The sequence below is a fragment of the Tyto alba genome, unplaced genomic scaffold, assembly GCF_018691265.1.
Source record: "Tyto alba isolate M040663 unplaced genomic scaffold, T.alba_DEE_v4.0 Super-Scaffold_14, whole genome shotgun sequence".
NCBI classification, from domain to species: domain Eukaryota; kingdom Metazoa; phylum Chordata; class Aves; order Strigiformes; family Tytonidae; genus Tyto; species Tyto alba.
Genome location: NW_024881276.1, coordinates 23,464,110 through 23,608,288, shown reverse-complemented (window position 1 = coordinate 23,608,288; position 144,179 = coordinate 23,464,110). Strand labels below are relative to the sequence as shown.

The 144,179-nt window shown below is 41.3% G+C and overlaps 2 protein-coding genes across 7 annotated transcripts; both read left to right on the top strand.

Moving 5' to 3' along the window:
• The first annotated feature begins 31,043 nt into the window (after positions 1–31,043).
• On the top strand, positions 31,044–44,685 carry FUNDC1 (FUN14 domain containing 1). Its single transcript, XM_042788832.1, has 5 exons — positions 31,044–31,173; positions 33,441–33,597; positions 35,490–35,565; positions 42,250–42,378; positions 44,043–44,685. Exons 1-5 carry the CDS (start codon positions 31,143–31,145, stop codon positions 44,118–44,120), a joined length of 471 nt encoding a protein of 156 aa, XP_042644766.1. The 5' UTR covers positions 31,044–31,142; the 3' UTR covers positions 44,121–44,685.
• Positions 44,686–73,038: 28,353 nt separating this feature from the next.
• Positions 73,039–143,385, top strand: EFHC2 (EF-hand domain containing 2). 6 transcript variants are annotated; one of them, XM_032994480.2, is made up of 16 exons: positions 73,405–73,640; positions 81,409–81,597; positions 82,277–82,465; positions 87,812–87,962; positions 95,757–95,980; positions 98,846–99,097; positions 100,687–100,797; positions 101,128–101,266; positions 109,077–109,242; positions 110,246–110,388; positions 115,489–115,685; positions 120,765–120,898; positions 125,963–126,160; positions 126,764–126,856; positions 133,860–133,965; positions 137,517–143,385. In XM_032994480.2, the coding sequence occupies exons 2-16, from the start codon at positions 81,592–81,594 to the stop codon at positions 137,607–137,609; spliced, it is 2,202 nt and encodes a 733-aa protein (XP_032850371.2). In that variant the 5' UTR covers positions 73,405–73,640; positions 81,409–81,591; the 3' UTR covers positions 137,610–143,385. The 6 variants fall into 6 exon arrangements, with proteins under 6 accessions (XP_042644746.1, XP_042644745.1, XP_042644747.1 ...); XM_042788812.1 differs by lacking the exons at positions 73,405–73,640; positions 81,409–81,597 and adding an exon at positions 73,039–73,153 and having other exon boundaries at positions 109,080–109,242; XM_042788811.1 differs by lacking the exons at positions 73,405–73,640; positions 81,409–81,597 and adding an exon at positions 73,039–73,153.
• Positions 143,386–144,179: the final 794 nt, after the last annotated feature.

Genomic DNA, 144,179 nt, shown 5'->3' with positions numbered 1-144,179 from the left:
TGTTCCCTGTGCAAAAAGGAGGACAAATGTTTTATTATAAAATCTAAATATTATTGTTGCCAATCATGTCATTGGTTCTTTTTTTTTAATAAGTGGTTGGATTTGCTTTTATTGCTTACCCCCTTGCTGCAGGCACGTTTCTAATGAATAATCCTACCTTGCTAAGGACCTGAACCTGCAAGTTACGGAATACCATCTGAAGAGACTTTCTGCTCAGTACTTGGCAGGATCAAGTCCTGGTTTTAACGATCAGTTCAGATAAGCTTGCAAAGTTTGAATGCTTATCAGAACTCCTTTATTCAGGAAATTGGGTAACAAACAGATTTTCTTGCTAATTTCAGTGTTGTTCCTGGTTTCTGTTACATCAGCCTGTGCTAAAGAAGACATCCTGCACTGTTTATACTTCTGTTCTCTCTGAAAACAACTGAATGCAATATTTGTCATTAGTGAAGAACAACTCTTACATACCTACCGTTAAGTCTCTTTTATCAATCAACTTAATTTTTTCAAGTATATTTCTATTCAGGTTTATTAATTTTGCAATGTAAATACTAACTGTTGGTGGCCTGCAAAAAATGCAGGGAAAATACAAACAGGGTGATTACAGTTTCTGTCTCCCAGTTGGAGGGGTTTGGTTTCACATGCTGCCAGGCGGGTGAGTGGTTTGGCAGCGTACAAGAAAAGGAGATCACGGCAGCAGCTGGAAAATCAGGAACAAGCAGGTGAGGAGAAAGCCAAGTACACGAGGTAGATTTGACCACTAGTTGAATAGAGGCATTTTCTGTGGCCAAATTCTTGACTAGTCACGTATTCCAACTCTTCTTTCTGTTGTTGTCATAGTTTTCCACTACTTGTGTAAAACATGAACATTCTGTTTAAAATTACAAAGTGTCTGGCAAAAAGCAGAAATTATCAGATGGTTGGTTTGGTGTTTTTTCCTCCACACCCAATCTTAGTCAAACCAATGATCATGATAGTGCTTTGTCAAGAGTTACACAGCTGTGTAACCAATGTGAAGGTGCATCAGGATGTGGTCACGTAACGTTTATTCCCTAACAGCAACCCCTGCCCCTCAGGGTCGCTTCCCGGTCACTGTTCCCAGCCCTGGTGCGGCAGTTTGCCCCAGCCATCCCACAGCAGTACTGATGGTACTGTTTATGATGCCATGCTGAAAACTGAGGCGAAGTTACTGAAGTAGCCTCAGTTTAAAAACCTAAACAAACCAACCATCCCCTCCCCCCAAACAAGCAAACAAACAAACAAATCCCCACCAGCAACAAACCCCCAAACTTCCAGAGGGAGGTGAAAGCCACTTCGAGACAAATTTTATTGTAATTATTCACATGCAGTATTGTTTAGCACACTGAAAAACATTTAAGAATAACATCATTTTAATATGAAATTAAGTGCCAGAACAGATGATACAGTGATTGTATTATTTGGTAGCTTAGTGGATTCAATTAAAACTTGTCTTGTTAATAAATCTTACATAATTTCTGGCTGCTGCTGTGAAGAATCCTGAGATTCTTTTGTGAGAAGGTCCAACCTGTTCATAACAATGCCTCAGGAGCTGGTTGACTGATGCACAACCCAGTAAGATGATTGCATCTTGTGAGGTTGACTGGAGATTGCTATCGCAGCAATAAAAACCAAGTTAAAAATTACAAAAACCTGGAACCTGTAAAAGCTTATGAGCCATAGAGATGACCTACTACTGACTCCTTACAACCTCTAAGTAATTGTTAATTTGGTGGCCAGTTAATCAGATTTCAAGTTGGGAGAGTTGGACAAATTGCTTTTGGTCTTTATCACGAGGTCTATTTTTGTATCGGTGCTGTACTGATGCGGCAGCTGTTGCGGGGATTCAAAACTCTGATCCACACACAAGGAAAAATAACTCACTTTTCCACAATAACACTTGTGAATGCTGTGTTACCTGTGTACACATCTCTTTCCTAATGGAGCATGGTCAAAAAGGAGCATGATTCCACACAGTAGGCAAAGCTAAAAAGGAAACGGCATCTACTAAATGATACGATCGGCAAATTATACAGGAAAATAACCCACACTCTTCTTTCATTCTAAAGAAAACTCTAACCAGGGTTTTCTCATTTGATTACTGCTCATACACTTATTTTTTTCCCCCATATACTGTGTTTTACAAATCATGTAATTATTTACAGAAACTTCTAGGAAAGAACTTGTGTCATGTATTAATTCTTCAGTTCAGAAGTATAGAGATTATCTTATTGAACTAATCATTCCCTCTTAAGACCATCTTTGAAATGTTTCCATTATGCTTATTCAGAAGTACAGGAATCATAGCTAAGATGTCTATTCAGGAAAGTGTTTAAAGTAACAACAAATAAGCAATAAATACCGGAAGGGTTAAAAATTAAAAATTAAACCTTTCACTACTATCTGATTGCTTTCCAGCCTTAATATATGTGGGCTATGATTCCTGCTCTACATTAGCATTCAGAAAGTTTTTCATCATGAACATGTAATTGTTTGTATTAGAAGCCTAACTGTTGTATGTGAAATTAGAATCATGCCTATGGGTATTTAAAATGGAAGAATAATACCAGCTAATAACTTCAGTGTAACTAGTAAAATTACATCAGGGAGAGTATTTCAGATTTTGCAGATTGGCCAAATTTATATTGATGAGAAATGTCTAAGATTTAGCTCAGTAAAATTTAATGAAACCAAGAATATATTGAGGAAATGAAAGTGTATAGGCTTATTTGTTGCAATGTGTGGAAATTGGTTAACTTTTTTATTTGAGAGAGAAATGAAGTTCTTTATGGAAATTTCTGATTATTTTTCTGAAACATTGTTACTTCTTCTGATGTAAGTAGTTATATGGTCTTCCAGATAGGTTTCTTTAGTAAATTAAATTTATTGAACTTGCTGTTTCTTCACAAACAAATATATTTCTTTACCAGGAGTACACAGAGGCATATTCCTTTGCAGAAAGAACCAAGTTGTTTTGAAATACAGGAGACCAGAAGAGTTTATGTTCAAAGTTCAAGTGTTTTCTAGAAAAATGCTCCACTGCTTTTCTGTCTGTTTTCAACTTTGTAACGTCCTCTTCTGCCTAAAGGTACACATACCTAGTCTAAAGAATACGCAGCTCATTACGCTAGGTAATGTCAATAGGCTCTAGCACTCATGTCCTGGCAAAGTTAATTTGCATTCATCATCTGGCTTGCCATGTGAGCTATGATTTGTATCATAGGTTTTGTTTTAATTACTCCAAGAAGTACCACCACTTCTCACTTTTATCCTCACTATCACAGAATCACAGAATGGTTTGGGTTGGAAGGGACCTTAAACACCATCCAGCTCCAACCCCCCTGCCATGGGCAGGGACACCTCCCACCAGGCCAGGCTGCTCAAAGCCCTGTCCAACCTGGCCTTGAACCCTTCCAGGGAGGGAGCAGCCACAGCTTCTCTGGGCAGCCTGTGCCAGTGCCTCTCCACCCTCACAGTGAAGAATTTCTTCCTTATATCTAATCTAAATCTACCCTCTTCAGATTAAAACCATTAGCCCTCATCCTATCACTACTCTCCCTGATAAAGGGTCCCTTCCCACCTTTACTGTAGCCCCCTTTAAGAACTGGAAGGTCACACACAATAAGGTCTCCCTGGAGACTTCTTGGAGTCTTCTCCAGGATGAACAACCCCAACTCTCTCAGCCTGTCCTCGTAAGGGAGGTGCTTCAGCCCCCTGATCATCTTTGTGGCCTCCTATGGACCCATTCAAGTAGGTCCATGTATTTCTTATGTTGGGGGCCCCAGAGCTGGACACAGGACTGCAGGTGGGGTCTCACAAGAGCAGAGTAGAGGGGGAGGATCATCTCCCTCAATCTGCTGGCCACACTTCTCTTGATGCAGCTCAGGGCACGGCTGGCTTTCTGGGCTGTGAGTGCACGTTGCTGGGTCATAGTTTTCCATCCACTGACAACTCCCAATTCCTTCTCCACAAGGCTGCTCTCAGTGCACTCATTGCCCAGCCCAATCCACTCAATCCCAGCACTCATTGTGCTTGGGATTGCCCTGACCCCTGTGCAGGACCTTGCACTTGGCTGTGCTGAACTTCATGAGGTTTGCACAGGCCCACCTCTCCAGCCTGTCCAGGTCCCTCTGGATGGCATCCCTGCCCTCCAGCACATTGACCACACCACACAGCTTGGTGCTGTTGGCAAACTTGCTGAGGGTGCACTCAGTCCCACTGCCCATGTCACCAACAAAGATGTTAAACAGCATCAGTCCCAACACCAACCCCTGAGGAACGCCACTCGTCACTGCTCTCCACTCGGACATCGAGCTGTTGACCACAACTCTTTGAGTGCGACCATCCAGCCAATTCCTTATTCACCAAAGGGTCCATCTGTCAAATCCATGTCTCCAATTTAGAGACAAGGAGGTCATGTGGGAATATGTTGTAACTGCGTCCTCCAATTTCAACAAAGTTTTGCTTAATCTAAACTGTCAGGTGCTATAAATAGCTTCTTGGTGTAAAAGGTATGAGATAGAGTATTCTGGATCTTGGTACTAATTGCAAAGAACCTAGAGGTTTGAGATGAAAATTGGATCGGTATTTTGAACTTCCTGGTAAATATATGGAATCTGAAAATACTAAAATATAATTAGTTATTTAATTTGTTTATTTATGTATTTGTTAATTAATAGAATTAGTTGGAGAACTTACAGTAAAATACTGGGCACCTGAAAAGTGTTAACAAAAGAGAGATGCAGATTCCAATACACCCATGCTTTAATGAACCAGACAAAACTTGCAGGCAATGCACGAGTGCTAAAATAGAATGAGATAAATCTCATTTTAAAAGTTGGACAGTTTATTCAGAGATTGAATCAAATTAAGAGCACGTGTGTATGTTCTACTAACACAGAAATAGTACAGTGAATGAACAAAAAGGTAAGCCTAATAATGTTATCCGTAGTACATCTGAAGGGAAGTAGAACAGAACAACATGTTTTAACGAAACAGCTCACAAAGCAGTCCTCTGATATATCAAAGCTAATTAGGACAGAGTCCAACAATTACAAAAGATATTTAGTTGTAAAGAGATACCCAGCAATGTTTTGTCTTATCTCTTAAGCAGATCATTAAAGGCTTCCTGTTGTATTTCTTCATGACTTCTTTTCAGGAAAATCTATTACCATCTCCTCAGGAGGAGATTGAGACCTACCAGAACAATTAATTTGGCCTTGTCCCAGCCACCCTGTCTTCTGAGATACAGTTGGGGAATAATAATAGCCTGCATGAATAGCTCTTCCAATAGCAATCTGCTCTGATTGTTGCCTTTCCTCGTGTTCCTCATCAGGCTGCACAACATAGGTTCAAAATTTTGATCCAATCAACTCTGTTGCACATGTGCAGACAAACATCTGAATATATGGGGGAAGTCATCACAGCACAGAATTGAGCCATGAGGTTTGACACAGCAGCAAGTTTGGGTACTGCTGGTGTGGCATAGTCTCAAATTCCAGAGGAAAAGATAGAATTTATATGTAACAGTTCATGTTGGGAGAAGAAGGGCTGGCACCTTGTGAGAAGTTTCTCAAAGTCTTTCTGTCAACACCATATTTTGCTTTCATATGATTTGGCATTTCATAGTGGCCTGATAGTCTGGGGCACGATCCTTAAACAAAACAACAGCAACCCTTTTTACAGTAAACCAAAGTCTGGATAGAACAGTCCTCCAGCTGTTTATTGGGTAACTCTTTCTTTCCTGTACATACAGGAAACGGCGGGGGGCAGAATAGAGGTCATTAGCTAGTCTGTATCCCAGACTGATGCCTAAAGGTATTGTTTATTTTTACATATAGATATCAGTATCTTAAAAATAATTTTTCAGCTGAGCCTTTTCTCATGCTCTCAGTTGGCGCTTGTTCTTTTGTCCTTTCTTCGCCTTCCTCCACAGTCTTCCAATGGAAATCACTGAACAGGTCTCATTCTTCACTCAGCCTTTGGATTTCTAACTCAAATTTATCACTCTTTTTCAGGGAAATGTGTGTTCTCCACAAGTATGTTTTTCTGGGCTTCTTCCTTGTCATACTGTAAAATTGATGCAAAGCATGTCCTGCTGTTTTTCTAAGCAGAGGGAGAAATTGTATAATCTCTCCACAACAGATGCTTCATTGCCACTTGACCTGTCTGCCGTCCACTGTTATTAAGTCCTACCTGTAGGTAATCTTCCTTTATAATGAAAAGTGTTTTGGTCTAGAAAAAGGCAGATAATGTCTATGTGTTTTTCATGTGGGTTTTTGCCCTCGCCTCATTTCAATTTATTCTTCAATAACGAAGCAACTGAATATAATATTTAAAAATCAGTTCGTTTTCTGAAATCAAGCAAACTTCATCCAAGCTTAGAATCCTGACAGTCAGTTCTAACATTTGCAAGTACACACTGAAGAAAAATATTTTGACATCTAGGCTGTCAGATAATCTGTCAGTAAAAGTTACATCATTCAGGCAAAGAAATTATAACTTCCAGAGTAATTTATTGGGAAAATAATACATTTACTGCAGTGAAATACCCTACTGGATGCTAGAAAAGTTCCCTAGCATTTTTGCTGGGGAAGTAATTGGCTTCAGCACATGAGTTAATCTCTTGCGAAAAAAAAACACAGAAAAATAAATACTTGCCAGAAGTCATCAATAAAGAGTATGTACCTGCAAAGAGCAGTATGTTCACATACATTTAGGAAGCATTAGGAGCCTCACGCTGAAGGATGTAGTGCATAGAGAAGGGAAGGAGTGCGCAGGATCATACTCCTTACAGAAGAGGCTCGTGGGGCACAAAGGGTCATACCCCAAATGCTTTACTTGAAATAATTTTCAAAAGCTCAGGACGCTCTTAGCGCTGTTCAGCAATGCCTGGAAAAACGGCGCTGTCTTTGGGCAGAGGTGTTTCCTGGCATGACGCAATGACGGCTCTGTAGAGCTTTCACAGCTGTTGGTTTTACATCTTCCAATTTTGCTTCACTGACATTTTTCATTTTTTTTTGTTAAAAAGTAGTTTTGTTTCTGCCGAGAAATGTCTGAGCATTATGTGTAATGACAGTAGTTACCATTGCCAGAGTGCTCAGAGGACTAAAGCCCAGGTTTTGTCAGCTTGCATAGTGTTGTTAGATGCTATCCGTCTGAGGCTACATAGTATGTCTGCTTTTAACCTGGCATAATTTGTGTCTCCTACTGATTTACACATAAAGTTTAAGTAATAATTGTGGCTTTGGGGAAAAAAAAAAAAATTCTTCCCTGCATTTTATCATGTAGTTAACAATTAGTAAATTTGCTACCCTAGTTATTGCTATTGTTGGCAATGATGACAGTAAAAGCCGTGATTTTGCAAGAATAAGCAAGACCAGGTTGTACAGGAAGATTGTCAGCTTTAAAGGTTATTCAGCACTTAAAGAACGGTGTTTGCAGCGTAGGCAATCTCAGCTTTCAAATTCTTCCTAATTCGGCCCCTGTCTAACTGGTCAGCCAAGTCTCATTGGAACTTACCTTTCCCTTGATCGTTAATGCCACTAGCAGTGCTGCATCAAGCTGCTTCTTCCAGAGTAATTTTTTCAGTGCTTTTTCTGATGCAGGAGATGTTTTCCCTTTTCAGATAGGCTAAGCCACTAGATTCAGTTGATGAAATTTACTCTGAGCTTCGTGTGTTCTGAGTCACCTGTTAGAAATTACAAAATAAAATATGTAAGACAAGATCTTAGATGGTTACACTTTACCACATCTACATCAACCTTTTATTCTGTTGTCATTCTTAGTGGAAAGACAACCTAACAAACTCTTGTGGAACTTTCTTGTTTTATTATTTTCATTTATCTTCAGTGAAACTAAAAAATGAAGAACTCTTGACATATTCATCTTTCTTTATCCTCCTTATTTGTTCTTCTGTATTTCTTCTTTTTCTGAGGCAAAACAGAAGAAAGGGAAAGAGAAGGACCGAGGATGAAAGGAGGAAAGGAAAAGGTAAAAAAAAAATAAGACAAAACCAAGGAGAAAATAAAGTCTTGATAATTTTTCATGGAAACTTTTAACTTGAAGAAATATCCTATTTAAAGGGTTTACAGTTATTCCATGTGGAATAACAGTAGTTTTGTCTTTTTTTAAAAAATCTCCCGTTTCTAAAGTAAATCATCATAGCTCCAGCAAGGTCAATTGAGGACAAGTTACGCAGACTTTAGCCACTGTATTAGTCTATACTTAATATGTTTTAAAATACTTTATCCAAGTTGACAAGATGTGTGTATGGTATCTGAGTTACCAGACTGAAGGGCTATAGCCTTTAGCTTTCCTCTGTCTCCTCGCTGTCATATTTCACTCACAATCCTACTGCATCAGACTGAGATCATCAGCCCTTTTTTTGTCAATAAAGCATCCAGCATATTAAAATGCTTTGTGTAGGTTATAATCATAAGAAATTTGAGCCCTTTTTAAACTAAAAAAAGTATATTTTTTTGCAAAATCGTAGCTAATTTTAAGAATAAGCAGTTTAAGCTTTTTGAAATGTATTGTGGATGTAGTCACGATTTATGTGCAGTCAGTTATTTTTGTATATATTGAAAAAACCTGACAAGTTTCTAACTCGCATTTCATAAATCAGATTTTTCTGTAGACAAAGCACATGTCAGAAATTAGTATCTGAACAACGTGCCAGTTGGCTTATCCATGTGGCAGCTTGTAAACAAAAATATTTGAGGACTGCGCATTTGTGACATGATGACATGTAATGCGATGTACAAACACCAGTTATTTGGAAGTATCCTGTTCCCGTACAATGAAAATAAAATGATAAATCATGCTTGCCTTTCATGCTGTATCACAGTTCAGCAGGTGGCACTTTCTATATTCAGGTGGTACTGTTGTTTTTTCCAAATAGGTGTTCTGAGAGGTTAAATATTTTATTCGTCACCTATGTTTGCATCAGTGGTATGCCAAAACTGATGTGGTGTTTTGTGTTTTTATCTTCAAGCTATTTGGAACTTCCCCCCCCACCCCCCGTATAAATTGTGTTTCAATCAAAGACGAATTCTGGTTGTACTGAAATCAGTGCAACATTTTCCACTAACTTCAGTGGGATCAAGAATCAGTTGTCACAGGATGGGGGAAAAATACTGCTGCCTGCTGAAGCTGATCTAACACTGTGCTCTTGCCAAAAGGGGAAGTCATGTTCTTGCTTCCACCGATGGCTGTATTTCTGTTTCCATCTTTCATGCAGGCCTGTGTCTGTGCAGAAAGCAAGATCAGCTTGCTGATCTGCCTGAAGAGTATCACAAGTAATAAAAAATTTACTCATGTTGTGATAATTAATAGAGCAGAGAGTGTCAGATATTATTCACACAATACAGATTAGAAGCTGTGAATCAATATCCATGAGATTTAAGTTCAATACGATAAGAACTGAGAACACAAAATGCACTACTGCTAAGGTATTTTAGTTTGTGAAAACCAGAACAAGCAGGCCAAGTGTTGTGGAGAAGATGTAAGGGCACATTATTACATTTTCCCAATATAAATGCAGCTGAAAAAGGCTAAAGAAAATCATGTTTAAAGCATAAAGAGTTGAGCAGAATATAGGAAGAAAACTAGAATGAACTAAAAGTAGTTGTTATCTGACTGAATGGCTATTTAAATAAGCATTGCAGCACAGGAGCTTTTGAGCAGGGTTGGGGATCATCAACAGCCCTAACATTAGTATATCATAAAGTACAGTGCGTGAAAGTAATTTAAAAACCCCAATCATTTTTATTATTACTTCATCAATGATGTAGATTCTTTTAACATTTTATCAATTTTTTGTTTGTTGTCAAGCCTGCAAATATATTAAACATTTATAGGATCCTCTATTAAATTATTTCTTGTTCTTTTGCTACTACATCTAGTAAAATAGTCTCGCATTTCTGTTCATGTGTCCTGTCATTTTCTGCACCACATCCATTTTTGTGAAATCAAGAAATACCAAATAAGAAAAAAACAACTGTGCAAAAGGTAAGTAGCTTCCTAGTGTGGTGACCAGGGGGAAAAAAAGATGGTTTTATGCCCATAAAGCAAAGTAATCATGCAAATATCTGAACTTTATATCCTTAATTTGTTTTCGTAAATTTCAAAATCTCAGTGTTACCTTCAGCCAAACATAAACTAATAACGGTTCTAAATGCCTATAGCCTATTTAATTAAAAGAAAGTTTGTTCTTCTATCTCAGCTAAGTGATAAAAAACAGACTTTGTAGGGTGAAGGCCAGACACAGGATTCTGATTTCCCTGAAACCTCATGATCTGTTTTTTAATAAATTCTTTATTGTTTTTTTCTTATTGTATTAACACACTCTCTGGTGTTTTTACTTTATAGTAGATGTCCATAATTCCAAATTATATTTCTAAATCAGGAGTGTTTTGTAATTGAAATGTTCTTTTGCTGCATTTTTAAGTCTATTTTCCTGCTGTCTTACTGTGGACTTTTTGTAGTTCAGACTTATTTGTTTAATTGATAAATAGTTTTGCATACAGTTTTGTATTCCCAGTTATTCATCCATTGACTAGGTAGTTTTGCAACTATTTCAAAAGAAAAAACAAACTTGAAAAACTCAGTAAACCTATCCAGTTACATGACTGCTGAATAGAGAAACACAGGATTAGTCAGTGAAGCAAATGTGGCAAGTAAAATATAACCAGGGCTTCAGTGGAACATTTCACAATGTGTCGTTCAATTTTACATGGATTAGAAAAGGTTACCAGGAATGCAAGCACCCTCCTAAACCAAGGATGAGGATAAATCTCTCAGGCGGGAACGCTGGGGCACATGGAGCACTGTTACATCCTATTTGGTATCTTGATAAGTCATTTAGAAAAAAAGGAAGGAAACTGATTATTATCAATTAGCATGAATTCTAGCATGAGAACACCAGAGGAGAATGCAATCATGCAAATGCAGGACTGAAAACAACAAATTACAGTACTCTTGGGCAAGCACCACTTAGTCCTGCTAAGGCAGTGTGACCAAGAGAAGCACTGTTCCAGGGGAGGGACAAACCTGGGTGACAGAAATGCTGAATGAAACCTAGAAGCTGCATCAGCAAAAGACAGCAATATACAGCAAAAGACCAATGCAATTTTGAATAGCAGAGATACGACATAGGAGACCAATGTGTATTGCCTTCTTTTCACAATATTTTCATGATCACATGTCTTGGGTTTGAATGAGTTCTGGGGTTTTTGGTAGCAGGGGAGGGGGCTACAGCAGTGGCCCCCTGTGAGAAGCTTCTCGAAGCTCCCCCAGCTCCAAGTCAGCTCCACCTCTGCACCAAGGCCGAGCCAACCAGCTGCGCCTCCTCGGTAACGTATTTAAGAAGGGACGTGGTGAGGAGGAGTCAGACTTGTGAGGAGGAGTTGCTGCAACTACGTGAACACCAAGGTCAGTGGAGGAACGGAGGAAGAAAGGAGGGGGGAGGTGTGCCGGAGCAGAGACCCCCCTGTATCCTGTGGTGAGACGGCAGGGCGGCCCCCCCCTGCCACCCATGGAGGCCTATGGTGGAGCCGATGCTGACGTACAGTCTGTGGGTGCCTTCACGCTGTCTTGGGTGTCTGTACCCAAAGGAGGCTGGGATCCTGTGAGAAGAAGCAGCCCCTGCTGTTGTAGTTTGGTGCTGGGAGGATTGCAGCATGTGGGGGTGTCCAATGCTGGAGCAACTCAGGAAACACTGCATCCCGTGCGAGGGCCTCAAGTCAGAGAAAGTTTGTGGAGGACTGTCTCCTGTGAGAAGGGGACCATGACGGAGCAGGGGGAAGAAGTTCCAGAAGTTCCATCCCTCCCCAGGATGGAATAAGCGGCAGCACTAACTGCACCCCCCCATTCCCTGCCCCTGTGCCGCTGGAGGGGAGGAGGTAGAGGTATCAGGAGCAGAACTGAGCCCGGGAAGAAAGGAGGGGTGGGGGGAAGGTGTTCTCAAGATGTGGCAATGCTTCTCACTGTCCTACTCTGTTACATGTTGTTATTGTTAGTGTCTGTAGTAAATTTGTTCTCTTTCTTCCCCTAATGAGTCCATCTGTTGCCCATGGCCATAATGGGTGATTCATCCCTCCCTGTCTGTATCTTGAATTCCGAGCCTATGTTTATTTTCTTCTCAGCGCTGAGGGAGAAGTTGGGGCCTGACAGGCTGCACGATGCTCGGGTGCCCCCTGGGCTCAAACCATGACATCACATTTGAAATACTGATTTCAGTTTCATCTTGATAGACGAAAAATATCCAGGTGATTTACGAAAGAACAGAAAACTGACAGGGAGATTGGAAGTTATGATTTAAACAGCAAGATGTAAAAAAGGCAAACAGATCAAACTGTTACTGATTATCCTAATGATCAGTCCTCTGTAAGGTTTGGATCCCAAGGTTTGACGTTACGTGTTTAGAGTTTCAGAGACTAAAATTGTCAGCAAAAGAGGGGATATTGACCATGTTTATTGTGCTTCCTGGTTATCCCATTCCCCAAATTTGCCAGACGCTTGTATGTTCTTCTAAAACAGGTTTAAATATTCAGGACTGATATACAGTTGAAATATATAAGCTGAGGAAACCCTACAGCATCAAGAAGGGAAGTAGAGTGCAACTCATGGAATAAAATGAAAGAAAATAGATGAAATTAAAAAAAAAAAAAAAAAAGGCAAAAAAAAAAAAACACCACAAAAAAACAAACCAACCAACGAAACAAACAAAAAATATACAACAAGATTCAGGCTAATTATTAGCATATGTGAAGTTACTGATGTCTACTTGGCATCATATATCATTGCTATGAACACTTAAAACTAGATAGGAAAAGACATGAAAAAGTCAGTGTTTAATTCTGTATTGGTTGGATGTATTAGGATGACTAATTGAAAAAGGTTTTAATATCTAAAAACAGATATCCGTACTGCATCCATCTGAAACTGCATATACATGCATGCAAGGGATACCTGTATTTGACCCTCTAATTGGTAAAATCCAAAGACTTCAATTTGGCAAGGCAATCTCAAAGTATTCTATGCTGCACAAGATGAAGACTATAAATAAGTAATGTGTTTATTTTTGAATAAATGGGAAAGAGTAAATTTTCCGATATTCCTAAATGTTCATAAATCATTGTGATTTACTGTGTCAGTCTTATTTTTCAGTTCTGCCATCTATTTCAATTCAGTTTAAAGGCTGTACATATGGAGAGACTGACTACAAGATTTTCAATCTCTGGAAATCCAGATCTGCCAGAAAAAATTTTCTGGAGGCCGAGTTTACCCCTTTAGCTGCAGGAGGAAGTGGCAGCACTTTCAATTAGGCATTGTCCCAATCAAAACTGCATTCTGTTTATTAATTCAGGTTCTATGGGATATAGCTATACCTTTGTATAAAGATGTATGTTGAGGATTCACTGGAAGGGATTGATAGTAACATTTTACACAGTTTTGATGCTGCGGAGATGAGTAGCTTAGTTTGAGATTACCCTGTTGTGAGAAGGAACCAAGAAGCACACAAAACTGGTCATCAGTTAGTATTTCTGCTGACCAGAGTGCTGGGAGTGAATAGGGAGACCAGAGCAGAATTTCAGCTTTATAGTGTGTTTTCTATAAAAAGCTCCTTTTGATGTCTCTCTCAATTTCATTCTGCTCATTTTTCATATCAAAGCTAAAACTTCCTTTTCCTGCAATTCCTCCATTTCACATCAGTTTGCAGCACAGTGAATTAACTCTTCCAGACCAGGAGTTGATAACGTATTGCTTCAGGAGGTGCCTAATCACTGTGATGAATTGTCCTAAAAAAATCAGAGACCTTTACAGATGACATTTTCATTTGCAGTAAGTTGAAGATGGGTTTAGCAAGCAGCTGCTTTCCACAACAGCCGGGATTAGTCATCTTATTCTACATCAAGCATAAAGTAGTTATTTTAGATGGGGAATTATGAAAGAGGCAAATAATTCTGGATTATTGATCTATTTGTCTGCTGGAAGGTTGTGAGTGAAAAATTTTTTGCTTTGTTGTTCTTAATTCAGATGCCATTAGTGTAGAGGTTACTCTAGGATCACTATGAAAGAAATTGATATAATGCCCACAGTGCTGCAAAAAATGTTTCTTTTCCGAATAAAAATAAATGGAAGTTAACAGAAAAAAAAAAAAAAAAGTGGTGTTTTGTAACTTAGAAACCACAATGTTTTACAGTAGCAAGATCAATCAAAAGCTGCTATAAAACATAGCTTAAGACCTTGTAGAATTGTACTTAATATTTTAGACATAAACATCCTAACTACAGTGTAATCAGTAATTATTATCCCTGTCTTCTAAAAGATCTATTTGTGCTTATTTTCTTCTACTATCATCATAAAAGATAGACTAGCTCAATTTTATGTGTGGTATAAATATACTTTTTCTGATTTCACAATAATTGCCTATGGTCGTTTAATTTGTCACTGTGATTGAGATCTTTCCTCATTTACACTTCCAAAGTCCTATTGACTTGATGTAACAGCAATGTATTGTGTAACTAGGAAAATTAGTGCAGGGCATGATGCAGTAAATAGCATTTGCAATAAAAAGTGGGGCATAATTTGCCCTTATTTATACCCAAGTAATCGAGAGTGCTTTGTAGTAATTTCTACAGTATGTTTTTCTATTCAGACATTTTCTATTCAGAAAAACAACTATGTGTCTTTTACAATAATGAAGAAGAAACTGCAGAAATCTTCCAGCTCAGTGCAGGTGTTTACAGCTTTTTGCCTCTCTCCTGATTTACGTGCTGCCAGTTTGCATAAGGGACGAGTCACCTTCCAGCACGCACCTTTCAGGAGTGCCCAGCTGAAGCCCTTGAATGCACCTGCCTCCCTGGATCACATCACCCTCCCGTTACATCCCCTTTCTCACTCCTCTACCTTGCTGCCTGTTTTAATTTTTTTCACCTGAAGAGCAGAAACAATTTAGCTTTCTAATTTTACTACTTTCTTAAAGAATTCATCACATTTCTCTTTATGGTTGAGTAGTTCTAAATGACAATTTGGAACCAGGCCAGAAGGTGTTTCAGCCTGATCAGCCATGGGGTCCTGTGCTCTAAGCGGCCGCGCTCGTGGGGACAGAGGATTGCACCCAACCGGGCCATCCTTCACCAGGGAGCCTTCTGAGGGGGTACACGGATAATGTCTTTAAATAAAGTTTGTTCAGTGTAAGTTAGAAGTAATTTGTTTTCAAAATCCCCCTTTATTGCTGTGTATGTCTGTATTTAAAATGAGTAACAGGAAGGGAGCGACTGTTGAGTAACGGTCGTGTCTGACCAAGAGAGCCTCTGCTGGAGGCAGGCCTGAGCTCTGGGGGTAGGCCTGAGCCCTGGAGGCAGGCCTGAGCCCTGGGGGTAGGCCTGAGCCCTGGAGGCAGGCCTGAGCCCTGGGGGTAGGCCTGAGCCCTGGGGGGTAGGCCTGAGTCCTGGAGGCAGGCCTGAGCCCTGGGGGTAGGCCTGAGCCCTGGAGGCAGGCCTGAGCCCTGGGGGTAGGCCTGAGCCCTGGGGGGTAGGCCTGAGTCCTGGAGGCAGGCCTGAGCCCTGGGGGTAGGCCTGAGCCCTGGAGGCAGGCCTGAGCCCTGGGGGTAGGCCTGAGCCCTGGGGGTCTGTGCAAATTTGGGAGCGAGGAGGGGGAGTAGGACTGAATCCATCTCACCCATTGAAGGGGGAAGAGGTGCACCAGGCGGCTAGACCCAGGAGGGAGGGCAAGTCACTAGATAATCCTTAGAGGCCCCTCAGAAAGTAAGTCTTGGGACTTGTGAGTAAAGGAGAGGGCTGGGACTTCTGGGAGACGGAAACACGAGCAGGTACAATGATTCATGTTGGAGAAAAGGGCTAGGTGAGACTTCACAGACTGTGTGGTTTGTGTGTGTGTTTGGAGTGTCTGAGCGCTCTGGATATCTCAGATGGTCCAAGAGAGAAGGGAGGACTTAAGAGCCATCTCAGGCCACTGGAGGTACCTTCTGAGATCAAAGGTTCACACCCTTCAGTTTCTCTCTTACAGACCTTTACATAGCTATGATGGACAACCTGCAGTCTATTCAAACTGTGCTCACTTACACCACCTGCTTTGAGCAGTCCTCTGCATGGAAACTGCTTATGTGTTTTACCTACATCCACATGACCCCAAAGTGTGAAACAACGACCCTTGATTTCTCTCTGATGTTCAGTGGTGCGCTTCCATTCCTTATTTCAATACTGTTATTGCTTGAGCAACTTTCATCACAGTCTGGTGCTAGATACAGACCTTAGCACTGCACAGAAATCTCAGTGTGAGTTAAGAATATAAAGAGATTTTATGAAATGCTATTCAAATTATTTTGATGTCAGTATAAATTAATATGCAGAAGTGAAAAGGCATCCTACTATATGTTAAACAGTGTTTGTACAGGACTGCCCTTTAGTGAACACAGTTGCTCAGAGCAGACTGTGTCACTGCTCTATGTGGAAGGTACCATATGACTTTTTTATGGACTTTGCTGGAAAGAAACAAAAATTCATATCTCATTTTTTCTTTATTCTGTGGAATATGCCATTTATTTTGTAAACAGAAGGCAGCTGTTTGCAGCACTAGACATTAAACTAGGAACTCTATCGGTTAACTAAGAACGTTTAATAAGTTCACAATGTGAGTGCTAATGAATTAGTTGATTTTAGTATGTACTGCATTTCACTGTGGAAACATCCTTATGTTTCGTCTACCCACAGTTTAATTTTATCCTCAGTTGACATTCCCAGTAAGCAAGGCCAAAAGTAAACTGGGCTATTCAGTACTACTGATCCAGATAGATAGATAAAAAAAAAAAAAAAGAAAGAGAACCCGGGATAAATTTGAGCCAGCTGATAGGACAGAGATGCCTGCACCCAAAGCAGTGCTCCCCAGATGGAGAGGATGAAGCATGGGATCACCTACCCCACCACAAAAGTACAACGGGGTTGTCAAGGTGGGCACTCACTGGAAACAGGCACAGCGAATTTTGGGCTGAGAAAGGGTAGTAAAAAACAAGGAGAAAGAATGGGCATCAGTTTTTCATCAGATTTTCTGGCCTCTTGGATTTGCCAGTCCTCCTGCTTGCCAACAGGGGAAGTCCTCTGTTCCCTGCTTCTTTATGCTCATTCCCAGCCCGGCTTTGTGTGGCGAGGCAGTGACATAATTCACTGAGGTACAAATTTGAATTCTTTGATCTTAGTATCCTAACTTCACATTTTCCAGGTAATTAAAAACAGACAAACATGCATGTACACGTTAAAATGCAGCAATGTATATCTAAGTGTAATTAAGCTTTGATTAATTCCTCACATTTTATTACAAACTAACAAAAATCCATTACAGGGCAATAAATGGATCCTGCTAGGAGCAGGCCCATATCTCCTCTGTTCTGCATAATCTGTAGCCACATGCAACTCTGCAAAGCATGGGCAAACACTAACAGGATGATCTGGTAGTATTTCATATCTGCGTTGCACATGTGAAAGCGACAGTGCAAGCCGTAAGAACATTTAGCATCAGAATACCAGTAGACCTTTTAAGTCTCATGTACACTTCTACCTCTACGGAGGATAACAGCATTTCTTCTGTTCCCAAGATAAATAGAAACTTGCTTTCCCCTGCTTTCCCTCAAAACAGACACTACAGGGACATAGGGATATCATCTTCTTCCTAGTAGCATAAAGGCAGCATCTCGGATATGGATTACCCCAGAATTATCCTTCTTGACAAAGAGGTTGTGAAACCATCACTTAGTCTCTTGGCAGCTCCCAACCCTGCCTTTGCCCAGGGAACCCTGAGCAGCTGCTGCCTTCTCTCTACCACTGACTACAGGTACACATTTTCCTTTCCCTTTGTTACCCTGTGCATTTCAGGGGTTTTAAATCCATCTGGTGCAAGGTATGTAACTGCATAGAGCAAGCACAGTTAGAGGGCTTTATCTGCTACTTATTCGGTTAGCTCAGTGAAACACAGAAGCACCTGCCAGCTCTTCCACCAGAGCCACAACCCATCTGCAAGTAGCTCTAGCTAAGAAGATCTTCTGAAATACCCCTTCTGTGCTAAATATACTGATTCCCTAACGGCATCTTGCACCATTTGCTCCTGCCCCCAAACTCGTGCAACAGTAGCATCCAGTTTTGCTCCTCTAACATTTGGGGAGGCAGGGAAAGGCACAAAGAGTAAAAAAAAGATGTATTTTTAGTTCCTTTTATTGCATTTCAGTATGATCGCTTTCTGGTTTCAAAGGAAATGTAACTGAAACCCAATGTGGTTTTGAAGGAAAATGTTAGATAAAAATTAACATTTTAAACCAGGGCAATGATTTGTGAATTAAAATATTTTCTTCCTGTGGCTTTGCAGAATCACCTTCCCTTGGCCTTCAGGGTAGCCAGAACAATTTTCAGGCCAAATGAATATTTGAATTCTTGTTCTTTCCAAAGAAAACTAGTGGGTGGATTTCTGTCCAGGACCAAAACCAGAAATTTGCCCTAGCATTTACTTGAAGATCAGCTTTGGGGAGGCCACCATCCTGCCCATGCTGCTGTCTTCCACCAATAACGGGCACACAGTGCCATGTAGCAGACACAGGGGTAGTGTTATATCAAAGTTGCTACAGTACCCGCTTTCCCACTGATCATGCTAGAAACATAGTCTACAGCAAACACAACTTCATTTTCATAAAGGAGTGATCCACTGCTTCAGACTAACAACACTCAACAGTGTCTCCAGTTGGCTAGTACAACTGGAAAGGAAACACTGGGAATATTCAACAAGAACACACCCTGCAACGAGCTCAACACTGCTTTTTTTCTCAAAAAAAAAAGGTTGCTTGTCTTTTTTCTATGACACAGCCAACTAACGAAGAGGTTTCTGTTCTTTGGTTTGACCAACAAATATGAACAACAACATTATAGTCACTTCTAGTCTTTTGGGCAACTAACAATGTAAGTGTACCACACCAAGCCAAGCAAGGAAGGGCCATAAGATATGCCTGGTGAAAAAAAAAGAAAAATTGCTTCTCAGCCCTCCCTCTGCCTGTCCCTGTCTGTAACCCTACAGCCTCTGTAGGATAGGGAACAGTGGCATTTGGTTCAGGCTGAGTTTGAGGGACTCCATTATTCATTGAACTCTAGAAAAGGGAATTATTTTCAGCATAATTTCCAAAGCAGAAGAGTAATTTGTGTTGGTTTTGAATTGTGAAGCAGGGAAAATATGTTGAAAGAGTCCAGGCGGTGAAAGTGTTGGTTGGCTGCAGCCCACGGGTAGAGGCAGCTCGGGTCTGCCCTTGCTCGTGGTCTGCTCACGCCACCATCTGAGGGGCCCGATGAAATCCCCCAGGCTGCAAATCTAAGACACAGGAAGGGGGGCTGTGTCCTTTCTTGATGCGTTGTTTCCCTACACTACACCCCTTCTGGGGGCAGAATGGCTTTCAGCGCCCGTCCCTTCTGCGACGTGCTGGCAGTGCAAGCTGCGGCGCTGGCATGAGGGAGGGCCGGGAAGCTCCAGCGAAGGGTCGGGAGCCAGCGGCTGCTCCGGGGGGGCAGGCACCACGTAGGCTGCCCTCCCTGCCGGGAGCACAGCCTTGCGAGGCTGCGTTCCAGGTTCCCAGCCTCATCTCCCTGGGAGCACAGAGACCTGTGGCTTTGGTTCTCTGGAGACAGAGGTTTGCAGCTAGATGCCTGCAGGTTTTCTTATGTCTGTTGTCCTTTACCATAACGAACCTGGATGAAAACCAATGCAAAGCCGGGTACGCAACTTCTCATTCCTCAGCCAACAACCACAACAGAGTTCTTCATTCACGCCACCTTTCAAACTCCATGCTACGAGCGTATGATATCCCAAAAGCCAATGATCAGCAAAATACATTTCTGCGGGCCAGGAAACATGGAGCAGGAATTCCCACAAAGGAATCCTTCAGAAAAAATTACCCATTATTATTTTGTTCATCTAAGGAATCTAGCTAGCCCTGATGTCTATGGATTTAAGTTTTTCATTCTTCAAATTATTTATCCTCTTATATTCTTTGTGAGATATATTGCAGATAAGGCACAGAGACCCACACCTAGCATAATGTAGGAGATCTGAGACAAAATAACAACTGAACCCCAATCCCAGGTTGAGGCTTTGACCACCAGGCCAACTTCCTCTATAATCTTGCAGGATTATGGAGAAAAAAATAAACAGTTCATTTCACCAGTAATCTAATAATGTAGATTTTACATTATATATATTTTTATATACACAGATACACACAAAATAGAAATGCATGTACATGTATTTCAGGTAATATTTATAACCTAATGGCATTTACATAATATATGCATGGTTTATATAGCATTTAAATTACATATATACATGTGTTTTCAAAGTGAATTAGTATGACACTTAGTGTGACATGTTGTCTCTTACTACTACAGAATTAGTATTTTCTACTTTTTCCGCCCTGTTCATATCTTATTGCAACCCACGTGAAAGCAGCTTCATCAGTAACTCATTTTGGCTGACATGCATCCATAAATGTGTAGCATTTATTTGCCATTTTGCTGCTCACAAAAATGTTGCCATGCTATTGCACTCCTTTGTTTAAAGTTCTCCTCTAAAAGGCTTTCTGCAAGGGCTGTGTAGGAGGCTTTGCAGCAGGGAGGTTTGAAATTGTTTTTTTGAAAATTATTCTCAAAAGTCTGTCCTTTTCAAGGTCTTGGCCAGCTGCACAGCTATTTTCCTCTTTTCATTTTCTTTACTTCTGCAGTACTGAATAACAGTCCCTACCTAACATTTTATATATAAAATATGTAGTTGGATCTCTACCATATACTCTCCTCTTTAGCAGCTTTTACTGAGCACTGAGGCACTTTAAGCAATTCTCCTTTTGCCAGGATAGTATTCAGTCCCTTAGAGACCAGACCATTTAGGGACCAATTTTACCACCATTACATTCATCATGCATACCTTATGTTTCATGTAGTCCCCCAGATGTCAACAGGTCTCTCATATTTATGGAGTACCTTGACAATATCTATGCCAAAACCTAGTCTTCAGCAGCTGTCTCTTGCTCACCTGTGATGCCAAACAGCCTTACAAGGTATTTCCAGGAATACTGACCAGCTGGTATCAGTACAGCCCCCGGGCAGAAAATTCTCTCCAGTTTTGGCCACGGCCATGGAAATGGCAACCAAGCTCCGCAGCACCAGTAGTCTGCACAGGGTCTTAGACTCAGCTCATGTCAGCAGAGAAAAAGCACTAAATGTTGGCTTACAGCCAACCTTTTTCACCAAATGTTGTAAAGTAGGTGTTTTACCAGGTTGGCAACCAGGAGTTTGGTCCTACGCTCCCAACGGATAGGAGCCAAATGGCCCGTAAGTGAAAATCCTCATCTGCTTCAAACTCTGCTGGTTCCTTTATTTGTGGAGGTCACAAGTATCCTACACGAAACTCAGCACCAATCTGGTTCCCGCACACCCCCTAAGGAGATTCAGCCATCTGAGCAGCAACACTTTCCTCAGCCTGTTCACCCAGGAAACCTGCCTATGTTCAAAAGTCCTTGTAGGATCCATCCTCGGTTATGCTGTGGCACAATGCATTTCACATGAAGGCAAGAGCAGCCTTCAAGTTTTTGCATACATTGACATATATGTGAAAAAGTGGATACTTTCCCTTGTTCCAGGCACTTGGACTATAAATCCATAGAGAACTTGAGTAAACATAACTTTCTCAGTATGTTAAAAAGTTCAGGCTGTGGAAAGAAGACATTTCTGAGAAACAGATTTTAGTCTTTGAAATAATTAGACTGAGCTGAACAGATTTTTGGCATTATTTGTAAGCCAGTCATTGTTCAGCCTTTGTACTTAGAAGAGCAATTATGACTCCTTTGGAAACATCCTTAGTTGAACTCTTAAAATAATAAAAACACTCCTCCGTAAGACCACATCAACATATGGTTTTCGTAACGACAGCACAAACAAATCACCCACTCATCAAACACATTTAGGAAGAAGACGGGAACAAACAGAACAAACAAATTTTCTAAAGATTACTTACTGGTCCTGATCAATCAAAAAAAAAAAAAATCTAAATTGAATTCAGGAACTGTGTATGGGATATAGAATACACATAAAACATGCAAAATACAAATAAGCAGAAACATAAATACCACCAAACACCATAAAGCAAAATTTACAGATAATATGCTCTGAAGTTGTATTTCAAAAATATTGAGCTGCTTCTATCCCAGCTTTATGATTCACTCACTAGTTTACTTTTTAACTTTGGTGATATGTCACGAGGAAGCAAGAAAGAGATAAAGTACATCTACAGTAGTGATTGTTATCAGAACATCCTCTCTGATTTCACCCCCTTCCTGGTAACTCCGGGGTGATATTCCAACTGAACAAAAGCTGGTGGGTGATGGGTACCCCCGCTGTACTTCCCTCTGGTAGATGCTGCGGAGTGGTGACTACATGGGTGTTAAATATTTTGAGATTCACAGTTCCCTGTCACCTTCCTGTGGCTCCAGCCAGCTTGGTGTAGCTCTGTGGTGCATTGGGATGAGTTAGTATGACTTCAGAGAAGCACAGCAACCCAAAGCACATCTATCTAGGCCTCTGGAGCTTAATGTTAGCACAGAAAGTACCCTGGCAACACAAGCATCCACGCTTTCCAGGAGCCTGGTCTTCGGGCAGTCCTGAAAGCATCCACATCTTTAGAAATGTGGAAGTTGAGGTAAATGGACACAGAAAGGTTTCGAACTATAAGTCACTGCCAATGTTACATAATATATAGAAATGTACATGCACACACACACATACCTTTTCAAAGCTTCAGTTTTCTCACCACTGTTGAGCACCTTTTAGGTACTAGTCAGGTTTTTCCAGAGCCTGGAAGGTCTCCCCTTCTCCTCTGGATCATGATGTCTGTCTCTCTGCTTACTGCATCTTTTTACACATATGCTGAAGACCATGCCCAGCAGCTGCTTCTCCATAACCTCTTCCTCTGCCAGGCGACACACAGATCAGTCCTCCTGCGTGACCTATGTCCGTGCAACACACGTACAGACGGCTTCCTGAGCTCTGAGAAGTAACCTGGCTGCCAGCAGTGGCCAGCGCAGCTCTCACACAACTCCCTGTCAAAACTTCAGCCAAACCTTGGTGTACAAGGAACAGGGAACAAACAAGCTGCACATTCAAAATGCGGTTTGCTATCTGACAAATACCCAGAGAGAACCCACAGTATGAAACAGAATTTAAAAAATGAACATAAGCAGATTCCTCCAAGAAGAGATTCTGCCTGCAGGTAGGTCTGTTGGTTTTGCTTGCCTTCTTCTGCATGAATATGTTTTGTGACTGTGAGAACAGACTAGAAAACTACATACTAGTTTTGATTCCAGTTGGAAAGTGGACCAAGCAAATCTCCCACACTTCTCCTCCTCCAAGTAACTCTAGATGAGACTGAATGAGAACAGCATTAAAACATTGATGGCTGAATGAGAATAGCATTAAAACACTGGTAGAGCAGCATTAAAACACTGGTGTCCCTGCCACCGTGATCTCACTGTCACTGTAGCCTGTAGGACTGGGCAGATGGTACCAACGCCAGGAAATATATGGCAACAGAAACTTCTGTAGATGGAGCCAGACTGTCTTGCTTGTTGTCAGTGCAATGAGTTAACGACAAGAAGAGAAACTACATTTCCTCCTCTAATTCCTACCCATGTCATTTTCAGGTTCAATCGGACTCAGGATTGCCACTGCTACAGATGTTTATGTCCCAAATAGCTTCAGCAGACAGCACTGCCTCTGTCCTGTCATGTGCTGAAAGCTCTGCATGGTAGTACTCCGTCTTCTTCAGGTTAAATGATTTTACTCTGTAAAGATCATTGTCAAGTCCACGGAGAGACCATAAGTGCTGAAGATAATCAGTGGTGATGAGTCATGGTGGGTGGAATATTTCCACAGAAACAAGTATTAGTGAAAATCAGGGAGAAAGGTGAACATTATCTGTCTTTGAACCATTTTATCAGAGGCAATGGCTGCTTTCAATTTTTGTCAAACTGCATTACTATTTTATCAGAAATCAAGATCTGAGTATTTAAAAACTGGAAAAATTAACAGTACCACTGGAAACAATGCTGTGATATAGTCCACTTTATTATTGAGCTTTGAAAGGTAACTAAATGACAGTCTGATCCTTTGGGGAATTTCTCAAGACTTAATCTTTGTTATAAATAAATTATTTAAATTTTATTTGACATTGCCGTTGCGAAGTTAGGAAAAGTCTTGGTGATGAAGTACCGTTACTCTGTACAAGCACAATAAGGAACGTCTCTCTAACTTGTCGGTCTGTCTCCCCAGTTGCCAGGCGCCCCAATCTTTGCCGGAAAATTACCCTTGAAAAACAAATCCAGTTCTCCTAATCTCAGGGCCGCTAAAGTAAGCTAGTCCTTTGGCCAAAGAAATGTTATTTTGAGATCTGCATCTAGGAAGGGGATACAGCCACAGGGAACGGGGCAGTTGGCAGCAGCCCTGTACTCCGGGAGTCTCACATTTGACTGTGTTGGCATGTTTTCAGTTATCTGGGAGAAATTTATTTAGTTTTATTTCAGCCAAAACTAGGAAGCACAGAAGAAGCTGTAGGAGGGCTCTCCATAAGCCTGAGGTGAGCTGAGAGCAGCCAGGTGTTTCAGTGAATACTACCTATGACTAGCAGAGAAGATTGAACATTTTTCCTTGCCAGCAGTGATGACTCACATGAATTATCTTTTCTCTTTGTATACTGTCTAGTGTTTACTCATTACTTTTCTGTATTGTTTTTCATTTCTTGCAAGAAAATGAAAAACATTATTACCACATCTCCCTTCAGTTTAGAATTTTTAACCTTTTATTCACAAACAGAAAAGTCTGAAATTCTTTGGGCTCTTTGCCACTCAGATGGCATTTCTGGAGGGTCCTCAATTTTTTCAGTGTGGATTGTTTCTAAATCTGCCCTGCCCAGTTATTATCCTATTACTGTTAGCTTTGTAAAAAGCTATGCAAAAAGAGTTTTATTTTTCTCCAAATTGTTTATGTGCACTTACACTACAGAAACTTAATAGGAACATCTGTTAACTGTGGAAGTGGTATGTATGACTGATTCATTACCATAGCTTCTCTAAAAAAGTAATTCCTTATATTTCCTTTGCAAGACAGACTGCCAGAAGGTCCCCTGTCAGACCATTAGTTTGTCTAAGTACTTGAGTGTCAGAGTCGGGAAACTCCAGAATACTTACAAGGGAGTTGAATACCTGTCTCTGAAGGACAACTTAAAATATATCACTATGTTCATGATCACAGATAAGAGCTGTTTAAATAATTTATCTAAAATAACATAATACCATAGTCAGTACCCTTTTCTGAAATTTTATAAAAAGGATATGCTGTAGATAAAAGATTAACCTCCAGATAGGTAAAAATTTTTTATTTTTTTTACTTACAGCAACACAAAATTTGCAGAACCCTTTTTTTAAAAAGAAAAGTCACTTTGCATATACATGAGACCTGTATCCCATTAAAGACAACCGTCTAGTGCCTTGCAAGTCTTTCTGCTTTTTTAGGACTATCAGTTCCTCTCCCCGCCCTTTATTTGCCTAGGTAATCACAAGAAGCCTCAAATTTAGCCCGACACTCCAGCCTTTATTAAGCATTTTGGCTGTGCAAGGTTAACCTTCATGAATCACAGTAGTCATCCCCTTCTGCAGTCTGCTCCCACTGCCTAAGTATTAGCTACCTCCTGGAGAGATCCTAAAGCAATAATGAGCTCAACTTCACCAGATGTGCGCTCTACCGCAAATCCTAGCTCCCCTCTCACCACGATCTCAGCATTTTCCACATGTATGGCATGCAGGCTGTCCGAACGCATTGATGGGATTTATACAATAGCACGAGGTCACGGTCAAAGCTCTGTGCTTCAGTCCAAGTCTAATAACAGATCAGAGGTGAGATCAAAAAATTAATGAATAATCAGCTTGCATTATTAACAATGTCATAAATAAAACAAAGAGGAAAGATCAATCTCCCCCTTCTTTATTTTTATTTCTTTACTTTTCCAGGCTAGGGTCATGGGAATGTATCCTGCCACAGCCTGACCTGACACTAACCATCGGTTTTATTTAATAAGTAAAATGCAGGTGCTGCAGATCCAGGGCACCTTACTTGGGCGACATCTTTGGTTCTTAACTCTTTAAAAACCTCTCATAGCACACTAAACTTAAGGTTTTTATTTTTCTACCTATTAGTTTAATCCTTCAGCAAGGGACAATTTAAACTCTTGTTAGTTGATCTAGACAACAGACATCCCTTTCTCTGCCCTTTCCTCCTCTCATACATGGATTGTGGTGGGAACTTCTAATTGAAATTCCATTAGGATAAACAAATTAAGATTTACAGTTGGACTTTATGATCTTAAAGGTCTTTTCCAACCTAAACGATTCTGTGATTCTAAGATGAAAGAGACTGTTACAGAATTAGAGGACTACAAAACTGAAAAGCAGAATTTACATGATAAAAACAAAACAGAATAAAATTATCACAACAAAATAACGTTTTACAAAGTTAAAAAAAGCAACAAAGGTTGAAGACAACCAGTACAAGCAAGCCATCAAAAGTCTCATATGGAGATGGAACAACACAGAAGCTTATGTATTTCTTAGCATAGTAACTACAGGGAGGAGGGTCTTCATTTTAGTATCTTCCTAGTTCATCACAGTTCAGATTATGGCCCCTCTCTGCCAGGCAAGCAAGAAAGAGCTGGGATAACTACTGGTGTAAGCTTTCATTCCTGCTCCAAAAACAGTCTGGCAGCTGTTGCAGAAGAGTCAGAGTCTGCTGCTTTCCCCAACAGCCCTTGCCCCGGATCTTGATGGACTGAGAACCCAAATCCCTTCCCGTATCTGAGAAGACATTTCTCTGCTATTTTCCAGCCTGTTGAGCTTTGAGTAACAGCATGTCCAGTCCGGTTTTCGAAAAGGAATCATCTACTCCTTCCTCTATGCTTATTGCCAGGTTATTAAAAATGTATTTACTAGGTTAAATCTGCTGAGAATGTAAGTTTCACTCACATACATGGCCTAGTGAAGATGGCTTGTGGTGTGAGTTGCTTTTACTTTTTATAATTAACCACACAAGATGGTTAAAAATTCAAGCGTGTGTGTCCCAGCTTGGAAGCATGGTCAGCAGCACAAAGGAGCTGTTAGAATTGGAGCCACACAGGTGTTTGCAGGTTAGGGGACTCTCCTCTGATTTTGGGGTTTTTTGGGGTTGCTTATTGTGGAGGTTTTTTTGTATTTGCAAGGTAAGTATGCCATGTATGTTCTCTTGCAAGCCATGGTAGTGGACTTGCTTGTCAGAGGTCCATGGTCAGGTGGTGGATGCACAGTCTGAGCTTGTAGCCAGGGCTTATAGAGCAAAGAGAGCAATCTTTCTGTACAGTCCTGCTGATGCTACAGGGAAACTTTTTTGTTTCTAAAAAGGCTTTAAGGATGAAGCCAAAACATGATCTGAGTTTAAACTGCCTACCTTTCCTTGAAAAATCTGTCCTCGTGGATAGCTTGAAGAAGGCATCTATATGCACTTAGTTTGAATGGGTTTGGGGGATTTTATACATCACAATGGAGCTGGTCAAAAGCTCTCCAAGATACTCCGCATCTCCGGAGCCACTAGGTTGGGTGTCCCTGCACAGGCTGAAAGGAAGAGCAATCCTGACGCTGTCAGCGTTTTCTGTGCAGGCATCAAGCCAATCTCCCCGGCAGTGCCCACAGTCCCCGTGCAGCCAGAAGGCACACTCGGCAGCCCCCCAGGAGCAGCTGGGGACCTGGCTGAACTACCCACCCTGGCTGGGGTTGCCAGAGACCCGCTGCACCCTCCACAACTGGTACCCCACTGGGAAATGCCCTGTGTTAGGAAGCGGGTGCATCCTGATCCCAGAAGAGAGATACCAGAGTCCCGCAACGCGCCGAAAGGTCTTTCTCTGGCTCTTTCCCCAAATCCTTCCTATCAGCTTGTCACACTGACCTGACTCAGCAAGAGGGGTGCAAAAAGAGGCAGGGATTCCTGGGGTATTTGTGTGGTACACCCAGGTGTGATCCAACACAAGTGCAAGGATGGTCTTACCAAAAATGCTGCGGCGGCCTGTGGACCAGGCAATGTGTGAATGCACTTGACAAGATGTGTGGGTGTCCTGAGAGTACAGCATTGTGGGGTACGGGCGAGAGAGGGGTGAAGACGTGGCCATTTGTACCAGTGAGGAGAGTGAGCCCCAAGATCAGACGGACCTCAAGACAGCGGCATTAAGTTTGGAGTAGTAGTTGGACTGCTATTTGCGTGTGAGATGCGGACACAGCCTAATCGATAGTTCACAAGAGAACACTTAAACTTCAGACCAAATTCAGTACCCAGCATTTTGTCAATGCAGACCTAAGTATTGAAGACAAACTCTATTCAAGAAGCATACCACCACTTCCTAGTTTCAGTCTCCGAGTTGTTGCAAAGTTGTATGTAGAATATAATGCAGTTTCTAATACTAATCTTTTAAAAAGTATCGATCATATAAATCTCTCCATTCTGAAGGAAAATTGTTTGTGCAGACATGAGGCAAGTCATCTGAGAAGTGCATGATCAGTTAAAAATAGTGAAACTGAATATGAAGAATTTGAGCAACAGAAAGTGGAAAAATATCTCAGCCAGCAGGCTCATACAATCCAAGCACAACTTTCTAGTCACCTCCCTTACCTTATTGGCATCTGATTTGGAAATCTTGCACAGGCTTAAGACTGCCTCTGTCAGGCATGGGATAAGAAATTTCAAAGCACTGACTGAGATGATGTGAAACAAGGGGGCTACAACGACCATCCTGAAAATCCTTTCTATTATCTCTCTACAACCTCGCCTGCACAAGGAACAAGAGACGTGAGAGGTTGCAGGAGCTCCACAGCCATGCACCCAGCCGGAAGAGTAAACAGTAGTAAAAAATTATCTCCCGGGATCTCCCTGAGAGAGAGAAATAGCGGTGCTGGAAGCCAGCCGCACGCACCGCTGCAGGGTTTGCAACTGCATCAACAGTTGTGAAACTGGAAACAGCCGAGAGGTCTGCCTGCGGTAGCCGAAGCACCGGCCGCATCCTCCTGGCCTGCAGACCCTCAGCCGCACGCACACGCACACATGCACACACGCACACGTGCACACACACACGTGCACACACACACACAGACATGCACACGTGCACACGCACGCTGGGGTGCAAGCCCAGACTGGCAGCAATCGGGGACACCCAAAACACCTGGAGAACGGGAACCTCTTCCAGAGATACCGCGGATGAGTTAGCTGGGTTGCCTTTTGTCCAGGCTCAGCATCGTGAAGCAAGCCAGGGAAGATGCTATTTTTAGTTTTGCTAGCATGCTTCCTTCCACTGTTAATTATAAAGACTGCGTAACACACTCTAAACTCTTTTTTTTTTTTTTTTGATGAACTGCTAGAGTTAGGAAAAAAGATTGTAATTCATTTAGCAGTAAATGTCAACAAGCTTTTCTTTATTGATTGGGAAATTAATAAAAAAAAAAATAAAAAATGCTTAAACATGAAAAGTCCAAAGATGTTAGGTGTTTGTCAAAACAAACTGCAAGCGACAAATTTGTGCTCCATACAGAAATAGATTTATTGAAAGTCTTAAGGAAAACAATATATTACCCAGTTCTGTCTGGCATGCTATCACCTGTTTGTCATGATGCCAAATGTTTGTAATAAAAATCAGTTAATATGCAAACCACTATTTTATACACTAACTTCAAATTTTATATGCTAACTTCAATCTCAGATTTGATTTAAGCAGTACCTTCATGTAGAACATGGTGTTTTGTGGGCTTTTTTTTTGCATGGATGTTAAGACTGGGGTAATTATGGGGTTAGTTAATATCTTAAGTGCTTAGTTCGCATGTTGTGAGATATGTCCCACTCCATTAAAATAGCTTTATGACATGGGAAAAAGTGTTGGGGTTTTTTTTTCATAATTGCCAGGCTGGTGTATTGGCAGCATGAGAGTCCAACTAAGCAACTGTAAACATTTTTAAATAGACTGTTTCCAGTTTTTATTATTTGCAATAATTGACATCTCTTAATTTCTTGATGTTCATGTTGCCACGATGCTCCTGAAGCTGTGGTCAGCTGCCTCTGTTGTGGCTATAAAGGTTGTATGGAGGCGCACACAATAAAAACAGTAAAACACAATTGTGTGGCTTTTGGCCCACCAAAGCAACACCAACAGCACTCACTGTTGCGTTGAAGGAGGGAGTAAACTGGGGTCAGGCGATTCCAAATGTCATTTTCCTAAATGTTTCACGGCTCAGATTGATTTTTGTTCTTTGAGGGGCCTTGCATTTTGTTTTCGTTATTAATTTTTAGGGGGCACTTAATGCCCGTGGCTGCGCCACGCGCGTTTTCAAACGCCCCCCCCGCCGCGTGTCCGGCCACGAACGCTGCCACCCCTTCACTTCTCATCCACAGCCAGAGCTGCCGAGGCTCTCCGGGGACCTCACGCACGTACGGCCAGGGCGAGCAAGCCTCCCGCGGCTCAGGCAACAAGCCGCCCCGCTTGCCAACCCCTCCCCGGGCCACCGCCGCAGCGACTCGGCGGGAGCGGCGCGCCCCGCGGCTGCACCCTCCGACCTCCCAGCCCAGAAGGGCCCACCACCACCACCCCGCTGAGGCGCCGGCCGCGGAGAAACCGAACCCCCGTCACCGCCGGCCCGGCGCCCAAAATGGCCGCGCCCTCCCCCCCCCCCCCCCCCCCCCCCCCCACGGAACTACAACCCCCACAGTCCCCACCGGCGGACCCGCGCTGCCCGTGACGTCACCAAGAGCCCCTCGCGCTCCCGCGGGGGGGGGGAGGGGAAAGGAAGGGGCGGCGGGCGCATGCGCGCTGCCGGCCGAGGGGGGCGGTGCTGCGGCTGGGGGGGGTGGCTGAGGGCGGGTGAGTGGGAGACCATAGAGCGGCGCGGCCGTTGGCGGCGCAGAGCGGCCCTGGGGGTGGGGGGGCGGAGCGAGGCGGCCCCAGGCCCGGCTCGGCTGTCAACACGAGCCAACATGGCGGCGCGGAGGCCCCGCACCGCCTCAGGTCAGTGGGCAACGGCGCGGCCCGCTCCTGTGCGGGGAAGAGGAGGGAGAGGAGGCGGCGGTGTGGCAGCCGTCCTTCCTCTCGGGGCCTGGCGGGCGGCCCGGCCCTCTTACTGGTGCCCGGGGGCGGAGGAGGGATGTCCCGGGCTCTGCCCCTCCCCCCGTCCGTCCCCCCCTGTCCGCGCGGCCGGGGGTGGGGGGCGAGGCGCCTGCGCACGTCGCCGTTGGACCGTCCCGGGGAGGGCTGGAGCGGCCGCACCGGCTCGGGAGCGGCGGTGGTGGCGTCCAGCGGTTTAGCTGCGGAAGCCCGCCCCCCCCCCTCCCCAGGTGAAAGCCGCGTCAAAGGCCTGACGGCGGCGCCGGGGGGGGACGCGGCGGTGGCGGGTGGCGGGCGCTGGGCCCCCCCCGCAGGCCGCGGAGCGGGACCCGCGGGGGGACGCGGGTTGAGCCGTCCCCGCCGTCCCCGCCGTCCCCGCCGTCCCCGCCGTCCCCGCCGTCCCCGCCGTCCCCGCCGTCCCCGCCGTCCCCGCCGTCCCCGCCGTCCCCGCCGTCCCCGCCGTCCCCGCCGTCCCCGCCGTCCCCGCCGTCCCCGCCGTCCCCGCCGTCTGTAAGGCGCGGAGCGGCCGTGGCGGCGCTTTCTGCCCCGGCACCGTGTTATGTGTTATCCCGCAGGGAAGGGAGTGATTTTTATCAGTAGGGAATGCGCTAGCGTTGTTACTTCCCCACGCAACGTGTTAGACGAGTGTAAGCTTTGGTTTGAATAACACTAACTTATGGGGCACAGCGAACCTAACTAGCAGTGTGTGGCTGTTTTCAGTTGGAACTAGATGATCTTTGAGGTCACTTCCAACTCGAACCATTCCATGATTTAAAGAAGTTGAACAGTTTGTTTTCAATACCTCAACGTTGTAAAGAGCATTTAATAAACCTTTTTAGCATTATGGGTCTTGCCGTTTATGTTTTAGTACTCACGAGCATCTAGGTGATAATAAAGGGAGAGAATTCGTATCTACAGGTGCTTCTTGCATTCTCTTAACATTTTACTCATGCTTGTAGTAAGAGTTAAAAGCTGCTGAAATTCATAATAAATCTACAGCCTCACTTCATAATTCGAGGTAGTAATTTAAGTTCTGTTTCTCTCTGCAGTGTCTCGATGTCATTGCTGAGCTTATATTTCACCTTAAGTCCACTTTGGTTAAATATATTTTAATGGATATATGTATATCCAATAAACTATGACATGCTTTTAAAATATTTTTATTTAAAAAAAAATAAACCTGTCTCTTCCCTTTGATGCTTGAGTGTATGTGCTATTTAGGATTTCTAATTTGTAGAGGCCTATTTTGAAAATGTTGACAGAATTGTACTGCAACTAGGGAACTTAATTGAAGTCCCAGCTTCATCTATTTCACCTGTCATGGAAAAGGAACAGAAGTATCTGTTCTTGGCTTACTAGCATATACTAACATCTAGCCATCTGAAGAAAGCACTAGGCCAGAAGTTCTCAATCTTCCAAAGTTTTCATTTATCCAAAGGAGAAGTGTGTACTTTCTCTTGAGTTAGACATACTTCACATTGTTTAAGATCATAAAAGCGATTGTAGTAGGTCAGGTGAAAGCCCAGTGTCCTGTGTCTGAAAGCGGTGAGCTAAGAAAGATTTAACTACAGGTGTAAGCACGTAGTGATACTTTCTCAGAATGTTTTTAATGATTTTCAGCCCAGGCCCTCATTAACCATGGTTGTTGTCTTTGTGTCTGACAGCCTTTGGTGGATTTTTTTTTTAATCGTCTTTAATTTGTTTTGTTGTTGTTTAGAGTCTTTATCAGCTTCTGGTATCTACAGCATCCTGCAGCAAGCTGTTCCACAGGTTAACAGGGGCTTCCAGTGGGTGGGGGGTGAAAGGAGAGGAGAGGAAGACTTTTTTGTTTCGGCTGAACCAGCAACCTGCTAGTTTCGTCTGATACCTCTTCGTTCCTGTACTTGAACAGGTAGAAGATTCCTGTCTACCTTTTCTGTGCCAATCATTGATTTTAGAGATTATATCTTCCCTATAGTCTTCTATTCCTTACTCTGAAGATTATGGCATAAAATCTCAAAATCCTTTGTTCTGTGAACTGCTGGACAGTAGGTAGCCTGTATGCTGCAATTTAAACCATCAAATTAGCCTGTTGATACCAAAAGCTGTTCTGTTAATGTGTGGGGGTTTTACATAGATTGTTAATTTACTGTGTAACTGAGAAAATCACTTTTTTCTTTTTTCTTTTTAAGAACATGAAAGTGACGATGATTCCTATGAAGTGTTGGATTTAACAGAATATGCACGGCGTCACCATTGGTGGAATCGTGTGTTTGGCCGGAATTCAGGACCAATTGTAGAAAAATATTCTGTAGCTACCCAGATTGTGATGGGCGGCGTGACTGGCTGGTGAGGGAGCATCACTTTCCGTAACTGTCCTAGACTGTTTACTGTGTTAGAAGATGCCTTTCCAAGGCTGTTTGAAGCAGATACATTTATCTCCTCTAAGGGATTTCCTTTATCATTGATCAAGATTATTCATGTGCAAGCAATTTCTTAACTCATTACTCAGAGTCATCATTCTGAAGTGTTCCGTAGTATTGGTAAAATACGGTTATCTAAGGGAGCTCGTAGCAGTTACTGTGAAAAGGATTTGGGGAAATGTCAGAGCTCTAAAAGTACAAGGAATAAATGGAAAATTAATGCAAATAACTTCCATTTGTATGGAAAAGTTTATTTCCTTAGTATAGATATAGAAACCTAGTTATGATATTATGGCTAAGTCATATTTTATAGATAAAAAAAATGAAGAAAAAAAATGTGTGGCAAAATATACTTTTAATTAAAAGATCTCCATTTCATAGAGAGTTTTTTTGCCTCTAAATTCAGCTGGAGCCATTTTGAACACATTAACAGTCTGCTGTCGTGTTAACTGAAGAGAGATACCACAGTGTAGTTACACTAAAATAATTCATGGTGAAAGCTAGACAGTAAAGATGAGAACTTAAACTGGAAAATGTGACCACAGCCATAACAGCTGTGTCAAGGTATTTGTTATTTGTCAAAGGTATTTGAATGGTATATGTCTATTCCAGTACTCTAAAAAATTGAGGTTCAGTGAAAAACAATGTTATGGTAGCACAGTAACTTTTAAAACAGAATTGTGCAAGATTTGGAAGATGAAGTAGACTAAAAATTAAATTGTCATGTCCATGCTCAGCACAGCTTTGGAGAGTGTAGGCTTATCTTTGAGTCTGATATTTTTTTTATTTGCCTCTTGTAGCCTTAAAATTATTTTTAAAAGTTACATGTGTAGACATAAACTCTGAAGCCTCTGGGGAATAGTTCACCTGGCATTCATAAAAACTGGCTTATTGGAAGATCTGGAAACTGTGTATTTCAGTATCTGTAGATGTATATACCTCTCTGTGTGTATTCATGCATATAAATATGAATTCACTGTTCATATGCAGGGGGGGGAAGAATTCCCCTCTGTGTGTGGGCTGCGGGGTGGGGCCCGTCAGACATCAGCAGAGGTGCCCAGAGAAGTCAGGGAACCATCAGCCTTGGGAGGGTCCAGCGCCTGCCCCGGTGAGGGCCCTCAGCACCCTGAGGTGGCTCCCAGGTTGGGTCAGACTTTGCAGCTGGCCCAGTTTTGGGAAGGCAGCTGCACTGCACGACCTCCAGAGGTCCCTTCCTGCCCAGACTGTTCTAGGATACCCATATCTGTGCTGGTCTCTGTTTGATGTGGGCGTGTTTGGAGACCACAAACAAGTTAATTTTCTGTTTGCCCTGATCCCTTAGAAATAGACTAAGGCCATGTCCCAGTAGAGAGGGGCCTTGCTGATTTTAACTCGTGGTAGAGATGAATCTTCTTTTTACCCAAGATATTTTTGGGTTGTGTAGTTAATATAAATGGTATAATATATTTACCTTCCATTTGGAAACTGTTACAATGGCACTTCTGTATTACTACACTGTGCCTTATTAGCACGCTGCATTTAATAGCAGCATACAGCTTTTGTGTATAGACAAGGTCTGGAGATCTCAAGCTTATGTTAAAGGGGCCATTAGAGAGCCATGAACTAGCAACCATTACTCATCTTGTGTTGGACATTATTAATTAAATATTGCTTGTATTAAATGTTATTATTTTTAAAATAAAAAATGTGAAATGTTACATTTGCTTTGTTAAATGAAAAAAAATAGTGATAGTTGTAGTTGGGAATTTTGGAGTGGGGCATTCTACAGCAGACAACTTCATTGGACTGGGTTTTTTTTTTTTGTTTTGTTCTCCTAAGGTGTGCGGGATTTTTGTTCCAGAAAGTCGGAAAGCTTGCAGCAACTGCAGTAGGTGGTGGCTTTCTTCTGCTTCAAGTATGTAGCATTTCATGCTTTATAAGTTGGCAAATGTTGTTTATTAAACAATAGGAAAAACACAGCTGTTGGGTAGAATTTAATTAGGAAGGCTTCTTACCTACTTAATCTTTTTAGTCTTATCAGTCAAAAACTTACATTTCAGCTGGAATATTGTCTACACAAGAGACACTTCTAAAAATCAGTGGTAAATCAGAATCTACTCTATTCTGTAATATAGTTTGTAGTAAGCCAAAAGAAACCTCTCTGCAGAAACTGAGATGCTTTTGTGATTCAGTGTTGCCAGGTTAGAGGAACTGCCTGTAAACCTGTGGTTAGGGAGATCAAGGAATTTAAGCTGTGTTTATTTTAAATAGGTTTGAGAATTTTATCAGTGCTTTAGAAGAGGTAGGCTGCTTTGGTGGTTGCTTGGTAGTCTTGCTCTGGTCCCATTATGAAACCATGTTTTCCTCTTTCCTCCCCATGCTGTATTTACTAGTTACATCTGTTCAACCTCTGCAGCTTTGCTGATTTCTGATAACTTCATTGCATTCCTCTGTTCAACTGGATTTCAAGTCCAAAGTTTTTTAATGTTACCTGGCATGACAGTTTTCATTTTTCATCAGATATTATGGACAGGGGAGGATATATTTCCAAAAATCCTCTAAATTAGATGACAAAACTTAAGGAGAATTTCACACTGTAAGATGGCAAGTCTTAACATCTTAATAGCTGTGAGCTTGTGATTTTTCCTCAAATCATTCTAGAGGAAATAGACTGATGCCTACTCTGGTTCAATAAACAACATTTTTTGAGACAGGATGTTAAAGATTTCTTTTATTATTATTATTCTTAACAACATCACCCTGGAGGACTTCTGAAAGGCATATCCCACTTCTAGTTATTCCTTTGATTGTAATGGCTGCTGTAGTCAGCCTTGTTCAGGAAGGTTTGGATAGTACCTCTGATTGCTGCTGTGTAGCACATCAAAATGTCACAGCTGTGTGAAGTTCTCTTACTTCCTTCATGATCATCTTCTCTCCTGGTTTTGGGTTTAGTTTTGTTTTTTTTTAAACCCCATGCTAAACATATAACTGAACTGCAGCACTCAGCATGAGAATGTATGCTTTCAGAACTATTTGGTTTAAGTTGTTTTCAACATATATGAAGTGTATTTTATTTTGAATTACTCAATAGCAAGCATCAACAACAATGTAAAATTCAAAGAGATAGTTTTGATGTGAAGCTTTATAGTATTAACATTCATTCCACTTCACCACCATGTACTGATGACCCTTCTTAAATCTCCCAGAAATCACTGGGTATTGGGCTTGTACCTAAACATAGGGATGAATTTTACAAGGGTGTTGAATATGAAATAGTTTAGAATCATCCAGGTGTAAATTTTTGACAAAATGTGCTATGCCAGCGAATGAATCAATTTGGGGAAGTACTCTGGACTTCTTTAGCCCAGAACATGTATTTCTGGATCATGAAGGAATAATTCAATCTTTTTATCTATAAAATATATCCAGTGCAGATATATATATATCTATGCAGTGGATCTTGAATTTACATGTCATCCTTTTCTTCTAGTTGACTTAAAGATCCAAATTTCTCTTCCCATATTGAATGCCATTGGTCTTAATTCCTTTAATAACAATTCTTACCTAAATATGACTGAAGACCCAGCAGAACAGAGGCCTGACATCCAGGGGTAGCAGGCAGCATGTTGCTTGCAGGTGCCTTCATTAGTGCTTCTGACTACTGGAAGCTGAAAAGTTAAAACTAAGACCTATAGAGAAAGGAAAATAAAAATTGTTTAAAACACATTACTTGTGCAGTATTTTTGCTCGTTGAGCTGTGAAGTCTGGGGAGCTTTCCTGTATATAACATAGATTTGCCATGAGTTAGAGCATCTGATTTCTCAGTTGATCTCATTTACAGTGTATCTGAAGAAGATTGTCATCCAAGAGGAAACATGAGTTGTATATTTTGTGTTGTCTATATTTTTAATTAAGACAGACCAGATTCTTTTGGAAGGGAATGAAGTAAATGCCTTGGTCTTTCATTTTAATACAAAACATTTTGCATTTTAAAGCTGAGTCATAAATTCTATAGTGTAATTACATTTCTGGAGTCTTTAATTTTTTCATTTAAAGATCATGCATCGTGATTTTAATTTCCTTATGAATACGTTTTCAGTGTTTCCCCTGAGTGGGCAGAGGAGCGTTTCAGCACATGACAAGAAACTTCCTTTTTATCTGTAAATTTCTCTGAAGTTGCCGATTTCGTTTCAACTGCTGATTACAATACTGACATTGTAATTACCTGCTAAAACAAGAACTAAAGAAGTCAAGATTCTTGGCTAAAGCCCATTCAGTGAAACATTTCAGTGCTGAAATTAAAAAAAACGCATTTTTTTCTTCAGTCTGTGATGACTTCATCTCAAGAAATCTAGTAGGAAACTGAAAACAATATGTTTTTGGAGTGTCAGTTTGTACAAGAAGCAAAAAAAGACTTGATTTTTGTAAGTGATCTAGAAGTTTTTCAGTATTAATACAGATTGAATGAAAAGTAGTCTGAGGAAGAGTATAAAATTTCCACATTAAGGAATTTGCATAGCTTTTAAAAATTGAGATCTGTTATCACATCTTTGTGCTGGATATTTCAACAGCTTAATTTGACCAATTAACTATCCTTTTTTATTGAAATAGATTTAGTTCTTCAAATATGCTGATATAATACCAATGCCCATACACTAAATTAAGGAAAATATATTTTGTTTCACATGACAAGTAAGGGATTTTCCTTGTGTAATGTCTAGTTTGTAGATCAGTTTATACATCAGTTTACTGAAATCCTGAAGAGTAGGGAAGTATGAATTCATGTGGTTCTGCTGTAATGAATTGGTTAAAAACTTGTTCTTAATGAGCACCTGTTCTCTCCCGTATATCCTTAATCATGGTTTCATTGCTTTTTGCTCTGCAGTCGACATACAAATTGCAGGTTTTTCCATTGTGTGTTGACTATTATTTAATCATAAAATTGCGTTTTTGTTCAGTTATTTGTGCTTTCAGTAATACACTTTGCCTCATCCCATTAATATGCCATTGATTAATTCAATTCTTCATTAAATTATTTTTTAACTTAAGTAAATCTTCGAAAACAACACAGGAAGCAAAATAGACTTTAAGATAGATATCCTTGGCTATATCTTGTACAGGGTGTCACTGATACCGTGCCATGATGATGATGTGGCGTCTCAGTGAAGTGAGGAGGGGAGAGCAACATGCTTCTGGGGGTGGGGAGTTAATAAGAAAGAGTTGTATTTGGGTTTGTGTTGAATATCTCACTTGACAGTTGATGTATGCAGACTTTGAGGGAACATTTGGTGGAATAGCCGAAGCAAATGATAGTTGGAAGTTAGCCTTTTAAAGAAATAACATGTATCTGACAGGTTTTGACATGATGTGGAGGGACGTGGTTTCTCTGCCTGGGTAAATTGGAGCAGTTTCGGTGGCTAAAGTGGAGTGGTGCCAGGAGATGGTGGCTGAAGATACAGCCTCTGCAGTTTTAACTCTTACAAAAATGTTGCATCATTTCTCAGTCCCTCCTTATCTTTGTATATTGAAGTTAGAGACTTGTCAGATCTGTTCTGGAAACTGGTTGAGTGTGATGGGGGTTGCTACCTATCTAAATACCAGAATGTACATAAAGGTATGCATGGATTCTGTATGCTCCGCAGGGAGCTCACATGTACCTCCTGGGCTTGGCTGGGCTTTTTTAATACGAGATTTTGTCTTTGAGGAAATTAAAACTCTTCTGTCCCATCTTGCTATCTAAATTTTTTGCTCTTAAACACTTTTTGCTCATTATTCTTAATAATGTTTCACAAAGTACTTGCATGCTTCTCCAGCATCACCCCCAAAATGAGGTCTTCTCTTTTAGATTCTCTGTTTTCTTCGATTAGTGTAGAAAAGGATGCACGTATTTTTAGTATTCCTGCAGTGATGTATTTTTTTCAATTTGCCTTTTTGGAAAAAAATCCATTATTCAACAGTTCTGAAAGTTCTTGAACAAAAGTATACACATCTCATATCACATTAGTAAAATTTAATATATATTATTCCATTATCATATATACATATATAGATCTATATATACAGAAAGCTACACATACCCACCCCCCATATGTCTCTCTAAGAATATACATATCTCTATGTATAGACCTATGTGACTCTAAGATAGATAGATAGATATCTTAAGTATGAAACTGATAATGGGCGATTATTATTTTAGTTTGTTATTGTAGGGGCTGGGTTTAAAAATACTAGTGAACTTTAAGAATTTGTGTTTATGAAATTTACTGTTTTAAGCAAATAGGGGTTTTTCAGTTAAAAACTGAAGTCTGTCTCACCAACATTTGAGTTCAGTGGGATTATTTCTGCACTTGCATGCAGAGTTATATAATTAGTAGGATTGCAGCTAAAGTAGATATGACACAGGCTCTGACTATCACTGCAGTGAAGTACAGGGTCTTTTCTTAGTTATAAATTTTATATTCAAAACACTGTCATCTGCTTATTTCATAGATATATACAAACACTCAAAAGCAGAACTTAAGGCCTTTTCTACTAAGTTCAGGGAGAAAATTAATATAATTTTTACTGTGTAAACTGGAGTTTCCATGCAGATTTAAGTACTGGAGAGCTAAACAGAACTTAATTAAAAACTTCTGCCTCATCTTTGTACTATATGGGTAACTGATCTAATTAATCTCAGCTTAATGAAATGTTTCTTTTAAAGTTCATTTGCTTATATTTTTTTACAAGCAAGCAAATATATTATCCTTTCTTACATTGTGTTGGACTGGGTAGATCAATCCATATTTATTTTTCAGCTTTATGAGTTAGAAGGCACCAATCCAATGCTTGGGCTTTTTTAAAATTCTTGTGGCAATGTTAAATTCATAAAATAAAAATTACCTCAGTGTGAAACATTGTTTTTTTCCCTAGTATGTCATCCTGGATGTGCAACCAGTACAGCTTTAAAAGTGGTTTCATGTTTCCATACTGTATAGACAGTCCTTGATTAGTGATCCCTGCCTAACACTAGTGTCTGTGTGGATAAATGGTTTAACGATAGACATGCAAGGTCAATGAATTTATGTTTTGAGGTATGAAGCAAAGGAGAGTATAAAATTTAATAAGTTCATTTTGCATTTGTCCAGTGAATTTTTTTTTTTTTAAATCTTGTGCAAAGATGAAAATGGAAGTTTACTTTCTTACGTAGGTGGTATTATAGGAGCTTTGTTTTCAATTCGGACAAATCTGTCTGACATTTGTTTCATTTTAGTTTTTTTCAGGATCATGAAATTTTAATTTGTGATGAAATATGTTGCTTAATTATTGTGGCTGTTGTAAAACAAAATAGATGGTCTAATATTAATTATTTCATAAAAAGAACTATGTGAAAGTCAAAATTCAGTGCCTGTGATGTGAAACTTTTCTTTTTATGCCAAACCTACTAAATTGTATATTTAAATGTCTGTTTCACAGAAGTTCACTATTTGTGACTTTTTTATTTCCCAGTTGTACTGTTTGCCTAGAACGTAAGTTATTCCGTAAGTTTCATGAATTTGCCAGTCATGACCTTAAGAAGGACCTGAGAAATCTCACTCTTCATAAAGAGTTTTGTGTGTAAGAGTCATTTACTTGTAAAGTTAGTGGTCTATATCTATTTGTCATAGCAGTTAAAATAAGCGGTAATCCTTTGTTTTGATTTTTTCTTTTTTTTTTTTTTTTTCCCCCCTAACTAACAAGTTGTTTTAACTGTTCTCTAGAGCATGCAGTAATTGCCTGATTTTTTTTTTTTTTTTTTTAAAGCTGTGATCTTATAAACATTTAAATATTTATTTATTTAGTGAATTGTCTTCAGGAAACTGCTGGGACTGTCAGTGTTGGTCAAATAACAGAACATCTTACCTTTTTCCATGATCAAACCTTAGTAAGAGGAGTAAGGCAAAGGGTTGGGATGATGGTTAAACATGCTAAAAAACTCATGGATGTTGTTTAACCATTTTGGGTGTCTGAATGTAAATTGATATGAAAAATCCCCCCAAACTTAACTGTTTTGCTGATGTTACAGAACTTGTGCTGTACATAGGCAGTGTTATTTTTCTACTTACTGTCTTTGTTTTGTAAAAAGTATGAGAACTCTCTTGTATCGAATAGTTTTTGTTGGACAGTTTCAATGATGTAGGATAAAATAATAGTTTTCAGTATTTCTAAGGATGATTCTGATTAGCCCCAGATACCCTGTCACAAATCAGAATTCCACAATTCTGAAAAACTGAAATGAAACATTTTTTTGTCATTGTCATATGAACATGCTTCTTTCTTTCTCAGTAAATGCTGAAGGGAAAATATTGTTAATTAAAGCTTTTGTAACTGAAGAATAGAGAATGATTAAATTAACAAGTCTACTGAATTTTGCCATTGCTTGTTCTGATTTGAACTGCTCTTACTGTGGAAAATATTAGTGTTTGAAGCAGAGTACCTGCTGTAATTGGAACAAGGTCTTTTCCTGTATCTGTGATAAAAAATAATAATTAAAAAAAAAAGCTTTGTAGGCACTAAGATACTGTATTTTAATTCATGAAATGTTAACTACAACTGTACTAAATACTCTTTCTTTTCCTAGATTGCTAGTCATAGTGGATATGTACAAGTTGACTGGAAGAGGGTTGAAAAAGATGTAAACAAAGCAAAAAAACAGTTAAAAAAGCGTGCAAATAAGGCAGCGCCTGAAATCAATACTCTAATTGAAGAGGTAAGTCTAAGGTGATAAACTGTTTTCTACCAGCCAGTTTTTCTTACCTTCCACTGCAGGTGATGATTAGTTGAAAGTGCAGGTGCAAAACTGGAAGGCATCGGAAATGGTCTGGCTGTATATTTTGTTAAAAGTTATCAGATTGTACTCTTTTATTCATTTAGTTTTCTATTTTGTTCACTCTTAAAGATGACACGCAAACTTCAAAGTTAATGCATTTCTGCAGCTGACACTGCTTAGGGACTGGCATTGGCATTACCATTTAGTCTCTGCAGATTCTCTGCTAGCGAGAAAGCCAGTAAGATCGTGGCACAGTAAAAAGTTGAGAGTGTTGTGGTTAAAACATGGTAGCTACAAAGACAAAACCCAAATCTTCTCAGACTGCTGATAACAAAATTACTTCATTGGAAAAGACTGACCTTTCTTTCTGGAGAAAAGCTATAGCTACTTTGTGACTAGAGTTGTGGGGTTTATCTCATTTTTATACAGTTTGAAGAATATCTGTGTTCAGAATCTGTCAGTTACGTGCTATGTTGAAAAGAGGTAGCCTGTGATACTGATCAGTGTCACTGGGGCTATTTCATTCTGCACTTGAAAACTTAATCATGGTTTTTGTTTTCTTTTTAAAAATGTACGTTTAGCCTGTTTTTGCTTACTGAAAAAGAAACTTAGATCACCTGTATGAAGTGTGAAAATAACGGTTAATCCTGACTTGGAATCTGCTGCAGACCATGTAACAGCTGCCACACTAGCATCTGTAATGAAGAGTTTTTGGCATCTCAGATTTAACCTGTATGAAGTTACATAGGTTGCTAAAAATTGCCTTAAATTTTAATGTAAATTAAGTGGAAGTTCAAGAGGGATGGTTTTCTGGCTGCTTCTGTACCCCAGATAGCTTAACCTGTCCTTCTCCATCATCCTGCACAAATGGGTGGGACAGGATGGAATTTTTGTTGGGTTGGTTTTTTTTTTGTTGTTGTTTTTTTCTTGTTGTGTTGGGTTTTTTTTTTTAATTTTTTTCTTTTTTTTCCCCTCAGATTATATTACTTTCTTCTAATTGTATACTAGTAGCCAATCTGAAGTGTTTGAAGTGGAAGATTTATGAAATCACATGTGTTGGATAAAACATGTTATACTCTGTGCTATTATTTCATGAAATACTGTTTCACAAATGTCATCATAAGTGTTTTTTGTAGGATTAAGTTGTTAAGAAACTGGCTCATAATGAAGTGAAGTGTATTTCTTTTCCAATGATCTAGTCTTCCAAAACCCAGTATTTTTATAACTTTTTTCATGTGATTGAAATTGAAGTCATGATGGTGCTCATGCTTTTTTGTCAAGGGAGTTTGTAAAACAACTGTCTTGTTTTAATCAAAACAAAGAGTGGTGTTGGCATGAGAATGCTATGACAATCCCTCTGTATTTTGACTTTAACAATATATTTAAAATACAGTTAGCATTTTAAAAGACAGCCGAGTCAGTTTTCACTCCCTTGATGCCAGCAGTTGCCACCTAGCTTTATATGTTTTTAAACACATTGCTTCCCCTCATACCCCCCCTCCATAATTTTAGTATTCTTGTTTCTAGGCAGTTGTGATAAGTCTTAAATGCTACAATCAGACACAATTTGCTCTGTTCGTTACGAATGTTATTTTTCTTCTCAGTCAACAGAATTTATCAAACAGAACATCGTGGTGTCCAGTGGATTTGTTGGAGGCTTTTTGTTAGGTCTGGCATCGTAAGGACTTGAATCGTCTCTTCCTGATGGCATTCATGTTGGTGAAGAACAGTTGTGGTGGCACGCTGTCTTAAAGCAGTGTGGCTCACTGGGCCTTCCAGAACAAGACGAGTGGACTAGCTAGGCAACTTGGAAGCTTTTACATTTCAGGCTTTTGCCTCTTGAAGCTTGGCGAAACTAGGGTTTGCTGAAAAACTGTGCAGTGTGCTCATCATAGCATTTCTGGGCAAAACTGGTTCATCTTCATCATGACTCTTTTTATCTATGACCTTTCAAGATCTAGCATTTTTTAAAATGTTATTCTTGGAATATAGATATGTAGCCATACTGTAAGAAAGAAAGCTCCATTTCTATGTTTTTGGTTAAATATTGTTTATTTTTAAAGTATTTTTCTTCATGCTGTACTAGATATAGTACCAATGACTACATAATGTATATGATATTGTAGTTTCAGCCTCAAGGCTGTCCATGTTCTTTAGAAGTCGATGCAATAATCTATCAATCTGTAATACCTTTTTACAGAATATTAAATAACAAAGAATCATGAGCTTATTAAAGGTGGAAATTAACTTTGACTCCGGCCTTTGTGTACGTAGAAAATAAGAAAGTCTCATGTTTACAGCCTGCAGGCATCTGGTAGAAATATTTGCAGAGATACTTGTGATATTTGTGTCCCACGTACATGTGTACATGTCATTTTTCCCAGATGTATGAACTCACAGATGAAACTAGTACACGGAGGATCGCTGCCAGTGGAGACTCCCCAGTGGTCTGATGCTAAATTGCTGTACACTCAGTAAACCACAGAGGTCGTTTCAGACTTCCATGGTTGGTGAGATGAGGGGATGAGGCTTCTGTGGGGGCCGGTGCCTGGCAGGGCTGGGCGGGGGGTCGGGGCCAAGTGCCCTGGGTGAGTGGGGGGCTGCTATTGCACGCTGCCTTAGCTGGGAATGACACTCGCTTCCACATTCGCCTCTATTGCCACTGTGCTCTCCCCAACTTCGACATAATTTTTACAGTTGTCACATAGTTTGACTTTGACTGCCTAGGGTGTCAGCTGTGGAGAAAACAAGGGTACAGATTGGCTTCAGTTAGCTTACTGGAAGAGTGCCTATTTCTTCTGAAGTCTGGGCAAAATGGGACTTAATCTGCTCGGTGTTCGCTGCCTCCACCTTTGGTGGATCAAAGCAGGAAGTGGATTCTAAAGGAGATTGGAGGCATAACTGTGGATGGGCTGGAAAATTTATTCTCATGTAGGTTTTTAAGGTGATTTTGATAATTTGTTACGAGGCTATTCTAGAGAAGTTGAGAATACAAACAAATGCTTAATGCATTTTTCTGCATTTCAAACTTGCGAACCCTTTTAGAAATTTCTACCCAAGAAGGACTGTTTGCTCTCCCCCAATTTCTCTTTTTTTTTACTGTACCAGCAAGTCGACGTGAAATGGAGCCCCCCTCATGCAGGCTCTGCTGGGCTCACGATCGCGCACCGGAACAGCGACAGGGATCTGTTAGCCCCAGGCGGGTGGGTGTGGGCGGCGGCTGCGCGGGACGGGGGGTGCACATCCCTCGGGGGGCTGCACGGGGAGGGCGTTGGGCACAGTAACCTCGGGTGCCTTTAGGTGAGTGCACCTGTGGACTTGAGAGGTCTGTGTTGCGTGTTGGCTTCGCGTACGTGTGCTTCTGGCCGAGGTACGTTACGGAGCACGTCACGCCTATCCCTGAGGTTTAAGGCTTCAGTTAAACTAGAGGCAGTTTAAGGCTTGAAAATAGAACTTTACACGCCTCTGCCCCAGCTAAACTCCCCAAACTGAGGACCGTAAATGGGCACAAATAGCATGTTAGCCTCCTAAATACTTTGTTTTAAGGTGAATATCTAAAGCTCTGTAAACACCAGTTGTTGCAGCTTATTGGAAATGGGAAGCCCAAGGAGGAATGCGTGTGCTGGGTCATCTAGGATTTAGATTAAAATTAAGAAAGATGAAAACGTTAAAACGGGAGTTTCTTTGCCTTATTGTTGAGTCCAAAGGATACTGGGAAGGTAACCAGTCAGCTCTTTTCTGCTGATGAAGCTAATGGATTTCTGGCATCTCAGAAGAGCTGCTGAAGCCAACTGGCGTGAGTCACCCACCCTGACTGGAATGAACTCAGGCGTTCTGAAGGGCTTTAGGAATGAAGTGACCATCTCTGTAGCATCAACCCATAAAGGTACATTTTAGGAGAGGGCCTATTCTGTGAAAGGATTTCAAGGGAGCATCTTTTAGTGTGCTTGCTAAAAGGAATGTTCATGTGACCAAGAAATATTATTCATAATTAAAAGTAGAATTAAAAAAAAAAAAAAAGGCAACATACAGTAGTATGCAAGGCTGACTTTGTCACCATTATCTGCAATTCTCAATGAGGCAGTGAATAAAGAACTGGTTGAATTAAATATATTTGGGTTTCTTACTCATATTTTATTTTTTGAAGCCTTTAGAATAAAAAGCATAATATTGCAGTAGATGTAAAACTGTCTGAGGGACCAACATATTTGTGTCAAATGGTGTCACTGAGAAGGTGAACTGGTGGTTTGTATTAGGTTTGGCTTTAGACACTGCGTTCATGACTTGAGGAGCAGAGCGACGGCTGCTGGCACGGCCCGGTGGGCTGGTGAGGTGGAGGGAAGGCTGCCGGGAGCTACAGCTCGAACTGACTGGGTGAAGTGATGGAGTGGCAGACTTTGGCAAACGTAAAGTACTGAAACAAATAAAGGCAGCTTTTCCTGCAAATACCTGAGAATTTATATGTGTCAGTTCAGAACAGTCTTGTATATCATTGTACGTAAGGAAATGCTCCATAAAAGTTAGTCAGAAAAATGAATGTTGATGGGATTATTGAGAACGGAATGGAGCATAACAGAAATACTATGTTTCTGGTGGCAAGTTCTTCTCTGGAACGATTTCAAAGTTACTGTTATCCTCTCTGACAGGAACTAATGCAGGCTAAGAAGATTCAGAGAAGGGTGAAATAAAGATTGAAAATTTTTTTGAAGAGCATTTTTTGGGGGGAAAAGAAAGAGAGCATCAATTTTAGAAAGCAGATGATTAAGAAGGAAAGTGTTAGAAATACGTAAATGAAAGGCTGAGCCAGCATCTCTGTGCTTTTTATTGTAGAGCTGAAGAACTTAACTGAAAGGTGGAAAACGTGGACCCAGCGCAGGGAAACACCTTCTCACGTAAGGCAAAATTGGGCTGTGGAACTCTTTTCCACTGCCTGCTACTGAAACCAGGGAACAGCCTCCATTCTCCATTCAGGGAGAGCTGGGGCAGTGTTGAGGTAAATTGCAGGAGTGCTCAGTTGTAGCTGAAGATGCAAGAAGAGCAACTTTAGGTTTCTCTGGCTGTAGCTATTGCTTGGTGAAATTCATGACAAAATGATTCTAGTGATCAGATTTTCCTACCTTTGCCTTCTGCAGGCTTGTGTATTTTTTTCCCATCGAACTGTTGTTAGCAGGCACTATTAAAAATTGAATGCTAAGCTAAATGATTGACTAAGGCACACCATCTATCCCTCTGTAATGTAGTGAACATCTGTTCAAAGTTTACTAAACAATGAGGTTTGGGAGAGATTGATAATAAATCTATTTGTTTTGTATTATCTTAATGGGATAGTCAATTTTCTAAAATTATGTCTTTTTAGTTAAAGCAGTATTGGGCAATAGGTTTTAATTTAAAGTGAGATGACTGGTCGGTGTGACTTTATTACTGAACTTTAAGAGGCCAGAATTGGGCTAAATCTTTGAAGACTGCTTCAGCAGGCGGGCTGAAAATTAAAATGTTTCAGTTAAAGATACGGCTGCCTTCTAGATTCAAGTACCTTTATCATGATGTCTGTAGGAAGGAGGGAGGCATACAGAGTAAAATGCAGAAGTCAATACTGTAATTCAAAATTGGTGCCTGTGCACATTTTGTAACATATGTAGCATAAGGTAATGTCAGGAAGCATCAGTAATGCCTCCTCCTAACATTTCAAAAATTGTTGGAAAACTTGTGGCATGCAGCTGCATGTCTGGGGGTCTATAGGTAATAGTAGAACAACATAATGTTCACCCAAAGTCAGCACAACTGGAACTAGGTGACATTTTGTAAGGGAGATAGATAATAAAAAAATGTGGGTTTTGGTCACCCTAGAACTGTGTTTGGAACAGGCAGGCGGTGGGAGAGAAGGACTAGAGTCAAATCTGTCAAGAGTGCAAGGTGTAATCCTCCCTTGTCTTTTGTATTATAGTTCAAAAATTAGACAGGAATGATCAGCTTAAAGAGCTGTTTTTGCTTTGGGAAGCAAGCCTGATGCAGTGTGGTAATGTCCCAGTACTGGGACAAATGGAAAAGTTGATATTTGTTATTTTGGGGTGATTTGGGAAGCGGGTGGTAGGTTCTTAACTACTGAGACAGCTGACATTCATTAGGACCTGTAAGACTGGAAGCCAATTTTAATTAAGTTAATTGGGTGGGTTGGCACAAAGCATCCAGTGCTAATCCAGCGCAGCCTGAAACCTTGATCAGGTTTGGCCCACGTTCAAGCTGAGAGGCCATCTAAATCTTGGAGCACTGAGGAACAAAGTGCAGAGACTTAATGTGGGCTTTTGTGCTTGCACACTGGAATGGAAAGAGCATGGCTAACCCTAGCACAAGTGGTTCCATGCTTTAACTCAGGAATCTTGCTGGACCCAAGCTGGCTGTAGTTTATAGCTTGGATAAACCAATACAGCGTTAGCAGATTTGACTAGTTCATGGGTTCAGCACCCAGAGGTCCTTGGTCTCCATCACCCTCTTGTCTTGTCCCCTGACCTCCGTGTCCCCAGTTTCTCTGTGCCATGAGCGTTCCTACCTCCCTGCTCTTGTTTTGCCTTTTTTTTTTTTTTTTCTCCCTATAGCTACCTAGAATAGAGTACCACAGCACATACTATTGCTGATCTGTGAAAAAGAGGAAATGTAGTGCTTGAAGATGGAGTGAAGAAGAATAAATCCCATAAACCAATCCAGCTGCTGGACTACCTGCCAGCTAATGCCTCTGGGTTAGAGAGCTCAAGCAAGTGGGAGACCTCTTCTGCTTCCTACTCCCTACCTATCAAACCGTAAGGTATTTTGGCTTCCTTGGTCTCTCCTGCTGATGGATTCAGTTGTGTAGATGTGTCTCAGCAGTTATGGGAGTGAGGACAGAAACTTCGGTCTCATCTCCTCAAAGTTTATCTTAAATAATTGCTAAATAGTTCAATATGCTGCTTGAAGTGGTAATGCTCTAGTAGGAAGGAAGGAAGAAAGGAAGGTTGGTTACAGCCAGGATATTTTGCTGCCTGTTTGGTAGGATGCTTACTGGAGAATTGGCATATATTGTTACACATCTCATTCTTGATTTTTGGCTTCATTGTCAAGCCCCCACAAAATCGACTGCTCACAGCCTTAAGCTGTAGAAAACCATTTCTGCATATGTGCACTGTATATTTGAAAAATACCTAATAGAAAGTGTTAACATCCACAAATGAAATTAATGAGTATTGAACTATACAATTCCCATTTAACATGGATGCTTTGAACTTTTATCGCAGTAAGAGGGTATCTACACACACTTGCCAATACGTGCTCATGGGACCTAGAGAATTAAAAGTCAACATATCTCCTATGGTTTTTAATTAAACATCTTCCTTTCTGGAAGTATTAATTGTGAAGTAAATGTTATGCTGTTTTCTCATGTGTTTAACAGACAACAAACTCATACTACTGCCAAATACACAGATTTTTATTTTCAGATTTCAGATTCTCTCCAGTGAGACAGTCAAAATGCTTTGATAGTTGATGTTGCTCAGACAGAGGCCTAAGCCAAAATACATCCGAACCAATCTGTAAATGTAGGAAAAACCTGCAGATGTATCAAAGCGATGTATGAAAATCAAGTGTTGCCAAATATTGTTTCAGAATCCACTTGGGACAATAAAGAGGAGGAATGTAGAATTAACAGCAATAAGGGAGCCTACATTTTAATGCTTCTATAATGGTGTACATTTGTTAAAGTTTAAAAATATTGAGAAATTGCCTTTTGAAACATCAATAATATTTTCTTCTATTTCTGTGGCATCAAATATGATACTTAATTTCCAAACTTAAAAGCTTCTTGTGCCAGTTAAATTGCATGCTGGCTCCCGTAGGAGCTTTGTTTTGAGGCCGCTTGTGTGAGTAAAGCTAAGCATATGCTTCAATGACTAACTGGTTTGTATATGAAAGCAAAGTAGAACAAACATTGGAAGTGCTATACACATTTTTTTCTTTTTCGTGTTGTTATAGGAATTTCTAGTTAGGCTTTGAGATCCTCAGGTAGTCTGCAGAGAATCAGAAAGCCAGGAACTGCACAATGTATAGGATTTGAAGGTAAGACACGAGAAGTGGAATTTGTCTGTCTGAATATGAATGTTGAACTGGGTACCCTATGGCCTGTTGATATGAATGAAAGGAAACAGGCGTTTCTGTAGCAAAGTTATCTTATTCTAAAATGGACATCTACAGTGGCTCAGATGAATCTGACCTAGGAGGACTCACTGTTCCTCACGGTTTTTAAAAGCAGCCCAGGCCATGACTTGCTCACCTATAGCTACTGAAGGTTGAGTGAGATGAATTCCATGAAACGTATTTGAACTACCAAGGGCATGAAGGATGAGAAGGTGATTTGCCAAGGGCAAATCATGCTTGCCTGGCCTGTTCTCTGATTAATTGACTGGCTATATAGAGAAGGGGGAGGCTGGTGGAGTGGGCTCTTATGTGTGCTGAAAACTGCCCTGCCTGCTTTGCCAGGCCCCAGTGGCAGCCATCAATGTCTTGGTGTCCAGCTGGCAGTGGTAACAAGCTGAGTACATCAGGGACTGCTGCTGCATGAATATTGCTCAGTATCTTCATCAAAGACCTGTGTAATGGTCCAGAATGCAGCCCCTTAAATCTGTGGGTGACACCAAATCAGGAGAGGCATTTGGCACACTCAGGTGTAGAGCTTTGATTAAAAGGCAGAGCTGGAGAAGTTGAGGGTTCCACAAAGAACAATCTTGCAGAGTTCAGCAAGGAGAAGCAGAAAGTGCCTGGCGCAGGTTAATCCTGTAGGCACTGGCTGAGTAGCAGCTATGCTGGAAAGGGTGTGGAGGCTATGGTGGACCTCAAACTGAATTTTAATGAACCCTGCACTTTCACTGCTAATGAAGGAAATCATATACTGAGGAGGAGCATGGTCAGCAGTTCTGGAAGGTTTGATCCACCTGTCTGTACTCAGCGCTGGTGAGGCCACATCTGGAATACTGTGACCATTTTTGGGCCCTTCAGTTCAAGAGGGATGTGGAGAAACAGGAAAGGGTCCAGAGAAAAACACCTAAGCTGATTAGGAGTTTAAAGCATTGGATGTACAAGGGGACCTGAGGTGGTTCAGCCTGGGGAAGAGGAGCCTGAGAGGCAATTTAAGGCAGCCTGCAGCTACTTGAAGGGGGGTTACAAAGATGATGGAGCCAAACCCTCCTCAACAAGGGGCATCAGCCACAAGCTGTGGCTTGAGAAGGTCATGCTGGACGTTAGGAGAAGCTCTTCCAGCAGGAGGGTGGTGCAGCACTGGGACAAGTCACCCAGGGTGGGTGTGGGTTCTCCCTCCTCAGAGGTTACAAGGTCTGGCTGAACAAAGTCACAGCTGACCTGATGCAGTGTTGATGTCCAACCATCCTGCTGTGAGCAGATGGCTCCAGCGGTCCCATCCAAGCAGCACATCAGTGGGACTGTGAAAGTAGGTGTTATCCCACTCAGCCCCTCAGTCCTTCTCCTGGGTTTAGCCTTGTGTTCCTGCACATCTGAACATACATCATAAACGCTCTTCTGTGGCTGGTCTCTTCTTACTACTCACACTGAGCAGGAAAAATAGGTGCTGAGGGTGTGTGGTACTGCAATTAATTCCAGGTTGTTTGTTTGTTTGTTTGTTTGTTTTTAAAAAAAGGGCACATTTATTTATTGTATCAGCACTGGAAAGGCTAGAGACCTGCCAAATATTTTTGTGATATTACATTTGCTTTTAGAGAATTAAGATCCTCTGGTGGGTGACATACAGGAATTTGTGAATGTGTGTGATTTGCTCAGAGTTGTTGCAGCAAATTCTCAAATATGAAGCAGCCAGAAAAATGCCATTTGTTTTTGTTTGGTTGGTTTTTTTGTTTGTTTGTTTGTTTGGTTTTTTTTTTGTTTTGTTTTGTTTGTTTGTTTTTCTTAATAGGCACTCCTACACTAATGTAAAAATAGTAAACTGGAGCAAGGTAAGTATCACAGAGCCTGATGTGAAAAAGTACATTGATAGAAAATAAAGGATAGAATATGTGATGAAGATTGACATTGCAAATGGAAAAGGAAGAGGGGAAAAAATAACACAAACTAACGGAAGATGGAAAGTGATTAGGGAGCACCAAGAGAGAGAGATGGGAATGGAAAGTTGATGACAGATGAGGTTGATAAGGCAAAGGGCCTAAAGGAATTCCTCGCCCCAGTAATCACAGAGGCAGCAGAAGGCAGCATCCCAGGAACTGGGATTTGTTTTCCTCAGGGAAGGAAGGAAAATGTCAAAAGGTTTTACTCTTGCACTGGAGTGGATAATAAGGCAATTAGTACTATTAAAAGTTGTCAGTGCACCCAGACTGGAGTGATAAATCACATCCTAGGATTGTAACAGAGGGAGAGGCTGGAAAGCTTTTGTGGAGTGGTTGTGGCAACTTACTGGAAAGGAAATTATTGAGAACTGGTGGGTGTTTAATGAAGCTTGCACGAAAAAATGAGGGAGCACCACAACCCTGGCATTTACAGATCTGTAAGCTTGACTTCACTTCTGCAGGAGAAACTAAATACTGGTGAGTCATGGCTGTGTACATTTTTAAGTAGCAAAATGAATATATTATTAAAGTTATATTGTTTTAACATACATGCCACAGGAGAAGTACATATAATACAAATGATTTGGAGTCTGTTGCATAAAAGATTTATGCAAATAATCTCTATTAATAGGATTTCTAAGGGCAAATCCTTTCTTGTCAATATGAGAAGAGGTCTTGGCAATGTTATGCTTATGATTTACCTTTCCAAAGGGTTTCTCATGTTTCTACAGTTTCAAATGTTGCTTTTCCCTACATTAATATATTACAGAGGAGGTAACTGCTAACCTTTTGCAAATCCCTGTAAATATGTGAACTATGCAGTTTATTATCTGCAGGTTGAATAAGAAGGGGGAGGAATCCAAATTCTCCATATGCTGTACCTTCCCCTGTCTGGTCTCTACACCTTTTTATTACTTGATCTATTTTAGATGGGAATGTGAATCCTTTATGAACAGCTGCTGATTAAAAAAAAAAAATAACAGGCAAACTTCTCCACTTGGTATTGTGAGCTAATTAAGTCCTCTGTGGCCCAGGGGAGCAAGACCCTGTTACCCACATCCATCCCCAGGGACTGGGGCAGTGGGGGCTATGGGGGCAGCAGGGCATGCCCTGGCAGCCCGCGCCCATCCCACTGCCCCAGCCCAGAGCAGCTGGAGGCAGTGGGGCAGCCCCAACCCTGGGCATTGGGCACCTCCCTGGGTCGGGGATGTGGGGCCACGGGTGGGGGCTGAAGGAGTGAGACCAGGTAGGAAGAAGGTCACAAGCTCTGGAGAGTGTTTCATTTATCTTCTCCTAGAGCTGTATGTAGTACCTTCCTCAGGAAGCACCAGGGAGATCTGTGCTCAAGGGAAAAAGAAGGAGATAAGGAAATGGGCTGGAAAAATCTGAACCTCTTCAGGGGAACAGCCTCTGCGGAGAGCTGTTGAATAAACCAGTCCATCTCCAGCTGGCAGGAGGAATCATCTGCCAGAAGGTGCCAACCGAAGTGTGGCAAAGATGCTTTGCAGAATGTTTCCAGGGTGCCCAGAACCTGCAGCACTGCTCTGACTGGGCTGGCTGAAGACAGTCAGTGAGGCAAGAGCTGTGGGAGCAACAGCCTGTGTTAGAATAATCACCACTGGGAAAAGGAGAGGAGCATTCAGGGACACAAAGGTCCTCACCATCTACCACGACCACCCTGCCCAGTACACTTAGATAGCACCTGCCATATGGGGTTTCTTCTCCAGGATTTGTCCATGCCCAGATCCTAAAGGGATGTCAATGGGACATGGTCATCACCACGGGGTGGCCAGCAGACCCTCATTCAGGGGGTTCAGGCACGTGCCCAAGGCTGGGAGACCTCACTGTGCACAAGGACCATTGTGCAGCTGCACTACAGAGACAGAAGAGCTGCCAAGGCTAACCTTGCCAGGATGCCCGGAGGCACGGCCACCCAAGGCTGGGACCTTGGGCAGCCCCTATGTCCTGCTGCCACCTGAGGAGCTCCCCTCCTCCTCCTCCTCAGCTCCCCATGGATATCAGTTCATCCTTCAGTGCTGCCTCTGTTCTGCTTGTCAGCTGCTGGGCGGGTTCGGATGTCCAGAGTCATCTTTGGCTGAATTTCAGGACTCAGCAAAAATAAAGGCACAACTGAGTCCAGCTGGAATTATCCTGCTGAGGGCCAGAAAATCTGGTAGCGACCCAGTGAGTGGCTCCGTGTATGTGTGTGCGTGTGAGTGTGCCTAGGCAGGCACCAGGTTTCTGGGATTTGTGCACTATTCCAGCAAGCGTGGCCCACCTGCATCCTTGCTTCACCTCGAGGTGTCAAAATGAACACCTGCTTTTCCACGCCACGCTGCTCAGACAGGACATGGCCGTATCTCTGGTGCTGTTGCAGCAGCATGTCTCCATGAGTGGCCCAGAACCCCTGAGGCCAGGAGGGACATCTGGGGCTCAAAGCAGGCTCACGAACCTTTACTACAAGGGATGACAAGCATTTCAAAAAGCCAGTTATCCCCGTGCAGTGGGAGGTAACACCAGTGACACAACATGACCAAACCCTAATTTCTAAACAGCTCCAAAACAGCCTCACTTTTTCCGCTTGGTGTTTTTTTTGTTTGTTTTGGTTTTTTGTTTTGTTTTTAAAAAAAATGATTCAATACCTTTCTCTTCAGGTGTTTTCCTTCTTGAATTCTTGAGCTCTGTAACAAGCCCATCTCAGCATCCCTACCTCTCACTGTAATTTTACCTCTCTTATCTGTGTGCTGACTTTCTCATGGCTGTTTCTCAGCAGCTGGACTCAAGGTTACGCAGCTGTGTCATATCAGAGCTGGGCCTAGTGTCCTTCATACGCAGGCAGCTGAGCTCCCCAGGGGAAGGTTACAGAGATAAGGGCTACAGCACTGCACTGTCTGTGTTACAATATGGGTATTTCAGGAATGACGACCGAGCTTTCAAAAGCATGCTTTATTCCTCAGGTTACATAACGGATAGGTACAGCTTCAATTCCTATTGACTTGGGGATGAAAAGGCAGTGCCCACCGCTGTCACCCATCACTTTTGCTCCTATTTGCTATAACATCACACCACCGAGGAGCTATATAACGTGCAAAACTGGTGTTTTCTGAGTGAAACTTCAGCACAAGTATTTCCACAAATGGTTAAAAGCGATACCATTCCTGTACAATATGTATTCTCAGGTTTGGGTTTGAGTTTCTTCCAGCCTGCTCAGCATCAGGAAACGCGCAGTCTTGTTTGTTCCTTGCTTCTTCCTCAAGCCAATCCCCTTCAAGATAATGAGCAGCGATGGACTTAATTTCCCCAGCTCCATAATCTAAACTGGAACGGTAGCGTGAGGCACCCACAGGTTTTGCGTTGCTTTTCAAGGGCTGTCAGCGCTTCTCACAGATGAATGGCAGTTGGCAGCAGTGCCAGCTGATTCTAGATTTCAGACAGGGTTCCTGCTCCTTGACGAATAGGTTTCATTTTTCAGAAAAGGCAAGCTGAGTTTTGTGCAAGAGGTTTCTTTCTGAAGAGAAGAGGAGACAGGGACACGCGCAGCCCAACGTTTGCACCAGGCGCCAAACACGCACAGCTGAAGTGGCAGCATCGGTCCTACACGGCTGAGAAAATGCTCCTCAGTGATTTCTAAAATCAGTGTGTTTTGGTTATGTTGATTATCTGCACTGCTTTTCTTAATCTCCAGCTTTGTAAGAAGTGGGAAGTCTGTTGTGTTACTATCCAGATTACCTAATATAGCTTTCCTTGGCTCAGCAACTAGTCACTTAGGCCACTGCAAGTTCAATAAGGGATCAGAGGCACCAGTCAATTGAAGTCACCAAACATTTTTGTTGGAACAAAACTGCAAACCTTCATCTCACTAGAAGGATTTACAGATTACACATGACACTGATAAATAAGAGTATCAGCTGAATGTCTGACAGGTCGCCTCTCAGAGGACTAAAACCTGCGTTTGCAGAGGGAAAGACATGGTTATCAAATGATTGCTCCTGTCTCTTTCTTTTATGAAAACTGCCTATTTTGTGGCCAAGTGGCACAAAAGCAAAATAATTTGGAAGAGTTATTTTAAGGCCAAAACCAAGTTCTGAGAAAATCTGTCTCCCAGTCTTCCAGTATGTACAAGGTTGTTATAAAGAGGATTATGATCAACTGTTCATCATGTACATCAAAAGAAGGACAAGGAGAAATCAGCTTAAACTGAAGTAAAGAAGATTTAGGCTAGGCAATAGAGAAAACTTCCTAATGACAGGAGTCATGCAGCACTGGAAGACATAACCCGGCATGTTTTGTTCAACTTTTCAAAGAGAAGATTAAGAAAACATCCAGCACTGATGGTTCAGAAATGCTCAACCCTGTCTCAGTGCATGAGGCAGTAAGGGTTGGGAGAGTATTCTGTCCAGCTGTGAATTCCTGAGACTTTGGGATGTGTTAATCTAATGCAGTGAGAGGCTTTCCATGTAGCCTGGGGTTGCTGAGGGATTCATACAGGCATAATGAAGTCCTTCAGGCATTTTGCCCTCCTGAGCTTCCAAAATTTCACCTGATGGACATCTTCAGTAAAAAGTGCCATCCCTACATGCATGCAATTGTTCATCCAGGATGTTGTATATGTGGGTGCTACCTCATCTCTGGTGGGGCAACAGAGGGGACAAGACTCAGGTGCCTGAATAGGGGATGCCAGTGCCCTTGGGACACCTCAGAATATCCAAGCCATCCATATGGGGTTTTGTGTCATCTCTACCAGCTATACATGGATGGCTTGGATACCGTAGGGTGTTTCACATGGGACAGGGTGCCTCTGTTTAGGCAGCCAAATCCCAGCACTGAGAGATCCAGCTTGTCTCTACAGCTGGGAGTCTCACCATCACTTCTATAGAGCTCCTGTTTGAAAATATGCAGCCAGCTCCCAGCCTGTCTTCTTCCCAAATGCAAAACTGCTGAGCCTGATTTTTTTTTTTTTTAAAAGGGCAGGGTTATTTTTCCATATATTCTCATTGTTACTCAAACCTCCTGTACATTATCTGCAGCAAAATAGAGCAATCGTTGCACCCCAAGGAGTCTCTCAGCTGAGAGATGAGTCATGGCTAGAACAACCACACTCCACATGGAATGATGTCCCTTCCCTCTCTCAGGACCTCAAGTTGGTATGATATGACCTGAAAGGCAGATACTTCCTGTGCTCAGCTCTTGCTGGCAGCGTGGCCCTGCAAAAATCTTTGTACTTTAAATTACTAGTGCCACTGTAGCAATCCTCACCATTGCTGACCAAGCACTGAAAACATAGAAAACTGTAGTCAATCATAGCACTGGGCAGAACACGACCAGCTTTTATTGGTAATGGGCTGACATCATGATATGCATGAGTTGTCGCTTGATGTACAGACTGTAAAGTTGTGATTAGACAACCTCCTCTCACCTTCATGTTCTCACCTAAGAGAGAAACTTAACAAAAAAAAAAATGGAAAATGTGTTTGCAAAGCTATATAAATTAGCAGAGGGATCCCAGGATCTGTTAGTTCCTGAATTTATTTAGAATGATTTTTTTTTTAACTGCCTAATTTCAGTTTGATGGGTCCCTTTGAGAACTAAGGAGGTCATGTAGCTAAACTGATCAAGAGCTTGTCTTCTTTATGAACTGCTTCTGAGTCATGTTTGTACTCAAAGGGAACAGTGTCATGCATTAATTGAGTCTCACCGGTTTAATTTCCAACTGACAAATAAATAGTTCTGGTTCTTAAAAAATTATGCAACAGAAAAAACTCTCAGTAATGCTCTGGTGACAGGTTACTGAGGTACATACTTTTTTTTTCTTTCCAGATCAGCACAAAATGCAAATGCAGTTGATATTGCATCATTCTGTTTCAATGGATGTTATTATAGTTCATTGTATTAATCTGATTATACTGAATTTTGGCTCCTGTTTACAGTTAAATTACTTATTTAATACAGCTGTGTGTTTAACACTTAACAAAGTTGCTAACCATTTCAGTGAATCTGATTTTATCCCAGAGCAAGATTCATTAAAGCTGCTGGAATCTGGAAAAAAAGCAGTATGGGCACAGTTTAAGGGTCAGCCTTTCCCATCTATTTACAGATGCAGGAGAGAATTTAGGCCTCTTGACCTCTTCACAGGGAACAAAAAAGTGGGAGTGCTTACTTTCCTGATTATAAAGATTACAGAGAAATCAACCTCTCCTTTCTCTGGTTTTGAGATCATGCTAGGGTGAGGGACTCCTGGTGGAGGAAGATAGGTGGTAAAAGGGGATGGTAGCTGGGGTCTTCTATGTGTAGATGTCAAGCCATCACCACAGCTGAGTAGCACAAACCAGCCCAGGCCACTTTTGCTTCAGTTGCGTGCTTGCATCTTGTTGGGAGACTCCCAGCACAGGGGAAATGAGTTGAGGTGGCAGGAGCCTGAACACAGAATTTTGTCAGAAGCCTGGCAGGTACTTCAGGAAGAAATGTATGTGCAAAGGAATGGGTCTCTCAGTTGTGTTTAGCTACAGAGGTCTGTGGGCTGAGAGAAGAAGTCTGCTGTCATCTCCACCACTCCATCTCCTGCCCACCACACAGCTGGGAGAAGACCAATGGGCCATGGTAGACATATCCGTACCTGGAATACCCAGGGCATTGCACAAATAAACCCCTTGCTAGCAAGCATGAGGTCCCATCTGTGCATACACCCAACTGGCTGGTTACTTTATTTCTATATGACAATCTAAGAAAAAAGCTGCTTAGTTAATCATGAATTTATTTATATCCTCGGGATAGGAGTCCTACCGACTCCCATCAGTAAAGTCCAACTATTTGAATAAAATGGAAATTGGCAACGGTCACAGTATACAGATTGCTGCTTCTTGACATTTTCCTGTCCCACTTGAGACAGCTGATGAAGAGAGAAGACTTTGAAGGGATCCAGCAGTCACCTTCCCATACTTACAGACTGGTCACTGAGATGGAGGAGGTGGGCTCTTCACAGCAGTGTGTGGCAGGATGGAGAGAAACAACTGTCATATGTTGAAACAAGAGAGGTTCAGACGGGACAGAAGGAGCAACTTGTTCCCTGTGAGGACAAGCCTGAAGCAGAGCAGGTTGCCAGAGAGGTTGTGCAGGCTCCATCACTGGAGGTTTCCAAGTCCTGTCTTTCTCAAGCCATGAGCAACGTGGGTTGATCTCAGAGCTGATCCTGCTCTGAGGCCCTCAGGGCCCCTTCCAACCTGAGTTATCCTGTTACCCTATGATTACTTTAACACTCACTGTTGGCAACGCATCTCCCACAGATGGGATCTGCCTGACTGGAGCTTTGCCCCACAACCCCTCTCTCTGCTGCTATCTTACCCCCCAGAGAAAACAAGTTATCCTCTGGCCAAGGGTACTTGGTGTTGTGTCACCATGGTTGTCTGCTGCAATGTTGCTTGTAGGTTTTAGGTGAGCAGTAACTTACCTAGAACAGGATGTGGGACAAGATGTGAAAGGAGAAAAGGGGAAAAACGTGTGGCAGGCCTTGTAACTTCAGCACTGTGTTTTCCCCCCTTGGTAAAACACGCAAATGTGCTTCTCCTTCTCTGTTATGTGCCACATCCCCGGGCACATTTTGTACGTCATCTGTAGAGATAATTCCCTCACTGTCAGTGCAGTTGCACTGCTGAGTATATACTGGAACTGCTTTTGCAAAAATAACAGAACTGACTGTTGGCAAAAATGCCTTTGATTCGGGATATTACTCATTTACTTCACAGTAGCAATGACAGAGTCTTCATGCTATTTAGGAATACATAACATTAATCTCGCATTGACAATGTTTTCACACCTTGTTTGCCTTGACCAGCAGATGATCAAAGAATAAGAATCTTTTCCTAAAAAACTGTACATTTATGAGCTATTTTGCTTACACAGAATACATATTTTAATTTACTAATCTGTATCAATTGTATTCTTCTAAATTACTCAAAACTGTCCAGTATCTGGGCTGATCATCATAGCTTAGCTGTGATGGCTACCAAGCACCACAAATTTTTACATTTCCAAATCTATGACTGATGAATCAGGCACAGAACGCAATCAATACGTTCTTACTTTATTAAAGAATGAGGCAGTTTCACTCATCTAAACATGTCCTAAATGTATAGGTCTTAGAAAGATGGCCTCTCTCCCTTCTTCATAAAAATAAGGTCCAGGAGAGAATCTTCTACTGAATCTCAAAGTTCCTTTTATGTTGCCTGTCCAGCCAGCATGGATCAGAAATGGTGCTGCATTTTCTCTGCGCCCACATAGTGATAGTACATTCAGCCAGAGACTGCACCCTTGGTGAGAAAAATAGTCCATATAGTCTAGAATTTATACTGCCTCTTAAATGAGAAGGGGTCCTCTAAATAATCGTCTATATACCCATGACGACATTGCTGTACAGAGGGATTTGGATCACAACTACATAAGAAGCCTTAATCCTGGCATCTTCTATCTTTGTAGCAGGAATGTTTTTTTCAGGTTTTTTTTTAGATCCTGTATTAATATTAATATCCAATGAATTGTATAACATGATAAAATGGTATTTGCAGTATCTCTCTGTGATCTAGAAAAGAGCTGGGGGAGCAACATTTGAAAGTGACACAAAGCTATTTATGTTAGACTGAGCCAATGGAGAGAAAAGAATTCCCAAAACTTTTGTCCAGCCAGAGCATGTGGGCAGTGGGATGATAACGCTGTTGATGCTCATTAATGCAAAATCAAGTCCAGTGGATTGACTAACCTAAGGTGCTACACACAGTTCTTGGTCCTAAATCACAGACAACAAAGTCAGGGAAAGACTGGGACGTTCACCTGGAAGCTCAGTGTAAACCTGTAGTCAAATCACAAACAAGATGTTGGGGTACACAAGGAATGGGATGGAAAATATACTCAATGATATTACACAGCCACTAAAGTTTAGCGATTCACCTGGAATATTTATTGCATTTTGTTCTGGCCAGCCCAATGCTCTATAGAGACATACTCAGAAGAACTAATTTAGCCTAAGGAGCTTACTCTCCCTGAGATCCCTCTGCAGACAAGAGCAAGCTTTGGGCTCTCTCCTAGCAGGTATTTCAAGCATCTCGTGGTAGGTTATTGTTCTGCACCATCCTTCAGAATAACCTGTTTTTCTCCATTAAAACAGAAGCTAATGTTAGCCCCTTCTCTGTCAAGGCACACAGAAATGTAAGGCACAGTTAATGAAAATTGTTAGGGAAGTTGGGAAAAAAAATAAAAACAAATTAAGATTGAGGAAGCTGTTTGATTTACATAGGGAGCAACAAGAAATATACAAGCTAAGGAAGTCAAGAGCAGGTAGACTTTGAGAAAGAGCAGGCACTTTGCCCAGTTTTTCATAATAAAACAGTAAAACCCATCAGTGACACTGAGAGGCAGAGGATGAGCAAGAAAGGCTGTTCTACTCACTCAGTGAGGAGACGAAGCTTCATTGCCTTGAAAGACTTGCAGGATTAAAAACTCATCCACTTCACAACCGATGAGACTACCAGCAGTTATGCTAGCAGGGTTAAAATGTGAGCAGCCTCAGGGCTTGGGTAGCTGTGCTTCAGATTACGATTTAACTTCCTGATGCAGAAGCTGGATTCTCATATTTGCCCTTCTTCCACCAACAAGCAATTTATTCACTGGTTACCCACTCACACGGCTTCCGCATTTCTCCCTGAGGCATCTGGCACAGCTACCCCAGGGAGACAAAATATCCCAACCACTGGGTCGGTCTTGTGATCTCCACAGCCATTTCTGAGGGAGTACACAGCTGCTAGGTGTGCAGGAGGAAAAGAGACCACAGCGACAAGCCTGAATGTGCGCCTCGGAGCAAGCGACGAGCCAGATTGCTGTGAGTGAAAGGCCACCCATTCCCTCACCTTTCCAGTGAGGGGGTTCCTGCCAGGCCATTACTTGCACATCATCATAGCCTGGGTGAGAAACCAGTGCTGAAGGAGGCTGCACAAACTCATTTACAACATCCCACTCACCCTGGGGTGGATCAGCTGTACCTAAGCCATACCTAGCAGAAATCTTCCTAACCTGTTGTTACAAGCACTGGAAGATGAGGATGCTCTGCTCAGCAGGGGCGTGACACTTCTTCACCATCCTCACCAATAGAGCATTATTCTGTTGTATTACTTTTTGTCTTGTCTTATCCACCATGGCCATTAAACACAGCGAAAGAATCACAGAGCCAGAGAGATATTTTAAACATTGGGCTTTCTTACATGCAGCATCTTTCCTCACATTTGGGGCACTGGCCCAAGCATCCAGGATGCAGAAGCCCAGTGAGATGCTGTCAGCACTGGGAAGGTTGGCTCCCTCTTACCCGCAAGGCTTTTGGGGTCTTCTCCCTGGCCACCCCTTTTCCTGCCATTCAGCTCAGAGGCACAGGATGCTCAGAGCTGCGTGGCGAACGGCCCCACCAGCCTCTGAGCGCTCCCTGCGTCCTCCCCTCCTCGCTGTGCATCCTTTTTTTTCAAAGGGCCACCACTGCTCTCTCAGCGGCCAGGGCACTGCGAGAGCACACCTGCTGCTCACCTCTCTCCCAGCTCCTTTCTGCTCTGCTGCTCCCTGCATTTTACAGCTATTACAGACCACAGTCTTCAGCACAGGCTGCATAAGCAGCTGCACACGCACTGGTAACAGGAATCAGAGGGGATCTCACATTTTGCCTCTGTTTGAAAGCCCCCTCCAAGAATATTTATGGTAGGTCTGCCCAGGTCCTCCCAGCACACATGCACACACAAGCACACAGCCTTGTGTGAGGCCCACATTGTTTCTCTTGTACTTCCAATGCCTGTTTGCTTGTCATAACAGGAAATTTGGTGGATTTGGAACAAAGCAAATCATATTAAGCTGCATCTCATTTTTAAATTTAATGGAATTATAAATCACCTGATTATTTGTTTTAGTCTTTTCTGAGGAGTTACAGGGATGGTGATTATTTCTAAATCCCTGGCTCCACAATTCCCTGCCCCTGCTTTTAAGAGAAGCACTGTTTGTCCTCTTCTAGTCTTCTTCAAAAAAGGCACTACTCTCTGAGCTTCTCAGCATCATCTGTCAATTTTCCTACCTATAGAGTAATTCTTCCCTTGGTTTCCCGTTTTGTTACTATCAAAGATACCCTTAAAATGCCTTATTAGTATAAGCAAAGAATAGGAGAAGTATTTTATTTTGTGCCTTAGACTTTCTGATTTTGTCTCTGTATGCTCATGCTGAGGGTTTTTTTTAACATTCATTTTTAGATATTTGACCTAGTTTCTATGTTCTGTACACTCCCTTCTTGCACTTGAGATCACTGAAGAGCTTGTGATTTCACCGATATCTCTTACTGCATTTTCTATCCTTTCTACACACTGGGATATTTTGTGATTCTGCTCCTACTGTATTTTTGTTTGTTTGTTTTGGGGTTTTTTTGTTGTTGTTGTTTGGGTTTTTTTTTGTTTTTGTTTTTGTTTTTGTTTTTTTTTTATTGAACCATCAACTCTTTCTGGAGCTCTTTTCTTCCATAGATTTGATTCCCAGAGAAATTTACCTGCTAATATCCTCTGTGTTCATTAAAGTCTGTTGCCTTCAAGTCCTTTGCCTTCAGGTTTATGTTATCCTTCCTTCATTCCCCGAGGCTTACAAATCCTGTAACTCTCTCACCAACATTGTCCTCTACCTTCACCCTCCCCAGCTGTTCCTCTGCCGTGGTAGGAGCTGACTCCAGGACCGCCACCTGGGAAGCTGCTTTCTGTACTGCTGCATGACAAAATGCTGGTGACACACTCGCTGAGCAGGCTATGCCCTACTTTTTCACATCCTTCATAACTATCGGAGTAGTTAGACCCCCCTCAAACCAATCAGCATCGTTTTTCTTTAAATTATTCTGCTAGCTGCTCTAGAAAGAGCCTCATCTATCTGAGTTTCTTAGTTAGAGGAAAGAAGACAAGCTCAATGGATGTGTTTTTTTACCATATTATTTCTTGCTACTATTTAGAGATCATGTCCATCGCATTCTACACTTTTTGTCTGAGAAGAAATCTAAGTATCTGCTTTTCCCTCACCAGTTCATGTTTCTCCAGTTCACTTCTTTCCATTTCTTCCTCGTGTACGCAGTCTCATGTAGACTCTGTGGAGCAGCCTAATGGGAGGGGAGGGCAGAGCTCTGGCAGCTGCTGAAGCTTCCCTGCTTGTGAGGCCTGAAAGTTACACAGAGAAGCGCCTCTTCATAGGCAGGACCTCTAAGGGAGATTATTTCACCCTTCCAAGAAGTGACATAAACTAGACAGTAAGATTTTGCCCAAACCAGCAGACCACTTTATTCCCCATTTCTTTAAAAGGCAGCTTTTCTTCTGGAACCTAGGCAGTTTAAAATTTGGTGCTGAGACCCCACTGGATCACTCAGTCTAGTCTGATTTGATCTTGTCATCCTCACTATGAACTGACCCTGTAATCTGAAACAGAAACATCATAGCTACGTTAAATACCAATAAAATTATGTGCAAATACAAAGATTAACTCATTCTAACTTGACTTTTTGCTGCATGATCCTGTCCTCAACCACATAAAAACTATTCAGCCGCAAAAGGCCCTTGAGCATAACATGACATTTACAGCATCTCCGAGTATTTCTTGTTTATTTCTCATAAATTTCCTTTGGTAATAACTTAGTCACTCAGCAACACTCTACAGTATACACATAGATTACATGATTATCTCATATTTTATACAACACACGTTAAAGTAATTAATTTTCCCAGGCAAATGTCATACCATTTAGTTCATCGTTAGGAGCCAAATATTTGTGCAACCGTTTGTTACAAATATATGCATAACCACAGAACACTTCAGCTCCATGGTATTTATTAAATGTAATTTAAAGGGACACTGTCGAGGTTGTTATAGTCTCAACTTTCACATTAGTCTTTGTTCCACTTGAAATTCCCTTAAGGATTCAACCTCGACTCATTTATTTATTTGTTAACTATCCTTGCTACAGTATTTAGCACACAAAAATAAATATGGTCTCACTGTGGTGTGGAACATGCTAGTGATCAGCTAATGTTATGCCCTAGCATGACAGAGGGTTTCATCCCTCATTTAAACCTTCTTTATCCTTTTAATTGACAGGATCTGGAGTTTGCTTCATCTTTAAGGTAGAACCATAGCAAATAAGACTAGGTATCTCCTTCATAAAAAGAACTGAGTTTATTCACAAGTTCAAGATGAAATTCAGGTTAAGACATTTCTTTCTGTGCTAACACAGGTTACCTCTAAACAAACAGACAAAACCCCATCAGGACAGTGGCTTTAATTTCAACATATGGAAGACAAAGTAACCATGCAGCATCAGGACCGGTTGCCTTGAAAAATAAATTTTAAGGGCATGAAACCACCTCTGATTGATAGACAGTGAAGTCTGCTTCTCCCATCCCCTAAATTAGGTCTTACACATTGGCCTCACACACTGATCCAGAAGTCTTTCAAAGTACATTTAGAAGAGAGGAAGAGCAGTGGTGGAGCTGTGCAGTAAGAAATTGTTCACAGAGACTCAACAGGCTGAACCAGACGGCTCCATTCAGGCTAACAGCCCAATAAATCCTATTCCCCGCAGACCACTTATTCTTTAGCACGTTCAATCAACAGGTTTGGAAAGGGGGACCTGACGCTTTTCTCACTTATTTTGGCCTTTGATGAGAAAAGCAGTAGTGAAGAAAAGAATCAGAAACAGAAGTGGTATAAGTGGGAATGAGAGGGAATAGGAGGAAGCGCAAACCCAAGAAAGCAAAAAGACAGGAGAAAGAAATACTGAGAAGATACAGCAGAGTGACAGAAGAGATGAGAGTGACTGGAGCAGTGCAGCACCTTGGTAAGACTTCTTTTAGGTTGTTGTGAATAGCTACTTTTATTCAAGGAAGATGCACTCAGACTGGAAGAGACAGAGAGAAAAGCAGGTCTGGGTGTTCAGAAGAAAGATGAGTTATCACACAGAGTGCCAAAAAGTCTGGTTTGCTAAACTTGGCGAGAAGCTGAAAGGAGAGGTGATTGCTCTCTGCCATTATGTAAGGAGCAGGCATCAAACGGCAAAAAGGAGACACGTTATTCAAAGGACAATGTCAAAACAAGGATGAAAAGGATACGTTTGCTATGAATGCCTTTAGTCTGGAAGTTAGAAAAAAGTCCTAGTCAGCAAAGGGATTAGGTTTGGGTTAAACCTCAATTCCTAACTTATTCATAATTGACTGATTTCGGTCAGTTTTGAGAAGCTGGTATTGACCAAGCCTTTTGATCCATACAGATGACCTCACTATCATTAAGACAGAACTTGATTAATTTAAGAAACAATTTCTGGTGCAGTGCCTGCAATTGCCAACGTCTTGGTCCCTGTGATGGAGAGGATTACTGTCACTCCTGTTCTGTTATTATTCTGGCAGACTTCAGTTTTGAGACCGCTGCTTGGAAACCCACAATGTACTTGCTGCTTTGCTATCTTTGATATCTTACACTGTCTTAATTTTTTCTATGGACAATGCACTATCATATTTGAAGCAGAATGGATGAATTCTCAAAGCAGCTTTGATCTGTCCTAGATCCTCAAAGCAGCCTGCAAGGATAGCTTGAAAGCTTTTTATTTAAAGTAAGTAGCATTTCCTACCCTCTCATTTTAATTGAAACAGATGCTGAATGCAGCACAAATTGTATTGTAAGCTTGATTGCAGAAAGCAAGTATACTTCTAAACCAGACTTGATCAATAGCAGTTTCTGGTAATTGACTGTAATCTGTCTATCTATTTATTGCCATGGGAATTTTAAAAATTGTTGGGTTGTGGGGTTTTTTTGTTGTTTTATCCATCAGCTGAAAAGATTAAGCTGGAAAATGGAGGATGGGAGGAGAGGGAGGAATTGATCAGTCATGCAGCCTCAACTGATGGCGTATCCTCAAGGCAAGTTGCAAGACTTGGAGAAATGCCCACATAATTTTCCTAGGCAGAAGGAAGCAGACTGGTAAGTCTGGCTGAACAGAGCCAGGGCTGGGGTTTTTGAGTGCCTTGTGGTGCCTTGTTGGCTGGATGGGAGAGCTTTGCCAATGGGCATGGAGATTCAGGCTACGGGCAAGTTACACCACTGGTGGAAAGGAGGAAAGATGTGTATTGACACTTCGGCTGAGCCAAACCCCTCATTTTTGTCAGCAAGGCAGTGTGAGAGTGAAAAGAGGAGAGTCGGGAAATGTTCCTAACATGGATGTCCCACTGACATCCCAAACACGTCAGGAGTAAAGGAAGGAAACCCAAATACAGACAGGAGGGAAATAGCTGCCTCCCTTCTTTATTGTGGCCATGAGTGCGACCCACCGTTCCGCAGCGTCTGACACTGTCATCAGGTGTCTGGATGCTGCAGCCGAGGCGATGGCGGCATTTCCCTGGCTTTGGCCAAAAGGTGGCTGCCCTTTTAGGCTGCTCTTGTCAGAGTGTCACCGTGCCTCGCCACCACGGGGGCTTCATGCTCCCAGGTGATTTGTCATCACTCTGAAATAGATGTTATCTGGAGGAAGGAACGCCTGCTTCGCCCTTTGTGCAGGTGACGACAAAACTTGGAGGCCTCGACTGCATTTTGACGAATGGTTATGTTGCTGCCGAGTGCTGTATTTGTACTTTCCTCCTGTCGGTTTGTTAGGTGTGTTACTTACCATGGGTTTTTCCTACTCTTCCCAGCAACTACTGCGTGCTGTATTAAATGTGTGTCTATGGTTTAATTGCAAAAAAATCTGCATTCCACTTCTGAATTAAATTAGAGGCTTTTCTGTCAGGTTCATTTTACTAGCGTGGCTGCATCTCAAATCAGCCCACGTAAGGAGGGTGAAGAGGAACTGAACAGCTACTCCTTACTGTAGATCTCACTGAATATATGCAGCGGGGGCAACTCAAAGGTATCTACCAAGCCCAGAATATTTATTTTTTGTGTACTTGCAGAACTGTGGGGGACTTAGGAAAGCAGCCCCTCATAGTCTCCATGTCTTCAATGACAGGGAAGTCAGGCTGATTGCGAACATCCCTGAAAAGCTCACACCTTATGTAAAAGAGCTGGGTATCAGATGAGTAGGAACTTCAAAATGCTTCAAGTGGGCATGGCAAAGTGAAACACACGCACTAAGCTTGTTCTGTGAGACAGCAAACTTCTTCCATCAAGTTTCCAGAGGCTGATGAATTGGTGTGAGATGGTGTGATGGGGTGGGGACAAAAGGGGAGGAAAACCATCCTACTGCATGGCCCCTAACACGCAGGCTGCACCAGGGAGGTAGCACCAACGCGGGTACTATGGCTCCTGCCCACCTCCCTGCCCAGCCCCTCGCTTCCCCGTAGGGCATGGCAGATCGGAGCGAGGTGACCCATGTGCAAATGTGACTTGTTAGGACACGGTGAATTGGAGCAATTAGCCTTGGAAAGGTCATTCCGGCCAAGGAAACCTTCCAGTGAGACCAGGCTGGCTGTAACTGCTTTTCCGTTCTCCCGTCCCTCACAGCATCACCAGGAGGAAAAGGTTATGGGCTGTGAGCTGTGGAAATTCACGCTTAACACCTTGTCTTCTTGGGGCGGTGGGCAGCTGCAGCAGCGATGCGCCAAGCACCCATGTGGTCCATGGCCAGCACAGACCCATGGCCGCAAAAATGCCCGATTTTCCCTGAGTGAGTTGTCTGGAGTACTCCACAGCTGAAGCCAAAAATTATGGTCTGAGCATTGTTTTCTGGCCACTGAACAAGAATCTTCATAGGCTACATGTTCACTGACTGGAGAAAACAAAATGAATGAGGTAATAAAAGACACGCGAAAACAGAGAATCGGTATTTCTAAGGATCGTTCATTGATGGTGTCAGTTGACCCACACTGCACTGCAATGAACTGCCATGTCAGGATTTTCCCTTTTTCCCTCTATGCTAGCTAGCTGCAGGTAGGGCTGTAGCTCTCTGTGTGTGCATACGTGAGTTTGATCCCTCTAATCCCATCCCCTATGTGATTTCTGTGATGACTCTCACAGCGTTTGATATTTTTCTAAGACAGGCCTAAGGAAGAAGGTACTAGTAGGCAATAATTTTCCATTCTTGATTTCTGGTACCTAATTAAGTGTATGTCAGAGTTCAATTTATGTTCAAGTTTTAGTGTGCTTGCGTGATGATCCACACAGGGCCATAATTCACTTTACACTCAGCAGCCTGGGTACAACCTAATTTTGGACATCCCAGCCTTAACATGGCCTGTAAAACCAGTCCCAGAAAGAAGATGAAGTAACATGTATGACAGAAGCACAGACATGTCTTCACAGTGAAGTGACACTAAATTATGCTGATTTTAGTCAAACTTTCTTGGTCTCCTCTTCTTTCCAAACTTTCTTATTCTAAACTGACACAACTTGGAGGTGAAAGCCTTGGTCTACTACTGCCAACTACTTGCCTTTGTTGTCTTCATTTAATAAAAAGCTTTTATCAAAAATGGTTTCCTTGTCTTCCAATCAGACAAATGAACTAACAAGAGCCTGGAGCCAATGGCATTTGGTCAGAGTAAAAAACAGTATTTTTTAAAAAATTAAGATGTTTCTTGGAAGTTTTGGGTTGCAAAGAAGTCTACCGTTTACATACCCCTGCTGATTTCAAGTTTGCTAGTAAAACTCAATCCCAATACAAAGAGACTAGAATCTCTGTCTTTTTATCACAAAAACATTATTTTCTATGTTTTACCCAGCTATAGCTTCCCTCTTGCTTTCTTCCTCCTTTGAACTGTACAACTAATGCAATCTTACGTACATTCACTGCTATTATTCATAGAGTACTGTCAGAACATACAGTTAATTTACTACTGCCAACTGCTTGCCTTTGTTGTCATTAACAATCTTCATTTAATAAAAAGCTTTTATCAAAAATGGTTTTCCTGTAGTACTTTTATTTTTCCCAGAAAAAGCATTAAAATTAATTTGTTTTCACTTGGTCTGTATTCTTGAGTGAATATAGCAAGGAACAAAAAATATAAACATGTGAGAGAAACCCCCAAAGAGAAGGTAATGTAGAAAGGAGCAATTCTGGTCTGAAGTAGAATATATTCCTTTTTTTTTTTTTTTTTTTTTTTTTTTCCACATTTGAAAGCAAAATAAATGATCGAAGACTGGTAGAAAACATCCCAATGCAGCCATGCTTTTGGCGTACAAGGCAGACACTCCCTTTCTCCACAGCTCCCTGTAACTTCTTTACTGGGTGAGGCAGATGAAAAACCTATGCAGAAAGATTTGACCTGAAGGTTAGGGACGATTCACGGGAATTTCTGCTGGAAATGCACCAGACTCTCTACTGAGGCCATGTACTTCACTAACCTTCCTACAGAAGTGTTGTCGTTTCCCTTGCATGTTTTTCACATACAGCCTCTGCCCGTACTGCCGGAAACCTTGGAGCAAGAGTTTATTATTGATATCAGAAGAGTATTGAGACATTTCAACCACCCCGCTATGTAATGAGCCACAAAAACTAAACAGGAGATACCAATCCTGGAGGATAAATGATGTGAAAAGAGACACTCACTCTTCACTATTGTGTACTACTCCAAATGAGAAGTTGTGCCATTAGCTGCAGGGGCAGCCTATGGGGATTCTGGACGAAGCTGCAGCCAGGTTGGTTCACCAATCCCAGAGAGACACATCGGCACATACACGTTACAAAATACATTGGGTCTACTTTCTGAAGATCCTCGCTCTCTAATGACAGCTGCCAAAACTGAAAGGTATATTTTATAAGTATGCCAGCTGCCTACCACGCAATGTTTGTCAGGTACATAAAGGCGCATTGAAAGGATATTGGGGGTTCACATGAACTTGCAAAGAACAACGGGTGATGCTGAAAAGCTTCGCTGCTGCAGTACGGCAGTGCTGCATGCTCTGCAATGACCCCCTTCAGAATTTGCACAGCCTTCCTTCCCTCCTTCCCTCCTTCCTTCCCTCCCTCCCTCCCTCCCTCCCTCCCTCCCTCCCTCCCTCCCTCCCTCCCTCCCTCCCTCCCTCCATTTCAGACTTTTGACAAAAAAAAGAAAAAAAAAAAAAGAAAGGATTTTCACTGAAACTCCAGTTTTTGAAACCAGAACCTTTTGGCCAAACACCAGTTCAATTCAGATAGCGAAGGCTGTAGAGGCGCTCCACGGGAGCGGTATGGGCAGCGCCTCTCAGACTCATTCAGACTGAACACATCACCCATGCTGTTCCACCAGCCTCTCTTTCGGGGAGGAGAGATGGTATGTTATGGGAATTTCATGGTCGGGTGCATTATAGAGTATGAAATATGTCAGGGGAGATCCATTCCATCTATGAGAATAAGGACATTAAGCAACTGAAGTGCCGCTCCTCTGAGACAGCATGATGGCATATCAGAATTGAAATATTTGGGTTTCAGCGAACTATTTTATCCATAACCCCATTTTTCTCCAAAAAGCAGTTCTAATTAAAAGCATATATTCATGAACAGCTTTATGTAAAATGGAGGAACATAACGTAGAATGGTTGCTGTTCTTTGGAATAGGCTTTGGAAACGATCTGGAATGCATCCTCCCTTATTAACAAGGAAAATGTTACTTCCATTAAAGAAAGAAACAACCCTTCCCCCCTCAAGCCATCCGTGAGAAACTCTCAGTGTATTTTCTGTTTGAAATTTAAATTTGAGCGTAATACCACCCACTGTATGAAAGGAATGTGATTAAAATGATGGTTCCTTTTATTTTCAATTAAAATCCATTTTAAATGTTTACCTTTCCGCACTAAATGCAAATGCAGGTGCATAATACAGCGCTGGGAAACCAGGAAGTGGAAACCCACTGACCTAGTTTCACCATCCCAGTGGTCTCAAATGCAAAAAACAAAAGAAAAACAACCAACAAACAAAAAGATGTACAAGCATCCCACCCCCCACTCTCCCAAGCCCCCAAAGTAAAACGTGCCGTATAGACACAAAACCGAAAACCATTAAAAATTAATGCCTGCGGTAAACGGCAAATGTGGTGGGATTTGCCCTGTCCATGACCCCGGGTTATTTTTTTTTTTTTGGGGGGGGGGGGGGGAACCGTGTTTAGACAGCGGCTACTGCACCCGGCAGGCGGGAGGGCGCAAAGGCGACTACACAAACCTTCGGGCCCGAGGTAAATTTTACGAGATTTGCGAAGAGGACGCGAACGAAACCTGGAAAATGAAGCAACTGGATTCGTATTCGGTTCTACTTCGCTCCCAAGGGCCGCAAACCCGGACCCGCACCCCCGCCCCCCCACCTCAACCCCGGGCCCGCACTGTCACTCCTCCCGCACCCCCCCGCGGGGCCGGGGCTCCTGAGGACGAAGGCCAGCGCCGCCCTCCCCCCGGTAGCCGTCTGGGCGAGCTGTAACTCCGGGGGCACCGGCCGCACCCGGGACTCCCAGACCCAGGATCCGCCCCCCCCCACCCCCCCGCCCCCGCCAACCCCCCCGCCCCGGGGGCCGCTCGGCCCCTTCGCCCCGCCCTCCCCGTGACGTCACCGCCCGGTCTCCTGGCAACGGCGCCCGCAGCGGCGCGGGGCGGCCATGGCGCTGCCGCTCCTGCCCGGGGCCTCCGGCCACCGCAGCGTGAGTGACGGCGGCGGGGAGGCCCCTTCCCCCGCTCCCCGCGCCTCCTTCCCCGGCCGGTGGAAAGCGGGGTGGTGGAAGGGGTGCGAGCCTTGCCCCCCGGCTTTGCCCTGGGAGCGGGGATGCTCTGCGGGCAGGCCGGGACGCGGGGGGCTGTCAGCAGCTGAGGGTTGCGGGGGGGGGAGCCCTTAGAGCTCTTGTTGCGTCTCTAACAAAGCAAACCTGGGAGAGGGCCTCCTATAAATGAACCCAAACATTTTGGCCGGGGGGTGCGCGGGAACGTGAGGGATGCTGATGTGTTTTTTGCAGAGCTGCCGGTACGATGAAATACCGGTGGCAGCCTGCGAATATATATAGAAGGTGGCATTTTTATCATCAGCTACAATAGCAAACAAAAGAAATGACTGCCACCGCGACTTCAGACTAGTTCAGCAAGGATAGCTAGAAACGTGCTGAACACAATCGGTAGTGTGAAATGGTGCAGGAGGTAAGGGGGGATTGGGAGTGCCACTGTAGCTGGTGCCATCAGGAGGCAGATGAAACAGTGTAGGCTTTCTTAATAATGTTAAAATATCTGGAAGGGAGTTTTCACACCTTGAACCTGTGGCCGTTAGAGCCCTTGTTCGTTCCTGCATCCGGACTGCTGGGGTGCTTTCCTAGCTCCTGAGTCTGGTCCACCCTAAGAAGAGGTGTACAGAAGGTGATAACATAGTTCAGGGACAATTTGCAGATGATTTGTCAAGACACATGTATTAATACCAATGATATCATGAGCATCAGTACCCCTCCAACATGAGAGTTCTCCATGCTGTTATCCTATCTGGAGCCTGCTTTATGAGCAATGAATCTGTTTGTATTAAGTGCAGGCCAGTGTAAAACCTCTGGCAGCTCTCTAAAATAAAAGTCTGGTAGACACAATTGTAGCTGCCCAGATGCTGGTACAGGGAGCATGAAATTGCATAGAAATATATGGACGTCCTGGCTTCATTTGGTTTGTCTGTGTTGCACAGGTGTGTGCACACACAGGACCTCTTGCAGCAAGAGCCCAGCTTACAAGCAGTGAGGATCTTCCAGGCAACTTCCTCCCCCCAAACAGCACGCTGGGTGCCATTGTTTTAGCAGGAAAAAAAAAAAAGAGTCTGGTGGTGAATACTAAGTGTTGCTGAAATAAAATTTGTATTGTAAAGAGCTGGTTGCACCTCTAACACTTGAGGTAGCTGCTGAGTGGGCGTATCAGTGACATTGAAATAGGTGTGCACCATTGGTATCTGTTGTGTGGAAGCAAAATAGTTCAGCTCAGTGTTATCTGTGATGTTATTGTTCTCCACATTTTGATTTAACTTAATTGATAGGGATTATTGTTTTCGAAGCGTGATGGAGTTGTCTCCAGAGCTCCACAGGAGCGCTGAAGAGGCTTTGTGATAGGCAGGATGCCAACTTTTTTGGAGAAAAAGCACAGTATTTGGCTTCACATGCTTGAGGAGAGTTACACATGGAGAGCATTGAACACCCCATGCTGAAGTACATATAGTGAGTATATTTGTTATGAAAACTAAAGGTGTGAGAACCAGGTCACAATTGCCACAAGACAGCATTGTAAAACCATGGTTATACCCTTGTTAGGGTATAACAATGTTTTTTTTTTTTTTTATAGCTCCAGGCTGCTCTTTTTGGCAGTCCTTGAGATAGTGGCGTTAATACTGATAACTTGCCTTTCTTGAAAAGTATTTCTGATCTCCATTTAGTTGTTGGCTATTGGATTTAATTTTATTTTCACATAGTTCCACAAATGAGAGGCTAATAGCATATTTAAAGGGAAAAAAACCCCAAAGTGGCACTGCTCTAGATAAATTGAAAAGGAAGAAAGTATTTTCACCTGTTGGTACTCTAAGCATTGCCATCAGCGCCTCTTATTGTACAGAAACATCAGTAGCAAAGCATCCCCTGAAGAAGGACGAGCAGAGGACAGGGGATTGCTCTTCCTGTCAGCCCTTGGTTTATAATTATGGGGTATTAATTCCACTCTTATCACTGTTAAAGCTACTGCTGCAATCCTCTTTGCCCCTAATGCTTCCACCTGCCTCATATAGGCCCACAAAAGGCAGTGGAAGAGGAGTACATACCCGTTTTGTCTACCTTGGATGTGTTTAATAAGGCAGCTGGGCTGTCTCCAGAAAATCAGAGCTTTAGGGTAGTTAGGGACACGGAGTTTAACTTCAGGGCAGCAGGGACTGCGTTGGCAAATGGGAAGTAAGAAATCTTTTTGCAGCACTTAGCGCTCTGGGTCCACGAGCCACTGGCCCTTGTATTACCCCTCTGTTACGATTATTATTACTTCTAGCTCTCTCTACAGGGAATGCTCACTTCCTCTCCAGCAGGGAGCAGAAAACCTCATCTCTGGCCAGGAGCAAGGGCAGCGAGACCGGGCAGCTCGCAGCTGCCCCTGGTGCTGGCACTGAAAAAGGCAGCAGCCACTGGCTAGTTTTTACTGGGTTTCCTTCCCTTCACTGTAACTGACCGGTGCCCGATTCAGCAACATACCTGAGAACGACGCTGCTGCTGCTACGGTCCTGCGTAGCTGGGACAAAATCTTGCTGCTCGGGCATCACTGCTTGTGAGACTGGAGGGAAACATAGGAAGGTGATGGACACTTTTAAAACAGCTGAAGTGGTTCTTACGGTCACATAAGGTAATGTTTCCTTTGAGCTAAATGAAGAGCAGGGATGAAAGGGACAGGCATTGCACAAGCAGTGCCATGTTTGATGTTTGGTTTGATGGGGTGGAGAGGAATGATGTCTAGCAGAAGGCATCAGGAGCATAAAATATTTACTGTCCACAAAGAGAGTAAAAGGAACTGCCCGTTTTTTCAAGTATCCTTACAATCAAAATTACAGTAGTTTGTGTACACTTAAGTCCACCCATCAAATAAACCCCCTTCATCTCCTTTAAGACTCCTGTTCCTTGAGCAGAAGTCTGAAGATAAGCTGCTCATCAGCAGTGCCTGTCATGTGCGCCTGTGGGTGATCAGGAGATCTAATGACAGAGCAGGTTGGTATTTTGAGGACTGATTAGCCTACCTCCTGCCCACCTGCAAGGCCCCACTCTTCAGGAGGCTGGCTAATGGGCAAAGTCAGCCTTTCCCCTTCGGCGAGGCTGGGGAGGCCAGAGCCTCTGCTGGGAGTGCTGCTGCCCCTTGGCAAGGCTGCTGCTCCTCTGTCCTGACAGCCTCGGGGAGGTGCCCTTGTCTACCTGGCAGTGGCAGGATGTGGTGCTCATGCATCATTTATTGTCTTGTTGCATTAAAGAGTTTAATAATTTTGTCATTCTCACAAACAGTAACTTGCGAGTTACCCCTCTGAAAATATTACTACCTGTTGCATACCCTTGAAAAAGGAAATTCCTCAATTCTTTTCTTTTGTTCCTGCCACAGAAGCCAATGTTTAAGCGCCATGGGGAGACCTAGGTACTGTGGCTTCTGCCCGCAGAGCCCAACTGATACTGAAATTGTGCAATAATGAGATTTTCAGTTTCGTCTATACCAGTTGTATGCATGTTGCCTGTTTGTCAGGACAGAAAATCACAGATCTTGATAACCGTGTTTAATCTTTCATGTGGTGGAAACATAGCGTGTAATAGCTTTGCTCTGTTACTGCAAGAAAAAGTTTGTGCATTTGGAGTCTGGAAAGTGTTAGGGATGACACAGGTTGCAATGCAACAGCATTGTTACTTCCTTTGTTAGTGTTACTGGCCTACCTCCCGTTTGCAAGGGCAGCTGCCTTTTCTAATACCAGATTGATGTTCTTGCCTTGTATCAGCAGCTAGTGGAGAGAACCACATATTCGCATGGGTCAGATGTACCAAGTGCTAGCTGATCAATGTATTTTCTTGCCTGAGGTTTGAAATTCTCAGAGAGAGAATTCTGTGCAACAGTTCTGCATGGCCTTTCTCAGAGAATCGGACAATACGTTTAGAGATCTCAGGGGGACAATACATCCTTGAGAATATCAGTTTCTGTTATAAACTTAAGTGGCACAGCAGAAATTCCACATCTATCTTGTTTATTGCAGGAGCTTGGAATTGCCCTCAACTGGGCTACTGTTGCTGTCTCTGTGTTTCCTGACTTGAGTATTTTCTGTTGCATGTAATCACTGGTGCCGAAACAGGACATTAGCTTTTCTTGACTAAGGGCTTCCCAACCTCTTTATAAGTAAGCCTGCCTGCTTTGCCTTCTCTTCTTCTTTCCCTTGCCTTCTTTCCTGAACTCCTTCCACTGCCTCCTGCCCATCAGCCCTACTCCTCTAGATCTCTCTCTATTCACAACCCCCAAACCCAAATCTTCCTGTAGCAGCCTGTGAGGGTTGCATTTTGGACCCTTTATATCCATCCTTTGTCTTCTTTCAGGCTGTGCCAGCTCAGGCAGTAAGAGCAAGCTAATAGAATCATAGAACCACAGAATGGTTTGGGTTGGAGGAGACCATTAAAGGTCATTTAGTCCAACCCCCCCAGCAGTGAGCAGGGACATCTTCGAGTAGGTCAGGTTGCTCAGAGCCCCGTCCAACCTGGCCTTGAATGTTTCTGGGGATGGGGCATCTCCCACCTCTCTGGGCAACCTGTTCCAGTGGTTCACCACCCACAATGTAAAAAATGTCTTCCTTATATCTAGTCTGAATCTGTGCTATTTTAATTTAAAAACATTGCCCCCTTGTTCTATCACAACAGGTCCTAAAGATCTGTCCTCATCTTTCTTATAAGCCCCCTTTAAGTATTGAAAGGCCACAGTTAAGGTCTCTCCGGAGCCTTCTCTTCTTCAGGCTGAAAACCCCCAACTTTCTCAGCTTGTCCTCATAGCAGAGGTGCCCCAGCCCTCTGATCATTTTTGTGCCCTTTCTCTGGCGCTGCTCCAACAGGTCCATGTCTTTCCTGTGCTGATCCAGGCCCTTAGTGTTGATGTACCTTGTTCTGGGATGTGTTAGAGGGGTACCTAGAGTTGGTGGGAACGATGTCTTAGGTATTTCTCCTTTTAGAGCACCACTTAACCTCTGAACATATTGAAACTTCTGCAGCAAGCCAGGGATGATAAAAGAGTTGAAAATCAGTCATGTGAATTTGACTGGCACAGCGTGCCGCATTTGCATTTATTTCCATTGCTTAGTGGGAGCAACCAGGAGACTGTATCAGCAGCCTAGAGTAGTTCAGAAACACCACAGTTCATTCTGATACAGGATTTGAGCAGGACCTCCACAGTGCAGCTGCTGTTCTCAAGGTAGGAATTAGAAATGGATGTGGGGAGGAGAACCGGACTGCTACCAGCAGCTTCTGCTGTAACTCCCTGTGGAACTTGTTTAAAAACATGTAGCTTCTGAGACAGCGTGTGTCACAGGGCTCCCTCATCGCTCCAGCTGCTGTGGTGAGAGATTTCCAGTTGTGTTTGGTTCAGCTGAAACGTGCAGCTCCCTGATGAGTTTGCTGCGTCTCTGTATCAGAGTTTTAAAGAGCAAGATGGAGAGAGCACAAGGCAGCGTTCCCCAAGGACTGCAGTGGCTGAGTTTGCAAAGCCAATAGCTGCAGTCAGAGAATCCTGACCTTTGCATTAGTCACTATTGAATGTATCCTCAATATTTATTTCAGGCTCACTGCACAGAAAATGGCCAGCTTTGTTCAGCAGATCTACAGCCTGTTCAGTTTAGCTGCATTAGCACAGCAGACACAGTAAAGCTCTTTCCCTGCACTCTCACAGTTTTCTTTTAGAAGTCATTTAATATTACTGTGGAGGTAACACGATGTTCTGTCACTATTTTAGGCTGGATGTGGTCTGAGTTCATTAGCTGAAGTTTCCCAAATGTCATTTTTCTCTTTTGTGATCTTGAATTATAAATGCTCTTTTTCTTAAACTTTCTTTTAAACTTTTTTTTTTTCTTGTTGTTTTGTTTTTCTTTTTTTAAAGAAATAACTGTACAGTCTTTTAGAAGAGATTATTTTGCATATGCATTTGGCTGCTTTTCATGGAGAAGGGGCTTATAAGTAATTCTGTGACTAGAAATCTAAAATCTTCTTTCTATTGAACCCTAAAAGTTACAAAAATGCCACAAAAGATTCTTAACATAATTGCAGCTGTTGGGCTGTGTTTTTCATACCAGATTGTGAATGATGTTGCTATTTCATCCCTAAATTCTGGAAAATTTCCAGCAGAAGCAAACCTGGGTTGCTTTGATGAACATTTTACCACACTGTAGCTCGCCAAAACCCAGAAACAGATGAACGGCAAATGCTTCTAGAAGAACCTTTGAGGACATGAAAACTTTCCTTTGCTCAGGAAAACTGCCACCCTCACTGTGCTTTGATAACTATGTCTTCCTCCCTAACTCATGCTTTGGTAGTAGGGGGAAAATAATTAAATACTTGCTGTGCCAAAAAGTGGACCTGTTCTATAGCACCTTCCGTATAAATCAGATGTTTCTGCCTGGAAATTTCCCTTTTAAAACTTGACTATAGTTATTCCACATTTGGTCTGATAAATGCAGAAAACTCCCTTCCATTCTGATTTCTCCCCAACTCTTTATCAGATTACCAAGGAATGAAATTATTGAAAAAATAAATCGAACAAGAATGGGAGGCTCAGGAGCACCCAAAGGAGAGGGAAGAAACCATCCCAAGTGCAGATGTGTTACAGAGTGGGTGCCAGACCCCGTCAGTGCCCGTCTCTTCCAGAGTCCCGTACCGGGAGAGCGCCTGTGCTCACTTCTTGAGGGAGGGGTGGGATGGCGCATGAAGATCTGCTCCTAATGCCTAAATGTCAGTGCTTACACTGCGCACCGAAGCATGACATTTCATAGCGCAGCTCAAAAAAAATGTGCTGATATGAAATGTTTTATTTTGGACATTATTCCTGCAAATATGCAGCGCTCTAATTTTGTTGAATTCCTGGCTTGAGCAATGCTGTGTGGCAGGGGGCCCTGTGGACTAACTGGTCATTACACAAACAAGTATTTCCTTTTATTGATTTTCTCTTTTATTCAGTAACCCTTCTTCTTGAGTTATGTGGTTCAGGAGTACTCATTTTTTTTTTTTTTCCTTGATATTATTCTTTAAACTGTGATACTTGCTATGTGCCCTTTTATTCACCTCTACTCAAAACATTGCTTACCTTTTAAATATCATCTCTGGGGAAGTGCTTCTCTACTCCCAATCATTACTGTCCCCAGTACGCAAACCTCATCTCACTTTGCAATGACTGTTTCAAGGGGTGCTGGTTAGCCCAGATTTTGTTAACCTAAATAAGGTATGGCCATTGATTATTATGGTATTGAACCCGATAATCTGTAAAAATAGTGAGTCATTTATTATTTTGTAGACAACCATCCTTGGAAAAGTGTCATGCAAAAGGTTTTTAAGCAAAGGTCAAGCTAAAGTAATGATTGAGCTGTTCGTGTCAAGCTCAGCTCTCCATCCCTTGTCATTGGATTTAGAGCACCACAAGGCAGGTGAACAGTTCAGATCGTAACCTTCAGTGTGCAGTAGTTTGTATATACAAGCATTGAATGGTATGGGCCATGAGGTTGGTTAGCTGCTGCCTTTCAAATTCCTCACTGTTTCGTATTGGCAGAGTGAAATAACTACTCGGTTACTTTCAGGTTTTGCTGCTTCACTGCTTGCACTTGTTCCCAGAACTACTGTGCTGAGTGTGTGTTATCTCAGAGCACTTGAATGTTGCCATGATGAAAAATGATTATTTGTACCATTTTTTGATTTATGATTGTACCTTAGAATTGTCTACACTTTTTTGGGGAGCAGTGGCTTCAGTATATGTGTTTGGTAATTAGAGGTGCCCAGTCTCCCAGACGTAGTGGGGGAGGCAGTTTTGTCCCTCTGCTAGTTTACCGATAGATGTGCTCCTGTGCCGCTCTGAAAAATTTTGCTGTCCAGCCTTTTCCTTTACCCAGGGCCTTCTTTGTGCTCACCCACCACATCAGTTCCTCCCCCTTCAGCCTCATCTTCCCTCATGTTCACCCAGTCCCAGGCTGAGGGAGGGCACAGCTGCCGTAGTCTCCGTCTCCCCTTGCTGGGTGTGCCGGGGTGCAGTTACCCTGCGGCCCTTCCCCTCCTTCCCAGACAGAGCGTTTCGAGGATTTGCGAGGGCGAGGAAGAGAGGAATTGCAGAGCCAGAGGAGCTAACGAGTCAGGATTGCTGCTCGTGGGAGGAAGGGTCAGTGGAGCTTTCTGCTGGCTTTTCCTATTTCCCTGTCCTCTCTTGTGAGACTGATGTGTGGGGTTGTCAGAGGGTGGCTGCCTGAGCGCAGCTCACACCGGCTGCCTCCGCTCCGCTCGAGGGAACTGGCCGGCAAAGCAGGCAGCTCGTTAGGAGGGACGTTCCCACAGGCAGGACTGATACTCCTGTGAGGCCCAAGGCTTTTCTGCATCGCTTCAGCCCCAGCCAAGAAATGCAAGTAGGCAAGATGAGTTTCTTTGCAGTTGGTTGTGCATATTTTTTTGAACACTCCATGCTTAATTTCCTGAAAAAATAGTAATATTATAAAGAAATCAGTACAGAGATCTTGTTTGGGAATAGCCCTGGATGGAATTCATCTTTTGTCTTTCGATTCAGACCCAACCCCCCAAAATTCAAGTGTATTCCCTAGTCCAGAGCTGTTGCACTCGGGAATGCAAGTGTAAATAAGATCTTTGTCAAAATTAATGAGAGCGGGCTGTTTTCCTTGTACTCCTGAACCATTTCCATTCGTCCTCTGGAGATATATAGAAAGGCTTTTCCCTGCTACCTTTTGCAACAGTTCTTATGGGTGACTTGCTTCTTTCTATCACGTGCCTCAATCCTTGTTGCAGGGAAGGAGGTGGGAGGAAAACGGCTGGTATCATCCTGTCTCTCAGCCTGGGTAAATTACTGGCATATTTTTCCAATTTTGTCTATAAGGTTGTCAAGTTGACCACTGAAATATGTCACTTCACTTGCAGCATTCCAGTTGTTACAGGTTTTTAGACTCTGTATTAAAAGTAATTATAGAGAAACTTTTACATGATGAATCCCCCTTGCCTAGATAGTTAACTCTTCTGGATTTAAAAACAAGTGCACAGATGTTTTTTTCTCTTTTTCTTCCAAACTTTTGACAGATAGGGAAAGAAAAGTTCCACAAGTCACAGCACTGGGGCTACTGCAATAATGTTGCTATGCTGCTTGGAGAAGATAAACCTGGAATAGGAGGTGAACCTTTACCTGGTCAGAAGCTGAAACCTACCTACAGTGTGTTTCCTGAAGGGATGGGAAGTGGTGCTCCTGCCTGGGTAGCATTTGACAAGCAGGTACATAGAAATCTGTATCTCTATGTTTTTGTGAATGGCTACAATATGACAAAGACGGTATAAAGGTGAAATTCAGTTAGATATTTCAGAAGATTATTTTGTGCATGCAAAAAAAGCTCCTAGATAGACAAAAAGAGTGATAACATCTATTTTTCCTTCATATCGGTATATTGGACAATGTGAAAATATATAATGCCATAAAACAACATATAAAGATATTTCTGTATTGGGGTACATCTTCTGTAGGATATAATAAAAATAAGGGAGTGGGTGACATACTTCTTTTTAGTGAAAATGGTGACAGTAAAGGAATTATTTGGCAACCTGGTAAGAATTAATGTAAGGTAGGCCCCTGTCCAGGAGAAAATGTGCATGGGCACTTGCGAACCGTTAACCTCAGTGGAGTGCTGTAGGCTCAGAATTCACTTCTGCCATCATGTTTGCTTGCTCAAAGTTCTTCTGACTTTTGTGTGATCCATTCATGTGTAATATATGTAGATTTTGTCTGTTATAGATGCAGGAATTTAAAAATAATATGTTTTTATTTTGCAAGAATGTAGTGACACCGTTAAAGTGAGAGAGTTATTAAATAACTGTAATCTGTGATGATATGAATTTTGTAGTACGCTGTCATTACTTTCCATGTTTAAATTTACATTGAATTCTACTTAGCGATGTTTTATTTCTGAAGTAAAAAGTCTCCAATCAGAGAAGGAAAATGATCCAGCAAAAGAAATCATTCAGCAGATCGCAGAAATGTTGCGTGACTAAATGATTACAGTATTTAAATATTGGGAAGAATGGCTAATCTCATAATTTTGGCTTTAAAAGAAAAGCCATGCAGGTAATTGCAGTACAATTACACATCCGTCTCTTTGGCAGACCAGAACTACTAGAGGAAAATGTAAGGCTTGAACAGATACACGTGACTTTGGTTAGCATTGCCTCTGAAATTCCTGGTATTGCTCACATAGTTTTCAGGAATGTGCTCAGGTATGGGTTGGTCTAATCTACCGAAGTGTTAGGGTGTCAGCGAGTCCTGCACTTGCTTTATCTGCACCCTTCTTTCAAAGAGGTGGTGTGCATTGGCTTCTCAGGGCCATATGTAAGTTAGCAGGACTTGCACCTGAGTTTATTAAATGAAGGGGTTAGGTAGGAGGCAGGGGGACCTGCCACTGAGCATCAGGCACTGAACCTGGCTGGTGAGCAGAGCCAGCTGGCCTTTTGACATTCCTTCTCCAATCAGTGTTTTCCTCCACAGGGCAATACAGGACAGGAGTTTGCAGGTTCAGAATTGACCTCTGGAGGGCTCATGTGTTTGGATTAATTACAGACTGTTAAAGGGTACTACCCAACTAATTTAGCTTCCCCAGTTAACAGCTTAGAATGCAGCTATGTCCTCCAGTGCTGCAGTTTGTGACTCAGCAGAATGGACTACATGAAAAATGGTTTGAGTAGATATTTATCTTCTTAAACGTAGTCTGCTTTCTTACCATTTTTCTTTGGTTTCTAACTTTCAGAAGTACCATAGTAATTGGAGGAAGGACAGGCATAAAACTTCATTATTAAGTATGTTGAGAAACAGTTTTTGTAATTTCATACGCATAATAGGAAGCAGGTGTAAATTTAATTTCTTCTATGATTAAGTACACACACAAGGCCTCCCAGGCTTGAAACGATGTTTGTAATTTGGCTACTACAGGTGCCAGGGAAACCTTGAGCCAACTTTACAAAATGCCACAGCGTTTATTCAATATTTGTTACTTTTGGTTTTTGCAGGTAACATTTAATTTTTTGAAGTGTGGGATGGGAACTTTGCACATACCAATGTATTGCAGATAAGACATGAGTTAAGAAGTGTTATATTTCAAGTATTTTTAAAATTAACTTTGCTTTAAAATGAAAAGTAAGTCATCTGCTTTTCTGTTCTTACCCCTCCTTTCCCCTCCTGAGTCATCTGTTTAGATCTGCAAAATTGCAGTTGGCTGTTGCATGTATTTCAGTCATACAGTAGTGTTGTGGTTTGAGCTTAGAGGGCAACTGAGCACCACACGGCTGCTCACTCCTCCCTTCTCTTCCAGTGATGAGAAGGGACAAATGATCCAGGCTTGGGATTTGAGATAGGACTGGGAGGGGCAGATCACCCGTTATGGTCGTGAGCAAAAGTCAGACTCGTTAGGGGAAGAAAAAAACTAACATAAATTTAATACAGACACTAACAACAACACTTAACAGAGTAGGACAGTGCGAAGCATTGCCACATCTTGAGAACACCTTCCCCCCACCCCTCCCTTCTTCCCAGGCTCAGTTCTGCTCCCAATATCTCTACCTCCTCCCCCCAGCGGCACAGGGGCAGGGAATGGGGGGTGCAGTCAGTGCTGCTGCTTCTTCCATCTTGGGAGGGGATGGAACTTCTGGAACTTCTTCCCCCTGCTCCATCGTGGTCCCCCTCTCACAGGAGACAGTCCTCCACAAACTTTCTCTGACTTGAGTCCCTCCCCTGCAGCCCTTCCCAAGCTGCTCCAGCATGGGACACCCCTGCGTGCTGCAATCCTCCCAGTGCTGAACTACAACAGCAGGGTCTACTTTTTCCCATAAGATCCTGGCCTTCTTCGGGCACAGTCACCTTGGTTGTCCATGAGAGGCCCCTCACAGGCCATAAATCAGTGTCTGCTCCACCGTAGATCTTCATGGGTGGTGGTGGCGTCTGCCCTGCCGTCTCACCACAGGATACAGGGGGTCTCTGCTCTGGCACACCTCCCCCTTCCTCTCTTCCTCTGTTCTACTGACTTTGGTGTTCACGCAGCTGCCGCAACTCTTCCTCACAACTCCAACTCCTCCTCTCAGGTCCCTTAAATATGTTTTTGCAGAGGCACAGCTGATTGGCTCAGTTTTGGTGCAGAGGTGGGTCCGACTTGGAGCTGGGGGAACTTCGAGAAACTTCTCACAGGGGGACACGCCTATAGCGCCCTCCCCTGCTACCAAAAAACCCCACCACTCACTCAAACCCAGGACAAGTAGCATGTTGATAAGGGTATAAAGAGAATAAAGTGCAAAAGAACTTGCACAAACTCCTTGAACTGAGTAAACCAGGCCATAGGTGTATGTTCAGTGAAAGAAATAAGTACAGTGTATTTAGGACCTGACTGTGCTTGGAGAGCTGTGCAAACGTACTGTTTTGCCTGACTGCTGTCTCACAAAGCAACCATTCTCAGAAAAGATCATCGACAAATTTAAGAACAATTAGTAATCAAACAGGGCACTTGAACAATAAGTTCATCAATCAACTGTAGGAGCACTAGAAGAAGAGGGCAAAGAGGGTACAGCACCTAAGGAAGTTTCTAGTGGTTGCATGGCTTATTGGCAGCTGGGCATGGAATGAAATTCAGCTCCTTGTCAGCTGAACCCCAGGGTGTTCGGATCGGGATTTAGTGGTTCCAGCATAGTACCTTTGAAGTCCCCTGAAGTATTCAAGAGATTTACACAGGGCTCCTGGTCATTCCAGAATAGTAGCTGGAGAAAGGATACCTTGGTCACCAAAAATAGCACTATACACCAGTGTTTAGGCAAATGGAAGGAAGAAGAGATGTTAAAGGATGATAGAGTTTGTGTTGGCTCTGTTGTATGAGAAGTTTTATCCAGTGTTTTTGTGTTTGATACATGAAACAGTGAATTCCACGGTTAAAAATTGCATGTGGCCAGAATGAGTTTTTATTTATATTAAACTATTTCACCTGTAGGTTGTTCAGAAACTTGCATGTCGTCCTATGTAAACAAACCATAAGTGATAGTGTCTAGATTCTTTTGTGTGAAGATTTAATGCCATCAGGTTTAACAAGTAACTGTTATGTCATTTGATTATAATTTAAATTTTCTTTCTCTAATGGTGGTGGGTCACAGTTCAGGAGAGTTGATGCCAGAAATGTGTCTATCATACTGTTTGGCGCATACTGAAGATCAGTGGGACCTTAGCCTTTGAGATAGCTTGTGGAAACAGTTTTCCTCATCTTGCACTTAACCTGCCTGAGAGAAGGGAGAGTGGCCTATTGAGAAGTCTGACTAGGACATGGGGCGGCTGTTCTAGTGTGCTCCTGGGAAAGCCGCTAGCGCTTTCTCCCCAGATGGGAAAAAGAAGTTGTGTTTGTCTGTTAGGGTGTTTTAAAATCTCGTGTCATTAGTATTCATGAAAGTACTTTGAGGTTCTCAAAGGCAGGTGCTAAAGGAATACAGACTATTAACCCGATTGTTTTGTCATATAGGGATCTCGTCCAGTTTACTAGATTTCAAACATTTTCAAACCATGGTCTGCCAGGTGCTCACTGAAACATAGGGAACAGCTAAGTTGTCTTTTTTTTTATAATGCTTCAGTTTGTCTAATGAATCGAGAATAAAGGTAACTGAATTTATTAAATAGAACCATTCTGAAAAATGGTGTATGAATTGGCACTGATTTGACCCAAATGTGTTGGAGGGGCAGGATGGAAACCTGTTTTAATTAATGCCTTCCCGCACCTATTTACCACAGCAAGCATCCTGGTAGATAATGCACTACTAAGTGGATACTTCTTTCACATTCCCTTAAATTGGTCTTGGTGATTAAAGACCATAAATGATACCAAGTACAAAACTTGTGTAACTGTTTGCTGAGTTTGAGCTGAGATCTCCAGACATGAAGGCCACTGTAGTAAAGCACTGAGCACCACACCTATGAAGGTTTTTTTTTCTTGTGTTATTGCTATTGCAAGAGACCATGAAGACCAGTTGGTATACTTTTTGAGATTTCCCCACTTGCTGAATTGAAGAACCAGGTAAGTTTTGAAATGCCAATATTGCACAGCTCTAAATGACTCCTGAAAGTGTAATTTCTCTCTGGTAGTCTTCAGTACCATTCATCAGACAGCTTGCAGGATCTGCTTAAAAAGAACTCCCCTTTCCACTTGCCTCAATGGTAAAGCTATTACTGTCATAATGCACTTTATTTTCCAGCAATTCATTGAATAGCATTCTAAAATTTGCTTCAGGACCTAGGTAGCTCATTGTGTTATCAGAAGTGCTTTGTTCAGAAGATTTTCCAAGCAGCCTGATGATAGTTTTATATTTGATTTATTTCTTTACTTTAGAGTTCCATCTCTGCTTAGATGTTGTGATAATAAAAATGCCAAGCAAAGAATTTTAAATTTATGTGATTTAATGTGCATTTCTGTTCTTACATTTCTGAAAAATAAATCTACCTCCTGAAATCCATACATTTAGTTACTTATAATCTATACAACTTTATTTTATTGACATATTTTGCAAAAGCATTGGAGATTTTCTTGCTTTATAATTATTTATTGTTTTTAATAGATATTGTCTTTTGATGCCTATTTTGAGGAAGAAGTGCCTGACAAAAATCAAGAGCTATATAGAATCAGACACTGTAAAATATACTTCTACCTTGAAGATGATACAATTCAAGTGATTGAACCCCAAGTGAAAAATAGCGGCATAACTCAAGGTATCTATTTTTAATAGCACTCTTTTTTTGCCCTTTATATCTTTCTTCAGTACAGTCTTAGTCCATTCCAAAGGATACGTACTGTGACTTCTTATAGTTAAAATAGGATGTAAGTGAACAGCTATAATTGCCTTTTCTTGTTATGGATCATAATGTGAACTTTTTTCTTGTCTTAGTTTATGAAGGTAAAGGTTTTGTAAGGCAGAATCCCCTCCCATGCTCAAACATACAATTTTTTCTCTATTATAGTTGTTTGAAATCATATGATAGTAGGTCTTTTGTCAGTGTTGTGTCACTTCTGCAAAAGCAGTTTGTGTTCTAGATCTCCATTCCTGAGCTTGGCTCCTCTCATCTTGGCACTGACAGTAAATTCTCTAGCGGCAGCTCTGTAATTGTTCATTAGCTGCTGCAGTATCTCTGCTGTTATTGAAGGAGAGCGCCTTTTGTGCCTCTGGCTGTTGGCTCTTTTATGATTAAAGTGCCCTTGGCACAGTCATTTTTCCTTGAGGCCTCTAAGTTAAGAAGCTGCCTTGCCTCAGTTGTCACATCACTGCACTTGGGCCAGCCTGAGGACTTTTGGAGGAGGGTTTACTGAGATGATTTACTGGAGTATTAATGGACTTGGTTTACATTAAGAAAATGTGACCTAGTGGTCAACATCCTGTTGCAGAAGAGGAACACAGCTGCTGCTTCTTGGTGTTTGTGGGTCACTGCCAGAATTAAAAAAGTTTTCAAGGGATATAGTCCAGACAAGCAGGATGTCTTGGGATGAATATCTTGGGATGACTGCGCCTCCCATCCCCAAAGATATTTTGTACATTCTGGTGCATCTTAGCACAGCAATTTTTGAAAATAAGTTAACCATTTAACTACTGCATTCCTTTCCAAGATGAACAGATGCTATCAATTTCTGTCTACAGATAGGATAATATTTAAAGGTGTTACTTACATCATTACGGTTAGACCTGGGATAAAATTACCTGTGAATCCAGTACTTCAGGACCTGGTCTCCCTGTGTGAGTAGTTCTTCTTGCCAGAAATCTTACTGGCTCTTTAGCAGGAACTGATTTTGAATTCAGAGAAACCTCCTCCTACTCCTACCTGGGCAAGTGCTTTTTGAAGATCTGAAGAAAAGCATACTGGATCTCTTCTGTGAACTTGCAAGTTACTTACCCTCACCCTGAACTCATGTGCATGGGGCAGGAGCCATCATGGGGTTTAGGTTTTCCTTGACTTGTGTGTCACAGGAGTGGGAGTGGCTGTTTCTGGATTTTGTGGTTTAGGACAAATGACCATCGACAAAGCAAGTACAGTTAACCCAAGAGGCAAAGGCGATGTCTTTGAGAGGGAAGGTGGAAGCCAGGTTAATCAGAGCAGGACAAAGCAAATTCAAAGCTGATTCCGTTGAATCTAGATATAGGAATGAGTCATCTTCATTGTCTTTGTAGTATGGGTTGTGCAGGCTGTCCCTTCAGGCCTGATGTTCCTGGCAGTCTAGTCATGTTCCTGTGGTGACAGGAAGGCTACAATTTCCCCCTATTTCTTTGGTTGTATCTTGCATTAATGTTTGTTGGAGTTACCTTCTGTACTGGATCTAAAATTAACTTAATAGTATTAGAGGGAAACAAGAATTCTCTCAGTCTTCTGCACAAGGATATTTTGAAGGCCTCTATGACTTTGTATGAGTACTTTATTTGGGATAAATGTGTATACACGACAAATTAAACTGATGGATTAAAAAGAAATGTTCTAGGATCTCAAAAGTGCACTTAATTTATTTGTTGCTCATACCTGGGCTGGTAAGGAAGCTCTCTATATTGATTGTGTTTAGGAAGGAAGAGATACTGTAGGTTTCAAGGCCCAAGGACTATTTGGGGTGTGTTTAGACTTCACAGTTGATGAGATGACCTGGAGCCTGTACTTTATTATAAACATCCACATACATATTCTTATTATCCTAGAGATTAATATGCTGTAGAGGGAAAAAGGTGGTGGAGATGCCTATCAGATATTTCTTTACTCACATGCACCTGGGCATTGACTTCATGCTCCAATAACTGAAGAAAACCACATAGTTGTTATGTTAAAGGCACTAAATATTTGTTGTTGAATATATGCAAAAGCAGTGTTTCTTAAAAAGAAATCCCAAACCATTAACTGCTAGTCTTATTCTGTTTACAATCAAAAAATTGGCCTGTTCCCTATTTTATTATAATTCTATATATCTCTTATATTACTCAAACTCCCTGTCCTAACTGGGAATTTTTAAGCCTGATAACAACAGAAGTGTAACTGTCTGCATTGTGAAGCTGGTAAACTGAAGCACAAAGGAATGAAAATCTTTCCCATGATCATGCAGGAAAGGCTGTAACAGGATGAAGAACTGAGCTGAACTGAAGTTCAGGGTCTTAACCATAATGCTGTCCTCTGCACGTCTGCTGAAATACAACATTTTATTTAATTAAAATGCCAGGGTTTTGTAGAGGAGGGTTTAACCATAGGAGAGCTTGGGTTGAAAGGCAAACTGCACTGCACAAGGAAGCACAGGCATGGGTATGCGGGTGAAGAAAGAAGTGTGGGAACATCAGGAGCAGGATAGGCTCAGTCTGTGTGAACAGTTGGGGAGTTGCAGTGGCAGGGAAGGGGTTGTGTAAAGGAGGAACAGCAAAAAACAGTGATGAAAGAAGTGGAGTTGAACTGTTGAAGGCAGAAGGTGGTGGTGACCTAAACTTGGATGTTTACACTGGTGGAAAAGATGTAAAAGAGACAGCTGAAATGGCTGTTCTCAGGAGTCTTCTTGAAGAGTAGGTATAGCAGTGGTGGGGTAGATCAAAGGTAGATCATCTTATTTTAGCAGGTTAATGCCCTGAGGCCATGGGATTACCCGTGCTTGTGCCATAACCCACAAATGAGATTTTGATGGTCTGAATGGGTGTCCCTGGGCATGGTGGGATTAGAAAAGTGTGGTAGTTTCCCACTGTACTCTCCACTGTGGGCAGTACTCGTGGCTTTGCAGAAAAGACTTGGAGAGGCTTACAGACTGCAGGATGATTTGGTGAAGGAACAGCTGTCAAAGATGTTAGAAGAATTTCTAACTTTGATTATGATTTCACAAAACTAAACCAAACTGGCTTCAGAGAAAAAAAAAAAAAAAGCCAGAATATGTGCTTTTACCACTGATCAAAATCTCAGAGTGACAAAGTAAATGATCTGTGGGAAATTATTTCACTGACTTTAAAAACTGCTTTATGGAATTGGCTGCTGTACTTGGACATGAATTTGGACAGATAAGGTTGCTACTAAGTAACTGAAATTTAAACTTAATTTAATTTTGGAAACTGCCTTGCTATAGTTTGAACTTTGTAAAATATTGGAAGAAATCTACACAAACAGAGAAATTCTGTGCAAAACACAAAGGAATGCAGAGGATGACCTGAACTTGAGAAACCAGAATCAAAGCAAAAAATACCAGGATAATCACAGTGCACAAGAGCTGACTAAAGATAAGGGAGTACAGAGTGCAGAGAAGGACAGTAAACTCAGCCACGCACCAAGCTCTACTATGTTTTTCCAGAGCCAGAATGCTAATTAGTCTTCCCATATAAAAAGAAATTTTCCCATAGAGAGCCAGGCTAGATATGGCGGTGCAAGTGTTTCGTAGATCTAATTCCCAGTTAACAGGACTGTGGCTGGCTGATACTGTCTTATCAGAAGGTCGTCTCTGTCCCATGGGGCTGACTGCAGCTTCCAGTGCGATCCAGGCCCTGCAAGCCGGCACAGAGTGGAGCAGCTGGCTGGTCTCCCCAAGGTCAGCCAGCTGAAAAAGAGCACAGAGCTGCCTGCTGGCTGGGCTCCCAAGGCCGGCTGGCTGAAGAGGAAAGTACAAGCGGGAAAGTGAAGTTGCGGCCAGCTGCTCCAATATGACCGATTATCTAAATGTTTAAGACCTCCCCTGAGGCCTGGAAATAATTGTGGTTTTGCCGTACTTGATGGTGGCCAAATCATGACCTTGCTATGTTCTGACAGAGGTGAATAAATGAATGTAGGAAGCCCCCTCATTTATTGGGGTGAATTCTTTGTGTTGCAGGAATAGTAGTGGTTGCTTCTCCTCCTTTCTGTGCAAGCAGTCAAAGAGTGTACAAACTCCAGGTGTTACCCATTCCTCTCCTCTCTCTAATGCACTCTTGAGTAGTGCGGAGGGAGTCAGAAAGCTGTGCTGGGGAAATCATCGATACTACTTTATTTCTTCTGCAGAGCAGTGTAGCATCAGAGACCAAATAATTTGCTGCTCGGCTTCATGAGCTGCCTCATAGTCAAAAGGCCTTCACTATTATTAAGATCTCCTTAACTGCCGCTGTAGCTGCCAAATAATCAGGAGCACTGAGAGAAAAGAAGATACACTACAAATTATGGTGTGGGAACTCAATGCCACCACCACTGTCAGAGAAAAGCAGTACTCCAACTCTCTTTACAAGAGCACAGTGGAGAGCTTTAGCCTGTCCAGATGCAAATATTTAAAATAATGCTTGGTGGTGCATCAGGACAGCCTGCTCAATAAACTGACAAAAGACAAAAGAAACATCAAGAATAGCCACCCATCCTGAGCAACTTGAGTGTTGTACATGACCAGATCCTCCTTTAACAACTTGTAGCATATTTCTAGAAGTAGAAATGTAATCATTTTCCAGAAGGAAGGACAATTTTAAAAATGCTGAGACCTGACCTCATCTGATCAGGTTTTATTAAATTTCAAATTCAACAGTATAAAATGTATCCTCTACATGTGTAGATCGGGCACAGTGGTACCTAATAAAAGCAAAGGATTGCTGCAGATATTATCTTTACAAGACATTTTCCATTAGGAAAGAAATTCATATCCCTCTGTGTATTATAGTTTGAAAAGTGATAGGAAAAACTAGCTGAAGGCTTATTTACCATTTCTGAGGTGCATATACCCTCAGAAAATACCTCACATTAGAAAATTGTTGGCCATTATATTTTCACTAAAATGGTGATTCAGCTGGATTTGCATTTATGCGGAGGACTGTTCTGACTTAGCACATCATCTGTTGATTTTGTAGGAGCGACCTAAGGATTAGCCAAAACGAGGTAACATATTAAAGTGTGTGGTTTTGTTAATGGCAATGAGATGCAGTTTTGCATCATGTTAAAATGTGGTAATTACCATGTTTTCTATCTAATATTTCTGTGAGGATGAATCTTTAATACATGTATAAGTATGTTTAAGCAGATAGAGGTTCAAATTTATTTTAGAAACGTCAGTAACCAGAATGTCAGATTTGGTACATGTGAAACATCAGGATGCTGAACAGGTCTTCAATAGTTATTTTAATGAGAACATAAACCAAATCTGCTTTGTTGCTTTATCCCCCTGAAAAATTAAGGGTATATTTTCATTGTAGGAGTTAGACTTTCACAAACAACTCTGATAATGTAGTAGTGGAAGGTATTTCATGCAGATTAGTCCTTAGGGAAATAAAGTGAACAATAAAGAACTTCCATGGACTGACTTAGGAATAAGACCCTTCAAACACCAAAAAAACCCACACAGCAATATATTTCTCCCTCCTCCTCTGCCTCTCTTTATCCCCTCTCTCCCCAGGACACCCTCTACCCCCACCCACCTCCAAAACAAAATAGCAGTGCTGGAAAATCATCAAACGGGACTCAGTGGGAAACGCGACCAGATGCACAGCTGAAGGGCACTGGAAAGAGATCCAGTTCTGTAGTGAGAGATAATGAGGTAGACCTTTTAGATAATTGTGTCTAATAAGCTATTATTGTAGTAGCAGGTTAGTACTGGAACTATTTTTAGTTTGGGAATTTTTGGAATTTTTGTGCATTTACTGCAGTTGTCTTAAAGCTGCACCTTTTGTAATCACTGTAATTCTAAAGTTGTTGGGAACCTATAGTGTCAAGAAATTACTATAACAGTTTGGGTTTGTGGTTCCTGTCTGGTCTTAGTCAGTGGGTACCTGCATTATAAAGCTGGTGCTACAGAGGTGTCTGGGTTGGTAAGCACAGCAAAGAGCCTGAGGTTGAAGACTGGACCATCTTTTTACTCTCTGCAGGGTATTTTCACATAACTGCATTGAGGTAATGACGTGGCAAAACTTTCACTGATGTCCTTTTTGTTCTCTCATAATGTTGAAAAAAAGAGTTTAGTTCCAGCTATGCCAAGCTGCCGTTCTCTGTGAACCCTAACCTCACTCAGAATAAATCATAGCTTGTCATACACGCAGCTGCATACCATACCTCTCTTTAATGTGTGTGTTACATATTTGCTTAATCTACTGAGCTTATAAATTGTTTCTAAAATACTTGTAGTATCACAAAATCATTCAGGTTAGAAGGGTTATCTTAAGATTTTCTGGTCCAACCCCCTTCTCTAAGCAGGATGAGCTAGACCCAAGTGCCCAGGGCCACATCCAGCTGGGTTTTAAGTATGTTCAAGAACGGAGACTTCACAGCCTTTTTGGACAGCCTGTTCCAGTGTTTGATCACCCTCATTAAAAAAGTGTTTTCTTGTGTTCAGATGGAATTTTGTATCTTTTAATTTGTGCCTATTGCCTCATGTCCTGTCAGTGGGTACCACTGAGAAGAGACTTGCTTCATCTTATCCATTCTCACCTGTCAGGTATTTATAAATATTGATAAGTTTTTGCCCCAAGCCATCTGTGTTCCAGGCTGAACAGACCCATCTCTCTCAACCTTTCCTTATATGAGAGATTCTCCAGTCTCTTAATTATCATCAGTGAGTACTTTTGAAGCATTACCCAATTCATCAATGTATTTGTGAGTTTTCAGCTGGTAGACCAATAGCAGATTCCTTCTCTTTTAATGTGGTAAATGAAAACAAACACAATGCTTTCAGAATAACAGTCCTTTAATGTAAAGATTATCAATAAAAAAAATGTGTGTACTTACTTCTTACTTTGACAAAATTCAAATATTTCTCTTTTTTCTTTTCCTCTCTCCCCTCACCCCCCGCCCCTTTTTCTCTTGGATAATGTTCCTGTTAGACTACTGCTTATGAATTCCTGGCTCTCTATTTTTGGGATGGATTCTTTACTTCAGCCCAGCAATCAGCCCCACTCATCCCTGTTGTCTTTACTTTCAGTGTGCTCCTTAGGGAAGCTCTGCATCTGCCTCCGTAAAGAGGCTCCTTAAGGAGAGTCTGCCTCCGGACTTGATAGGTCACACTTTTTTCCTTGGTAGGGCAGTTTTTTTATCTAACCTCAGTTACATATGCCTCTTCTCACCCTGCAGACCATACTGACAGATCCTGTCCCTCCCATACACCCTTACCACATGTTTTTTTGCACAACTTTTTGTGTTTGGTTTTGTTTTTTGTTTTTTGTTTTTTTTTTTAAGAAAAATTAATTATATTAATGAGTACTGGAGTCTGCTGTTGCTTGTCAAAAAAAGTGAAAAAGACATTTCTTTTTATAATGAGAAGAAATATTTTGAAAAAATACTAACATGTTACATTTGCATCAGCAAATGGGAATTTATTCCAGTGGTTTCCTGTTTGCTCCAGAAGGTGGTAATTTTCTGTATTAACTTCAGTTCCAGAACACAATCAGCGTAAAGTATTGTTGTTAATAAAAAGGATCCTCTTACTTAATAGTTCTTTTGCTGAATGAAGGTTAATTTTGTCCCATATGGCTTCATCTGTGTTAGTCATATCAGCACAGAAAATTAGCAAGTCTGTGAAGTGATTCTCAGAGCAAAGGAGATTTACTCTCTGAATTTGTTCTATTTATTCTACAGGAACTATTGTTCGACGGCATCGGATTCCACTTCCACCTCCTCAGGAAGATCAGTTCTATACTATACATCACTTCAATATCAACATAGAAGTAATCCTTTATGCCCGAAAATATAAGATTATAGATTGTGACCAGTTTACAAAAAATTTCCTGAGGAAGATGGGAGTTAGATTAAATCCTCCCACAGGTCGTCCAGATGACCCGTACACCAAAGAGCGGCAAAAGGTCAGATGAGGCAGTAATAGAGAAAACTTGATTTTAACAGAAGTGCCATTGCTATTAGCAATATGCATTATATAAAAAATTTCTTTAATAGCAAATAGAAAGTAGCTATTTCAACATAATAAATCCCTAGAGGAAACTTGCTTTTTAAAGTTCTATTACATGACTCATTGTACTAACATAGTGAAGTCCCAAATATAACTGATTTTCTCCTGATGTGTCCACACACATTTTGGAACAGAACAAAATTAATTGATAAAAATAAAATAAACCTTTCAGTATTAAACTGAAAAGAAAAAAAATAGGCCTATTACATGTTCTACTTAGGATTTTGCTTCAGCTAATTTAATGATAATAAACACTTTAAAGTGTTTAGAGGAAGATCTAATTGGCATTGTGGTTCAAGCACATCCATAGCTTCCTGCAGACTCACTTGGTCTATTCATGTCATCTTTCATCACTACCCCACATGTTATTAACAGCTCTTTGCATGTGTAAAGCAAATTCTTCTGCCACACAGAACCCCGCACTCTGCAGTTTTAAGACTTCTGAGGTTTCTGAATGCAGCTCCCTCTTTTATGAGTATATGGGAACACATACACACCTCCTCCTAAAATCTCACACAGCTCCTAGATGCTATGTGGATTCCTCTCTGTAGGAATTTGGGTTCTTTTCTCTGGGAATAGTAGTGGGAGTGATGTTTTCTGTAGGGAATAATGACAATTTCTTTCAGTTCTGTTTTCCTTGATTAATACGAGTGCAGATGGCACTGTATTTTTCTCTCGACCTGACTGTGTGAGGACTATTGGCCCACAATATGCAGCCTGCTGTGATAGATCCAGTCTAGTACTCTGAAAGCAACAAATACTCCATGTGTCTCTGCATTCAACTTAATCCTCCTATTGAGAAAACTGCTGCAGCTCTCAGCAGCAAAAATGGAAGGTAATTATGACTGAGATGTGCAGGACAATTTGCATATATCTGAGGCACTCTCAGGCCAACATGTTGGTTTCACTTCATTCATGCTTTCAAGCTTTTTGCAGTCCCCCATTGAAAAGAAACATTTGTAATGTCTCCTGGTTCTGCGCAGTGGGCACTCAGGCTGGCCATGGGTTGCTTTTCCCTTACTCTGGCCTTGTAGGTAACAGGTGTGTGTTAACACACACGGAGTCGTCTTGATGCTGTCAGATTGTGTCAGCGTTATGTAAGGTATTGCATAACCTGCTTAGATTTTTATTTTTTTTTTGTAAAAACAACAAGCAAAACATTAATGTGTTGCACATATGTGTGCCTAAAGAGAATGGAAAGGGGAAAAAGATTTGAGAAATAAGAACATCAGGAGACCAGAAGTAACTGAAATCTATGTCTTAATATTCTCAGTTGTTAAGAAATTACAGAAAAGTTACCTAGCAAATTCTGGCTGCTTTATGCTTTCACTTCCCTGTGACTAATTTGTGGAAGGTAATTTTTTTATTTATTAAGGGTGGATTGCTCTGGGCTGCTTTGAGCAAAATTAAATCAGACTCTCAAATTGCACCAGAGTCCTAATAGAAGGCCAGAAAATGAAGGTATGAATGAAAGTAAGGAATATGATGAGATAGAAAATGAGACCAATGAAAAATGTAGCAACCCCCTTAGATTCGTATTTCTGTATTGTTGGAGATGGTATTCCATGGATGGTGATGTTACCTGGCTCTGTGGCTGTATTTGGTTGCTTGTTGCATCTTCAAGGGGCAGGAAGGAAGAAAGATGGTACTGGGATGGTAAATACCTGAGTTGTAGCATATGAGTGTGATGATGCCTGAAATGGAAAGTGCTGCAGATCAGTAAGGACATTGGCAGGCAAAACTTGTTTCTTCTCTCCTTATTTTAAGATTTGATGGTCTGAAAGAATGGGCCTTTTCTCTCTCAGATTTTTAAGGCCAGAAGATGCATCAGTGGATAAATAGAAATGTAGAGAGTTATATAAACTGCCCATAGTCAACAGTTCTTTCTGTTCAGACAGTTCAGCTTATGTTGTCTGTCACCATTCTTCTTTGGAAGCAATTTTGTGGAATTTTGTAGATTAGGACGACTGTCTTGTCCCTTTCACCCACTTTATACATGATGGATTTTGACTTAGGAAAAACACCCTGTTCAGGTCACCATTTATATATGTGACTGGAACTAGCAGTATGTAAATGCAGTCCTTGGATTGGATCGTCATCCTGGGATCCGATTTAATGCAGTGCAACTGCTTTTGGAGCAACTGTGACTGTAGATAGCATCTTGTTATAGAGCACATCAGCTGAAATATATCTTTAGTTGGAGATTTGCTATTCCTTTTCAGACCCATGAGTGTATATCGAGAGGAGAAAATACCTACCCAGTGCCTGCCAACTGTATGACATGAATCAAAAGTTAATGAACTATGGTTTAAAGCTAAAAGAAAATACCAAAGGGAAAAGAAAGAATTAATTCTCTATACCATATCATCTATAAAAAAATAATTTTTAAGGAAATAAATCAGGAAGGGTGATGCTATTTGGAGCTGTAGTCATCTGATTACCATGGGCAATTTGTTGAAAATGTGAGCTGTACTATGAATAATTTAACAATTCTCTGATCTGAAGGACCTTATTTCAAGAAAAACAAGGATCAAAACCCATCTAAAATTGTTTTCATATATTTTTTCCGAGGGCAGAGCAGCCCTGTAAATAGTTCTTTGGTAACGGCATAAATAGTGTTTCATGTCTTGTAATTGTGTGGTGTTATTTGAAAATCCTAAAAGCATGTTCTAAGATTAGATGTTACCCTGCAGTTTGGTATCCTGCTTTTAACACCAAGTAATTAAAAAGGTGTTTATCTTATTTTCTCCTTTATCTGCAGATTCTGGATAGTATGAAGCCATTGCGCCCTTATGAGCGCATTGATACTTTGAAACAATTTCTGGAGCATGATGGACATGTTTTACGTTTTTTCTGTGTGTGGGATGACCCAGAATCCATGTTTCATGACCCACGGGAACTTGTTCTGCACTATTATTTGTCTGATGATACTATTGATATAAAAGAAATTATACCGGTAAACTCAGGCCGGGATGCAGTTCCACTTTTCCTCAGAAGAGATAAGCTTCCAAAGGTGAGGAATGAAAATTTCTGCTTATTTCAAATTCTTCCGCTAATGAAGAAATATTAAATGCCTTGATTTGAAAATCCTATATTAGGCTTGTAATGATATTTAGAAAGTGTTATCAGAGTTTTAATCATAATTGCATGACTTAGGTTTTGCACACATATTCATATAATAACTTAATAAATGATGGAATAAAATAAGTTTAGGCTTGTCATGCTTAAATTAAAAGGAGAGAGAATTTAGGGAGAAAGATACCCTGTGATTTTTTTCCTCCCATATTAGTGTATTAAGGTAAATGTATTAATAAAGCTCTACAGTAATGGAAGTCCAGAAAATTAATTAACATTGGTAAACTGAAGTGAATTCACATCTGATCCATATAACTTATATTTGTAACCTTTTGAAAAGTCCAGTTTTAGTGTTCCTTAACATTACTTCTTTGTAGTAAATCTAGAGTGATTTCTTAAAATTAAGTTCCTAGATTTGAGACCTTATACAAAGCTAGTTGAAATCAATAGGAATCCATAAATAAGCTTTGTTGGGCATTAATTGGGTGCTTATTTGAGAAGGCTTCTCTCAGAGAAATCTTCAAGGGGTTTGAGTTCTCTGTAACCTTTTATGATTATAAAATTAACGAGCTGGATACACTTCTGTATCGCTCCAGATGGATCCTGATGATAGAATAACATCAACCCAGAGATGGAGTAAAGTACTAGGGAAACTTTTTCCTCCTTCTAAGACTGGTAATCTGTTTGTGATGCCATAGATGTACATGAGATTTTATACTAAAAAATGAACAGGAAATACTTTTCTCACCTTGTCTATCCTATGTTCTGAGATGCTGATTTAGCAGTGGCTCTGTGTTAACAGATCCCTTCTACTATTGAAGCGCGTATTGCAATTTTAAGGTCTGGCTTCTTCCTCTGAATTCAGGGGAAATTTTGAGGAGGACAGCAGAGGAGATCAGTCAAAAGTTGGGGTGTCAGGGAAGGTAGTAAGACAAAATAACGAAGTTTGGTTATCCTGCATCAGCAGTTTGTTTGTAATTTTTTAAAAATGTAATGTTTGTGTGTTAAGTTTGAGGTCACTGGGATAAATTACTATTGTAATTTTGAAACTCACAAATGTAAGAAAAATACTAAAATTTTTGCCAGTAGAATCATGCTGACTTGAATCCCCTGTATTTATTTGTGCAGTGGTTAGCACAGTAGGATGAACCCTGAGTGGTTCTTTTGCATGTTTTTATAATTATTACCAATCAAAATAATAGCCTTTAGAGCAGATGCTGACAATGATGTGCTGCTTCGGGTGTGCTAACCTTTGCTTTTCATTTGTTTCCAAGAAAAAAGAGACTTTACTCTTGGATACTCAGTAAGATTCTGAATGCTTCTTCTGGCATATGTACTGGCTTTTGACATATACACTGGCTTTTTGGTTTGGTGGTGTAATCTTACCTTAGAATTTACTAAAAATTCTCCCAAGAAAATACTACAATAACAGTCAGTCTGTAAAAAAACCTGCTAGTTCCAAGGTAACCGAGTTCTCTTTCTTCACTATTAACTGTATTTCTTAAGAGCTGGTCTCTTTTCTTGCAGTATGCTCCCACTGGGCTGTATCAGCCAGGCACAATCACCAGTCGGACTGTTCTCAATGTGTTTGGAAAGTTGGTAGGAAACAGAGGCCATTACATTCTGGACAATCGTAAGGTCAGGTACTATTAAATGCTTCCAGCTGTTGAATGCCTTTATAGTAGTTTTTGTAATTTCTCTGGTAGTTATCCTCTACAACAAAGAGAGTTATTTATAAAATTGTGTTGCCACTGGAGAATAGTCCAGATGAAAACTACTGAGATTTACTGTATGTAAATTCCACATTTGTGAAAGTGAGGTAGCTTAGCATGGGGGTGAAAAATACTTGCAAATGGACTATGAAGGTTATATTTTAAATTACATGCAATAAATGACCTAGATTTTAAGAAAGGTTGTGGAGTTCTGAGATTTATAGAGCTGCTGTTTAAATGTTCCCTCTTTTATTAGACAGGAGCAGTGCATCAGGAATTTTACAAAGACAGTGACCTGAAAATAGGGGCAGTAATTAATGTTTGGGGAAGGAAGATAATACTCTGTGACTGTGATGAATTCACTAAAGAATACTACAGGACAAAGTACGGAATCGGTAAGTAGTGATAATTATTCTTTCCTTATGAGCATTTTTATACTTCTGAGTTTGACAGAGCTGTCTTCAAATTTTATTACTGACAAAACATGTTCATTAAAACCTTTAGCAATAACAATCTGTTGTAGGCTGTTAACAGCAAAGCAGTAATTTTGCAGGTGATCCAGAAGGGCTTTCTTATATGTTACTCCATTGAAAACTAACACATAATGTGTTCTGTTCCTAACTGCCTCTATTTTAAAAATAGAATGACAAAATAGTCATATGAATAGACTGCCAGTTCTTCTTTTCTCCCCCACCCTCCCATTCCAATAGCTGTGTTTGCAGTCAGAAACTGAGTGGGTAAGTAGAATGAGCTCAATTATTCCCCATTACACTATGTTTCATTTTATATGGATGTCAGAATCCTCACATAATAAGATTTTCTGACACAACAGTAGCAGTCTATCACCTCATTGGTTTTTACAATGCAGTTTTGTGTATTCTGGACCATTAGAGTATGTATCCTGTGAAGTTTGAGCACTGAATTCTGGAAACATTTAGCAACTGTGTCCATAATGGAAAAACATTTTGGAAATGTCTTAACAACAGGGGCTTTCGTTTATCTGTCTTTGAATTCCCTCAATCAGACTTGCTAATAGTCCTATTATGGACATCTTTCTGCAAAAATGACTTAGTTAATTTCTGGCAGTTTATTCATTCAATAACTATAGCTGAGTCTCTGACTCTTCAGAGATGGTTGGAAGAATCCTACTGTGGCCTTTCTCTGACACTGTGAAACAGAATACCTGACTATTTCTTCCAGCTTGACTTGTGATTAGATAGAGTGTAGTGTTTGGATCAAGGCTTGTCTGATGCACTTGAATTAAATGATGTAGGGCTGCCATTAAAACACTAAATTTCTTAATTGGCAAAACATGTCTCATTGGGACTTTTTTAATAATAGCTTGGCATGCCTGTACCAAAATAAATCTTTTCTTATACTATCCAGTGTGTGAGGAAGCCTTATTCAATAACCACAGTATTATCTATAATAATAGTGAGTTTAACTCCAGAGATGCAAAACAGGGGTTTCTCCCCTGAGAATTTCATCAGCCAAGACCGCTGCTGCTATTTGGCAGCAATATCCTCTGTCTGAGCAAAATATCCTGGAAGAGTGAATGGGGACTTCTTACTCACAGCAGGCAATAAATGAAATGCAGATGACCATTCTGTATCAACCAAGCAATGCAACAAAGTGTTACACAAATGCAAAGGCTCTTCCCCTCCTGCAATGCTGGATCAGTAATTACTGGTTATATCTCCTACTATAAAAGTTAGGTGGCTTTGCAAGCAGAAGTCAGAAGTTGCTGATGTGCAAAATTCTAGAAAATTGGGACCGTAGGTGATCTAGTCCCTTCTCATTGTTATGAGGCAGGATGGTGTATATACATAGATTGTCACTGACTGATGTTTGTATAGCCTTTTATCAGCATCCACCAGTAGGGGAGATTTCTTTGCCTCCTTGAGGTATCTTGTGCTAATCCTGCTGAATATCTGCTCTGAAGCTGGTTTGTGTAAACTGAGAAGATTCACTTGTCTTACCATTGTTGGACATGAAGAACAACTGCTCAGTATCCTCTTTTTATAACATACTTGTACATATTTGAACACTATTCCAATACACCATCTTACCACCCTACTCCCCTCCTAGCCCATTTGTTGCTAGGGGAAACCTTTCAGTCTTTCTCCATAGTCCATTCTTTCATATCTGTGATAATTTTTCTAATTTTTCTCAGTGCTTTCTCCAGTTTCTCTGCCTCCTTAACATGACACAAAGATGTGCTCTAGCTAAGACCTTTGGGAAACTGTGAAGTGTTTTGCACATACCTTTAAGGATACATGATGGCAGAGACTCTGGCTAACATGAAAAAAAACATCCATCTTGATGCAGTGAGTCTTGTTCACAGAAAATACACACTTTCTTAGACCTAAGAGGTTCTCACTGTTTGCTGTGAAATTCTTTCCTGCTTTCCCCATCAGGATTTTAAAAAATGTAGGCATGACTTTTGAACTAGAAGGGACTAGGAGTAGAATCAAGGTAGTTTTTAGCTTAGCAGGAGGTTTTGAGAGAGAAAAGGTGAGGCTTCACCTTTTATTCTTAGTGAATTACAAATTTTGTTTGTGTCTGATGGACATACAAGGTACTCTCAGTGGGCTCAGTCCCACAAAGTGCCCAGCGTTCTGCTCCCATCCAATTAAACACTGAAACATGCTTAATTGCAGTTTGAGTCCAGGGAGACCATTTACTTGAGTAACAGTAAGCAAGTGGATAAATTAGTTCTTACATCAAGGCACAGTGCTCAGCACCTGATGGCATCAATCCAGCTGTTTGTTATTGTGTTTTCACATTACTCCAATCTATACTCTTCTGCCAAAGCCATTAAAAAGGCCGACATTTATTTTTGACTCTGCAGTTTCAGCATAAGTTGCTTGCCGATGCAATATGCCCTTTAGGAGAATTAAGGGCAGTTTATATTTCCCTTGAAGTGCATGATTATGATATCTGATGTATTTCCAATGTTGGTTTTGCCTGTTTTACTCTTGCTACTGTTTGTGAAAAGCAAAGGAGAACTTTTCCATGGGTAAACAATAGCTGATGCCCTTCAATAGGAAGCTAATTACATTACTGTCATCTAGCAGTGCTATGAATGCAAGAGAAAATACCTTAATGTGTGATATTATCTGCCCAGACTTGCTAGTGCAGCCTCAGAGGAGGAGAAGAATACTTTATAGCCATGTAGGTGTTGTGGTCACCCAGATGAAACATGAAATATACTGATATGGACAGGTGGGATGTTGATACTCATTAATTTCTCTAAGTACAGTATCTTAGCACAGAGTTGAGTATAAAGTGTTCTTTCTTAAACAGCAGATTGTTTCTGAAGGAAGAAAACCAGCAAAATCTGGTTTCCTAATGATTTTTATTCAATGTCCCAGCACTTCCCAAGCCTGTCTGCTATGCCTTTTCACAGCACCCTGCAATCATTCTCCTGTCTCAGCTCTCCTCGCCCTCCCACCCCCTCATTTCTCAGGCTCCCTCTCTGACCTGCTGCCTGGGCAGAGCAGCATGCAGGGTGAGGGGCTAGCCAGTACATGTGTGCTTTTGGCCAGGCAGCTGCTGCTGGATAACAGCTGACTTCTTGCTTTTCCCTCAGTGGGGGCATTAAAGCCTGCTGCCAATTTTCACTAGACTCGTCAGAGATCAGAGTCTCTCTGGCGTCTAACCTCTCCGCTACACATGGTGGGGACTGAGCAGCGGCTTCTAAATATGCTTGTTCATTTACAGATGCCTTTTTTCCTCAGGTAACTAGAATAATCATGAAGTATGACTCCATAAAGGGAGATTTTTCTTTGAATCAGAATACACACTGCCATGTTTCAGCTGCATGGATGGCTCTGTGACCCCTAGATTTTCTTTAATCCTGCATGTAAAAGTTGTGAAGATGGTGATATTGCCTTTTTATTTTACTTATCTAAATTGTGAAACAGACTCTCGCAAAAAACAGGTCTCAGTTGTTTGCTGTATATCCCTTGTGTACAGACATCATGTTAGCGATGTCATCCCTCCAGGTTATTGCCATCTCTTATATTGTCCAAGGCTAGTGGGATTTCTCTCCCCCATTCTTGGCTGTAATGCTCAGAGGTGCCTGTCCTCTTCCTATGAAGGTAGGATTTCTTGCCTGCCTGCTGTATACTGGTATTCAGTATGGTTATCACTCTAATCCAAAATATATAGCACTTGACTCTTCCTTGAAATACAATTTTCTCTCAATCACACATGAGGGTTTTCCTACAGTTCTTTGACTGAGAGCAAAAGGTATTCTTATAATGTACACCAAAATCTTAGTGTCTATTGAAACCGAAAGCAGACAAGCTCATTCAAGATGGTTTAGTGCTGCCTCTGTGGCAACAAATTCTTCTTGAGGAATTTAATTTTTCTTACTAAGAAGACTACCCTATCTTCAGATTGTTTATATGCTAAAGATGTGGCTGGAGCTGTTTTGTTTCTTGCTGTTCCCAGTGCTTGTTCAAATCTCACTCAGTTTTTGATGAGAGAAAAAGTTACTAGTATGGGGTACATGTTTGATATAGTGGGTGAAATACAGCCCCTCGTGCCAGCCCATCTCCTGCTGGGCATCAGTTGATGCAGTAACAAGGGGTGAAACTGTCCATGGGGAAAATGTCTGTGTTATTCTTTCTGGAAGTAGAAGTTTGTAATCCTGGACTCTTAATTTGTCCTCTACCCGCTGTAAATTCACACTGAAAATGTTACAGCCTGGAAGAAGAGAGCATTGATTCCTTTTCCAGACTGGACAGAGGTAATTTTCCTAAGAAACAATGATAACCTTGAGAAAAGTGCATTTGGTGTGTAAGTACAAGTTGTCTGTCTGATTCTACCCTAATGCTGTGTGGCAGAGCTCAGGTATGGCTATTAGTCTACTGTACCTGGCTGGCTGTTTGAAAGTTGCAGAAATGAGTTTATAACTAGTTTTGTAAACTGCCTTTTTCCATGGCAGTTTCTTTTTTAATTTCCTGATTTGCAGGAGAGAATCTGAATACATAATCCTTCAAAATTCTGGAAACTGTTAGTGGCGCAAGGCTGGATGTTTGCATTGTTCTCTTTAGTGAATCTGAATGAAGAAAGGTCCTTTTACTTTGGGAAAAGGATGGGAATCAAAATGCCAAACTTCTCTTTGGACTTTGTTTACTCCAAGCTTGGGTTGTGGGGGATTTAATGTAGTCTCTGGGGTTAACACAGTATTCCTCTTAATTTGTAGTTTCCTTCTAGTTTATAAATCTAATTTTGATCCACATGTGCTGAAGTACATACAAAGGGACGTGTTACATGTTTTAGCATTTCTCAAGGATTGCCTTATGCATGTTAACGCGGTGTACGCTGTGACCCGCGTGTAAACACAGCAGCTTGTCTTTAGAGTTTACCAGTTCAGCGAAACGCCCTGGTTTCCCAAGCGCTCTGGGCAGGAGCTGTGTTACCTGCAGCCGTGCAAAGGGAAGGGGTTTGTTTCTGTTACAAACCTCCGGAGGGGGGAGGGGGCGGGAAATACTAGTGCAGATTAACATATTGCATAATTTACAGACCTCAACGTGGTTTTTTTGTTGTGGTTTTTTTTGTTTTTTTTTTTTTTTAAACAGCTGGACGACCACTTGCGAGAGGGGCCGGAGTGCTGGGCCGGGGCGCCGGGCGCTGAGGGGAGCGGCGCGCGCTGCCTTGCCGCGCGGCCACTGGGTGGCGCTGTGGGAGCGCGGGAACGGCCGGCTGGAGAGGGGGGGGGGGGGGGGGGGGGGGAGCGGAGGCAAGCCACGCGCCACCGCCCACCGGCCCGTGCCCCGCGGGCGCGCGCGGCGGCGCGGGGCACGCGCCGGGTGCGCGGTCGGTCCCTACCGGGGGGAAGTGTGTGTGGGGGGTGGGGGGGGACCCGCCGGGGGTCTCCTTCTTGTCGCCGCGTTCGTCGTAAGAGGGGTTGCGGGTGCCGGCTGCGGAACGTGGCCCACCGGAAGTGTCCCGCGAGGCAGTTTGGCCCCTGACGGTGGTGTTGGGCAGCGTGGCGCGTCGCTGCGCGTTCGCGCGTGCCCTTCCGCCGTGACGGTCGCTTTGGAAATTTTCCGAGTGGACTTTTGCATTCGGGCTCGGGCTTTGTGCTTGGCGTGGTGCTGCGGGGCCCCTTCCTGGCCGGCCCGGGCGGAGGCACCAGCGCTTCGAGCCAGGCCACGTTCTCCGAAGAGGTGAAGGCCAAGGGAGATCTCTTTGTGTTTTCCACTTAAAGAATGACTCTGACATCTGACTGCTTTTCATATTTTTCAACTTCATGCTGCTGTTAGGCAAGCCACGTTTTAAGAATGTTGCCTTGATCTCATACAGCCATGTTTCAAGCATTTTAATTGCAAACCAATTCAGAACATGCTCCCAGTGACAGCGATTTTGTTGTTCTCTGTGTGCGCTGAAACCCGTGCTACAAGTATTGGTTATTCATCCCCATTTCTTCGGTTCTGGGTAGAAAAGTTACATTTTAAAGAAAATACCTTTAGTTAACGGGATTCACTTTTATACACTGCTCACTTACATTACTCTTTGCCCCCTGGACTATGGTTTGTGATCCATCTTCTTCCAGTTTGCCTCATGTGTTTGTCCCTTTTATAGGGCAGCAGCTCCAGCCCACCCAGGTGCGGAGGTGCTGCTGCTCCATGCAGGCAGCACCTCTTCTGACCTTCTTACTGCACCTGTGTCGGGGCCGGGAGGGCTCTTTGGATTCCAGTGAAAGCAAGCTGGGCTTGGGGCCACAGCAAAGAGGGCCAGCCGCAGCCTGGGCTGCCCAAAAATCGAGGAAAGTGAGTTATCACTCTCTGCTCAACGTTCATTAGACCTGATCTAGGTACTGTGTCCCCTTTTGGGTCTGCCATGACTGGAAAGGCAGGGACCAGCCAGGGCGAGCTCAGGGGAGGCCCCGGGGTGGTCAGGGCTGAGGAGCACCCCGGGGAGCAGGGCTTGCTCAGCCCGGTAAGGGCCCCAGGCAGCCGCCTGCGCCCACCCGTGGGGAGGCTGCTGAGGTTGGGCAGCCTGGCTCTTCACAGGGGTATGTGGTCGGGGGGCACGAGACAACGTGCGTAAGTGGAAATGAGAGGCTCAGAGTCGGCTATCAGGGAAAAATTTTTCTCCCTGGGGCAGGCTGCCAGGGCAGGCTCCGTCTTGGGAGGTGTCAAGCCCCAACTGGACACAGCTCTGAGCAGCCTGGTCTGGCCTGGGGCTGACCCTGTCCTGAGCAGGAGACCACACTAGAGGCCTTCCCACCCAGCCTGAGTTCTCCTGTGCTCCTGTGGTTTATGTCTTCATTTGCCTCAGGTCTGCCCACTTATTTTCTCTCGTACAAGTTACTTTTTTCTCTCACCGTTTCCATTTTCCATTAACCTTATCTAACCAGCACCCTGTATTACTCGAAATTTTATGTGAACCCCACCGGCAGCTGAAAGTTGTGTTGCAGTGAAAGAGCAGTGCAGGGAAGCGACAAGGGGCCAGATGGTACATAGAGCAAGATTTTCACCAAGGGAGGAATGGGGAGGCACCAGAGGCCAGCAGGGCTTTTGGGAGCAACCCCTATGGGATGTGAGTGCAGGTCCCTGACCAGACATGTCTAGGCTGTCAGGAGAGCTCCTGCTGTATATCTGGCGTAGTCAGGACCATTGATCACTGCAAGGAAATACTTGAGACTGAGGAAGATGAGGAAAAACAAAGCTTCTGACACTCTGGATGAAGTGAGATGTGGACTGAAGCTGTTGGTTTCAATGTAACAAGTTCTTATAGATGTATGATTTAAATAATAAAATTTTATTTAGTTATGTATTTATTTTCCTCTGGCAAAAAGCAGAGGGCAGGAAACTCATAAGCCAAGTATTTACTTAATTGTGTTTTCTCAAAGGGTAAAACTGAAAAATTAATTTAGAGTTGTTAATTTATTATTTTATCCTATTTTGAAGCTATATTTGTCTTTCTTTTTGCCTGTGTATCTTAATGATATTTGTCAAACATTTTAAGATTATAGATGAAATCCTGAAACCCTTGAAAAAATAATTTTGCTGTTGCCTTTTGTGGAGTCTTTTTCTACCCTGTAACGTTATGAGGGATCCTAGTTTGACTTTGATCAGTGCTCTGTTACAGAAATAGGCTAATAAGTATTCATATTGAAAGTTTAAATCCTTAGTAGAATGGCTTCATCAGAACAGTAATAAATGAGTCTTGCTGTCTTTGTTGTAGAAGATTTCTCTCCAGTTCCATCTAAGGCTTTACCACCTCCAAAACCAGAAAAAGCTTTTCCTCCTTATACTGGATTTGGTTCTGAAGAGGATTCTCTGTGCTCCTGTATGGGTCTGCTTCCCAAGCCTCCCCAAAAAGATTTCAAGAAATTCATGGAGAAAGACAGGTATTTCGGTGAAAAATAATTCCAACTTTGTTAATTACGTCTTTTTGTAAAGGAGATAAATGTTAAGTAGGGGGTGTCATTTTTTTAGCAAAATACACAACTCATCATACTTCTAAGGGACAGGTGCATGAGGACTAGTTTAGTGACATAGTACTCCAATTTTCTCAGCAAAATTTTTCTTTTAAGAAGGCAGATATTCTCACCCTCCCATCCCCTACCTTCTTTTCTTCTGCTGCCTTCAGTGGGAGTATGATGGAAGTCTTACTCCAGGAATTAGTCAGGAATTTTGTATGCTTCATCAGTCCAAAACTGTTTTGTTTTTGACTTCCTGGCATTTACTTTTTTTGTCTGCTGAAATTCATGCAGCTTCCTGTAGCAATATTAAAGCATTAACCCTTTACTTTCCATTATTAAATAGTTTGTCAGGCAGTGATTATTGAAGCCTAAGTGGAAAGAAAAGTCACATGCTAGAGATTCACCTGCAGAGCCTCTGTAAAAGAAAGAGGCTATTAGAAAAAGGCTTGGGAATGTATTGATAGTGCATTTAGCAGTACTGTAAATTGTTTAAAACAATCAGCAAATATCTAGCTAGCAAGATCATTTGGTGGGCCTGATTTTGTGGAGATAATCCTAGTACGTATTGCTATTCAGAATTTGATCTGAAAATATACATACCTATATGTGTTCTTCCTTTATAAATTTTCTGGAAAGAAACTTGGAGCTTGATTTGCAACTGAATTTGAATACAAATTCATTCCAGGCCTGTGGCAGAGAAGTAATTTTCCCCTGAAAATGATTCCTTTCTGTCTGGCTGACTCTAGCTGGTTCTGTTAATTTAAGCTGAAAATGGTTTTTGACAAATTAGGGAATCTTATGCCATTTCCCTTCTTGGTCTAGGAATAACACAGTGTATGTTACAAAACTCAGGAGAATGCATCTCTTAGGGATGAAAACGTTTCTCATACTCTGTTTTTGATTTCTGATCTCCTCTTTTGCATTTTAGAAGTGGCATGGAAAGTAATATACTGCGCTTTCTTGCAAAACTCGTCACAGATAGTGCTATTGACAAGGATCGGAAATTCATTATTTCCTACTTCCTGAGTGATGACACTATTTCAGTTTTTGAACATATACAGCAAAACACAGGTAAGATGTAGTAATGTCTTGCAGTCAGTCCCAGTTGCCTTGTTCATTTGATTCGAGTTTACAGTAAAGATTGTGGCCAGACTCGTCACTAGCAGAAACAGGGATGTGGAGTTCTAAATGCAATGGGAATTAAATCAGCAGGTCTACTGCGTTGTCTTGCATAGCTATATGTCATAGTAATTTATAATCTTCATCACTCAGAATAATGCTGTTCATTGTATGACAGTACTTCACAATATCCTTTGGGAACTGGAAGTTTAATGCATTAGAACTTTTATTACATTTTAATTTGCAAATTTGGCCTTTAAACATTTGCTTTTGTTGTGGGTAACATACAGGAATTGTGTTGTTACTGATGATAAATAGAGACAGGAAATGTAAGATATCCAGAATGAAAAAGTAAATCCTTTGTTTTGCAAGACTGTGTTATGAAACCTACATAGCATCCACTGTATAGAAGCAGCTAATGAGAGCAAAACAGCTGTGATATTGTTTAGCATATTTTATCATTAATCATGTAGTGCTGAGCATATAAAGAGTGAAGATTGCCTGGTGCTAGTGTCTGTACATGTGTGTGTATGTATAATACTGAACTGAATTTGAAGAGCCAGACTACCAATGTTTAAGTGACAACTGCTTTGTTACTTCTTAGTTGCTTGATCACATTTATCCTATTGCTGGAGGATAGTCTCCCAGTGTTGTCATGGTTAAATTCTTTTGACTACTGTTGTCTGTTGTAGGCTGCTTCCAACTGAGGATATGAAAGGTTTTATGCTTTTCAAGCATCTTTTTATTTCCTTGGAGTGTCTTGTGCACAGATGGAAGGACACAGCACTGGGAAGGGTGTGGGGAAGTCACTCTGTAACTCAGAGAGATGGGGAAGCCTTGGCTAAGCATGACCCTGTTGGTGAGATCAGTGGATTGCTATGAAGCCCACAAAGCATCTGCAGCAACAGTTTCAGAGCAGTTAACATCCAGAAGTGCTCTCACACCTCTCAACATGTGCAGTTGAAGGACTGACTCTCTTAAAAGCTGCTGTCAGCCTCTGATAAAACCACACAGAGAAAAAAAAATCAGGAAATCACATTCTCTCAAAGACAAGGGAATAAGAGTAATAGATGGTTTCCTTAGTTACGGTGTTAGGCTCTTGTGGAACCTCGTGACTAGATCTTTTGATACTGCTTGAATTGCCCTATATCAGCTTCTTGGCACAGAACACCTTAGTATGTTATTTCAAGGATACCCTGCAGAGGTGACCAGCTCACTGTGCTCAGTACTGACCTATTTGGTACACTGTCTAGAGCAAAGATTCTCCTGGGGAGGACTGTTCACTCCCCTTTCCCTCAGGCTCTGGTGCCAGCAGTTGACTTGCTGAGGTCCAGTTATTCGGTTTAGTGTTAAGGACTAAGTATTGTTGCGACCCTACTCTTAAGCCTTTGCTGAAAATGTTTTCTGATGTTAATCCTTTTCAGATCTATGATGAACATCACATCCATAAAAACTGGAGGTGTGGTGAATATCTAGACCCTTCTGTATTCCTAGAGAACTCTTTCTGTGCCTGCGGTGCTACCGAGTCATTTTGAGTGCCCTGCACACGAGTAGGTTTTTGGAAGGCCTGAGCCTTTGCAATGCAAAGAACTTCTAATGGCATCTCTGCTTGTCTCCAACTATATTATGAATGCATAAATAGGGACCTCACCCCCAACTAAAATACGAACAATTCTCTGAGAAATGTTTTGAAAATGTGTAGAGTTACCTGCCTAGGCTTCAATGAGCATTTCCAGTTAACCCTGCTCCACTGCAACGTCAAGATTTAGCATTGCTTGTGGCACCAGTGTCCTGTCATCATTATTTCACTAGTTTCCTGCCAGCCGGTGGCCTGTAACTTATGCAACTTCATTTATTACCGTTAAAGACACATCACTAATGTATATATTTATTATGTAATGCTGCTGTAAGGCTCAAGAGCAGTTCAGTTCTCCAGTGGTGAATGACGTGTTTGATTGGCATTCTTTATGTCCAGAGACATGAGGGATGCTAAGGGTAGTGCTACACTGTTGAATTAAAGAAGTCCAGGGAACAACTTGAATCTTGGCCCCCAATCATATGCCTGTTTAGTCACTCCTGGTTCTCCTTTGCACCCTTCCACCTAGACATGGCATCAGAGACCCTAGGGCCCCTCCTGGACAGTGCTTAACTCCAGAAAAATCCTGCAAGGCATTGAGGACAAGGCTGCAGCAGGTTTGGCTTGCTCCACCCTTGTCAGTCATCTAACACTATCCCAGGAGGTTTTGCACACTCAGAAATTCATGTTCTTCTGCCACAGCCAAGGGCTGCAATACATACCCTCAGTTTTATGCTGTAAAACACCACTGTTGGGCTGCAGCACAGCCCTTGCATACCTTCAGATGGTTTGAACACACAAAAATAGCAGCTGTGTCTTCAGACCCCAGATCCATCACGTATCACCCAGAGCAGAGCCAGAGCTACACTGCATTGCAGATGTGGTCAGTTGGTCAGGCTCTCAACAGCATGGGTGCCAGGCCAGAGACTGCTTCCTGGCTTCCTTTTTATGTTGGAATGAAAATACATGCTGGGGTTGCAGCTGGGACCCCACTCAGCATTGCTAGTCAAACAATGTGGAACAGTAGATGGGTGAGTTTGTATACCAATAGCAAATGCTTTAAGACTCCTATGAACAGCAAGTATCTGTAAATGTGTTTTTAACTTCCCTGGCATGTTAAAGTGGATGGAGTAGCTGACTTTCAGAGGTGGTAGAAAGGTGAAGTGGAAGGATTAGGCTACTGGCCGTTGGAGAGCTTCAGCGAGAACAGCCTTGAAAGGCAGAATAAGAAGTAAAGATGGGGGGAGGTAGTGCAGAAGTTGGAAAGAGGCCTGGGACTGCAGAAGTTTCTTTGTTCCCACCTTCCTCCTTTTCTGTCTTCTTCCTTTCTCTTTTCTCGCTCTACCCCTCCCTCATTTTAGTCATGTCTGAAGGAAAAACGAGTTGCTTCAAGGTTAAGAATGAGAAGGCTTTGGAGAGGTCAGATAAGAGCAGCTAGGAGAAAGGAGTAAGGCATGCAAAATGGGAGTGTGAAGAACATTCATGTGTGAGAAGGAAAAGTGTTGAAGTGGATGGGGTGGGGGAAGAGTAAGTTTGATCGCATCTTTGAGAGGGGATGAGTTAAAACAGTAAATGACTCCCAAAACAGCAACTCGACCATCCCTTTTGTGCACAGGTTCAAAGGTCTATTTTTGCCCTTTGCTTTGCATGAATTGATACTAATTGGCAAGTAAAAATGTTTCAAATCTCAGTCCCAAAATGGAAGGAATAAACTGCTCTTGCTTTTCTCAGTCCAGCAAGGTGCATGTCGCAGAGAAGTATTTCACACTATTAGCAACACTGTGAAACTGCATTTGAAGTGTGCAGGACTGGACATCTTGAAGCACTTGTTGAGATGGGGGTCAAAGCATGAGAACTTTGGCTCCCCATGCAGAAGATCACAACCCCTTTTTTACTCAGTGTAAAACCAAGCCAACAGCTGTACAAACACCTGCAAAGTCTGATCTGATCTTAATGGAAGACGGTCTTTGGTTGTGGTGTTTATTTTGTGCTTTGAGCCTGGCTCTTGTAGATTTCCATCAAAATTTCTCATCAGGTTTCAGTGTAAAATCTCTAACCTAATGAGATATTTTTGGTTGTTTTCCTTTATACCTCTTGAAATGTACTAACCCATAACATTTAAAAAAACAGTTATGGGTTAGAGGTATGAAGGTAAATTTCCAATCTAAGTGCACAATTGCAGGGAAATAGACAAGAGTGAAGTTCCAATCTTACAGAGACCATTTCTGTTTAAATATTACAAACAGTTGCCAACATTATATAACCTAAAATTTCATATTTATTTTAATAGCTAGGTGAAAAGGAATGTGTTAAGAATAAAGTTACATTAGTGATTTGGATTGTTTTTTGATTCAAGCTAGATCTGACCATTGTCATAGTGTATTTTTTGTCTTTTGCTTTTATGGTGCTAATAAAGCAATTAAGACAGACATCTGCTCCAAACTCTGGTTTAATAAGTAGTTTGGGCTTCACATTCATTTATAATTTTGACTATAAAGGTATTTTATTACACTGTTCATCAGCCTTTTATTGGGCTTGCATCACTACCTAATATGTAAGATGTCATTAAATGTTACTGAACTATGCGTTTTGGCTTTTGGCTTGGAAGCTCAAATATAAGCAGGAAACAAACCCCAGGCACTCTAGAGTTGTTGTAGGGCACATACCCTCATGAAACTAAACATGTGACAGAATCCTTTCTAGAAAGCTTGGTACGTGCAATGCAATCTTGTGGCACACCAGAAGATATTACTGAAAATATACTGAAATATTACTTGAGCACTGCATGCAGCTTCCAGTGGCACGAATAAAATCATTATAATGTGAAAAGAAAAAATGTGACATACCCAGCTCACAAAGGAAATAATAGATCGCAGTTAAGTTGCACTGGCAGAATAGTATGTGGAAGTTAGTGTCATGTCACTCCAACTTTTTTTTTTTTACATTCAAAAGCCCTTAAAAACAAGTTGGACTTACAGTGCACCAGAATTCATAATCTTCATAGGACTGTGCTATCCTAAATTGTGATTTTTTTTTTTTTTTTTTTGATTTATCAATTCAAGTATAATTGCCTGCATCTTACATTTTGCGCCTTGTGTCTCTCAGGAGTCAGTCCCAAGGCTGGCGACAGGGTTATGGGAACGATTTGAAGAGGCACATTTTTGTCCCATTTTAAAGAAAAGAAAAAAAGGGAAGGTGTTTGGCAGGCATTCAAATGGGACGTGTCACAGAATATGCACAATGTAACTGTTGCTGTGAACGCTGGCAGAGACAGTTCTTTTAGCAATGAGAGGGAGGGGGGGAGTGTATTTTAAGAAACTGAAGGATGAAAACTGATATTTAAATACAAAACAGTTGGTTTGGGGTGTCTTGAGTTTTCTTTTGTGTTTTTTGTGGGTTGTTCTTTTTTTTTTTTTTTTTTTTTTTCCTCAAGTAAAGCCACAATTAATTAATTATTTACAATTCTATTCCCATAGGGATACTTGGTGGAAAGTTCTTGGAAAGAGGTCGCATTAAGAAGCCTGGGCAGGAGCTTTTTAAGAGTGAGCCATCTGAATACTTCAAGGCTCAGAGTCTGTTTGTTGGAGCCAGAGTTTGTTTCCATGGTCACAACTTTCTTCTGGTGGATGCCGATGAGTACACGTTCAACTACATGGAGAAGCATGCAAATGAGGTGAAGCAGGGTCTTGTTATTTTCTTTTATCTGTAAGGACTGTACCTTATCTATATATTTTTCAGAATTATTTCTACCTAGTTTCTTCACCCAAAGTTCACATCCCACTGCTCTCTGTCTAGCAATGGATTTGGGAGATGCTAGCTAGGGAGTGCATACACGCCTGCCCACTCTTTACTGTCCATTCCCCTTCTACTTTCTCAGCATCCACTCTTATTGTAATAAGGGTTGTTAGAAGATATATCCCTGCCTATTACTCTTTATGGACCTCTTGTCCCTGCATTGATCTAACCCTTGTTGAACCTACAGATACTGTCTGCTTCTACAGCTTTCTGTGGCAGCAAGTTGGAAAGTTCACTGCATGCTATGTAAAAAAGTATATAATAAAAGAAACTTACTTATTTTATATAATAAATAAGTTTACTTTATCATATACTTTTTTATATAAAATAAATAAGTTTCTTTTATCTGTTTTAAACCAACCTCCCACTAGTTTCAATGTCAGTTCTAGTGTTCTGGGGTTTGGTGAAGATATTCATTCACCTTACATGCAACCTTCATAATTTTGTAAATCTCAGATATTCTTCCCCCTCAGCCTAATCCTATCCAGCTAAGAGTCTCACCCTTTTTAGTCTGTCCTTGCAAGGCAGCTATGAGATGTGGAGACTGGAACAGTGCACATTACTCAAGATGTGGGCACATCCAATTTAGAGTCCTAGCAATGAGGCTATTTTATTCCCTGATTTGATTGTTTGGGTTCATACATATTTATCTGCCGAAAGTTTTCCCTTGTAATATTAGAAATTCATGTCACAGTCAGGAATTCAAGCTTACAGTTTGTACTGAGTTTCATTATCATTTGGTGTTGCCTTCAAAGGGGAGAGCAACAATAAATAGAGAGCTGGGGCACCTCTGCTGATGTATACTTGATGCTCCCAGTCATTACACAAATGGCTGGTAAAGAAGCCCTCAGTCACCGAAGCCAGGAATGTATTCAATAGGAGGAAATTGCTTGTCCTATGGCAGTTGTCACAGAGGTCAAAAAAGAAAAGGGTACGGGGATGGAAAACCACAGAGGAGCCACAGAGCATTTTGTGGGATTTTACGTTGGTTTGGTAAGAAATGTGGATTACTATTTCTTTTTATGATGAAGTTTGTGCTGCAATATTTGAATAAATGTACCTTGATATGCTTGGAAATTCCTGTTACCTGCAGCTCTGACCCAGTTGCTCTGAGAGCCAGCACAGGAGCCAGGGCATGTCTGCATCCCAGTCTCTCTTCTGTATTTCTGCTTTGTCACAGTGTGGTCTTGAACATCAGTCTTTGGACTAGACTGTGCTGTGAGGACTTTGGTGGAGTGTGTATGCTTCATAGCTCGTGGTGGGGTGGCAGCATGAATTGTGCCTTCAGCAGATCTTCTCCAGAGCAGCCCTTTTGCTTAGGCTTGCTGAGAGCATGCCCAGGGAAAATATCCAGGAGGGCGTATCAAGCCTGTGGTCCTCTGCCCATTTGTCCAGACTTTTTGTGACTGGAGAAGGGAGAAGGTTCTGAGCGCAAGTTTTAATTGTTCCCTGTCTGCTGGCTCACCAAAGTGCGTGAAGCTGCAGGACTCCCAAGGCACCAGTAGGCCTAGTGCAGCCTTGGGGGCCGCGAGTCTCGATGCCGTTGTGCTGCTGAGACAGAGGTAGGTGCAGCCTGACCTGTGCTGCCTTTGGGCCACACGTGCTGTTCTCACTCAAATCAAAATAGCAGAATGGTGTGATTTCTTTGTAAATTAATTTGGAGTTAGCACCACCTGCCTTCCCTGGAATGATGAGGAATGTCTGCAAAATGCTTGTTGATGTAAAATGCTGCGACTGCTAAATGCTTTAAGCAGTAAAATACAAAGCTATATACGTTATGTTTTCTTACTGCTGGACTGTTTCTCCTCCTAGTAGAATCAAAATGAAAGCTATTCTCAAAAATGCAGAGTGCATCATTAGATGGTAAATGTTCTATGGAACTGCTGTTTGCATTGATTATCTTGGGTCAAACAGGTGAGATCTTAGTTTTCCAGACTGAATGATTGTATATTATCAAAATAAAATCTGCAAAATGGGAAGAAGCAACACTAAAAACACTTCTTTAAAGTGAATTTTGAAATGATCTTTTCACAGTTAAGTTTTTAAAACAGCTGGCAGAAAAAAGGTTTATTTTCCCAGTGATAGTTGCTTTACTCACATCCTTCGAATAGAGCTCCAGTAGTAAGGACACACCTTGTTTGTCGCAGTTCATCAGGAAATTGCATACTCAAATCCCAAGAACTTCAATTATGAGAGAAGAGCAGAACTGGAAGATGGTCTGAAGAAGGGAAAATGATTTTTAGATGACTATTTGTCAGCTATTGCTAAAATGAGAAAGTAAATAATTTTCCTTCTGAATAGACAGAAGTTTCCTTTCAGCAGAGCGTATCAGTACGTTTTCTGAAAACTGATGAAAGGAATCCAGATGGAATGTTTTTCTTCTGGAAAACACCATTTTGAGCACATTTTTATAGGCATATGTTGATTTAGGTGAAATTTTGATAGGTAATCATAGTGCAGGTGGGAATTGATTTTGCTATCATTGAAACATTTATTTGTCACCATATGAGATATTTGGAAAGTTTAAATTTTTAGTTACAGAATTGTGTTTATTATATTGTTTTTAAATTATGGGGAGAGAAAAATAATTGAGTCTTGTGATTTCGATTGCCACCTGTACTGAAAATAACTTTAAGGATCTAATTCTTAAAACTTTTCAACACTTTTAGTTTCTTTTCCAATTTGAGGAAAAAAAAGTGTATTTAGAAAGTGTAAATTTGCTTGCAAAACAGAACATGTATGTTGTACACAGTCCTACCAGTATTACCCACGTTTGAGGAGGACTCTCTCAGACAAGGCATCACTGTGCCTCCTTGGAAATGAATTCATCATCTCTGAATTGTTAGAATTGTTCAAACTTTGTAGTCTTCTGCAGCATAAATATGGAGGTTGATTTTACTTCCACTGACTTTAGCAGAATAACCTCTGACTTAAGCATGATAATCAAATAAAACTAGATTGTGGCTACTAGCATGTCAGCAATTACATGAGAAGGGGGGAACGCAGGTAAAGAGTTATTGCCATGCTGCTCGGATACTTGATGTCTATGTAGGTGTTTGGAATATGTAGTTTAGAAAAAAGATTTAAAAATAACTTCTTTGATAATGTAGAGAAGACAGGTTTTTAAATAGACAGAACACTTTGTCCATCTTTAAATACTCTGCTCATTGATTCCTTCTGCCCAGTCTTTTCTCAATCTCTGTTTCTTGCTTTTTCAAGGGAAAAGCTGTGTGCTTATGGCCCAAACAAGGGCAGCTTAGGGAGGGGACTGAAAAAGTTGCTGTCTGTAAAACTTTTTGACTGCTGGTCCAGCTGCTCCACACCACTACCTCGTGTGGCACTGCATGCCAGGATTGTACCTGGAGTTTTGGCATTGACAGCAGTTGTCTTCTCTAAATCTGAGCATGTTACCTGCAACCACTGATGCATTAATTAAAGTTGGATCAATCTGTACTGCTCTGGCAGTGTCATGGGGACTTTAAATGGCCTTTTCTAGGTCCCTTTGGGCTATAGACAGACTTCAGTGTAATTGGGAGTGAAGCCCAGTCTCTGTTGTGATTAGGTCCTTAATACCAGTCATACTGAATTTCAAATAATTGCTAGTTAAAGCAACATTGCTTACTGGAAGAAATGGGAGAAAACTGTTTTCAGACAGTTCACTGTGCTTTATAAGTTAGGTAGAGCATGACAGATGTAAGGACATATGAGATCTTCATCCTTGAACTCAACCTCAATTTAATGACTAAATACCTAGGTGTTTTATGTTAAAAATTAGTATAGCAAAGAAATCTTTGGTAGAGCTCTAACACAACAATATAGGAATATAGGATGGAAGCCTTAATGCTCTAGTTCTGTTGTCCTGGTTGGCTCTGGCCTAGAGTTCCCGTTGGTCTGGCAGCGGGAGGAGCTGCAGCCCCCTGAGACCCCAGGGGCTCCCCAGGTCCCAGTGCCCTCACCTGTGTGCGGGGGCGGGGGGAGCACAGCTGGAGGGCTGGGCCCCGATTGGCCAATAGTCCATGTCATGTGACATTGCGCTCACTATATAAAGGCAGGAGTGGGCCAGGAGGGGCTCTCACTTCCCAGGTTGTGGCTGTGGGGCCTTTGTGTTGGGGATTGCCGGCTGGGAGCAGGTGGGTGTTGGTCGTCGGGTGGTGAGCAGCTGTATTGTACATTACCTGCTGATACTGCTGTCAGCGTGTTGTTCTGTCACTGTTATTAAACTGTTTTTATCTCCACCCGCGAGTCTCCCTTTGCCCCTCCGATTCCCTCCCCATTCCCAAGTGGGAGGAGGGTGGGTGAGCGAGTGACTGTGTGGCGTTTAGCTGCTGAGTAGGCTCAAACCACAACATCTGTTTATCTAAGTTTTTTTGTTTTTTTATGGCCTATTTAAAAATAAATAAGTATTCTTACATGACAGGAAGAATTGGTTCCTAAAAAATATCCAGTCTGCTAATTCTGAGTATGTAAGTCAATACAGCTTAATGTGAATGAGAATATCTGTTGGAACAGTTCCTTGGAGCCAGTGGTGAAAAAATTAATTTTAACTTGGTGAAATTTGTTAATTAAGAATTTAGATGCTCCAGCATAAAATGAGGACCGAGTTATTAGAACTGTACTTTAAATATTTCTAGTTCTTTAATAATACAGTGTCTGAAGCAAAAGGGGATGTCCGTTTATGTAGTTAGAATAAGCTTTCTGAGAATGCATGATCTGATTATTTTTGTTTAATTTCTTATATTCTCGGAAGGAAGTAATTTTTTTTCAGTAGCAAGCTTCCCTCCAAACTTGACAGTGTTGATTTATGCATTGAAGTGAGACAGTGGAGAAGCTAATAATACTTAGCAGTTCAGCTTTGCCCTGCATCTTGACAGCTCTTGTTGGTTGCAGTATAGTGGTTGCAATAGCTGGTTGCATGATGCTTTTCTCTCTAATCTGTGTTTTGCTTTCCTTTGTTAAGTTCTCTGTGGCTGATATCAGTTTTATCCTCAAGAAACTGAAAGACATAACTGAACTTCGTTCCAGAGAAATCAGACAGATGTTTGCAGCCACTGACCCTGAGCATACCAAGGTGATTGAGTATGACCCTTTCAGGTAAGACAGTGGATTTTGTTTTTTAATATTTAATGAAGACACATTCCCCAAAATGTATAGAGCATGACTGTTTCTTGATGCTTTCTGCACGCGTTAGCTGACAAATGGCATACATTTGTTTTGCATTTACTTGGAGACTGTGTGTGAAAAAGAAAGTGAATCCATGCCCCAGAAAAAAAAAAAAGAAATGTGATAGTTTCAAGTAAGCTGAAAAGCACAACTAAAATATCTCTACTTTTTAAGGAGGTGGCACAGAGTGTTGTGAAGAAGGGCAAATCAGCAGTGACATATACAATGAAAGATGAAGAAAAGTCCTTCTTGAGAGTCAAACAAATTAATTAGTAGTTTTGAAATTCAGGAAGGAATGTTTGAGTTGCCTCTAAAAAATGGCGTTATTTGGGTTTTGAATCATTGATAAAGGAGAGTGTCTTCACGGAACCAAGGTGTATTGAAATTATAGAATGCAGTAGTAAGCATCTTTAAAAAACTGGAAGGCAGTAGTGAGAGCAATAATTAATGCTTGGATAGTAATTTCAGCATAGATAGGGAGAACAGAAGTCTGGATTCTGGCAATGGTCCAGATATGGCAAAGGGGAAAAGTATAGATACTTGAAAGAGGAAATCATGTTCAAATGCAAGCTGAGTTTAGTTTATCCCACAGCCAGAATACTTGAGCATATGAACTGTGTTGGGCACTGGTAAAGTTAATGATGTGGAACAGAGGCGGAAATTTTACCTAGAAGCATTTGGTTTTCACAGTGGTAATACACTACATATTTAGGAACTGTCATAATAACTAAAGCATATAAATAGATGTATATTGCGTGGAATGTCATCCCTGTAGGAATGTTACCCAAGGCAGAAATTTCTGAAATATCTCAGAAGAGATATACGTCCCCGGAAGATTCTGCCAGCAATTCAAAGTGAAAGTAGTGAAAAATTAAAACACTGGTGTTGAGAAATGAAAAATAAGTGATTAAAAGGTAGGACTTAAACTAAGAGAGGCCACAGTTATTGGCAGCTTTTGGTCAAAATATTTATAGACTCGGATATTTTACTCAACAGAAGCAAGATTTTGAATTGATAATTGCTTTAAGAAGGAAAATGCTATTACTAGAGTAAGAAGGGGAGAAAATTGACAGTTAATGTATGTGAAGAAACTTTACAGCACTTGGAAAGGGGTTTTATTTTATGTGAACAGTAACTGTTGCAAATAGTTATGGTTTTAATTCAAATTATGAAGTAATCATCTGCATGTTATCTTCTTACATGCACCAAGAGCAAGTCAAAGTTTTGGAACATCTGAATGATGAAATTGGTGGAGCACACTTTCAGAAGGGATGATTGTGCTTTTAAACAGCAGGGGGGAGATTTTATTTTATCAAGAAGAGTCTCAGTTGAGTGTAAATTTAATTACAGTTGTATTCTCTGCTGCTGTGAGCAGCCCAGCTGTTTAATTTGGGGTAGTGGAGTTCTGTGGCATGGAGTAAGATATGCCTAGTTACATGGTATTGAGGCACTTGATTTCAGCAATAGAAATGGAGTAGCCCTCTTCATGAGCAAGAGATGAAGCAGGGGAATTCCCGAAATAAATGTTTTCTTGGCCTCAATGCTCACCTGGGCCAGTCTAAGCACCTACTAATGGTTTACATCCCTCCTGGGGTAGGACCGCAGGGGATCTAACAGGAAGCATTCACCCTGCCAGAGGAAGAATTTGCCTCGAAGGAGAATTTCATTTCTGTGCTCTATAGTGATAGTAGCTTTTGTTTCTGTTCTTTCATATTATATCCAATAATTTAAAGGCTTTCTTCTTGTTATTATTCATTTTAGAATTAAATGTTTTAAAGACAAAGATAAGAGCACTTCTTTGCATCAGTGAAAAGTCAAAGATATTTTTCTGTGAATAGAATATGTATTTTTCTTTCAGTTTTGTATTTTCTTGTGTACATCACTGTTTATTTTTAGTCTGTCCTGGCATTTCATGATTATAACTAGCTACAAATGATTTTTTTAGTACAGGCAATTATCTGTGTGACAGCTTCAACCAGCATGATAATCCTCTTTTCTTATCTTAAATACAGCTAAAGCTTGACTGTGTTCTGGATTTGGCTGTTCAGATTTCTTGCTTTCTATGCATGTGAATTTATATGAACTGCATTTTTAAATACACCTATAAGTATGATGTAGTGAAGCAGAATTGTAATTATACAATTTACTTTAACTACTTTCAGAACCCAAATCTATGGAACATTATCCAGGAAAAAAATACATGGCATATACTGAAGCTCTCCCCTAAGCTATTGTTAAAACCATTGAAAGCTTTGTTAAAAAAAGAAGAAAAAAATAACTAAAATTTGGACGCCTGTGCATCACATGATCTTATCCAGACTGCTTTTTCTCATAAGCTACTGGCAAGACTGTTCTCTGTTAGAGACAAAGAGCCATGTGGGTTTAACAAAGATGCCTATCTTCAATTCAGCTTGAGAAACAGCTCTCTTAAACAGTTAATTATTATTTCTTCTTTCTCTACCAAATTCAGATTGCAATCTGTCTTATTCTTATAAAACAACAAAAAAAAGTAAGATGAAAGATAACTAAGCAGTGGGAACAATTTTTGTAGCTTGTTTCCTTTTGTCAGGAGGAGTTGAGATGTAATTCTGTTTGTGAATCTTGGGTCTCACTCATTAGTCCCTATCAATCGCTGAAATATTTCTTAATTCCCAAATGAGACAATTATTTTATCTGGGAGTTTTGGTGACTTGATTGTCACTGACTGGCTTGAGAAAATGAAAGACCTTTAAAATCCTGACACTGGAAAAATCTGTGCCATGTATGGAAATCCAGCCCGTGGAAATATTCAGATGAGTGATGTTATCTACATGCTTTCAGCTTCACCAGCCCAAGAATTTAGAGTGCCAGGCTTATCAGTCAGTATTGTCCTCTTCTTTGTGTTTGCAGTGGTATTACTGCTGGCTCCAGGAAAGAGGTTCCAGTTTTGACTGGATCTCTGAATGCTGCCACAATATGAATAATAATATTCAGTAAGTGGAATAATAATACTGACAAGATAATGACAATACTAAAAGGTGGACCAAGTTTTGGTCATTGAGTTTGCATAATCTCAGATAAGGTTTGCTGCTGTCAACAACTTGTCTTCTCCTTATATTTATCTCCTGCCACTGCAAATAAATGATCTTTCTGATTTATTTAATATGAAAAAAAACAGCAGTTGAATCAAAATAGACACTATACAGTGTTTAGCATCCTTTTTTTAATAGCTGTGTAAGTACAGTTATATTCTATGAACAGATATCTTCATTTGAACAGGACCATGCAAGCCTTTGAGAGGAAGCATGTGAAAAATTATGTTTGTTGATAAAATTATGCAGTGTGGAAGGGTACTAAGTTTCTGTGCTTTCAGTTCACATGTGAACTTTGAGACCCATTATCAGATTGATTCAAGAATTTAACTGTTCCCTAGCCAGCAGCTTGAGCCTTGTGTCAGAACTTTGTGCATTACTGATATTTTCTTCCATTTGTTTGCAAAGATCAGTATATAATCACAGTGATGCAGTGCCCTCAAGGGTACCACAAGGTACAGCTCTAATTGCATCAGCAATTATGGTGAAGTTTATTCCTAGTGCAGTTTATCCAGAAGTATTATATATAATTAATCTAATTGTGACTGAAGCACATAGGCCTATGTTGATGCTTGCTGTCAAAAAAAATCCTGTTGAGCAGGAGTTCACCAGAGGCAGACCTTTGGGATCATAATGCCAATGTAATTACACTGAGCTGGGTTTGACAAGAGGCCTTGTAACAGCTGAGGTAACCTACAGTTCAGGCTTGTTCCAGGAGAGCAGGAAGCCTCCTAGGTTTCCTGGTGTACCTTGCTGCTGGTGTTTTCCATCCCTTATATTGTGTCAACATCCAGGACATATGAAGAACTCTGTAATACCTGAAGGCAACTAAGCCCCTCCTGCAGAGACAGTGTGTTCTTTAAAATTAGTCCTTCTCCTCCTCTCCACCAACATAAAGCAGAGGGAGATTGTTCTAAACTGTAACTACTAATCCTGGTTCTTAAACTCCAAAGTTTGTGTCCATTTGCTGATACACTACAAGTTCCTTCAGGAGCTTACCCAGAAATTGCTCCAGCTCTGCTATGGGCAAGAAATTCTTGATATTAACAGGAATGACTAGTCATTCAGTGCCAGCACTGGCCGATCAGATGGGTCTCAGGAACTTCTTCCTTGGATTGATGTGATTTTTCTGAGCAGCAGAAGCAGTCTTGGGAGAGTACATCTCAGGCTCTTCCCTGCATGGGATCCGATTCTCCTCTGACAGTGTCCAAACATAAACTGGTCTTGCTACTGCCTCCTGTCTTCTATTCTTGCCAGGAGGACTTGTGATTACAAGTTGGGTGTAATTTTCTGTCCTCTTTCTGTGACCAATTTCTGTTTCCCTTCACCCAGCTTTCCCCTGAAGGCTACTCATCAGGGCCAGCTTTCACAATGCTTTGTGAAATGTGGCTTGACACTTGATTAATATTCTGTTCTCTGTTGGGATCTTCTGCCCCACTTCTCCTCTGTTGTTAATTCTCTCTCTATTTTATGCAACTATTGTGCATGCTTTCTGTTTACAGATAATTAATCATGTGATGCAGAATGCAAAATGTAATTAGGAACAAAACAGGGTAATACCTTATTAATTCACTGTCTTGTTGGATAGACACAATGACAAAATTAATCTCTGCTAATATTCCATGCCAGTATGGCATCTCTGGTAAAGGCTTCAGGCATGATTATTATGTATTTTTGTATGTATAGCCAACTACTGAGGAAATGTGGACATCCTGCAAAAGTTTAAGAGTTCAGGTAATTTCAATTATACCTCCTTGAACAGATCTGGATTTCAAATTTAAGTAGATACATTCTTTAAAGATCTAAATGCAGCATTTTATAATGGCTGGAATTTATTCCTTTTTTTCCCCCTGAAATTTAGTGGTTATTAACTGTTTTTAACTCCTTTACTTAAAACTAATGTAGTCTGTCTTTTTGTGAACAGAGATTTGATAGTCAGTATCACTGATGGAGAGTTTTCAGAACATGAAATTATGACTCTTGGGCGCCATTATGGTGTGAGAGATCAATATGAAATGGATCTCCACTTCCTCCTTGCAGTGGCTCAAGAACAACTAAAGAAAAATAGCTTTGAGAATTTTGAACAGCTGTCTGCGGTGCTTATATACAATGACCGTGAAAAGTAAGTTTGCTGTATTTGTCCTAAGCTGTTATTTGGGAAGTTCTGCTTCTAAACCTACCTACCTTTCTCTTTGTTGCTGTGCAAATGGTATATTGTGCCCAAAGAATATTATTGGTAATATTAAGCCTCTCTCAGAGCTTCATAATAGACAAGAAAGGGTTAGCCGTTTTGTATCTTTTTTTTATTTTGTTTGTGGACTTTTTATTATAGTTGCTGTACTGAACATTCTCTGACATAATCAGATGCATGTTCACAGGCAAAACACACAGTATTTTAAATCAAAGAAGGAAAATAGTGATTTAAAGGAAAAAAGAAAGGATTTGTAGCTCATTCTTTATATGTCTCATTTGACCTTTTTGTTCTCTGATGTCACAGATAAAGAATCACAGAGAATCACTAAGGTCCTCGGTGTGGGGGAGCCAGGCCCCCATGTGCACTTCAAGTGTCTTGGCTTCTTAATAGCAAAATTTCATAAAACTTTATTTTCTTTACCTCCACCCTGATATTCCTCACATGTTTTCCTATTCACAGCAACATTCACTTTGAAGTAAATCTGGAAAATAACTAATGTACACTTCTCCCCCTCTCTCTCTGTTTGTGTAGATGTGGAGTGCTGCCCCATGAGACATGCAGGACTATTTGCAAGTCCTTTAAGTTGCCACTGGCTGATGATGATCTGCAAGCTTTATTGACCATGTAAGTTAGGGGGAATTAGTATGACCTGCATGCATGGGTGAAAATCAATGCTAAATATCTACTGCAGTTCTTACTGCAGTTCTTCTTACAGTTCTTAAGAATTTGTCATTTATATAATAATAATTTAATGATGCTGATTTTTCTCCCCACACACATGTAGACTTTCATATTTATAGCATATTTATCATCAACTGAGGTGCATCCATCTCAGCAACTTCTCTTAATTTTGTCTGGCCGAGTAGATCATCTGGGTTTTGCCAGAATTCTATGGAATTAGTTTTATGGAAATCAGCAACTGTTACTTACAATTATTAATGAGATTCACTGTTTTTTACATCAGTTGTTTCTGTGTATGTGTAAGGTAAAAGCAATAATCTTATGTAAGCACATTATGTGAGTTTTAAGAAACATACCAAGATGAATACAATCAAATGTCCATGAATCAAGTAGACAACATCAGTAGTAGATAAGAGTTGTCTGTTACTCCTATTAATCTCACCTCAAACATATTCTATGTAATTTTTAAAAAGAAAAAGGAGTGTTGACATGGTTTTGGTATTTTTCCATATCACATTTAATTGTTATGGGGCAGATTGCTTTGCTAGCTGTATTAATGGGAATGGAAGTGAAAAGAACTTGTGTTCAGTGCACTTGTATTAAAGGCTAGAGTTCAGAGTAACCTGTGGTGTTTTGAACACTCATGTCATGTTGACTTTGGTTTTCATGGCCAGATTTTCTGGTCATAGATTTAAATGCATGCTCATTTGTCTCTTCTTTCCCTTGTGGAACATCCTTAAATGTTTTGTCTGTGCTGTCATACTGCAGGAGCAGGTCTTGTCTTCTGTCATTTTTAGATGCTTTCAGGTAGGTCTGCTTCTCGGTTTCATGAGGGATTGCAAACTAAGCATCTGAATTTATCAAATAGCGAAAAGACTCTGGTCAGGCAGAAATGTGGAATCCATTTTAACAAAATATCTTCATACTGCAAACAAGACTTCCTACTTAAATCAGTATCAACAAGACTGCTTTAAGAAGCCTAAAGGGCTATTTTTCACAAAGCCCGTTTCCACACCAAAAACTTCCAGAATAGTTCCCTGCAGTAGCCAAGAAGATGACTTTGGCAATTTGTTTGCTATTCATCACTTCTGACAGTTAGGTTGCAAGCATTAGTCATCAGAAGCATGTCTGAATTTTAGCATTAATCTAAAACTCATTTTTAAGAACTCCCACTAAGCTGCCCAGCACAAAAAGTGTTGGAGGACAATTGACATCCTGTACTAGACAAGGGGTACTCATAGTTTCCACTTCATAAAGGCTGAAATTGAATAGATGCAAAGACAAGGGACTGGAGGTTTTCCTTTATGTACTAATTCAATGCTGATGAAAAACAGACAAGCCTGACACATCATAGACTCCAGAGACGTGTTTATTGTTTGTGAATTTATACCAGAGAAATCTTTTGTGAGATGAACCTCTTCTCTCCTGAAGAGTCTCAGTGTAGGTGGTTAAAAAGAAAAAGCCCAGTACATTATGATAAAAATTAGAGATAAGTTTAGAAGACAAGGAGGAGACTAAGGGCTGGATTTCACTCAGCTTTAGCCAGGTACCCATGACAGCTGAATTAGCATTCAGCTGCTGTAGGTTCTTTCTGTAGGCGATGGAGGAGGAGAGAGTTATCTTCTCAGCCTGTAAAAGAGCTGGATTTCTAAATTACCATCCATTTTCCTTTGTTTCTAAGGGGGGCTGTGGCCAGCCTGTATTGCAGATTTCTGTATGAGAAGGGTGTGAAGCTGGGCCTCAGAAATCAGTGTGAGAAGTACTTCATATGATAAAGTGCTATGTGTAGTGCCAGTTCTAAACTACAATATCAGCTGCTTTGAAAGATGGCAGTTTATGTGGTGAGTCACTGAACTGCAGTGTGCAGTTGGCACTGCTTGGTAAGTTTATTGTTTCTTGAGGGTGCAGAGTCAGGGAAAGATTTTTTTTTTTTTTTTTTTTAAGTCTATTTAATAGGAGTTAATTTCCAGTAATCTGGAAATCAAAGAATAGAATTATCTGAATGAGATTTAGACTTTTCCTTTCCTCTTGCTTCCAGTAGTTTTCTTTGAGACTGAAGAATCATGAAACAGAAGAACAGTCTCACTCCAGGGGAGTATGCAATTCAGTGTGGGCAAAGTTTGTCAACAATAATCCTTCTGTTTTTGTTTGTTTGTTTGTTTGTTTGTTTGTTTTTTTTGTTGTTGTTTTGTTTTGTTTTGTTTTTTTTTAATGAGGAAGCATGTAGTTTTGTGTCCATTGATGTTTCTGAAGCAAGTGGTGGTGGTGTTCCTACTGTGTGTATCTGTATTTGTGAAGGAAGAAAGTGGTACAATAAAAATTGTTGGATTGATTCCCACAAAATCAGTATATATAGTTAATGCACTAGCTGGACCCTATTCAGCTATAAAATGACGCTAGGCAGTGTGATCAGATAATAGTTGAAGACTGAAGCTATATGTTTATTCAGCTTTGCTATATGAGATTAGGTGGCAAAGACTTTCTGTAGGACTTAATGGTTCTATTTTTCCCTTTTGAAAGGTAATACTCTTAAAATATTTATTATTTACATTTGTAAATTATACTGCAATGATCTGTCATTTTTTAAAAGCATGAGATGGGACTAGAAGTTATTGTCTGATTTTTGTGGTCACCTCCAGATGACCCAAGACTTTGTTTACTGTACCAAAGACCATTCAGTTTCCACAGAGTGCAGGGAGAATTAGCACAAAGGCTGAGGTTTGATAAGACTCTTTCATATTGTCTGTCTAGGGTAAATTTATATTTTTAATTGTAGGATGGTGAAATAGTAGGATTTAGGTACCCAACAATGTGTCCATTTTTCTAACTTACCTGGGCTGGTTTATTAAAAAGTATTTCCTTTCTCCATCAGTATTTTCTCAGGGCAATACAGACTTCTAATCACAATCTGTTAAGCAATGCAGATGGTACACAATTGTTTCTTCCAGAAAATTACAGTAGTAATTATAAACATTTCTTTAAATTTATGCAAGCATAGTGAACAATTATAGTTTGTTTAATAAATAAATGTTGCTAAAGTGCTTAAGTAATGAATTCATTTTTTTTTTTCTGTTGTATTTATTTACTACAATGCTAAATGTATGCTAACAAGGACTTAAAATGATGTAGTCCTTTCTCAGAGGATATATAAGCAGCTGGCAGATAAGGAAAGAAAAAAAAGGAGGGAAGAAAGAGTGGATGACAAGTTTACAAGTATTACACATTGCTTGTTTCACATTAGTTTAGTTGTTAAGCTTATGTCCCTGTTTTTAAAAATATGTCTTTTAATTTGTCTTAAAAGCAGCTGTATAGCTCTTCACCTCTCTGAAGTACCAGGGTGAGACTGTTGGACTCTGGGCGGGGGGAGCTTGTTTTTTTGAGAAAGTTAATTGCTGTTGTCTCAGGTATCAGTGCCTGATAACAATAGGCCTCCTACATGGTCATCCCAGTTCTCAAGTCACTAATAGGCCAGGCCAGGCCACTCCTGCCTGCTCAGCTTTTCACTGGTTTGTGGCTGGGTCATAATATTTTACCTAGTTGCCTACCTATAATGTTTTTTTAGGGCTATCGTATTTCGGGAAGTAACCCCTCTTCCTGCTACTGGAAAGCAAGGATCCCTGGTAGCAGTAGCAAGACTGGAAATGGTCACAAAATCATTCTCCTGCACTCTGTCATCTGCTCATTACCTTTGATGCCTGAGACTCCCTATGCCATCTGCGATGAAAAGACTCTCTAGCATTAATTTGTGGATCTCTTAAAAGAAATTATTTCTGTTATTCAGTAGTCTGTTGAAGAACTGATGATTCAATTTATAGTTGTTCAAGACATGAATAGAAGTATACACAAGATGATAGCCATTACTTAATGCATACTGATCAGTTGCATAGACTTACCTGTGCTTGCTGTTTTAAATCTGTTCATATAAGCGGTTTATGACAATTTAAGTGTACATCTGTGTTACAGAGAGACTTTCAAACAGGCTGAAGAATCTCAACATTTTCTCTAAGGTTAAAGCAACATGATGCGTCTCCTCTATTATTATCAGATTAACTTCTTAATAAATGTTACTCAAAACTAAGGAATTAAAAAAACTCTGCATGTACCTTAACTTTTCACATAAATGTTTGGGTTACAGCTTTCTTGATGGGAAAGAAAGAATATTTTGAGTAGCCTTTATTCATCCTTGGGAATGGTCATAATGTGATTTAACCAGATTTTTTGCATATCTGGAGTTTTTCATTATGAATATATTTTTAGAAGCAGAAATGTGCTATTATTTTTAGAAACAGAAATGTGCTATTATTTCTGTAATGTTAAAGAAAAAAAAGCTCTGCAAACTGTGATAAGGATGGGGGAGTGGCTTCCATAGTCTAAAATCACAAGCATTGGTGAAGTCATAGGGCAAAACTGAAGAGAAGCATGGTTTGAAGAGATCTTTGTTGCATCTTGATAAGACAAATCTAATTTCCTTTCCTGAAGAGCACTGCCAGTTTCAGTCATATTAACTCCAGCCACTGAAATGTATGACATCTCTGTCCTAATAATGCACAAATTGATAACATCTCCTCAGTCCATCTGGATACTCTCTGCCAAATTGCAAGTGTATGCTTTTAGTAGATTGATACAATAAGTCATAGCAGGAAAGAGATCTAAAGAGTAGATTTATTATTTTTTTCTTTCTGGATTATTCCAGAGTAATATTTTAAGCTGCTTTCTGTAACTATTTAAATAGGGAATTTAGGATTTCCTCTGTCCATGTTAAAATCTTTGGTTATAGTTAACTTCATGCCCATGTTGTCATCTCAGTTTGCTAATGCTGTCACATCAAAGGACTTTTCTTCATGTTAATGTTTGTTGAAAGCAGAAGCAATGCTTTCCTTGAAATCATTGCCTCAACATAAAGTTTAAGTAGTTACATGCCTTCACTTGTTCTTTATTTAAAAGTCCTGCTTGTACAGTTCTGCATCTTGGCAGTAGACCTAATCTTTTGACTTCACAACAAGCGAAAGACAAATGCATATATAGTAAAAGAAAAAAAAAAAATTATTGTCATGGTAGTTCTGGAATTCAGAATCTGTGCGCCATATTTTTTTTCCAAGAGGTATAAGCTTTTCTATTGTCTTCCTACTTCTAATGCAAAGCTCCTTTCTTTTCCCAATTGCCACCTGCAAAAAACCTGAAACAGACAAGAACCCCCTAGAAGTGGGAATGATAATTTTCTTGGCTATTGGATATATCCCCCAAAAGTAAGGCTTTATGAAAATCTTAACTTGTGTCTCAGCTATTATAAAGAAGCAGTCTATCATTGGAGGGTTTCTCATGGCAATGTTTTAGGCTCCTCTTTAATACTAATAACAGTAGCATTCTTTTCTGACTTTGCTTTCATCTTCAACATAACTCAATGTACTTAACATTACAGTTTATCGCTAGCATCTCTGTTTATAGATCTCAGTATATTTTTTTATCTCTCCTGCTGACTATTAAATGAAAGGTGTGGGGGGAGGAGGAGAAAAGGATGAGTTGCAGTTTATTGCAGTTTATTTTTGTCACTAGATTTATTTCTTCTCTTCTCTGATACTTTTTTCCCAGTTTGTACTGTAAATTTTCCCTTAAAGTACCTTCATGCTTCATTTTTACCAGAACCCCCTGCAATGGTTTAAAAGTTTTGAGGCTTATGTTTTGTGCAGTGCTATTTCTTTAAGGACAAGATAAAATGGTTTTCTGAAAGACTTGTTTCCTGGAGATGATCTTGCTCCTGTACAGTAGTTATTTGTCTCACCAGATTACAGAAGACAATTGTTTAACCTGGTGTTTCCCACCAAAGAATAGGTATTGAGTCTCGCTAGTTGTCTATGTCTCTCCACAGACCCCAGTGAGGCAGACACTTCCAGGGTGTGCTTATATGCCTAAACCAGGTCCCTCTTATGTGTAGGTAGTGTTAGGTGAGACAGATATCATTCACAGAAACTGATAGTATTTATAGCAGAGCCATTAAGCTGTTCATTTCAAGAACAATTTGCACGGTAAGTTCAGCTTGCAGATATCTTTCAAGCATTTGACTAGTCCCACTGAAATAACAGTGGTTCACAAGTGCCTTAATCACTTAATCAAGTGTTTTGCTGAATTATGGACTTTTTCTTCTGAAGCTGCTTCATCCAAATCAATGGCAGAAGGATAACATGGCTTACAAGTCTGCTCCCATGGGGTTTATCAGTGCAGGTTAATGATTTTAGACATTTGAGGGAGGGAGATAGCATGTTCCACATGTACCTGTAGACCTTAGTTGGCAGCGTATATATCTTCAATCATTTAGGGGACCCTGACACAAATATATATTTATTCCATAGAAATAAAGAACAATGCCATAAAGCAACTACCAAATGATAAGGTATGTGATTTTTAAATCTGGCTATTATTTGAGAGCTCTGTGTTTGCAATTATAAATTGATCCCGTGGTGTGTACAAACAGCATTTTTGAAGGATTGCTTATTTTCAGAAAATGACTGTAGAAGCCATATAAAGCAGAACAGTTGTGTTACAGCACAGCGCTCTTGTATCATTTTACCTGTTTCTTTTCTACACAAAGGAATCATACACTGATTGTCCCAACTCCACGTTTGTCACCAATTGCAAGATCACAGTGTTGGAAAAGGTTCAGCAATGCTTCAAAAGTAAAATGAAATAGTTGAAATGCAATAAACCTTAAAGAAGTTGAATTGTACTATAAAAGACAATAATAAGGTATAAGAATATGGAATAGTATGCATAATATAGAAGTCCGGACAGTTTGGGAGTGTTTTTTTTTGTACTCCTGACACTGTTTGGTAGTAAAGGAATAAAAAATTATTATCCAAAAGGTAATGTTTTAGCATGCTGTGGATAAAATGATACAACATCGTTAAAAATTTCCTTTAACCTTGAGTAATCTTATGGATATTCTGCTTAGGTTTGAAGATGACCATAAGCAAGTGGAATATAAAAAGTTTGTGGATGGGCTGAACTGGAAAAAGAATCAAATCCCTGCTTTCCAGACAATAAAGATTCCTCTCAAGGTAAAACCAGTGTATCTGAAAAAAAGAAAGAATAGTACAGTACATTGATACAATTTGTCCATGTCATGGTTTGAGCCTGGTCGGCAGCCAAACATCACACAGGCGCTCACTCCTCCCTTCTCCTCCAGCGATGAGAAGGGACAAATGAGCCAGGCTTGGGATTTGAGATAGGACTGGGAGGGGCAGATCACCCGTTATGGTCACGGGCAAAAGGCAGACTCCTTAGGGGAAGAAGAAAAGGAACATAGATTTATTACAGACACTAACAACAACACATAACAGAGTAGGACAGTGTGAAGCATTGCCACATCTTGAGAACACCTTCCTCCCACCCCTCCCTTCTTCCCAGGCTCAGTTCTGCTCCCAATATCTCTACCTCCTCCCCCAGCGGCGCAGGGGCAGGGAATGGGGGCTGCAGTCAGTGCTGATGTTTCTTCCGTCTTCTGTGGGGGGAGCTTCTGGAACTTCTTCCCCTTGATCCATTGTGGTCCCCCTCTCACAGGAGACAGTCCTCCACAAACTTTCTCCAATGTGAGTCCCTCCCACGGGCTGCAGTGTTTCATTACACTGCTCCGATGTGGGACACCAACATTCTCCAACTGGATTCCCTCCCACAGCTGCAGCCCTTCCCAAGTTGCTCCGGTGTGGGACACCCCTGCACGCTGTAATCTTCCCAGTGCCAAAATACAACAGCAAGGCTACCTTTTCCCACAAGACCCCGGCCTTCTTCGAGCACAGCACCTTGATTATGCAGGCGAAAAACACAGGCCATAAATCAGTGTCTGCTCCACTGTAGATCTTCATGGGTGGCAGGGAGGGGCTGCTCTGGTGTCTCACCACAGGATACAGGGGGGTCTCTGCTCCAGCACACCTCCCCCCTTCTTTCTTCCTCCGTTCCTCCACTGACCTTGGTGTTCACACAGCTGCCACAACTCCTCCTCACAAGTCCAACTCCTCCTCACACCGTCCCTTCTTAAATACGCTATCGCAGTGGCACAGGTGATTGGCTCAGTTTTGGTGCAGAGGTGGAGCTGACTTGGAGCTGGGGGAGTTTCGTGAAGCTTCTCACAGGGGGCCACCCCTATAGCCCCCTCCCCTGCTACCAGAAAACCCACCACTCACTCAAACCCAGGACAGTCCAACTTTAACATGACTTCTTTGTCCAGTAGAGACCACAACAGTTTTTGTATTTGCATATTTGTGGCTGTTTTCTTCAAGTAATGACTTTTTTTTTTTTTTTTTCTGGGAGGTTTAGAATGAAGCAAAGAAATCAAATGGGGACGAAGAGCCTTTTAACACCCCCATGCCTAATAGTTGTAACATATCCGACGTTTTTCTAGAAGGGAAAAAAAAGAGAAGGCGAAACAGGTGTATTTGTCCATGAACAATGGGCGTGAATACCACTTCACCCACAAATATCGTTGTCAAACGTCAAACAATCTGTTCGCTTGCTGAGATAGTCAGGAAATACTTTAAAGTCCACTGACACTGCAGAAAATAGCTATGTATTTTTTATAACGCCATAGAAACTTGTACATAATGCACCACCTCACTGGTAGGCGTACAGCAAGAGCAGTATTGATAGATCAACTTTGTATATCTCCACTAGCCTGCTACTTAGGGTAGATAAAAATGTGGTATCAAAAAACTGCAGAGATTAATCTGGTTTTGCCATCTTGTGCTGAATGGAACATTTTGAAATAGATAGTGCATAAAGCAATTATGCTGATTTTTAAAAACTTCATAACAGATAAACCTGAAGCCCTTCTGCCAACACGTAGTTTTGCAGGTCTGGCCTAGCCAACGTGTTGCTACGCTTGTACAGAATGTGTTTGATTGTATCCAGACCGTTTAGAGACATAGCATTCCTTTAAATTCAAGTTCAGCAGTGACATAGTTTAAACCAATATTCTTCAAGTGTTATGCTATTAACCTGACTTCTCTTTTTTACTTGGCTTTCCAGTTCCTTCTTCTGTAGCATCTCAAACTGTCAATGATGTCTAATGAGAGCCCAATGCTGCCTGTTTGCTTTCCATGGTGGTTTATTTTTCATTTTGTCATTGAGAAGAATTTTTCCATCTTGTACAGATAAAATCAAAGCCCTTCCATGTGTTTTATACAGCAGTCCTGTGGTTTAAAGTGTGCATTAGGTTTTGTTCAGTAGATATTCTTTGTTTTTACTGAAGAATTCTGTGCTTAAGTTATAACTCAATATTTAAATAATGATCGCTTGCACGAGATTATGTCAGGATAAGATGCCTCCTGAGCCTCAGCACCACAGAAACAAAGAGAAGGTCAGAGCTTGTGCCTGGGGTATTTTTGCCTTGAAGATGGTGCTAAGCTGTGTACGAAAAAGCAAGAGTGAAAGAAGCAGAGGCATGGATACTTTTGCTGTTGAATGTGTTTGACTGTTCTTTTCCTCTCACAAGGCGGCTAATCTAGCCATTGACCATGACATGATTTTGGCAGGTGAGGAAAGGAGATGGCTCCTTCAGGGTGAAGTTGGGGTTCAAGTGGTGATGGAACCAAGAGGCAGCCTTCACAAGTTGAAGGCGTGGAGGAAAAAGTGTTTGTGAAACAAGCAGGAGATTAAAATGGGCATTTGTGGTGAAATGTGTGTTCTGATCAGCATAAGAGATGAGGTTTTGTCTGGGTATGAAGAAAACATTATCTTTGCTTGGAGGAGAGCCAGTGGTTGGGCTTTCCAGGAGTGGCAGATGCCTAAGAGCCCCAGTTAAGAACAGTACCTAGAGTTATGGGAGGAAGGTTACAGCTGACATCAAAAAGGAAGAAAGGACATCAATAGAAATTATAATCAGTCATCGTCATGCTGCGATAATTAGTTCTTCACCAGCTCCAAAGCCTTGCTGTAACTGTCATACTGACATATAGCACTGTTTTTAATGAACTGTGCCCAAATTTGTGCCAGTATAGTTTACTGACTTTTATTGACTTTTATTATTTTGTTAGTTACCTGCAATACCTAGGCTATCTTTGGTATAGTACAAGAATATTTTAATGAAGAGATCAATACAAAATGGAAAAAAGACAGAGAAAGGAAGGGATTTAAATCTTGTTCAACTTCAGAATCCAGTTGTCATACTGTTCATGACTTACCATGAATTAACAGCAGTATTTTGGGGCTACAATACCTGTATTTGACAAATAGATTTCAGCAACAGAGTTGTGCTTATTTAGCTGACTTTTTTCTTCTTTCTCATCTCATTATTTTGTATGAATTTTTGGTGATGAGACATAGATGACTTTCAAGACTTTCACATATAAGCATTTTAATGAAGAAAGTATAGCATTGTTTAATTTGAAAATATCTGCAAAAGTGCTAATGATAGAAAATATTTTTAATAAAATATTCTGCGAGACTGATAAAAATGTGCATGTAGCAATTTTTTAAGAGGACGTACTATATAAAGGTCCACTTTTTCACAGATCTATGTGTGGAAATGAAGCAGCTCATTCAATCTTATGTTGACCAGCTTTTAATTATTCTTGTTTTCATTATTCTAAGATGTTCTCTGGGTTACTAATTTCAGGATGAAGATGACTGGAGCAGACAACCATCCTTTGCTGTGAAAGGGATCAAATACTTACCTCTTCTGGATGATCTGTTTGGCAAGGAAGAATAATCTGATCTATGCAAGGCACTGCTTTTGGATTAGTGTTTCAGCTCCAAAGCTTACTTAGATACTGAAAACATTCCTTGTAAAACAAAAAAAATCAGATATAGGTTTTATTGAATTTAATTTCTTATTCCAACATAGATATATACTTTGTGTATTTTTGTAACTCCTGCTAAATCAACAGCACTCTTTCATACTTATACAAGCATGATTAAATGTGTATCTAATCTTTATGTCTGATTATATGGAGAAGTTACAAGTATTGAGAAATCTTTGAGTCAAACAGAGCAAGACCTGGCTGATCCTGCTTTGTTCTGCAAAAAAAAGGTTGTTGGATGATCTCTTAAAATACTAGATTAGACTGTTTTAGCACAATAGGGTAATTCCATTCCAATTTCCTCTCTTTTTCTTTAGCTTTTATGTCTGTCTTTTTGTTATATTCCTGTGGTGATACTTAAGTACTGTTTGTGTCAAAGTTTGTTATTTTATGGAGGAAATACTAGCAAGGTTTTAGCACAGTATAAAGTTGCTCTGGTATCAGAGGTAATTATAGCCTTCCAGTGTAGAAGTAAATATTTTGCAGGCATGGCATGGAAGCTATCAGTTCTTGCTTTTTGTTCTAAATGTGACTCAGATCAGTAGCCGCCCAAGTTTACTTGGGTGAGACATATATGAATAGAAGGTGTTTCAGAACAATTTTAGCGTGCAGAGTTCTTGCAGTGGTACTGTACTTGCCCTTTGAAAATTAATTGATGCCCTTCCCTTTGCTCAAAATTGTGATGACTAAATTGAGTTCCTGTTAGCATTTTCTTTTTTTGCCCACTCAAAGCCGTGATTAGATCTGAATTTACTGCAGGGGTTTGTGAGGGAAGTAATTACCCCAGTTTAAAGAATGGAAGAGCTGAGGTGAAGAGAGGGGAGCTGACTCATCCACCGCTATTCCAGAGGGGAAGGGGAAGAGGTGTGAGCCAGCACACCTCTGCTGGTGGCTGGGAAACTCACACATTCAGTAGCATGAGAACCCTGCTCTTTCTGTAATCTGCAATTACAATTTGGGGAGGGAAGTCTTTCATTTAGAAGGTTGAGAATTCAACATATTTAAATCCCCAAACCGAGGGAACGACAGTAGTTCAGAGAATAACTTAATTCAGTAAATCTGTATCTCTTTGGAAATGCGAAGTTCCTTTTTAGAATTATGATTCCATTTAGAAATATCTTGCTTCACTTTTGCATGATAGCGTAAATGACATTTGTAATTGTATGTCTTCTCTCTAGCCCCCCTGGCTCCTGAGAAGAAATTATTTTCCCTCCATATGGCAAAATATGAAGCTTTCATCATCTTTTTACCTTTTTTTGTCAGCAAAAAATGACTCGAGGCAAGGCATAGTTTGTGTGTGTTGCTGCTACTTAGGAAAGCATTTGCAATAAAATGGGTAAATGATGGTCTGTGTCCAGGAGGTCAAAAAGAAAACTCTGAAAACCTGTTAAAGTGCTCCAAGTTGTTGACAAGACCATGCACTGCTTTTTGATCCAAAAGAAGAAAATGTTTTCTTGCATGGCAAGGAAAATGTCTGACCACAGGGATAGTGGCAGGAGCCAAAACGATGATAACTTGCATTTGAAGCTGGTTTGATGAAGGTGAAGATTTTTAAAACATGCTGCCAAGATCGAGCTTGACACTTTAAATGAATGCAGTTGCTCTTGTAAGTTTTCAGTGTTCCCCAGACTTCAGAAGGGTATGTTTGTTGTGGAAATCTTGTACAGCCAAGGGTTTCCAAGAAAGATTGAACATTTAGAATTTCCCAAGTAGCTTTTGGAGATGGAAAATTCACTTCAGTTTGTTTTCCTTTATGTGTATAGGACAAAGAGGAACCTCTCTTCAGAAAAAAAAAAAATTGTACAAAAAGTATAATTTCTTATAATTTCATGTGGAACCCTGTGTATAGGTCTGTTCAATTATGGTCTGGTCTGGTCATGGTCAAGAGAGGTGACTGCAACCTGGAACCAGTGCAGAGAGGAACTAGAAAGGTGACCAAGAGAGTGGTGGTAAGAAAGGAGACAAAAGGCACTTGGCTTATTTAGTGAAATAAAATGAAGTCTCAGAGAGAATATGACTTCTCTCTGTAAATACTTTATGGCCAGGTAAAGAGAATAATCTGTTTCGGTTAGGAACATTGGTAGTCTATGAACAAATGGTTCTAATTTGCCATGAATAAATTTAAGCTGGACAACAGAAGGTAGTTTCTCACTTCTAAACCTGTCTCAAACAGCCTTCCAAGACTGAAGTACTCAGTTTTAAGGTTGAGGTGGGTCATCTGATGACAGTAACTTTAGGGTGTTTATTAAATACTCTGCTGAATTAGTATTCTCACGTCTCTCCTTTTTTTCCCATGCATCTTGCATAACGCTGACGAGCACAAAAGGATCTCCTAGGAGCAGGGTAGACAGGGCCTGAAAAATATTTTCAGTGCTTGTCACTGTGCTCACAGTGTGTCATATGCTGTGGTCTGATGTGTTATAAACACTTTTCACCAGGTTTTCTTTTTTACAAGCAGCAGTGCTTCCAGAAGGGAAAGCCCTAGCCAATGAGCAGTCCAATAATACTCTTTGTATAATGTGACTTACAGCATATGCTGCCCAGAATATTTCAACCTCTCCTGTAATCCTGCCACCAGCTTCTTCTCTCTTTTCACATTGCTGATGAGGGGCCTGAATGAAGACAATACCACAAGATTATGTTTCAAGATGGCAGGAGGCCACAGCTTTAAAGCATGCAGCGCATAAAGGGGAAGGCAGCCCCCACAGTTGCCGTTAATCTCAGCTCTCGATCTCTGTAGGGGAGCCAAAGATATCTTCTTTCCGCAACTATCTGTGCTGTCCACGGCAGAAGAGATTCACATTACAGTACCGGCTCCCCATCCCACTGCTGGGGTCTGCTGTGTGTTCGGTGTTAATTTTTATTTCCTCAGCTTGGCATTTGAGAATAAGAGGCTTCAAGTTCTCTAGAGTAGCTGCTGCTGCTGCTGCGAGCAAATGGCAGGCTGCGAATGGCAGAGGACCATGTACAGGTGGGGCGCTGGCTGGCTCGTGGCCTCGCATCATCTTCCCCTCCTGTCCAGGTCAGAGGGCCTGCTCTGGTCACCCGCAGGTGTCCCCCTCGGATGTGGCAGCCACAAGCAGCCATAGACAATCCGCGGACAAAATTAAAGTGCCTCACCGGGCAGTATTTTCCTGTGTCCTGCCCAATTTACAGGCATCTACTGTAGTTTTCTAGACAGAGCCATTTGTACCAACATCAGAAGTTCACCTACATAAATGAAAAGATGTCAAAATCCTCCTGCATTTGTGTCCTTCATGCACTGATGGGAGTTGATCCTACTTCGTGGCAGGAAAGATCTTCATAGAAAAAGTTTCGGCCCAGTTGACTCCTGTGTTTGCTCTCTCTGTCTTGTCCTTTTAGCCCAGGAGACATTTCTGCCTCCCAAAGGTGCAGTTTTTGTAGGAAAACTGAGGAGAGCCCAATTCCACAATAACCAAAATATTGAATGTTTTCAGTCACATGACAGCATTCAGAGAACAGCAGCCCATATATCACTAATAGTAATTCACTGGTCTCTTGCTTGTTGGACATTTCTGTGTGTTCCTATGATTTGGGACATGGAACTCAGAAGAATTTTCCAGTTTTTAACATTTTGTAGTCATATGTAGGTTATTCAGTGACATGAAGGGAAACATTAGTTCTTTAAGCAATAATGTCCTGTACCCTCAGTAACTTATCTGTTGCATATTTACCTACAGCATTTCTTCCTTTTTGAGGTGGACTGGCCAACAAGCTCCAGTACAAGGAAAAAGACAAAGCAGCATCATGTTTGTGAAGAAGTCACAATATCAGGAGGAAAAAATGCAAAAATCTAGCTTGCTCAGATTTTTAAAATTAATTTTATGTTTTGGAGGGCCGTATAGATAACATTTGAGAGAAAAGTATCTTGAAAGAAGACTTTCTAAAGTTACTGTTTGGTCTGAATTTATTTCTTCTTGTTGTTTGTTTAGAGTGATGACTCAGACCCCGTCAGAAGCAGTGGTCAAACAAGGCAGATAGAGGAGTGCGGGAAGTCTTGTGTCTAATACACAGTTTCCAATATAAAGTTTAAAACCAGTGAGGGAGCATAACCATGATGAGGAAGGAAGTTAATATAGATATAGTATATTGAGTTTATAGATTGAATATATAAACTCCTTCCCTGCACAGCTGGTCATTTCTGAATCATCTGGAAGCTTCTTCTGGTATGTATTACACACAAATAAACTAGCTATCCTTATCTGCCCTTCATCCTAGCCATCTGTCTTCTTTGCTCTCCTCTTTCGTCAGGCTAGTTTCATATTAAGAACTATGAACAAAGAGAAGTAAAGAATCTGATTCACAAACTTCTCAGAAATCTGATGCAGATCCCTGGCAAGCAGCATGGTGGGTTGATGTGTAACAGCAAAAATTCGTAGTATTACCTAACAGTACTTGAGAGAGCTCCCACTTTCAAAGTCAAATCTGTCAGGAGAATGGCATTGTCTTGAAAGACAAGAGGAAGACCTTTCGCAGAGCTGCTGTGGTGCAGGTGGGATGCAGCCTCCTCTAAACTAGCAGGAGGTTTATGGGTGAGACTTACGTCCCTTGCCTGCAGATGTCTGCACCTGCATTAGCTCTCTGGATCCCTTCCTCGCCGATGGAAGTGCAGTGGGCACCTCTGGCAAGTGACTAGCCTACAGGAACGTCTACAGGAGGCCTGTTACCTGTACACTGCTCCTCCCTCTCCGCTGACTGTGAAGGGGTGTAAGAAGACCAGCTAGATGGGGATGTTTGCACTGCTGTGGGGTGAGATGAATCCCGCCCTTAGGGTCCATCAGCATTGCTAGAGGAGCGCTGAGGTCAAATGTGGTGACCACTTGGCTGCACCCCACCCTTGGCGCAGGTTGCAGCCGTGCTGGAGTGAGAACAGGACGTGTAGGAAGGGCTGAGCTTCAGCCAGCTGGGGGTAGTCTGGGTTGAGCTGGGCAGACCAGGCAGCGGAGACTGTGAGTCCACACTACGTGCTGAGTGTGTGTGTGATCCCTCTCATGGGATATTTTGGAGCTTAGGCTGAGCAGAGACTTGGCGCCATGCTTAGCAGGTGGACCTGACTATGCTCCATTAGCTTGACTCAGGCTCTGGCCAGTGTCTCTTGGCCAAATTTCACTCCAGCTAGGTAAACAGGAAAACCTGGCTTGATACAAATGGAACTATGATTACTCTTGTTAGACCGCTCTGAGAATCTAATTTATCAAAGCATTTAAGCATATGCATAAGGCCGTCCCTTTTGCACAAAGCCACTCAAGTGTGTGCATGCGGCTTGCTAAAATCTGTCAAATGAAGCACTGGTGGAAATGCTTTCCTGACAAAGAGGAATTCTTAATTTGAGGAATTTAGGAATTAAGTCATTGTAGTAAAAAACCCCACCATACGAGAAGGTAGCAGTGAAAGGAGGTAATATAGAATTGTCTGGACATTTTTATACAGGCTATATATTGTGTGTTGTTATTGTAGTTCTGCACTATAAGCTAGCAATTAGCAATTAAATTCCCATTATGGGATCATGTTGGTAATTGAGATAAACTGTAAGTGTGTAACTGTTTTAAACCTTTCTTTTAACTAACCCAAATACTGTAGTACTTATATAATTTAGAGATAATATGCCCATTAGTAGAGTTTATGACTCAATAAACAGCTCCCACAAGTTCATAAAAGCCAAAAGCATAAACTCTAGGACTATTAATGCAATAGAAATTCTGTGCCTCCCTCTTTTCTTGGTGGTCTAGATAGAGCAAAGGGAAATGCTATCTCAGAAAAAAAACATTTATTCTGGCTATATAAATATAAATGAATTGTCTTAAAACCCATCTGGAAATTTCCTCTCCTCCCCGTGTCCCAGGTGGTCTGGCAACTGTGATGCATTCTGCTTTTGTCTGCAGGCAAGAGCAAGAGTTCCCATTTGAAATCATTTACATGAAAGGATTGCATGTAAAAGTGCTGGTGGTATCCTGACCCTGCCCTTCCCTTTTGGAGAAACAGGAACAAAATCTTCGCTAGATCTGGGTTTCAGTGTACTTTTCGATTATTATTATCATCATCATCATCATCATTATTAGTATTATTATTAAATATTATTATTAATAATAATTGTTAATAAAGGGAAAGCCTCATTGAAGTGCCTGGACCTCTCAGTTTTTGAGCCTCTCTGCTGCTAACATTTTTGCCCCGTTTTGACAGCTAAATGGATTTTAGGGAAGAGCATCTGCTTGCCTGGAGGTTAAAGCAAGCAGAGCTTTTGTAGCTCAAACCTCTTTCCATTTGGAGCTGAGGGAAGTGATTAATTAAGCCATTTGCAACAGAAAATGAACCCTTTCATTTGTCCAAAAGAGCTTTATCTCGAGGTGCCCTTCTGCTTAGCAACTCATTGCACAAAAAACCACCTCTATCTGGTCACTTTGCTGCTGAAGGACATTTCTTCCCGTGTTGTTAAAATCATATTGTTTGAGTTCATCAAA

What these genes read in the sequence shown, in the direction of transcription:
- FUNDC1 (XM_042788832.1), top strand. Translation starts at nt 31,143, where the DNA reads ATGGCGGCGCGGAGGCCCCGCACCGCCTCAG. An exon ending in GAGGCCCCGCACCGCCTCAG is followed by an intron (nt 31,174 to 33,440) that starts GTCAGTGGGCAA and finishes TTTCTTTTTAAG; the next exon opens with AACATGAAAGTGACGATGAT. An exon ending in ATGGGCGGCGTGACTGGCTG is followed by an intron (nt 33,598 to 35,489) that starts GTGAGGGAGCAT and finishes TGTTCTCCTAAG; the next exon opens with GTGTGCGGGATTTTTGTTCC.
- EFHC2 (XM_042788811.1), top strand. Translation starts at nt 73,112, where the DNA reads ATGGCGCTGCCGCTCCTGCCCGGGGCCTCCGGCCACCGCAGC. An exon ending in AAATTCATGGAGAAAGACAG is followed by an intron (nt 109,243 to 110,245) that starts GTATTTCGGTGA and finishes TTTGCATTTTAG; the next exon opens with AAGTGGCATGGAAAGTAATA. An exon ending in TGGAGAAGCATGCAAATGAG is followed by an intron (nt 115,686 to 120,764) that starts GTGAAGCAGGGT and finishes TCCTTTGTTAAG; the next exon opens with TTCTCTGTGGCTGATATCAG.